The sequence below is a fragment of the Oncorhynchus nerka genome, linkage group LG11 (assembly GCF_034236695.1).
Source record: "Oncorhynchus nerka isolate Pitt River linkage group LG11, Oner_Uvic_2.0, whole genome shotgun sequence".
Lineage (NCBI taxonomy): Eukaryota > Metazoa > Chordata > Actinopteri > Salmoniformes > Salmonidae > Oncorhynchus > Oncorhynchus nerka.
The window spans coordinates 67,182,022-67,326,200 of record NC_088406.1 but is presented as its reverse complement, the minus strand read 5'-3'; the positions used below and the strand labels follow the sequence as shown (position 1 = coordinate 67,326,200).

Sequence of the window (144,179 nt, the reverse complement as noted above, 5' to 3'; positions counted from 1 at the left end):
ATGAAGTGCATCGACTAACCTGTACCCCCGCACATTGACCCTGTATATAGCCTCGTTATTATTTGTGTAACATTTTATTATTTTTTACTTTAATTTATTTGTAAATATTTTCTAAACTCTTCTTGAACTGCACTGTTGGTTAAGGGCTTGTAAGTAATCATTTTACGGTAGTCTACACTTGTAGACGAGCATGTGACAAAGTTCGATTTGATTATCATATTCTGTACTATAGGAGCTCCGATCAACAGTAGAGCTATACTATAACCTACATTCATTCACATCAGATAGTGTCCTCCTTATGCTATAACCTATTAATGCATATATGGGACGTTGTATGGTACACTTCCATTGTCGATTGGCTATAGTCGTCCGGAAATAAAAATGTATCACTCCTGGAACCCGTCTCATATGAAAACCATGAATTCAATGTAAACATGCAGACCGACACAGGCTACTGGCACAGCTACATAAACAATCAACGCTACTCTAGTATATTCTGTATCATATAACGTTAGCCGTGGAGGCTTGCACTTACATCTACAATGTTATATATACATTATTATAATCATCCACTTCGTCAAGTGTGGACCAGCATTAACAAAAATGCTTGAAGCGAGGGGTTTTCAAACCGGCATTTAATGAACACTGCCGTTTACGAGTCAACCACATTAGCGCTGTTTGTCACCTGAAAAGCAATGGCTACGGAACATGACAGCTATTTGACAAGTCCATAAGGCAACAAAAAAAATGTTTTACTATCCAATTTAAGGATGCGATGATAATGCAAAATTGACATAGACCAAGTGGAGAGGAACAAATGTAAACCTTAAATTTGTAGGTTTAAAGGTATCGCTTTGGTGGCCAAGTTTACCTATTTTAAGAAATGCCATTGGTTTGTGGAAAAAAAGTTTTAAGTTCGATGATAAACTGTTACCGGAAATAATCAAGACCACCTGGTGAGGTTTGCATAGGGCTAAATGTGCAAGCTTATATGTAATGGAAACCGCTAACATGTAGCCTTTGATCACGTGCCACTACGTCAACAATTTTAACAGGATGAGGCTTGACCCCTTAAACTCGAGGGTCGAGTGCCTGCGAGTTTTCGCTCCTTCCTTGTAGTTGATTGATACATTAAGGTCACAAATTAGTAAGGAACACCTCTCACCTGGTTTTCTAGGTCTTAATTGAAAGGAAAAAAACTAAAACCAGCAGACACTAGGCCCTTCATGGAATGAGTTTGACACCCCTGGCCTCATTTTTTAAATTGAACTAGACAAGACAGTTCGGAACAAATTATTATTTATAATGATGGCCTAGGAACAGTGGGTTAACTGCCTTGTTCAGGGGCAGAACAACAGATTTTTACCTTGTCAGCTAGGGGTTTCGATCTGCAATCTTTCGGTTATTGGCCCAATGCTCTAACCAGTAGTGATGGGTCGTTTGCGAACGAATCTCTAAGAGCTGGTTCTTGTAGGTGAACGTTGGGAGCCGGCTCGCATATCAGAAGAGCCAAATCTATTTATAAAAAAATTAAGATATGAATAATCAAAATATGTAAATTAATAGAATTAAATAATTCAAAGAACGAAAAAAGAAATATAGGCCTAAATGTTCAAGCGCGCACACACATTCGTTCTGACTGTCTGCTCAGACTAACAGCCTCACCTGTTTAACCTGTCAATCAGACACGCAGTGTCAACCAATGAACCAAAGATGCATGAGGGAGAGCTGAACCAACTCACTCACAGTCACACACTTAGAAGCCGAGGAGAGAGAGGAAGGACAGCTGTGAAAACAACAGCTGGAAAATGAGTCGGAAGCACAGTAGCATTTGGATGCATTTTAATAATGTAGATAATGTTAGAGCACAGTGTAGAATTTGCCAAAACAAAATATCATATAAAGCCGGTTCTACGCACAACCTACACCGGCATATGCGAACTGTGCACCCAACCGTGAAGCTAGCTGTATCTTTGAGAAACTAGCTGGCCTGCTAGTGATAGTAGCGGAGCCAGCACATGGAGGTGTATTCACTCAGTCAAGTAGGCCTACTCCGCAACCCACAGCAACGCAGTCTTCAATGGACCAGTTTATGCCAAAGTCTATGTTTGTAGCAAAACGAGGTGAAATTGATATTGCATTGGCTAAAATGATTGCCACTGATTTCCAGCCATTTTCGATCGTGGAGGACAGAGGTTTTAGAAATTATAGCAATCGTCTAAATCAAATGTACACAATTCCAAGCAGGAAAACCCTTTCAAGATCACTTATTCCACAACTGTACGAGAGCACACAGGCTTCAGTGCGGGAAAGAGTCCAAAAATCTACTGCAGTTTGCCTTACCACTGACTGGGTAACCACTACTTACATGTCGGTTACATGTCACTTCATTGAAGATTTTTCGATGTCTAGCTGTCTTCTGGACTGCTTTGAGTTCAGTGACAGACACACCTCAGAGAACTTGTTGAGAGTGGCCAGAGAATGGCAAGTAGATGGAAAAGTGGTCTATTGTGTTAGCGACAATGCAGCTAACATAACCGAAGCCATGAAATTTTTGAAATGGACCCATCATCCATGTCTTGCCCACACAATCAGCCTGATTGTAAGAGAAGCTCTGAAGGTGATGAAGCCCACTGTGGACAAAGTGAAAGCAGCTGTGGAATTCTTCCGCAGGAGCACAGTAGGTGCTGAAAAACTAAAGTCTACACAATACCAGATGGGGATGCCTGAGCTGAGGCCTAAACAAGACTGCACTACAAGGTGGAATTCAACATTTTATATGTTGAAGAGGTTTCTTGAGTCAAAGGATGCCATCATCTCTACCCTGGCCATTGTCAATGCACCTGTTGATGCTCTGACCCAAGAGGAATAATGGGAGGTGGTGGAGGAGGTGTGCAGAGTCCTGGAAACCTTTGAGCAGGGCACTGTGGAGATCAGTGGAGTGAGGTACAGTAAGCAGTTATTACTACATCATTATTTAATATTATACATTATATATGTATATGAGCAGTAGATGAGAATGTAGTATCAGCAGACAAAACATGAACCTGAACTAATAAGTTACTGTTCTCTCTTTTCAGCTATGTGACAGCCTCAAAAATGATACTCCTGTGTAAGGGTCTGCAGCGAATCACATCCAGCCGCCAGAGAGAAGCAAATGTAACCACAGGATATGTGACAGAGTGGATGGACACCCTATGTTCATCAATGGACTGAAAGATCCACAGAATGGAATCATGTGCTATCAGAAACCGTTGCACTTGACCCCAGGTTTAAGAAGTTAGCCTTCAGTGATGCCAGAGCGATTGATTAGGCTCTTCAAAGAATAACCTCAGCAGCAGGGAGAGACAGGCCCAGCAGTCAGCTGGCTCAGGCACCAGGAAGAAGAGGGATCAGATGGAGCAGAAGCACCAGCAGTAGTGCCACAAACGTCTGCTGTTTGGATGCTGTTTGACGAGAGAGCAACTGGGTCAGAAATGTGCGAGTGAAAAAATGTGAAGTTGCCAGGGTTACAGTGCAGAATGTGTCTCATGCTGAGGCAGTGAGGAAAGGAGATGTTGATGGGAAAAGAGTGAGGCCGGGTGAGGGAGCCGGAGAGGATCCCTGTGACTCGTAGGCCAGAACAGTGACCAGGACAGTTTGTACTTTAGTAAGTTTGGTTTATTATCATTTATTACTATGGTCATTAATTGTACCACACAGATGTAGAAGAAATCCCAGAAGATAGGTTTGGTAGTAGCAGCAGCAGAAAAGTTTTTGGGTGTCAGATTTGAGTGCAAAATAACTATACAGGGTTTTGAGAGAAGGGGTTCCAGCCTCCCAGGCCGACAGCCTATGATGGGAAATATGTAGGGTTAGATGGTGGTGCCCTTTTTTCGTGAACAAAATGTGCAATTCAATCTCTGACCTGTGAAAGGCAGCAAAACGCAACAAAGCGTCTAGTCGGCCGGAAAACCACATGAAGAAGACCATTTAAACGGAAGTGAACAGTAACCAAGAACAATTTTTACGTTATCGTTTTTATTGTTGTTATTTAGACGTTTATTAAAACCCTGCATAGCATCACATACTTACCCCAGGTACTATTTTATTCGCGTTGGAGAAAGGTTAGGTTGATGTTATCTAGGTAACGCTATAGGTAGCTAGCCTCTAACAATGGCTGACTGTATGGTTTTTCACACTCAAATAGCCTCCATTATGGAGGTGCTAGCGAATGCAGCCGTGGCAGAGGTCTGTAAGCTCGTAGACGACGACTACGCGGTGTTTCGTTTGGAAATAACTCAAAGACAAAAAGAAAACAGGGCATTGCAGAGGAAACTACAGCTACTGGAACTGAAGGTGCCACGGGACCGCGCTGACAAGACAATGCGAGAGCGCGTCCTCGCCAGTCGTCCCAGAAGTGTCAAGATCCTCGACAGATACAGAGGAACCGCAAGAGGTACATAAGGGGCTATTTATGTGTGGTAAATTCCGTAATTATATGTGGGGATTTTAATACGATTACGGAATCCAAGGATCTGGTATCTCAGTCAATTTCATACATTTAAATACACATTTTGAAACTTACGTTGCACAGTTGTCAGAAAATGTACAGTACCTGTCAAGTTTGGACACCTACTCATTCAAGGGTTTTTATTTATTTGCAATATTTTCTACATTGTAGAATAATGGTGAAGACATCAAAACAAATCAAAATATATTTGATATTCTTCAAAGTAGCCCCCTTTTGCCTTGATGACAGCTTTGCACACTCTTGGCATTCTCTCAACCAGCCTCATGAGGTAGTCACCTGGAATACATTTCAATTAACAGATGTGCTTGGTTAATTTGTGGAATTTCTTTCATTTGAGCCAACCAGTTGTGTTATACAGGTAGGGGTGTTATACAGAAGATAGCCCTATTTGGTAAAATACCAAGTCCATATTATGGCAAGAACAGCTCAAATAAGTAAGAACTTTCAAGAACTTTGAACATTTCTTCAAGTGCAGTCGTAAAATCCATCAAGTGCTATGATGAAACTGCCTCTCATGAGGACCGCAACAGGAAGGGAAGACCCAGTTACCTCTGCTGCAGAGGATACGTTCACTAGAGTTAACTGCATCTCAGATTGTAGCCCAAATAAATGCTTAACAGAGTTCAAGTAACAGACACATCTCAACATCAGCTGTTCAGAGGAGAACTGTGTGAATCAGGCCTTTGTTGAATTTCTACAAAGAAACCACTACTAAAGGACACCAATAATAATAAGATACTTTCTTGGGCCAAGAAACACAAGCAATGGACATTAGGCCCGTGAAAATCTGTCCTTTGGTCTGATGTCTAAATTTGAGATGATTGGTTCCAACCACCGTGTCTTTGAGACGCAGAGTAGGTGAACGGATTATCTCCGCATGTGTGGTTCCCACCATGAAGCATGGAGGGGGAGCTGGTGTGATGATATGCTGGTGCTTTGCTGGTGACACTGTCAGTGATTTATTTAGAATTCAAGGCACACTTAACCAGCATGGCTACCACAGCATTCTGCAGTGATACACCATCCCATCTGGTTTGTGCTTAGTGGGTTTTTCAACAGGACAATGACCCAACACACACCTCCAGGCTGTGCAATGGCTATTTGATCAAGAAGGAGAGTGATGTAGTGCTGCATCAGATGACCTGAACTCCACAATCATCCAACCTCAACCCAATTTAGTTAGTTTGGAATGAGTTGGACCCGCGGTCCAACTCATTCCAAACTAACTAAATTGGGTTGAGGTTGGATAGGGGAGTGAAGGAAAAGCAGCCAACAAATGCTCAGCATATTTGGGAACTCCTTCAAGACTGTTGGAAAAGTATTCCTCATGAAGCTGGTTGAGAGAATGCCAAGAGTATGCAAACTGTCATCAAGGCAAATGGTGGATACTTTGAAGAATCTTTTTGTTTAAAGAGTTTTGTTTAACACTTGTTTTGGTTACTACATGATTCCATATGTGTTATTTCATAGTTTTGATGTCTTCACTATTATTCTACAATGTAGAAAATAGTAAAAATAAAGAAAAACCCTTGAATAAGTAGGTGTGTCCAAACTTTTGACTTGTACTGTATGTATAAATCCCAAGTCTGTCTTTCATGGTGTCTTCGATACTCACATGGATGACTCTACTAAAGAATTATGGTGGACAATAATATACGTTATGAACAGTAAATTTTGGAAGACAAGATGCATTATCACTATGAAATAATATTTTGTTCAATTAAAAAAATTATAATAATCAAAACAGAACTAAAAATAAGAAATAAGATGGATTCCAAAAACTACCACGGACACTATAAAATCTGTAAATCACGTTATGTAATTATGAACTAAAATGTATTGATGTGAAACTTGAATTGTATTTATATGAAATATTTATGATTGTAAAATGTTTACTTCAATAAATTATTGTTTTAAAGAAAGAAAGGCAAGAGGTTTATTTTGCAGAAGGTCGTCCTTTCCCCTCTGCGCATATGTGACTTTAAATGCGTTAACCACATTTGGTTAACCAGAATTGCGTCTTGGTCAGTTTTTGGATTGTATGCAATAATTCCCCTGATTTATTTAGACATCTTGCACAAAGACACTATCATTTTCTTGATTTACTGCATTTACTATTATTTACCTTTTGAAAACAATGTGATGCATGGAACATTATCTACTGATTACAAATAGTGTATCAAGAAGTTATTTTAAGTGTTTCCTTACATCCTTGCCAATTCTAGACAGTGTCAAAACTGTCAATAGTGTACAACATGGTGTTGAGCATTGATGGTACCTAACCTAACCACCTCTTTTCCCCCAATCACTGTCTCAGTTGAAGGACATCTTACTGGAGGCCACAGGAGCTTTGTGAAGCCAGCGGGACACAATACATGTAGAGATGACCAACCAATCACTGTTGATGAGGGGGGTGGAACCTCAACCCAGCACGTTATCGTGATAGAGGTTAGTGTAATAGTATTACATCAAAATGAGAGTACATCAAATGTGGCCAGTTTATTTCAGAAAGGCTCCCCTCAGCTATTCACTTGCTTACATGTACATCCTAATTTATCTACCATAGGGGAGCTTCTGAGACTTCCCAACATTTACATTTACATTTAAGTCATTTAGCAGACGCTCTTATCCAGAGCGACTTACAAATTGGTGCATTCACCTTATGACCTCCAGTGGAACAGCCACTTTACAATAGTGCATCTAAATCTTTTAAGGGGGGTGAGAAGGATTACTTTATCCTATCCTAGGTATTCCTGAAAGAGGTGGGGTTTCAGGTGTCTCCGGAAGGTGGTGATTGACTCCGCTGTCCTGGCGTCGTGAGGGAGTTTGTTCCACCATTGGGGGGCCAGAGCAGCGAACAGTTTTGACTGGGCTGCGCGGGAACTGTACTTCCTCAGTGGTAGGGAGGCGAGCAGGCCAGAGGTGGATGAACGCAGTGCCCTTGTTTGGGTGTAGGGCCTGATCAGAGCCTGGAGGTACTGAGGTGCCGTTCCCCTCACAGCTCCGTAGGCAAGCACCATGGTCTTGTAGCGGATGCGAGCTTCAGCTGGAAGCCAGTGGAGGGAGCGGAGGAGCGGGGTGACGTGAGAGAACTTGGGAAGGTTGAACACCAGACGGGCTGCGGCGTTCTGGATGAGTTGTAGGGGTTTAATGGCACAGGCAGGGAGCCCAGCCAACAGCGAGTTGCAGTAATCCAGACGGGAGATGACAAGTGCCTGGATTAGGACCTGCGCCGCTTCCTGTGTGAGGCAGGGTCGTACTCTGCGGATGTTGTAGAGACATTATTACCGGTACATGAGTGTTATCCAAATTCTAATCTCCCCTCTTCTTGTGTCAGGATGCAGAGGCTGCAGGTCCTGAGGTCAAGCTGGAGAGGTCTCAAGAAGAGGAGGACCCACGGCACAGCAGATGCCACTATACTGGAACGGCTGGAGCGCCCCCTGTAGCCACAGAGGACCCCACCACCGCCCCAGCGCCACCCATTACCCGACGAAACATCACGGAGGTCAGTGGAACGCTGAACGCCGTCCTCAAGTCAGAGACAGATACAGAGACTTTAACGGGGCTGGACCGACTGGGCTGTCCTCCTGCTCCAAACTCAGAGTATTTACTTTACGGTAACACAAGCCCAAGGACGGTTCTGTCCCATCAGGACTCAGGTGACACGTTACAGACTGGCAACGATCCGTCCTGTTCATACACTGCAGAGATGATACCTGGTGACATGCCTATCGGCTTAGATACACAGACTAATCCATTGAGAGGGGACTGGAACCGGTACAGTAGTAGTGTATACTCTGATGGATGCCTTGATAAGAAAGGGGAGGGTATAGTTGCAGATGAAGTGAAAGTGGAAGGCGACACTCCTCTGACATGGAATGCAGATGAGACTCACTTAGGAGAAGGACACTCGCAGGGCAACACCAGTGACTTCTTAGACTACAGGGAAAGCTTACAGACAAATCCAAATGTCGCAACCCACTCCCCTTTACACCCACTCAGGGATCGCAACCCAGTGTCCACGTCGATGGTACCTTCCGATTCACACGGCCGAGTCATTTTCGATCAGGTATTGAACTCCAACGACAGGTCTAGAGCCCAGACTCAGGGACGGAGAGCAACATCAGGTAAAGAGAAACGGTTCCTCTGCATGTTCTGTAACAAAGGCTTCAGCCGCCCCCAGAAGGTGGAGATCCACCAGAGGGTCCACACAGGGGAGAAACCCTTCAGCTGTACCCAGTGTCACATGCGCTTTGCCCAGGCTTGCAACCTGAAGAGGCATCAGAGGGTCCACACAGGGGAGAAATCCTATAGCTGCCCACAGTGTGAAAAGAGATTCTCCCACCAGCACCAGCTGAAGATGCACCTGAAGGTCCACACAGGAGAGAGGCCGTTCCCCTGTGTGTAGGGAGGGCTGTTACGGTGACCGTAATACCGCCACGCCGCATCACTGTAGTCAAATTCCACGTGACCGTTGAGTCATGGTAACTGAGCTACTCAAACTGCACTCTGTAAATTAGTGTTGCTGATGGGCGTGAGTAGCCTACCAAACTTGCTAACGGCCATCAAGACGCTAATTGCATGGTACTCAACACTCTATTGTCCCTCAAATCACTCTGACATCAATGCTAATGCATTTGAAAATCGCATCAAAAACACTATATGATTGAATTTGAATAATCTGCAGGGGTCGCAATAGCAGGAATACATGTGTGTTGTATTCTGAAAATACAGGTGTATTGACCATGACTTTCAAGTTCCACATTTTTATATTGAAATAGACTTGCTGCTATTATCTGAAACGTCTCATCCATCCTCCAAACCATGCTCTCTATCTCTGCGCAGAGTGATTTGAGGGACAATAGAGCGTTGAGTACCAGGTCATTAGCATCTTGATGGCTGTTAGCAAGTTTGGTAGGCTACTAACGCCCATCAGCACCATCCGTTTACAGAGCGCAGTTTGAGTAGCCCAGTTACCATGACTCTACGTTCACGTGGAATTTGACTAGAGTAATTCGGTTTCAAGTTCCACATTTTTATATTGACATAGACTTGCTGTTATAATCTGAAATGTCTGATCCATCCTCCAAACCGCACTCTCTCTCTCTGCACTCCAAGTGGGTGAAAGGGGAGGGAGAGAAATGCATTGTGATTGCAACATTTCAAATGGCAGTTGTGGGAAAATCATGCAAATAGGCCTTTTGTTGTGACTGTTGGAAAGAAGAGGGTCTCAGATGTCTTTGTGCTTTTTACCACTTTTTCTCCCCAATTTTGTGATACCTAATTAGTAGTTTTGTCCCATCGCTGCAACTCCCATACGGACTCGGATGAGGTGATGGTCGAGAGCCATGCGTCCTCCGAAACACAACCTGCCAAGCCGTACTGCTTCTTGACACACTGTTCGCTTAACCCGGAAGCCAGCCGCACCAATGTGTCGGAGGAAACACCGTACAGCTGGCAACCGAAGTTGGCTTGCAGGCGTCTGGCTCGCCACAAGGAGTCGCTAGAGCGAGATGGGACAAGGACATCCCAACTGGCCAAACCCTCCCCTAACCTGGACGACGCTGGGCCAATTGTGCGCCGCTTCATGGGTCTCCCGGTCACGGCCGGCGGTGACACAGTCTGGGATCGAACCAGAGTCTGCGATGCAGTGCCTTAGACCGCTGCGCCACTCGGGAGGCAGGAGAGTCTCAGCTTTCTGTAGGTTTTATATTTATTTCTCAATTTGGACAGCTGGAGCACCTTTTTTAAATGAAGTGTCTCATAGGCTATAGCTTTGAGATATATCTTATACGGGGCGGAGTAATTGCATAGGCCTATAGACATCATTGGGCATGCTGAAAAGTGTTCAGGACATTACATTAACTGTTAACTAACTACTTGAACTGTTAGTTAGCTGTGTAATTGATTAATCTATCAGCATATTATATTTAGTTTTCTAGCTAATGCATTTTGAGTTTCCACTTCCTCAGATGGTGAATTAGCCCAAATCCACATATACAGTATGTCACTAAAGTGAGTACACCCCTCACATTTTTGTAAATATGAGTATATCTTTTCATGTGACAACACTGAAGAAAGGACACTTTTCTACAATGTAAAGTAGTGAATGTACAGCTTGTTTAACAGTGTAAATTTGCTGTCCCCTCAAAATAACTCAACACACAGCCATTAATGTCTAAACCGCTGGCAACAAAAGTGAGTACACCCCTAAGTGAAAATGTCCAAATTGGGCCCAATTAGCCATTTCCCTCCCCGGTGTCATGTGACTCGTTAGTGTTACAAGGTCTCAGGTGTGAATGGGGAGCAGGTGTGTTAAATTTGGTGTTATCGCTCTCACACTCCCTCATACTGACTGGTCACTGGAAGTTCAACATGGCACCTCATGGCAAAGAACTCTCTGAGGATCTGAAAAAAAAATGTTACTCTACATAAAGATGGCCTGGGCTATAAGAAGATTGCCAAGACCCTGAAACTGAGCTGCAGCACGATGGCCAAGACCATACAGCGGTTTAACTGGACAGGTTCCACTCAGAACAGGCCTCGCCATGGTCGACCAAAGAAGTTGAGTGCACGTGCTCAGCATCATATCCAGAGGTTGTCTTTGGGAAATGGACGTATGAGTGCTGCCAGCATTGCTGCAGAGGTTGAAGGGGTGGGGGGTCAGCCTGTCAGTGCTCAGACCATACGCTGTACACTGCATCAAATTGGTCTGCATGGCTGTCGTCCCAGAAGGAAGCCTCTTCTAAAGATGTTGCGCAAGAAAGCCTGCAAACAGTTTGCTGAACACAAGCAGACTAAGGACATGGATTACTGGAACCATGTCCTGTGGTCTGATGAGACCAAGATGAACTTATTTGGTTCAGATGGTGTCAAGCGTGTGTGGCGGCAACCAAGTGAGGAGTACTAAGACAAATGTGTCTTGCCTACAGTCAAGCATGGTGGTGGGAGTGTCATGGTCTGGGTCTGCATGAGTGCTGCCGGCACTGGGGAGCTACAGTTCATTGAGGGAACCATGAATGCCAACATGTACTGTGACATACTGAAGCAGAGCATGATCCCCTCCCTTCGGAGACTGGGCCTCAGTCTATCTATATTTATATATATATATATATATATATCACACACACTACCGTTCCAAAGTTTGGGGTCACTTAGAAATGTCCTTGTTTTTGAAAGAAAAGCACATTTTTTGTCCATTAAATTAAAATAACATCAAATTGATCAGAAATACAGTGTAGACGTTGTAAATGACTATTGTAGCTGGAATCTGCGTGTTTTTTTATGCAATATCTACATAGGTGTACAGAGGCCCATTATCAGCAACCATCACTCCTGTGTTCCAATTGCACATTGTGTTAGCTAATCCACATTTATCATTTTAAAAGGATAATTGATCATTAGAAAACCCTTTTACAATTATGCTAGCACAGCTGAAAACTGTTGTTCTGATTTAAATAAGCAATAAAACTGGCCTTTAGACTAGTTGAGTATCTGGAGCATCAGCAAAAAAAGTTCCAAACTTTGAACATCCCAAGGAGCACCATTAAATTCATTATTTAAAAAAATGTAAAGAATATGGCACCACAACAAACCTTCCAAGAGAGGGCCTCCCACTGAAACTCACGGACCAGGTAAGGAGGGCATTAATCAGAGAGGCAACAAAGATAACCCTGAAGGAGCTGCAAAGCTCCACAGCAGAGATTGGAGTATCTGTCCGTAGGACCACTTTAACCTGGAAACTCCACAGAGCTGGGCTTTATTGAAGAGTAGCCAGAAAAAAAGCCATTGCTTAAATGGCCAAAAAGCATGTGGGAGACACCCCAAACATATGGAAGAAGGTACACTGGTCAGATGAGACTAAAATTGTGCTTTTTGGCCATCAAGGAAAACGCTGTCTGTCGCAAACCCAACACCTCTCATCACCCCGAGTACACCATCCCTACAGTGAAGCATGGTGGTAGCCGCATCATGCTGTGGGGATGTTTTTCCATCGGCAGAGACTGGGAAACTGGTCAGAATTGAAGAAATTATGGGTGGTGCTAAACACAGGGAAATTCTTGAGGGAAACCTGTTTCAGTCTTCCAGAGATTTGTGACTGGGACAGAGGTTCACCTTCCAGCAGGACAATTACCATAAGCATACTGCTAAAGCAACACTTGAGTGATTTAAGGGGAAACATTTAAATGTATTGGAATGGCCTAGTCAAAGTCCAGACCTCAATCCAATTGAGAATCTGTGGTATGACTTAAAGATCGCTGTGCACCACTGGAACCCATCCAACTTGAATGAGCTGGAGCAGTTTTGCTTTGAAGAATGGGCAAAAATCCCAGTGGCTAGATGTGCCAAGCTTATAGAGACATGCCCCAAGAGACTTGAAGATGTAATCGACAAAGTATTGACTTTTGGGGGGGTGAATGGTTATGCACGCTCAAGTTCAGTTTTGTGTTACTTCTTGTTTATTTGACAAAAAAATATGTTGCATCTTCGAAGTGGTAGGCATGTTGTGTAAATCAAATTATACAAACCCCCAATTTTAATTCCAGGGTGTAAGGTAACCAAATAGGAAAAATCCCAAGGGGGTTGAATACTTTCGTGTGTGTGTATAAAGATGTCCCTACTGTTGGTGCATGCAAATGTGAGCCATTTCAACTGAACATTGTGGTTACATTAATGAAGAATGAAATCAAATAAATCTTATTCGTGATGAATAAATGATGCGTGTCAGGAGCTGGTCCTTTTTACAACACACCTATTATAGCGTTCGTATTTCATCGACACTGTCGAGTGCATACGGATGGCATGCCCATGCAGCTGATAATGGCCTATTCTAAACTAATTTCACACATATTATTTAGTATAAAGTATAACACCTTATAAATTGAGAGTAGTCTGATGGGAGAGAATATTATCACTTGTGAATGAGAGACTAATGAGCAGTACGTACAGTCTAGGCAAGAAACAGCGCATGCCTTTTTTGCAACTTTTTAAAATCATCAATAGTTACATCATGCAACCCATTTGTTTTGATTTCTAATTAGGTTTGTCTCACAACTAAAGTTGCCAAATAACTCGAAATGAAGCATATAGGACATGTTACAAATGATCACTTTTTACACTCGACACAGAAAAGCCGGTCCATTTGCGCACTCGCTCGGCAATCGTTAGAGAAAAATATCCCTTCTATTGTATTAATCAATGTACACTTATATTCTTGTAACTATAACGTCATATAAACTAATTGCATAGGAATTAAGCATATATTTTCTGCTATTGGCATAGCACTCCCAGATCGGTAATATACAGTAGGCCGACTCAATATGAAATCCTGTTCTTCTGAAATACATTTTCTTCATATCATGTTTCTTAACACCAGCTATTGTGATGGTGTATATTAAATAGATTTGTAATCCATATATTAATTGTAGATGTTCCAAAGGCGCGCATCAGCGGCTTGTATGCGTGGAAACCCGGAGATGCCAACCGTATTTATATTAATGCATGGTCAATAACCTTGAGACCGGTGGTCACTCTGCGTGACAGTTAACGGCTGACACATTTTCATGACCGCCACAGCCCTACCTGTACACACTGCAGGAAGAGGTTCTGAGAGGACCTACCTCAGGATACACCAGCAGAAAAAAACATTCCACTCTATAACATAGAAGCCATTCCACACGATATCTTCTGATGTTTGGATCAAACGTTGAATTAACAGATTTCAGTGTTGAATATTCCTAGGTAGAATATTGCATTCAGATATAAAACATCTGTTACATATTGTGTTTGTATTGTGTGGGCTATATTATGTTCACGAATGCCTACTTCACTACTTCTATTCAACTAACTTCTTTTTTTCCCCAAAGACACTTTTAATGAGAAAATGAATGCAGTTAATCAAGTTCATGGACATTTTTTAAGACATATATGTGTGGATTTCATAAGGCCAATTTTTTCCGTTTTGTTACGAAGTGGGATTAAAATGGATTTAATTGTAATTTTTCGTCAATGATCTACAAAAAAAGTGGAAGAAAAACTATACAATATATTTTTTTTTAAATCATGAAAAATAAAACATTATCTGAGTCTATACAGGTTAGAATCACCTTTAATAGCAATTACATCTGTGAATCTTTGAGTAAGTCTCAAAGAGCTTTCCACACCTGGATTGTGCAACATTTGGCCAATTTATTTTAAACAATCATCTTCAATCCCTGTCAAATTGGTTGTTGATCATTGCTAGACAACCATTTTCAGGTCTTGCCATAGATTTTCAAGCAGATTTAAGTCAAAATTGTAACTTGGCCACTCAGGAAAATTTGCGGTCTTCTTGGTAAGCAACTCCAGTGTAGATTTGTCCTTGTGTTTTAGGTTATTGTCCTGCAGAAAGATGAATTCTCCCAGTATCTGGTGGAAAGCAAACTGATCCAGGTTTTCCTCTAGGATTTTGCCTGTGCTTAGCTCCATTATGTTTATTTTTTATCCTGAAAAACTCCCCAGTCCTTAATGATTACAAGCATACCCATAATACGATGCAGCCACCACTATGCTTGAAAATATGGGGAGTGGTACTCAGTAATGTGTTGTATTGGATTTGCTCCAAACATAACCCTTTGTATTCAGGACAAAAAGTTCATTGCTTTGTCACTTTTTTTTTCAGTACTATTTTAGTGCCTTGTTGCAAACGATGCACGTTTTGTAATATTTTTTATTCTGTACAGGCTTCCTTCTTTTCACTCTGTCAAAGAGGTTAGTATTGTGGAGTAACTACAATGTTGTTGATCCATCCTCTGTTCTCCTATCACACCCATTAAACTATGTGTCTTAAAGTCAGAGGTTGAAAACTTATTGACTCAAGAATTTTCAGCTTTTCATTTTTTATTAATTTGTCAAAATTAAAAATTAAAAAAACATAATTCCACATTGACATTATGGGGTATTGTATGTAGGCCAGTGACCCCAAACATCTCTATTTTAATCAATTTTAAATTTAGTCTGTAAAATAACAAAATGTGGAAGTCAAGGTGTATGAATACTTTCAGAAGGAATCGTAACAGTGGAGGCTGCTGAGGGAAGAACGGCTCACAATAATGGCTTGAATGGAGTTTAATGGATGGAATAGAGTGAATGGAATGGTATGAAAACCATGTCTTTGAAACCATTCCATTTACTCCATTCCAGACATTATTACGAGCTGTTCTCCCCTCATAAGCCTTCACTGCACTGTACCCACACACTAACAAACACCTACTGTGCACTTCAATATAGTTGAGTCAGGTTTGACTGGTGATGACTCATATTTACCCACATCATATTTATGTCCACCAGGATGAGTTTAACAACAATTAAGTCATTCTGTAACTACAGTATAGGACTCAAACATAGTGTGGATGGGTAAACACTCCATGTTGAAAGTGTGTTATTACCTGTGTTTACGTACCTGAGGGAGTGTATGTCTGTGTAATCTGTATCACCTGTCTCTTCCAGGAGGAGGAGGGTCCAGAGGTGCCGCTCATGAAGGAGGAGGGGTGTGAGGAAGGTCTGGTGAACCCTGAGGGGAACATGGCCATGGACGACAACCAGACTACACCTCCTCCTGAACCCACAGAGGAACCAGCTGAGCAGCACAGGACCACATACAGTCTCACTGAGGTGAGCCCACTGAACTACTGTCTGAATGGTATTAGGTCAGGTCTTAATTCATTTTGTCTTAAGTGTGGGACCCTGCCATTGAATTATTCAACCATTTGTATAGTATCAAATCAACTAACATGTATGCATTGTACTCATAGCCCAATCAGAAGATGCTCCATAGCAGGGTGCTCATATCAGATGTCTTGATCCAACAACTTCTCTCTGTATTTCTTACAGTCAGTAGACATGGAGGATGGGAAGCCTGATCTGCTGCTGGTCAAAGAGGAGACCATAGAAGACGGACCAGAGAGCATTGATCTGCTGAGTGGACTAAAGATGGGGGAGCAAGGTAAGGGAGAAATACATATAGCCTACATACAGTACTACATCTTCAATGGGAATAGCGATGCACCTGACTATTTTGTCTTAATTTTCTTCATTCATACAATGAAATCAATACAACTTATGTTTACATACAACAAAAACACAATGTATGAACTTGACCATGTAATTGACTAAAAAACACTCCATATGTAGAGTTTTCTCTGCCATGTTTGTAATGTCTATTTTCTAACCTCTTCCTGCAGGTGGTTGGCTGGAGGCTAACAGAGGAGACTGGGCAACCATCTTGGATACCCAGGCCAGTGCAGCCAAGAGCCCAGGGGACAACATCATTGAGCATGCCAGGACCAGATGCGACATAGTGGAGGTCAATGGATGGAACAGCGTCCTTAATTCTGGGCTGGGGAACAACACTGTTAACCACAACCAGAAACAGACGGTCGAATACAAAACAACAGCTGAACTTAGTCTTCATGACAACAGACCGGCTGAGACCAGGGCGAGGCGTAGATTTGGTCTGCGGGGACGGGGAGGTGTCTGTATGAGAACAGCCACAGACTCGGCTAGCGATGCTCCGTCCTGCTCCTATAGTTGTGATTCAGAGAGACTGATGGCGCCTCAGGTTAACCCTCTAACAGGTGCTGCCTTCAGCCTGCCTTCTATAGGATCTATCAACTGGAACATGGACCCTGCAACAACACAGACACTCCCTGGCCTTCGTCCTCCTCACAGTCTCCTAATGTTAAACCAGACCTTAGACAATGCCAGTGCCTCAACACTAAATACCTACACAAGCCCATTGACAAATGACAGTAGTAGAGATGGAATCAGTAAAGGTGGCATCGCCAAAGATAAGTGTTTCCCGTGTTCGTTCTGTGGGAAAGCCTTCAGTTTCCCCAAACAGGTGGAGATCCACCAGAGGATGCACACGGGGGAGAAACCATTCGGCTGCCACCTGTGCTGGGCCAGTTTTTCACACTCGTTCAGCCTGAAGAGGCACCAGAGGGTCCACACAGGGGAGAAACCATTCAATTGCCACCTTTGCCGGGCCAGTTTTTCACACTTGTTCAACCTGAAGAGGCACCAGAGTGTCCACACAGGGGAGAAATCCTGAAGCTGCCCCAGTGTGAGAAGAGGTTTTCCCACCAGCACCAGCTGAAGATGCACCTGAAGGTCCATATGGCAGAGAGACCGTTCGCCTGTACACACTGCGGGTTCTCAGAGAGGAGATACCTCAGGTCCATGTATAGAGTATAGTAACATATAGTACTAGTTAGTGTGTTTGTAGTTAATTCTGTTCCTTTTGGATTTAGTAGGGAACTGGATGAGGTAAACTCCACCCAGCACTGCCAGAAGAGGACTGAGTTTTTCCTAGCCACTGTGCTTCTACATCTGCATTGCTTGCTGTTTGGGGTTTTAGTCTGGGTTTCTGCTGATGTATAAAGGGCTTTATGAATGCATTTGATTGAAATTTGATTGAACTGAGGAAAGAATGTGTATGATGAGGCAGAGTAGATGATATGGTGCTGGATGGTGTGATGGTGTCTAGTAAAGATGCTTCACTAATGAAGAATGTCAAACTTAGTCCCTTTAGGTTGATACTGGTGGTGTTATAGTGAGATCAGGATGGTGCCTTGTAATGTTGAACCTTTTCCAAAGTATTCTGAAATTCATTTTATCAAAGTAAGGGTTCCAGATTTACAGAAAAGGTCCAATGGTACCATAGTGAGAAAAGTTCATCTACTTGTATCGTTTTGTGCAATAAAAGTACCGTACGTAAAAGTTATGCGAGTAAATTACCATTTTGTTGAAATGAAATACGAATTTGACTGTGCTGACTGACTTGGTTGTTTTTGTATCATTGCAGGGACTGAGTTTCCCTTATAAGTCCATTTCAACTTAATTTTTGGGGAAAATGGTCAGTTACTTGATAAAACTTTCGGTACTTAATTATTTAATCAACACACACAGTCGTGGCCCTTGCACTTTTATCAAGTAACTGACCATTTTCCCCAAAAATTAAGTTGAAATTGAACATTTTATTTGGTCTCGACAATTCTTTATTTCACTGTTAATATTACAGAACCTTTGTTTTTGATTCATAACCGAAATGGCATTATTGACACCCTAGACATAATATTTGGTAGCACAGCCTTTGGTCAAAATAACTGGTATAATCAAGCGCTTCCTGCACCTCTGTACTGGCAGCTTGGCCCATTTCTCTTGCGTGCCATCTCCCAACTGCTGTTTTCGGGTCTCTCCACAAGTTTAATGGGATTTCGTTCTGTACTCATTGCTGGCCACTTTAGAACAGTCCAGTGTTTTCTCTCAAACCATTCCTCTGTGCTTTTTGAAGTGTGTTTAAGGTCATTGTCCTGCTGGAAGACCTTTGACGGAGACCCAGCTTTCTTGCACTGTGTCTGACATTGCGCTCAAAAATGCCTTGGTATTCTCCTGATTTCATGACCCAGTGCTAGAGTCAGCAAAGCAACCCCAAAAACATCGCTGAACCTCCTCCATGTTTGACTGTAGGGAAGATGTTCTTTTCTATGAAGGCTTAATTTAGTTCTCTGTAAACAGAGATGGTGTGCTTTACCAAAAATCTCTAATTTGTTCTAATCTGCCCACAGGACATTCTCCCAGAAGGATTTTGGCATGTTCAGGTGTTAGGGCAAATTGCAGTCAGGCTTTCTTATGTCTCTCTCTCAGCAGTGGGGTCCTCCTGGGTCTCCTACCATATAACCCCCTGTCATTGAATTGGTGACGGACGGTGCGCGTTGAAATTGGCATACCTTGTGTCTGAAGGTCAGCTTGAATCTGCGTGCTTTCTCCACCATTCAAACAATCCTTTGCCGCAATCTTCCATCACGTTCTCTTGCGGACACTTCCAGGGAGGTTGGCTACAGCGGCATGGGCCTTAAACTTCTTGATAACGTTACGTACAGTGGAAACAGGAACTCTGGAGATGGAATTGTAGCCTTGATTGTCCATGCTTTGCTACAATCTTGTGTCTGACCTCTTCAGATAATTCTCTGGTTTTCTTTATTTTCTCCATGCTCATTGCAGTACACTCCGTGACAAACAAACAGGAGAATGAGTCCTTTTCTCTATTCAAACTTCTTCTCTACTATGGTATAATGGCGTTCGCAACATTTAGATGTGCATTCCGCCACCTACTGTGCGGGTAGATAATAAGGATCCCAAAAAGGAAAACGTTTCGGTAATAAATAAAATATCATACAAACTACCAAAAAATAAATTAACTACACAAAATCAACCTGCTTTTCTGTAAAAACCTCATTCTAATCAGGTCCAACACAGGCTCAGAAGCCTCCTGTGAGGACAGGACTATAGTCCTCCAAGTCTTTGAGCCTCAAAAACGTATCAGGCTGCAGATATGATGTCCAGCTTCTTGGACATCTTAGACACTTGTGCTGTACAATTAATCACTGTGGCTATAAACATCCACCATCTTCACAATGAGTGTATCCAGATCACCTGATTGACTTAAAACACTATCAACTGGTCGCACTGAATCCACCACCATATCGCCAACACTGTTGCCTCTTGCCCCTATGACTCTCTTCACCGCCTCCACATAGGAGCTCCGCTGTGCAACCCTGATCCTTGACACCTGGACCTCCTTTACCCTAACAGGACACGCGAGGAAGTCCGGAGTAAGATGCCCACCACATTTGCAACATTTTCCATTCACAGATTCTTCAATATGATACTTCTCCCATCTGCAAACATTTGACACGTGACCATATCCTTTACGATTTCTACAATGATTGTGGACTACAGGAAAAGGAGAACCGAGCACGCCCCCATTCTCACCGACAGGGCTGTAGTGGAGCAGGTTGAGAGTTTCAAATTCCTTGGTGTCCACATCACCAACAAACTATCATGGTCCAAACACACCAAGACAGTCGTGAAAAGGGCACGTCAATGCCTATTTCCCCTCAGGAGACTGAAAAGATTTGGCATGGGTACTCAGATCCTCAAAAAGTTCTACAGCTGCACCATCAAGAGCATCCTGACTGGTTGCTTCACCGCCTGGTATGGCAACTCTTCGGCCTCCAATCGCAAGGCACTACAGAGTGTACTGTGTATGGCCCATGTCATGACGTTGGCCTGAGTGGGGGAGGTTTATGACCCCGATAAATGCCTTTCCCCTTTTTTCTCTCTCTACTCTACCGATGTGACTATTGAAAATCCCTTGGTTAACATTGAGAGAGAGTCTGGTGACATCAAAAGATGGGAACAGAACCATATTTCTGTAATCCAACCAGCTGAAAAATGAATATAATGCCAGATCAGTTGGCGTCTGAGACATTATTACTGATGATAGGACGACATAAACTGTATCTTGGAAATTCTACACATTCTAGTTATCAGATTCACATGGAATTGTTGTGCAATTTAAATGTTTAAATATGTAACTATTTGTGAAAAGATTCAATGTAATTTTAGCTTCCAAATGAGAGAATTGGGTTTTCATGAGTGAACTATGCAGTGGCCCTGCCCATGTGAACAGACATTGGTTATAAACTATGAAACACACCCTTCTCTCCCCTCCTATATAAAGCCCTTGATGAAAATGTAACTTTCTGTTCCGAGGACGTTAGGGCGACGGTCTTACGTTAAAAGGGCTCAGATAACCTAACGAAACCAGCATCAAATTTCAACGTGAAGATGACGGTCAACATGCCAAAAGGATGAATTTCGACTATACCAGCCAGAATAAAGCATGAGCTTAAAAGTATGGCAACTTGGTGTGAACTTTGAACTCTTATTCACTCCAGAAGTGATACCTCCTAGCCATTGAGTTAGCAGCAGTCGCTAAACGTGGACTCGGAGAGGACCCATTCTACCACGCTCCAGTTCACCACTAGACAGTCTTCAGACGACCAGAGATCCATGCTGGACAACCCAGCCTACGATGTACGACCAATCTACCGAAGCGCAGCTCAGAGTAAATAGTTATTGCATTCTCCTTTTTCAAATGGGCGGTCATTTAGAATGCATAAAGTACTGTAGTTATGATAGCATAGCTTCTTCCTTTGTTACTCAGTCTTCCCGCTCTTTCACTCAAACCCAACCCCCTCTCTTTGTGTTAACCAGTCGTCGTATCTGTTCCATCCACCAGGGACGTTTTCTTTATGACATCATTTGTAATCAATGTATGATCCATTCTGTGGGATTATTTAGGTATTTAGTTAATAAATAATTAAACAAAATTTTGTATTGCTGATTCAACTTGTTAGCCAGGGTTCGTAAAGATAACCAAGAATTTACAACGTTCAGATGAGACTAAATAAGGTGCCGATTAAATATTGACTGCTATTGATGTAAAAGATTACCAGGTCTTTAAGAGCTTATTCAGAAGATAACAGCTCTATGAACATTCTTTCGTGGTGCCCCGACTTTCGAGTTAATTATCTACCTGATTAGCTTAATTAGGTAATATTAATTACAGAGAAATTATTTTATAGAATAACATGTCATATCACTTAATCCGGCAGTACCAAAGACACGACACCCAGTACATCACTGGGGCCAAGCTTCCTGCCATGCAGGACCTCTATACCAGGCGGTGTCAGAGAAAGGCCCTAAAAATTGCCAAAGACTCCAGCCACCCCAGACTGTTCTCTCTGCTACCACATGGCAAGCAGTACCGGAGTGCTAAGTCGAGGTCCAAAAGGCTTAACAGCTTCTACCCCCAAGCCATAAGACTCGTGAACAACTAATCAAATGGCTACACGGACTATTTGCATTGTCGTTGTTTATTATCTATGCATAGTCACTTTACCTCTACCTACATGTACATATTACCTCGACTAACCTGTGCCCCCGCACATCGACTCTGTACCGGTACCCCCTGAATATAGCCTCCCTACTGTTATTTTATTGTTGCTCTTTAATTATTAGTTGTTGTTTTTTATTACATTTTTTTTTTTACTTCAGTTTATTTTCCTAAATATTTTCTTAACACTTATTTACTTAACTGCATTGTTGGCTAAGGGTTTGTAAGTAAGCATTTCACTGTAAGGTCTACACCTGTTGTAGTCGGCGCACATGACAAATAACATTTGATTTGACTGTAATGGTTTGGACACAAATCCTCTCAAAGCATACCTCACATATCCAAGCTTCACATATTCAGGTAGTCTCCTCAAACAACAACAACATTGACAGGCTTTTCTCCCTCCTTCCATTTACCATACGGGTCATGCGACGTGCGCTGACCACTCTTAGGGATTTTCTGATTAAGGTATTTATCATCTAATGTATGTCCAACGAGACTCCAGCTATAACTCCTTTGGCAAGCGCCCTGCTCCGAATATCATTTTTTAAATGTAACCTTTATTTAACTAGGCAAGTCAGTTGAGAACAAATTCTTATTTACAACGACGGCCTACCCGGGCCAAACCCTCCCGTAACCAGAAGAACACTAGGCCAATTGTGCACCGCCCTATGGGACTCCCGATCACGGCCGGTTGTGATACAGCCCTGGATCGAACCCGGGTCTGTAGTGACGCCTCTACCACTGCGACGCAGTGCCTTAGACCGCTGTGCCAATCAGGATCAATAAATGTTACTTCTGACGTGGACAATTTTGCCAGATCCAGTGCACACTTCTTCTGTTCTTCATCATCACAATTAACCAAAACAAGGCTAATTCTAGTGACATTGATTGAATCCACCTTTTCCACTGCTTTCTTCACAGTCTTTGATATTACAGATGGATTTCCCAAATGAATCTCCTTCTCCAAAAATTGCAGTCAAATAAGAAATTAATTATTGGACAGGTCCTTGTCTTCTACTACAACTTGTGCTTGTTTTATTTGATTCTTTGATTTTACTATTTTCCATTCATTATCACACACTTCACTTGCCGCACTTTCAGATTCAAGCACAATCACCATTTCCTCCTTGGCGCTCCATAGTTTTCTGGAAGAAAATGTTTGTTATTTGAAAACGTGCAAGGGTGCCAATATTTTGCCCAAGACTATGGCCATTTTTTTCAGATAAAACTCGAATGGTTCCATACTGTACATGCATTAGTGTTAGAGATGGGGTTGACAAAGGAGATGATTGTGGACTACAGGAAAAAGAGGACCGAGCACGCCCCCATTCTCATCGACGGGGCTGCAGTGGAGCAGGCTGAGAACTTCAAGTTCCTTGGTGTCCACATCACCAACAAACTAACATGGTCCAAGCATACCATGACAGTTGTGAAGCGGGGACGACAAAACCTGTTCCCCCTCAAGAGACTGAAAAGATTTGACATGGGTCCTCAGATCGTCAAAAGGTTTAACAGCTGCACCATCGAGAGCATCACTGCCTGGTATTGCAACTGCTCGGCCTCCGACCGCAAGGCACTACAGAGGGTAGTGCGAATGGCCCAGTACATCACTGGGGCCAAGCTTCCTGCCATACTGGACCTCCATACAGGCGGTGTCAGAGGAAGGCCCTAAAAATTGTCAAAGACTCCAGCCACCCTAGTCATAGACTCTCTCTGCTACCACACAGCAAGCGGTACCTGTGAGCCAAGTCTAGGTCCAAGAGGCTTCTAAACAGCTTCTACCCCCAAGCCATAAGACTCCTGAACATCTAGTCAAATGGCTACCCAGACTATTCACATTCCCCCCCTCCCCTCTCCATCTATGCATAGTCACTTGAATTAACTCTTCCTACATGTACATACTACCTCAACTAACTGGCACCCCTCTGTATATATTGATATTATTTACTGCTCCTCTTTAATTACTTGTTACTTTTATCTCTTATTCTTAAGCATCCGCTACAAGACCATGGTGCTTGCCTACGGAGCTGTGAGGGGAACGGCACCTCAGTACCTCCAGGCTCTGATCAGGCCCTACACCCAAACAAGGGCACTGCGTTCATCCACCTCTGGCCTGCTCGCCTCCCTACCACTGAGGAAGTACAGTTCCCGCTCAGCCCAGTCAAAACTGTTCGCTGCTCTGGCCCCCCAATGGTGGAACAAACTCCCTCACGACGCCAGGACAGCGGAGTCAATCACCACCTTCCGGAGACACCTGAAACCCCACCTCTTTAAGGAATACCTAGGATAGGATAAAGTAATCCTTCTCACCCCCCTTAAAAGATTTAGATGCACTATTGTAAAGTGGCTGTTCCACTGGATGTCATAAGGTGAATGCACCAATTTGTAAGTCGCTCTGGATAAGAGCGTCTGCTAAATGACTTAAATGTAAATGTAATGTATCTGTATTTTAGTTAAACTGCACTGTCGGTTAGGGGCTCGTAAGTAAGCATTTCACTGTAAGGTCTACACCTGTTAGATTCGGCACGTGACTAATAAAATTTTATTTGACTGGAGTTTACATTTTATAATATCATGTTTCTATGTGTACAGCAAAGAGTTTATTATATACTGTAATTAATATGGTCTTCTGCACAATTTGTGTTTACAGTGTGAGCGGACCAAGTACTTGGAGGTTGCTCTAAAGCGGAAAGGTGGAAAAAACGAGTCAGGAGCAGGTTTTCTTAATTGAACAAAGTTCTCTATTGAGATATTTTTTTCCTTCTCAAACACTCCAACGCAATCAAGGATAATATTCCACGGAAAACACAAATCTTCTTCTTCACAAGACCAAGGAACACAAGGCGAGTAGCTTTAAACTATAACATAAATCACAAGTGTGTCACCGCCTTCATGATCCGTCCATGGAGAGCTCTCTTCAGGTGGTCGTCCGGATCCGTGGTGACCATCCCCAAGAGGTGGTGTGTCCCCTTCTTCTCCCTTCCGAAAGGTATGGCCTCTCCTTTGTAGAGGCAAAGACTTATTTCTCCTCTCTCTGCCGGTTCCCTCCTCTCTCTTGTAGGGAAAAGAGAATAGCTCATTAGTACCGTCAGCTGTGCTTAATTGCCTCTGATCACCTTGACTCACATGCCAGGCTGGGCTACTGTCCGTGGGTGCAGCTTGCCCTCTGGTGGTCCTTCCACCTACCTCCCCTCAGGACCGGACGGCCGGGCGCCAAACGCGCCGTCTTGGTTGAGTCGGGACAGAGCGTCTGCATTCCGTTCCTCGATCCAGACCTGTGGGTGACATGGAAAGAGAACGGTTGAGAAGCAAGAAACCATCTGGCTATTCTGTTGTTATTGTTTCTCTTACCGGCCATCCATGTGAGGGGAGCATGGTCAGTAACGAGGGCAAACCTACGCCCGAGTAAGTAGTACCGGAGATAATCGAGGGCCCACTTAATGGCTAGGGCCTCTTTCTCTACAGTAGCATCTCTCTGTTCCCGATCACTGAGCTTCCTACTTAAGAGAATTCACCTTCACTCTAAGCTAGGATGGCTCCGAGCCCCTTATCTGAGGCATCTACCTGCACAATGAACTCTTGGAAGTAGTCAGGAGCCTGCAGGACGGGATCAGAGCACAGGCTATCTTTTAGCAACTGGAAGGCGTCTTCCGTCTCGTCCTTCCACGCTACACAGTTTGGCAGGTTTTTCTTGGTGAGGTTTGTGAGGGGGTTGGCAATGGTTGCATATCCAGGGATGAAACGGCGATAATATCCCGTTATCCCCAAGAAGGCTTGGACGTCCCACTTCGTCTGAGGCCGGGGCCAGTCCCGAATGGCCCTGGTCTTTTCTGCCTGTGGGCGTATTTTTCCGTTCCCCACGGTGTAACCCAGGTATTCCGCCTGGGACAGACCCAGGCAGCATTTGTTTGGATTGGCCGTCAGCCATGTAGCCTCTAGGCTCACGAGCACTGACCGTAGTCGCAGGAGGTGGCTATCCCAGTCCTCGCAGTGGATGACCACATAGTCGATGTACGCCGCTACGTACTCTTGATGGGCCCGTAGAATGGCATCCATGAGGCGTTGGAAAGTTGCCGCAGCCCCATGCAGTCCGACAGGCATCCTCAGATACTGAAAAAGACCCTCTGGTGTGGCGAAGGCAGTCTTTGGGTGGTCCTCTGGAGCCACCAGCACTTGCCAATATCCTTCATCAAATCCAGGGTGGTGATGAACTTGGCCTTTCCTAAGCACTCCAGGAGTTCATTCACATGGGGTATGGGATACGCGTTGAACGTAGAGATTGCGTTTACACCCCTAAAGTCATTGAAGAGCCTCATACTATGGTCAGGTTTGGGGACCAGGACTATGGGACTGGACAACTCACTCGTAGATAGCTCGATCACCCTCATCCTCAGCATCTCCCTTACCTCGTTCTTTGCGATGACTTGGCGGGCCTCAGGAATCCTGTAAGGCCGGATATGCACCTTCTTGCCGGGTTCAGTGTGAATATGATGAAACAGGACATCTGTTTGTCCTGGGAAGGGCGAGAATACCCTACCGAATTGCATAATCAGCTTGTCTAGCTGTCTCGACTGCTCCGGCAGGAGAGTTTGGCCACAGTGCACCTGTAGCAGGGTCTTCTCTTTTTCCTTGTTCTCCACGGCCATCAAAGCCACACCCTTCTCTCTCCCATTGTACTTCTTCAGCAGGTTGATACCCCTTTACTTATTCGACATTTTGTTGCTACAGCCTGAATTCAAAAAGGATTAAATATATTTGTTTTCTTACCCATCTACAGACAATACCCCATAATGACAACATGTTTTTTTAGAAATTTGTGCGCATTACTTGAAAATTAAATACAGAAATTTCTCAAGTATTTACACCCCTCAATACTTTGTATAAGCACTGTTGGCAGTGATTAAAGCTGTGAGTCTTTCTGGGTAAGTCTCTAAGAGCTTTCCACACCTGGATTATGCAACATTTGCCCATTATTCTTTTCAAAATTCTTTAAGCTCTGTCAAATTGGTTGCTGATCATTTTCAGATCTTGCCATAGATTAGTAAAAACCTGTTTTTGCTTGTCATTATGGGGTATTATGTGTAGATTGATGAGTTGAAAAATACTATTTAATCAATTTTAGAATAAGGCTGTAACATAACAACATGTGGAAAAAGGAGTCTGAATACTTTCTGAATGCACTGTATATGGTTGGTATTTACAGTTTTTATTTTCTGTCCAGCCCAAACACCACGTTCAACTATTCATGGTCTACAATTTAGACCACAATTAGTTGAACGAAGTGTTAGTGAAAGGCTGAAACAAAACGTGTAAACTCCTGTCATATGTACAAAAAACCTGGGTTCGATCCCAGGCTGTGACCTGGAGTCTCATAGGGCGGCAGACAATTGGCCCAGCGTCGTCCAGTTTAGAGAAGGGTTTGGCCAGGCGCTCTAGTGACTCCTTGTGGCGGGCCGGGCGCCTGCAGGCTGACTTACGGTCATCACTTGAACAGTGTTTCCTCGGACCCATTGGTATAGCTGGCTTCCGGGTTAAGCAAGCGGGTGTTAAGAAGCGTGGCTTGGCAAGTTATGTTTGGAGGACGCATGACTCGACCTTTGCCTCTCCCGAGTCTGTTGGTGAGTTGCAGCAATGAGACAAGATCGTAATTGAGGAGAAAAAGGGGTAAGAAAATGCACAATAATTAAGGGCCGTGTTTTGTGTAGGTTTAACATGGCATTACGTATTGATAACTGTGTACAGTGCCTTCGGAAAGTATTCAGACCCATTGACTTTTTCCACATTTTGTTACGTTACAGCCTTATTCTAAACATTTTTAAAAAAAAATATCCCCAGCAATCAACACACAAGACCCTATAATGACAAAGCAAAACGTTTTTTTCCCCCCGTAAATGTATTTTAAAAAATCAGAAATAATTTATAAAGTGTTCAGACCCTTTGCAATGACACACAAAATTGAGCTCAGGTGAATCCTGTTTCCATTGATCATCCTTGAGATGTTTCTTAAACTTGATTTGAGTTCCCATGTGGTAAATTCAATTGATTGGACATGACTTGGAACGGCACACTCCTGTCTATATAAGGTCCCACAGTTGACAGCGCATTCTAGAGTAAAAACCAAGCCATGAGGTTGAAGGAGTTGTCCATAGAGCTCCGAGACAGGATTGTGTCGATGCACAAATCTGGGGAAGGGTACCAAAAAATATCTGCAGCATTGAAGGTCCCCAAATACAGTGTCCTCCATCATTCTTAAATGGAAGACGTTTGGAGCCATCAAGACTCTTCCTAGAGCTGGCCCCCAATTCAAACTGAGCAATCGGGGGAGGTGGAGGGAGGTGACCAAGAACCTGATGGTCACTCTGACAGAGCTCTAGAGTTCCTCTGTGGAGATGGTAGAACCTTCCAGATGGACAACCTTCTCTGCACTACTCCACCAACCAGGCCTTTATGGTAGAGTGACCAGACGGAAGCCACTCCTCAATAAAAGGCACATGACAGCCCACTTGGAGTTTGCCAAAAGGCACCTAAAGACTCTCAGACCATGAGAAACAATATTCTCTGGTCTGATGAAACCAAGATTGAACTCTTTGGCCTGAATGCCAAGCGTCACATCCGGAGGAAACCTGGCACCATCCCTACGGTGAAGCATTGTGGTGGTGGCAGCATCATGCTGTGGGGATGTTTTTCAGTAGCAGGGACTGGGAGACTAGTCAGGATCGAGGCAAAGATGAACGGAGCAACGTACAGAGAGATACTTGATGAAAACCTGCTCCAGAGCGCTCAGGACCTCAAACTGGTTCAAAGGTTCACCCTCCAACACGATGACGACCTGAAGCACACAGCCAAGACAACGCAGGAGTGGCTTCGGTACAAGTCTCTGAATGTCATTGAGTGGCCCAGCCAGAGCCTGGACTTGAACACTATCAAACATCTCTGAAGAGACCTGAAAATAGCTTTGAAGGAAGGCTCCTCATCCAACCTGACAGATCTTGAGAGGATCTGCAGAGAAGAATGGGATAAACTGCCCAAATACAGGTGTGCCAAGGTTGTAGCATCATACCCAAGAAGACTCGAGGCTGTAATCACTGCCAAAGGTGCTTCAACAAAGTACTGAATAAAGGGTCTGAATATTTATGTAAATATGATATCAGTTTATTTTGTTTTATAAATAGCAATATTTTCGCGTTTTTGTTGTTGCTTTGTCGTTATGGGGTATTGTCTGTAGATTGATGAGGAAAAATCTGTAGATTGATGAGGGAAAATAATTATACATTTTAGAATAAGGCTGTAACCTAACAAAATGTGGGAAAATTAACTTTTATCAATATATTTGCCTGTATTTAACCCCAACAAATGAAATGCTAATCGGCTGCTAATGTGGCCATCGTAAAAAACTACAAATGTCATGATGATCTGGACAAGACTGTAGAATCAGGGCAAACTCTGCATTAACTATCCAATGTTAGCTAAATGTAGTAATGAATAAATTGGCTACATTTCTTAATTGACCTGTTAGCAACGGTGCCAGCTAGATATGACGTTCAGGACCTTGCAGGGATTTGTAGTCTTGCATGATGTCTACTTTGATGCTAATTAGCATTTCAAATCTGTGAGTAAATAGAGCTGAATATTGATCAAATTCACCTTGTCTGAGAGAATTACATACTTATCAAAACGTAACACCAGGGTAAAGCTACACAAAACACAGCCCTTAATTTAAGTGTTTCTAAAATCCCCTATTGTAAAAATGAATGGTGGAAAAACTATTGGAACCATTTCCGTGTTTGACCGCTAGGTTTTAGGGATATTATGACACCGCCACAACAGATAGAACAATGAGCCAGATATTTCACCAGATGTATTAATTTGAAGCATCCGGTTGGAATTTCCACTCACGACCAAATATGGTGATGAGAGAAAGCCCGGTGGCCAGAAGTGGGAGAAGATGGATAGATTATTATACATTTGATCTCCATACAGTTTTCTGTTTCCAAAACTAGAATTTGTAACAAACAGAGTGGATTGCGTTTTGTAGACTTTTCTCTTTGCCAAAGTTTTTAAAAACAATTGCGTTGTTTAGAATGAGTTATTGCCCGAGCACACATCAGACTAGGCCTTCCCTAACGGAAACCACGTGTAATCGACTCAAACTCCAGTCCAATTGGTGGCGGTAATGCACCTTTTTGGTTGCCAACCGCCATTTAAAAAACAGATAAGTATTGACGTAAACATGACCAAGAACAATTTTCTCTTTAGGGTTTTTATTTAGACATTAACACAATGGAACTCAAACTATTATTAATTTAACTGCTCAGCATTACATACTTATGCCTCTTTAAATCGCGTTGGAGACAGGACTTGGTTGATATATGTTATCGCTGTAACGCTAGCTTGCTAGTCGTTAGCAAACAATGACCATGGTTTTTCACACTCAAATAGCCTCCATCATGGAGGTGCTAGCGAATGCAGCCGTGGCAGAGGTCTGTAAACTCGTGGATGACGACTATGCAGTGTTTCGTTTGGAAATAACTCAAAGCCAGAAAGAAAACAGGGTATTGCGGAGGAAACTACAGCTACTGGAGCTGAAGGTGTCACGGGAGCGCGCCGAGAAGACAACGCGAGAGCGCGCACACTCCAGTCGTCCCAGTAGTGTCAAGATCCTCGACCGATACAGAGGAATGGAAAGAGGTACATTTTGCAGAAGGCCGAGGCAGCGGGGCACCCCTCTGTACATGTGTAACTAGATGTGTTAACCAGAATTGGGTCTTGGACAGTTTTTGGATCGTATGCAGTAATTCCCCAGATTACTTAGCTAAATTGCACAAAGACACAATTTTACATCCTGGCCAATTCTAGACTGTCAAAACTGTCAATATTGTACAATATAGCGTTCAGCATTGACAGTACCTAACCTAACCACCTATTTTCCCCCAATAACTCTCATGTGAAGGACATCTCACTGGAGGCCACAGGAGCTTTGTGAAGCCAGTGGGACACACTACATGGAGAGATGACCAACCAATCACTGTTGATGAGGGGAGTGGAACCTCAACCCAAAATGTTATTGTGATAGAGGTTAGTGTAACAGTACATCAAATGTGGCCAGTTTATTTCAGAAAGGCTCCCCTCAGCTATTCACTTGCTTAGATAGACATCCTCATGTATCTGCCATAGGGGAGCTTGTGAGACTTCCCTACGACATTGTTATCCAATTCTACTCATGTATCGGTAATAACCTCCCCTCTTCTTGTGTCAGGATGCAGACGCAGAGGCTGCAAGTCCTGGAGGATCGTCCCTGGTCAAGCAGGAGAGGACTGAAGAAGAGGATCCACGACACAGCATCGCGGAGGTCAGTGGCACGCCGAACGCCATCCTAATGTCAGAGACATTTAACTGTAATGCACAGGATCTGACCACAGATCAGACTCAGAAGGGCTGGGCAGACTGGGCTGTCTTCCTGCTCCCGGCTCAGAGTATTTACCGGTATTTCACCAGAGCCAAAGGGCTGTTAATTCTTGTGTAGATGGTGATGCGTTACACACTGGAGGTGATGACCTGTCTTGTTTTTACGCTACAGAGATGGACCTGGCAACATATCCTTGGGTTTAGAGACACAGATTGATCTGTCTAGAGAAGACTGGAACCAGTGCAGTGGTAGTGTATACTCTGAAGGGTGCCTAGATAAGAAAGGTGAAGTTATAGTGGTAGATAAAGTGACTGAGAAAGTGGAGGGTGACATTCCTTTCACATGGAATGCAGATATTCACCTAGGAGACAGACACTCACAGGACAGACTTCTTAGATTACATGAAAAGCTTAGAGACAAATCCAAATGTCGAGTCCCGAGAATACTTGAAAAGCTTAGAGACAAATCCAAATGTCGAGTCCCGCTTCCCTTTACAGGCGTTCAGGGATCGCAACCCAGTGTCCACGTCAATGGGGCCTTCCAATTCACACAGCCTTTTCGATCAGGTATTGAACTCAAATGACAGGGCTAGAGCCAGGTTCAGGGAGGGGGAGCCACATTGTTCTTCTGCATGTTCTGTAACAAAGGCTTTAGCTGCCTCCAGAAGGTGGTTCCACCAGTAGTTCCACACGGGATAAATCCTTCAGTAGTACCCAGTGTCACATGCACTTCGCCCAGGCTGGCAACCTGAAGAGGCACCAGAGGGTCCACACGGGTGAAATCCTACAGCGGCCCCCATTGTGAGAAGAGGTTCTCCCACCAGCACCATCTGAAGGTCCACACGGGAGAGAGGCCGTTCGCCTGTACACACTATGGGAAGAGGTTCTCAGAGAGGAGCTACCTCAGGATACACCAGCAGAAAAACCATTCCACTCGATTAGTTTCTGATGTTTAGAATTAACCATTGAAGACAAATATACATTTTTCGTTGTTGTCAGCAGAAAACATCCACAGATACACTTGGAATAACAAGAGTAACAGATTTCAGTGTTCAATATTCCTGGGTATAATATTGCATCCAGGCACTGTGTGATATATAAGGCATATATAACCTTAAGTATGTTATATATTGTTTGTACTATGTAGGATATATGATGTTCACAAATGCATATTTAATTACTTTAATTCAAGTACTTACATTTTTCTTCAAGACACTTTTAATGAGAAAATTAATGCAGTTCATCAAGTTCATGCTGATTTTTATGGTGTATTTGTATTATTATGTAATTTAAAACTTGTTTATGTTTAAAAAAAACAAAATGGGACTTTTCATTTTAAGACTTTCATTGAGACTTTCTTTAGTACACATCACATCCGATCTCACCCTATTCTGCATACACCCAACAGCGCTTTATAACCATTATAGACTTACTAAATATACCTACAAAAACCCACACATGAACAAACACCTACGGTACATGTCAGAATAGTTTAGTTGGGTTTGTTAGACTTTTGACTCATATTTACCCACACCATCATATTTATGTCCACCATGATGAATTTAACAACAATTACATAATTCTGTAACTACAGTATAGGACTCAAACGTAGTGTGTGTACGTACCTGAGGGAGTGTAATCTGTATCAGCTGTCTCTTCCAGGAGGAGGGCCCAGAGGGGCTGCTAGTGAAGGAGGAGGGGTGTGAGGAGGGTCTGGGGAACACTGAGGGGATCATGGTCATAGATGACAACCAGACTACACCTCTTCCTGAACCCGCAGAGGAACAAGCTGAGCAGCACAGGACCACACACCGTCTCACTGAGGTGAGTCCACTGTGTACTACTGTCTGTTTGGCATTAGGTCAGGGCCCGTATCCACAAAGACTCTCAGAGTAGGAGTGCTGACCAGGTGGGGGCCTAATCCTAGATCAGTACTCTTACTCTTAGAAGTCTTGTGAGTAGAAAATTGGTCGTAAGTGCTGGGACTAGAGACATTTTACTCCTACTCTTATGGTTTAAAAAAAAGAAGCTATGCAGGAAGCCTCTTTAGTCATGAGTCCCACCTACTTGACAGATACTTTTGGTCATGTAGTGTAAGTGGCCACCTGATCGTCAAACATCTCGAGTTGAGAACAAGTTCTCATTTGCAACTGCGACCTGGCCAAGATAAAGCATAGCAGTTTGACACACAACAACACAGAGTTACTCATTGAATAAACAAAACATACAGTCAATAATACAGTGGAAAAAAAGAAAACAAAAAGTCTATATACTGTGAGTGCAAATGAGGTAAGATAAGGGAGTTAAGGCAATAAATAGGCCATGGTGGCAAAGTAATTACAATATAGCAATTAAACACTGGAGTGATAGATGTGCAAGTAGAATTACTGGGGTGCAAAGGAGCAAGATAAATAAATAAATACAGTATGGGGATGAGATAGTTGGATGGGCTGTTTACAGATGGGCTATGTACAGGTGCCATGATCTGTGAGCTGCTCTGACAGCTGGTGCTTAAAGCTAGTGAGGGAGATATGAGTCTCCAGCTTTAGTGCTTTTTGCAGTTTGTTCCAGTCATTGGCAGCAGAGAACTGGAAGGAGAGGCGGCCAAAGTAGGAATTGGCTTTGGGGGTGACCAGTGAGATATACCTGCTGGAGTGCGTGCTACGGGTGGGTGCTGCTATGGTGACCAGTGAGCTGAGATAAGGCGGGGCTTTACCTAGCAGAGACTTGTAGATGACCTGGAGCCAGTGGGTTTGGCGACGAGTATGAAGCGAGGGCCAGCCAACGAGAGCATACAGGTCGCAGTGGTGGGAAGTATATGGGGCTTTGGTGACAAAACGGATGGCACTGTGATAGACTATCCAATTTGTTGAGTAGAGTGTTGGAGACTATTTTGTAAATGAAATCGCCAAAGTCGAGGATTGGTAGGATGGTCACGAGGGTATGTTTGACAGCATGAGTGAAGGATACTTTGTTGCGAAATAGGAAGCCGATTCTAGATTTCATTTTGGATTGGAGATGCTTTATGTGAGTCTGGAAGGAGAGTTTACAGTCTAACCAGGCACCTAGTTATTCGTAGTTATCCACATATTCTAAGTCGGAGCCGTCCAGAGTAGTGATGCTGGACAGGCGGGCAGGTGCGGGCAGTGATCGGGTGAAGAGCATGCATTTAGTTTTACTTGCATTCAAGAGCAGTTGGAGGCCACGGAAGGAGAGTTGTATGGCATTGAAGCTCGTCTGGAGGTTAGTTAACACAGTGTCCAAAGAAGGGCCAGAAGTATACAAAATGGTGTCGTCTGCATAGAGGTGGATCAGAGAATCACCAGCAGCAAGAGCGACATTATTGATGTATACAAAAAAGAGAGTCGGCCTGAGAATTGAACCCTGTGGCACCCCCATAGAGACTGCCAGAGGTCCGGACAGCAGGCCCTCCGATTTGACACACTGAAAAGTAGTTGGTGGACCAGGCGAGGCAATCATTTGTGAAACCAAGGCTGTTGAGTCTGTTAATAAGAATGTGGTGATTGACAGAGTCTAAAGCCTTGGCCAGGTCGATGAATACGGCTGCACAGTAATGTCTCTTATCGATGGCGGTTATGATATCATTTAGGACCTTGAGTGTGGCTGAGGTGCACCCATGACCAGCTCTGAAACCAGATTGCATAGCGGAGAAGGTACGTTGGGATTCGAAATGGTCGGTAATCTGTTTGTTAACTTGGCTTTTGAAGACCTTAGAAAGGCAGGGTAGGATAGATATAGGTCTGTAGCAGTTTGTGTCTAGGGTGTCTCCCCCTTTGAAGAGTGGGATGACTGTGGCAGCTTTACAATCTTTGGGAATCTCAGATGATACAAAAGAGGGGTTGATAGGGGTTGCAACAGTTTCGGCAGATCATTTTAGAAAGAGAGGTTCTAGATTGTTTAGCCAGGCTGATTTGCAGGGGTCCAGATTTTGCAGCTCTTTCAGAACATCAGCTTTCTGGATTTGGGTGAAGGAGAAATGGGGGAGGCATGGGCGAGTTGCTGTGTGGGGTGCAGGGCTGTTGACTGGGGTGGAGGTAGATAGATGGAAAGCATGGCCAGCTGGATTTATTGGTGGTGACCGTGTTTCTTAGCCTCAGTGCAGTGGGCAGCTGGGAGGAGGTGCACTAATTCTCCATGGACTTTACAGTGTCCCAGAACTTCTTTGAGTTTGTGCTACAGGATGCAAATTTCTGCTTGAAAAAGCTAGGCTTAGCTTTCCTAACTGCCTGTGTATTTAGGTTCCTAACTTGCCTGAAAAGTTGCATGTCACGGGGGCTATTCGATGCTAATGCAGAATGCCACAGGGTGTTTTTGTGCTGGTCAAGGGCAGTCAGGTTTGGAGAGAACCATGGGCTATATCTGTTCCTGGTGCTAATTTTTTTGAAAGGGGCATGCTTATTTAAGATGGTGAGGAAGGCATTTTTAAAGACTGACCAAGTACCCTCTACTGACGGGATGAGGTCAATATCCTTCCAGGATACACGGGCCAGGTCGATTAGAAAGGCCTGCTCGCTGAAGTGTTTTAGGGAGCGTTTGACAGTGATGAGGGGTGGTCGTTTGACCGTGGACCCATTACAGATGCAGACAATGAGGCAGTGATCGCTGAGATCTTGGTTGAAAACAGCAGAGGTGTATTTGGACAGCAAGTTGGTCAGGATGATATCTATGAGGGTGCCTGTGTTTATGGATTTGGTGTTGTACCTGGTTGGTCCATTGATCATTTGTGTGAGATTGAGTTTTGAGATTGAGATTAAGCTTAGATTGTAGGATGGCCGGGGTGTTAAACTAACAGTCCGATGTTCTCTGGACAGCTAACAGGCCGCGGCTAGCAGGCTAACGGCGGAGCCAATTGAGAAACCCCCCTCGGGCAAATCACGTCGGTGGTGCAGTTGTGATGGGTCGGCGGGGGTCCTTTGCCAGTTGGTAAAATAGGTATTGTAGCCCAGGGAGTGGCCGATTGGCCTCTTTGGCTAGCCGAGAGATGGGCCTGGCAGGGCTAGCTCCAGGCCAATTGGTTCTTGCTTCGGGACAGGGACGTTATCCAGGAGTGTCCACTCGCATAGCAGCTAGCTAGCTGTGATGATCCATGTGAAAAAAAAAAAAGTTCAGAGCTTGCGGTAGGAATCCGGAGATATGGAAATATCGAAATACGTCCGATTTGCTCTGATTTGAGTCGTGCTGTGCAGACTGGCGAAAGTTGTTCGTGCTAGAGGTAGCTGATGACCGCTAGCAGTGGCTAGCTGACTACTAGCTAGTTAGCTGACTACTAGCTAGTTAGCTGGCTTGCTTCTGTTGGGTTTCTGGTTCAGAAGACTTCTGATACTTCCGGTTTAGACGACTTCCGGTTCAGAAGAATTCATCCCAAAGGTGTTCGCTGGGGTTGAAGTCAGGGCTCTGTGCAGGCCAGTCCAGTTCTTCCACACCGATCTCGGCAAACCATTTCTGTATGGACCTCGTTTTGTGCACCGGGGAATTGTCGGGCTGAAACAGGAAAGGGCCTTCTCTAAACTTTTGCCACAAAGTTGGAAGCACAGAATCGTCTAGATTCTTTCTATGCTATAGTGTTAAGATTTCCCTTCACTGGAACTGAGAGGCTTTGTCCAAACCATGAAAATCAGCCCCACACAATCATTCCTCCTCCACCAAACTTTACAATTGGCACTATGCATTTGGGCAGGTAGCCTTCTGCTGGCATCCGTCGGACTGCCAGATGGTGAAGCATGATTCATCACTCCAGAGAACGCGTTTCCACTGCTCCAGAGCCCAATGGCGGCGAGATATACATCACTCCAGCACACACTTGGTATTGCGCATGGTGATCTTAGACTTGTGTGTGGCTGCTCGGCCATGGAAACCCATTTCATGAATCTCCAGACGAACAGTTGTTGTGCTGACGTTGCTTCCAGAGGATGTTTGGAACTCTGTAGTGAGTGTTGCAACTGAGGACAGACTACTTTTACGCGCTACACGCTTCAAGCACTCGGCAGCCCGTTCTCTGAGCTTGTGTGGCCTACCGCCTACAGCACTTACAGTTGACCAGAGCAGAAATTTGATGAACTGACTTGTTAGAAAGTTGGCATCCTATGACGGTGCCAAGTTGAAAGTCACTGAGCTCTTCAGTAAGGCTATACTACTGCCAAATTTTCCTATGGAGATTGCATGGCTGTGTGCTCGATTTTTATACACCTGTCAGCAATGGGTGTGGCTGATATAGCCAAATCCATTCATTTGAAGGGGTACCACATTATTTTGTGTATATATACAGTGCATTCAGAAAGTATTAAGATCCCTTGACTTTTTCCAAATTTTGTTAAGTTACAGCCTTAAAAACAAATAAATGCTCATCAATCTACACACAATTCTTTACTCAGACCCTTTACTCAGTACTTTGTTGAATCACCTTCGGCAGCGATTACAGCCTTTAGTCTTCTTGGGTCTGACTCAACAAGCTTGGCACATCTGTATCTCCCATTCTTCTCTGCAGATCCTCTCAAGCTCTGTCAGGTTGGATGGGGAGCGTTGCTGCACAACTATTTTCAGGTCTCTCCAGAGATGTTCATTCAGGTTCAAGTCTGGGCTCTGGTTGGGTCACTCAATGACATTCAGAGACTTGTCCCCAAGCCACTCCTGCGTTTTCTTAGCTTTTTGCTTAGGGTCGTTGTCCTATTGGAAGGTGAATCTTTGCCCCAGTTTGAGGTCCTGAGCTCTCTGGAGCACGTTTTCATCAAGGATCTTTCTGTACTTTGCTCTGTTCATCTTTCCCTCGATCCTGACGAGTCTCCTGCCGCTGAAAAACATCCCCACAGCATGATGCTGCCACCACCATGCTTCACTGTAGGGATGGTGCAAGGTTTCCTCCAGATGTGACGCTTGGCATTCAGGCCAAAGAGTTCAATCTTTCTTTCCTCAGACCAGAGAATATTGTTTCTCATGTTCTGAGAGTCTTTAGATGCCTTTTGGCAAACTCCAAACGGGCTGTCATGTGCCTTTTTTACTGAGAAGTGGCTTCAGTCTGGCCACTCTACCATAAAGGCCTGCTTGGTGGAGTGCTGCAGAGATGTTTGTCCTTCTGGAAGGTTCTCCCATCTCCACAGAGGAACTCTGGAGCTCCTTCCCTAGATCTGTGCCTCGACACAATCCTGTCTCGAAGCTCTACGGACAATTCCTTCGACCTCATGGCTTGATTTTTTGCTCTGATATGCACTGTCAACTGGTGGGACCTTATATAGACAGGTGTGTGCCTTTTCAAAATCATGTCCAATCAATTGAATTTACAACAGGTGGATTCCAAGTTGTAGAAACATCTCAAGGATGAACAATGTAAACAGGATGCAGCTGAGCTCAATTTCGAGTCTCATAGCAAAGGATCTGAATACTTATGTAAATAAGGTATTTCTGTTTTGTTTTTTTAAACATTTGAAAAAATGTCTAAAAACCTGTTTTACTTTTTCCATTTTAAAATAAGGCCGTAACAAAATGTGGGAAAAGTCAGGGGGTCTGAATACTTTCCGAAGGCACTGTAGTGTATTAAGGACACCTCTTGAGCTGTCCTAACCAGTTAAGAGGTACCAGCCGGTGCCTTGATAATAGAAAAATGCGGAGTCAGTGGTTCCTGCGCCACATGCAATTGCTTTGGAGTTGTTGAACATTTTTTTATTGATATGAATGTAACTTTACGTCAAACGTTGCAATGGTAAAATGTTTTATAACTTTCACTTGACACAATAACTTTGCCTTCTCTTAATTTTTTCCTAATGTTGGCATGCATAATCTTTTAAGAAATTCTGATATTTTTTATAATGCGATAGGCATATTGCACTGAATCATACAGTATGGTTGTTAAAAGTAGAAGTTGGATAGCTGTTATATCAACACACGCGTACTCCCGTTCAACAATTCTCTACATTTCTTCTGGCACGGTAGGCTAGGCATCAACTCGATAATGTTGCATAAAACGTTTGAAAGGTCTATCAATAATCATCAAACCATAGGCCCTAGATGCTGTCAATTGCTTATTAATCAATTGCCCAACTCATAACTTGAAATAACACGATGTATGTTAATTGAATAATCAAAAGAAAATGTGTATTATTTATTAGCCTAGTGGTTATAAGTATTTAGGCATATCATGTGACTTAGGCCTCATGTAAAATCATTGTCAGAAGCGCAAAAGATAGCATGTAGATCTGTTCTGAACAAAAATATAAACACAGCATGTAAATTGTTTGTCCCATGTTTCATGAGCTAAAATTAAAGATCCCAGATATTTTCCATATCCACAAAAAAACATTTTTTCTCTCAAATGTTGTGCACAAATTAGTTTACATCCCTGTTAGTGAGCATTTCTCCTTTGCCAAGATAATCCATCCACCTGAAAGGTATGGCATATCAAGAATCTTATTAAACAGCATGTTCATTACACAGGTGCACCTTGTGCTGGGGACAATAAAACGGTCCTATCTCTAAAATGTGCAGCATTGTCAAACAACACAATGCAACAGATGTCTAAAGTTTTGAGAGAGCGTGCAATTGGCATGCTGACTGCAAGAATGTCCACCAGAGCTGTTGCCAGAGAACTGAATGTGAATTTCTCTACCATAACTCGCCTCAAACGTCCTTTTAGAGAATTTGGCAGTACGTCCAACCGGCGTCACACCCACAGATGATGTGTATGGCGTCATGTGGGCGAGCTGTTTGCTGATTTCAACGTTGTGAACAGAGTGCCCCGTGGTGGGGTTATGGTATGGGCAGGCATAAGCTATGGACAAAATGAATGCACAGAGATAGTGACGAGATCCTGAGGCTTATTGTCGTGCCATTTATCCTCCACCATCACCTCATGTTTCAGCATGATAATGCACAGCCCCATGTCGCAAGTATCTGTACACAATTCTTGGAAGCTGAAAATGTCCCTGTTTTTCCATGGCTTGCATACTCCCATTGAGCTTGTTTGGAATGCTCTGGATCGACGCATACAACAGGGTGTTTCAGTTCCCGACAAAATCCAGCAACTTCACAAAGCCATTGAAGAGTGGGACAACATTCCACAGGCTACACTCAACAGCCTGATCAACTCTGATGTGTATTTTTTTTTTAAATGTTGCATATTGCGTATGTTTTTGTTCAGCGTAGATTATTTATTGGTTGATCATATAGAAATATCAAAACATTATTTGAACTCCAAAACAATTGCATGGGGTACAGGAGCCTCTGCCTTTTCTTATTATCAAGACACTTGCTGGTAACTCTTAATCGGTTAGGACAACTCATGAGGGGTCCTAAATATCTGTAGACTAGAAGAGGCTTCACGCATAGCTTTTATTTTTACCTATAAGAGTAGGAGTAAAATGTCTCTATTCTCAGTACTTACGGCCACATTTCTAGTCTAAGACGCTTTGTGAATACAAACCCTGATCTTGATTAATTTGGTCTTAAGTGTGGGACCATGCCTTTGAATTAGCAAACCAATGAAGAATGTCAAGTGATCAAATCAACTAACATTTGCATAGTACTCATAGCAATCACTCGTCTGATCAGAAGATGCTCCATAGCAGGGTGCTCATATCAGATTTCTTGATCCAACATCCTCTCACTCTGTATCTCTTACAGTCAGTAGACATGGAGGATGGAAAGCCTGATCTGCTGCTGGTCAAAGAGGAGACGATAGAGGACGGACCAGAGAGCATTGATCTGCTGAGTGGACTAAAGATGGGGGAGCAAAGTAAGAGATAAATACACTGCTCAAAAAAATAAAGGGCACACTAAAATAACACATCCTAGATTTGAATGAATGAAATATTCTTATTAAATACTTTTTTCTTTACATAGTTGAATGTGCTGACAACAAAATCACACAAAAATGATCAATGGAAATCAAATTTATCAACCCATGGAGGTCTGGGTTTGGAGTCACACTCAAAGTTAAAGTGGAAAACCACACTACAGGCTGATCCAACTTTGATGTAATGTCCTTAAAACAAGTCAGAATGAGGCTCAGTAGTGTGTGTGGCTTCCACGTGCCTGTATGACCTCCCTACAACGCCTGGGCATGCTCCTGATGAGGTGGCGGATGGTCTCCTGAGGGATCTCCTCCCAGACCTGGACTAAAGCATCCGCCAACTCCTGGACAGTCTGTGGTGCAACGTGGCGTTGGTGGATGGAGCAAGACATGATGTCCCAGATGTGCTCAATTGGATTCAGGTCTGGGGAACGGACGGGCCAGTCCATAACATCAATGCCTTCCTCTTGCAGGAACTGCTGACACACTCCAGCCACATGTGGTCCAGCATTATCTTGCATTAGGAGGAACCCAGGGCCAACCGCACCAGCATATGGTCTCACAAGGGGTCTGAGGATCTCATCTCATTACCTAATGGCAGTCAGGCTACCTCTGGCGAGCACATGGAGGGCTGTGCGGCCCCCCAAAGAAATGCCACCCCCCCAAAGAAATGCCACCCCACACCATGACTGACCCACTGCTAAACCGGTCATGCTGGAGGATGTTGCAGGCAGCAGAACGTTCTCCACGGCGTCTTCAGACTCTGTCACGTCTGTCACATGTGCTCAGTGTGAACCTGCTTTCATCTGTGAAGAGCACATGGCGCCAGTGGCGAATTTGCCAATCTTGGTGTTCTCTGGCAAATGCCAAACGTCCTGCACGGTGTTGGGCTGTAAGCACAACCCCCACCTGTGGACGTCGGGCCCTCATACCACCCTCATGGAATCTGTTTCTGACCGTTTGAGCAGACACATGCACATTTGTGGCCTGCTGGAGGTCATTTTGCAGGGCTCTGGCAGTGCTCCTCCTGCTCCTTGCACAAAGGCGGAGGTAGCGGTCCTGCTGCTGGGTTTTTGGCCTCCTCCTACGGCCTCCTCCACGTCTCCTGATGCACTGGCCTGTCTCCTGGTAGCGCCTCCATGCTCTGGACACTACACTGACAGACACAGCAAACCTTCTTGCTGTGCCATCCTGGATGAGCTGCACTACCTGAGCCACTTGTGTGGGTTGTAGACTCCGTCTCATGCTACCACTAGAGTGAAAGCACCGCCAGCATTCAAAAGTGACCAAAACATCAGCCAGGAAGCATAGGAACTGAGAAGTGGTCTGTGGTCACCACCTGCAGAACCTTTATTGGGGGTGTCTTGCTAATTGCCTATAATTTCCACCTGTTGTCTATTCCATTTGCACAACAGCATGTGAAATTTATTGTCAATCAGTGTTGCTTCCTAAGTGGACAGTTTGATTTCACAGAAGTGTGATTGACTTGGAGTTACATTGTGTTGTTTAAGTGTTCCCTTTATTTTTTTGAGCAGTGTACATATAGCCTACATACTAATAGTAATAGATCTTCAGTGGGAATAGTGATGCACCTGGCTATTATTATTTATTTATTTTCTTCATTCATAAAATTAAATCAGTACAACTTATGTTTAAATACAAAACACACATAATGTATGAACTTGACCAAGTTATTGAGTCAAATTCCCGATGTAGTTTTCTCTGCCATGTTTTTAAGATCTATTTTCTAACCTCTTCCTGCAGGTGCTTGGCTGGAGGCTAACAGGGGAGACTGGGTGGCCATCTTGGATTCCCAGACGGGTGCAGTCAATGGCCCGGGGGACGACATCACTGAGCAGGCCAGGACCAGAGGAGACATAGTGGAGGTCAGTGGATGGGACAGCGTCTTCAACTCTGGGCTGCGGAAGAACAATGTTAACAAGAAACAGACTGTCGAACACAAAACAACAGCTGAACTTAGTCTCCATGACAACAGACTGGCTGAGACCAGGACGAGGCGTAGATTTGGTCTGCGTGGACGGGGAGGTTTCGGTATGCGGCTGGAGAGAGAAGAGACTGACTCGACTAGCGATGCTCCGTCCTGCTCCTATAGTTGTGAGTCAGAGAGATTGATGGCACCTCAGGTTAACCCCCTAACAGGTGCTGCCTTCAGCCTGCCTTCTATAGGATCTATCAACTGGAACATGGACCCTGCGACAACACAGACACTCCCTGGCCTTCATCCTCCTCACACTCTCCTTATGTTAAATCAGACCTCAGACAATGCCCGTACCTCAACACTAAAGGGCTACACAAGCCCATTGACAAATGACAGTAGTAGAGATGGAATCAGTAAAGGTGGCGGCGCCAAAGAGAAGTGCTTCCCGTGTTCGTTCTGTGGGAAAGCCTTCCGTTTGCCCAAACAGGTGGAGATCCATCAGAGGATGCACACAGGGGAGAAACCATTCGGCTGCCATCTGTGCCGGGCCAGTTTTTCAGACTCGTCCAACTTGAAGAGGCACCAGAGGGTCCACACAGGGGAGAAACCCTACAGCTGCCCCCAGTGTGAGAAGAGGTTCTCCCGCCAGCACCATATGAAGATGCACCTGAAAGTCCACACGGGAGAGAGACCTTTCGCCTGTACACACTGTGGGAAGAGGTTCTCAGAGAGGAGCTATCTCAGGATACACCAGCAGAAAATGCACACGGCCCATGTATAGTGTAATGTAGTATATTTAATGTAGTATTAGTCAGTTTGTAGTTAATTCTGTTGGTTTTGGATGTAGTAGGGAACGAGAACTGAAGAAATAATGAGTATGAGACAGAGAAGATCAGGGGTTATCAACAGGATGGGCGGCCCCCTAATCCTGCCTAATGAGTGGGCAGGCCATGCCTATAGCATATCATAATTGCATATCATAATTGCATCAATGATTTATATATCAATGGTCATAACAAACTCTGAACACCATTACATCAAAATGGATGTAGAGGACATGACAAATGAACTCAAAAGGTGGGAATATTTACAGGTTGCTCAGGAGGTAAAGGGAAAGTGGAATAAATGTGACCTAGTTATGGAAAATACTGGAGATCAAAAAGGAGGTAAGGAGCCAGCACTGCTTGTATATTATGTGTAATAAAGTATAAGCATACTAGAGAGTATGTTGTAATGGGTTTTTTTCATGCCTTAACCTCATAGTCCGCCCAAACCCGTATGCGGTAGCGTAACTACAGCCTCATGCTCATTACCATAACGCAACGTTAGCGATTTCTAAAAATCGCAAATGAAATGAAATAAATATGCCTGCTCTCAAGCTTATCCTTTTCTTAACAATCCAGTCGTCTCAGATTTTCAAAATATGCTTTAGAACCAGAGAAAATCAATAATTTGTGTAAGAGTGGTGATAGCTAGCTTAGCATTTAGCGTTAGCATTTAGCACGCAACATATTCACAAAAACCAGCCAAGGAATCAAATAAAATAATTTACCTTTGGAGAACTTCAGATGTTTCAATGAGGAGACTCTCAGTTACATAGCAGATGTCCAGTTTTTCCTGAAAGATTCTTGTGTAGGACACATCGTTCCCTTTTGTTACTATGCATTTGGCTACCGAAACTAACCGAAAATTCAGTCACTTACATGTCTAACTTTTTTCCGAATTAACTCCATAATATCGACTGAAACATGGAAAACGTTGTTTGAATCAATCCTGAAGGTGGTTTGTCATATATCTCTCCATTGAAAGCACCGTCCTTGTAGCCTGGTTTGTTCTGAGATTCGAATGGAAAAATACTGGGAGCTGAGTTTTGCGCACCAAATGCCACGCAGACACCAAGAGGGACACTTGGCAATTGTAGTCTCTTATGGTCAATCTTCCAATGATATGCCTACAAATACGTCACAATGCTGCAGAGACCTTGGGGAAACAAGATAAAGAGTCCGTTCATTCCTGTCGCATTCACAGCCATATAAGGCGATCATGGAAAACGTAGCCTCAGAAATCCTGTGCATTTCCTGGTCGGTCATACATCTTGGTTTTGCCCGAAGCATTTGTTCTAAGGGACTCACAGTGAAAATCTTTGCAGTTCTGGAAACGTAAGACTGTCTTCTTTCCAAAACTATCAATTCCAAGCATATTCGAGCATCTTTTCGTGACAAAATATTGCGCTTAAAACGGGCACGTCTTTTTACCCAAAAATGAAATACTGCCCCTAGAGTACTAACAGGTTAATTACAGCAAAGTCTAAAAACGGTCAAATAAATTTGTGAATGCAATTTCCGAAATGGAACGGTTTAGTTATTGTTTATGCTAATTATTCAAGACTTGCTATATTTTATTTTAAAATGTAAAATACTAGATTGCATTTCACATCATGAATGACTTGTGTGATGACATGAATGAATGAATGATTGATTGATACAGTATCCTATAGAAGTATTGAAATATAGTCCTAAGTAAGTTACGGTATTAAGACTAAACAGGATGTGTTTTTAGGTCTTGACAATTTGGTACAGTGTCAACACTAAATAAATGATAAATAATACCAGATGCTGTTCTAACAAAAAAAGTGGAAAGTCTTTATCACAGCAAAGCAAAGATTAAAAACAGACGGATTTGTGAAATGGTTTGCTTGGCATATCGTTGCGTAGCCTCATGGAATCAGTAGGCTATTAAACAGTCAAAACAGGTAACAGAAGCAGGATCTGTCTTATTTCTGTAGGTATATTGATGATTTATAATGCCAGGCACATTTCACAGTTAGGCTATTGATTATAAACCTAATTAAGTTTGTGTTTCCTCTCCTCACTTTTCTTAGACAATAAGGCAAGGGCTGTTTTCTCATCTCCTCGTTCTGCTGCTGCCTCCGGCATTGTTCTCAACACCAATATGCTGGTTAACTTTGCTATTATGCACATAGCAACATGGTCTAGGAAAAGGCACCAATTAAATCCAATTCATGTTTCAAAACCATGGACAGCAACCGCTATCCAACAAGGGAGAAAGCGCATTTGTTATTATTTTTGTTAGTGTTGCACCACTGTTTGTTATATAACCACAATTTCAGTAACACTGATGGACTGTGCCATCCACACGGCCTCCACAATGGATCAATCAGGTGTCTTGTAAACCATGAGATACAGCACCAGTCAAAAGTGTGGACACACCTACTCATTCCAGGGTGTTTTCTTTATGTTGACTATTTTCTACATTGTAGAATAATAGTGAAGACATCCAAACTATGAAATAACACATATGGAATCATGTAGTAACCAAAAAAGTGTTAAACAAATCAAAATATATTTTATATTTTTTAAAGTAGGGGGAGGGTATTAGTAATAGGAATGGTGTTCCTAATGTTTGATATAGTCAGTGTAAGTATTCCTGTATTTCCACTACTGTACTGTCATGGCAATTATCTAAGTAAGCCTCAGTGATGGCCAATATAAAGTTAGCAATATATTGATTTCATTAACCTTATTTCTGAGGTTATATATGAATATTGGCTATTTGAGTGGGAGAGTGAATGCACCTGGGCAGCAGGTAGCCTAGCAGTTAGAGTGGTGGGCCAGTAACCAAAAGGTTGCAAGGCAAAAATACATTTGATCTGCCCTTGAGCAAGTCATTTCACCCTAATTGCTGCAAGATCGCCGTCAATAATGTCTGAACCCCTGGTTGCGACTCCACTCTCCAATGGATGTTTATTTTTTATTTATCCCTTATTGTACCAGGTTGACTGAGAACACATTCTCATTTACAGCAACGACCTGGGGAATAATTACAGGGGAGAGGAGTGGGGATGAATGAGCCAATTGGAAGCTGGGGATGATTAGGTGGCCATGATGGTATGAGGGCCAGATTGGGAATTTAGCCAGGACACTGGGGGTTAACACCCCCTACTCTTACGATAAGTGCCTTGGGATCTTTAGTGACCACAGAAAGTCAGGACACCTATTTAACATCCCATCCGAAAGACAGCATCCTACACAGGGCAATGTCCCCAGTCACGGCCCTGGGGCATTGGGATAAAAATAAATTGACCAGAGGAAATAGTGCCTCCTATTGGCCCTTCATCACCACTTCCAGCAGCATCTGGTCTCTCATCCAGAACCAACCCTGTTTAGCTTCAGAGGCAATCCAGCAATGGGATGCAAGGTGGTATGCTGATGGTCTCAGGGGGAGTTGGGATATGCAAAAAAAACATGTTTCCAATTCACACCTCACACTCGTACAGGTTACCCACTTCTACATGCAGTGAAACAGGACAAATATAACACTCCCTATTTGACCTTTTGTATCAGATGTAGACAATGTCCCCATGCTCCCTAACAGCCTTCATTGCTGGGATCAGTTATTTTCTCCTATGGCGCACAGCTCAGAGTAGTCCTCGTTTAGGAAGATGTTGGTTCCTCTCAAGTTCTTGGCTCTCTCCAGGACAGCCACCTTGTCCTTGTTCCTCAGGAACTTAATCACTACTGGTGATATATTTTCCAGTCCTGTGGGCGTGCTTAACCTCACTCTTACTTGATCCAAATGCAACTCTTCATCAATAATTTTCCTCACTTTCTCCTGACTCCGTCCAGTTCTCATGTGGAGACTATGGGATTCCACCCACAACAATGTCATATTTCCTTGATTGTCCTTCTAGGTACTCCCATTTCCCTGTAATTATCAACATCGATTCACAGACACTGTTGTCGTCTTTTCTCTTGGAATCAGAGTTAGTTATGTTGCAGCCGTCTTTTTTTCCCAACTCATCAAGCTCTCCCTCGGAGAAATGCACTGTTTTTCAGGCCGTGAACCTCTCTGGTCAGATTGTCCATTCTTGAATCTACCAGTATTCGGACAAAACTATTTTCCTGCAGTTGTAACAGAGCCTTGTAGAATTATTTTTGTTGGTTTAAAAAATCCCTCACCTGCATAAGCGTGAGGCTGTCCTCTGCTTTGTTTGTCATAATAGCAGCGTAGGCTATCGTTGGTATACCACGTAGTTCCAGCCCCGTCAGTTCACCCTTCACACACGCACTTACAGCCCAGTTCAGTACATTGACTGTCTATTTATCTAATTTTTCTAATTGGGGGAAATCCCGTGGGATCTGTTCTCTACAACAAAGAGGAATGTGAACTAAACTATCTTTCATGACCACCTGCTCTGCTGAAATGCAGTACATTTAGCAAATTTAACTATCTGAATATATAATTTGTTGCCATTTTGCATTGTATTGTAACATGCTGTTAGATACCTGCAAGGGATAAGATAGTTGGGTGTGGATAATCTTTCTACAATGAGTTAGCAAGTCGGAAATGTCAAAGTTTCCTAGTGCCGATTAGCACCTGAACGCTGCATTATTCTTGCTAGGTTTTGCTTATTCTTGCTGGCTTCTCAGAGGTCTGCTAACGTTAGCCAACAAGCTAACTGTATGATTTTTCACTCAAATAGCCTCCAGTGTTTCGTTTGGAAATTTCTCAAAGCCGGAAAGAAAACAGGGCATAGCCCCACCTGTTTAGCAAAAACAGTTGGGGCTCTTTTTTGTGCCTGTTTTGCATGTTATTTTGGCATTAATACATGTCACATTTCAGTTGGCAAACAATGTAAACTAAATAAATAAAGCCGCATACAAACGTTCTCTTTTTTGCTTTCTTGAGTAAGGCAGCTCCAAAATGCAGGTGTTTCAGCCTAGCTCAGTGCTTTCTGTGATGGTGGGTCAGCCAGCGGATAATACGGAGAGGTTGGTAATGTTCTCTAGTTGCGCCGTGATTGGCTCAATGTTCTGTAACTCATGGGGACACTAAGTCACTGCAAAATCTAAGGGTAGAGCTCGAAAATGCAAGCCCCTTGGGTGCTGCCATAGAGTTACATTAGATGTGCCCATCCAAGAAGGCTCATAATGAAGAGAAATAATGAAGAGAAATAGTTGTTAGGAATCAGTAGCTAACTACAAGCATTGCAAAGCAATCACTAGCCTGCTATTCAGTGGAGTGGGTGTGTGGTCCAATTCTGGGTTTAAGGGTCTCTTTACCAAGCTTAAAAGAATAAACATTCAACATTGGCCATTCTGTCAATCCAGCATGACTTCTGCCCCACTGGAAACTCAGAACTGGGAAGATAACTGGGAACTCGGGGAAAAAACGAGCTCTGACTGGGGAAAATACATTTTGAATGGTCTTCCAACTCGGAATTGCAAGTCGGGTACTTGGGCATCTTTCTAGAGCTCCAACCTGAATATCACTGATGTCCTCATGATTCGACATAATTTTTTTCCAAGTTCCCAGTTTTTTGAAGCACCATAAATCCATAGAATGACGACAAAGTTTGATGATAACATTTTCCCATGAAAGACCGCTGCGCCACCTTCCTGTGAGCACAGCACAGGGTGAGTCCAAAAATGTATTGTATGCTGCGGCATAAATTATGAAATATGCCAGGGAGATATGTATACTGTAGCTAAGAAAGTAATACTAAGTGCATGTTGTGTAGTTAGTAGCTCATGTGCCTCACCACAATAATTTGGTCCCTTTTCCCATCATAATTTAGCCTACTGTTTCTGACTTGGTGGTGCACATGTAGCCTATAGCCTGTTTTAGAGAAATGTTATCATCAAATAAGAGCTTTCATTGTCTGCTTATATGCCCCCTTTATTTATCCTACAGTTCTGACTTGGTGTACAGGGAGAATACTGTAAGAACGGCCCATGTTATGAATTCTGTCACGGTACATTTCAAAAGTGCTGAACAAATAGTTAAATTGACTATGTCCGTCCTAGCTCGCTTATTAATGTCTTTAATCGAAATTACAGATTGCCTCTTTTCCGCTTGTCGTCCCCTTATGCCATAGTTTGTACATCTCAATTGTCTGTAGAAACCACATTTGTTTAAGCAAGTCAGCCATATTAGCTATGTTTTTTTAAAGGCAGTAAATGAGGCTGAATGAACTTAATGTCTTTAATCGAAATTACAGATTGACTCTTATCCGCTCGTCGTCCCCTTATGCCATAGTTTGTACATCTCAATTGTCTGTTGAAACCACATTTGTTTAAGCAAGTCAGCCATATCAGCTGTTTTTTTTAAAGGCAGTAAATGAGGCTGAATGAACTCGCTGCCAGTTTTGCTGCCAGACAAGGCTCTGCTGATAGCCAGGTGTAGCAGTAAGAAGGTGTTGGGACTGCTGTTGGGACTCTGCTGTTGGGACAGCTCTGTGTAGGCCATAACAGTTTGTGGGCACCGTTTGTCACCGTTATAGTGCATTTAATGTATTGTTTAGTGCTGTGTTGTGACTTTGCTGGCATGCATCTAAAAACGACATTTTTTAGTTTGCCCCACCAAGATTTACATGCTAAAATCTCCACTGGAAACAATATATCCACAAAAAAAAAAAGTATAATTACATCAACTTTTCAAAGTGCTGGTAGTGCATTCAGATTTCTAGCACCTGAAGTATGCACAGAACCATGTAAACACGCGCACAATCTCTTGCATGTATTTTCATCTTGTGCGCATGTTTCAGGTGCTAAAAATCTGTACGCACTACCACCGCTTAATTTAGTGAGCCACCTACTGTGTGGGATAGAAACAGGATTCCAAAAAAACAGAACCGATGTTGGGGGGATATTCATACAAACAACCAAAAAATACATGAAATTAAACAAGTGTATTTTTTAAACATACTTGTATCCAAAACAGAATGTAAATATCCAGTTTCTATTGAGCAAAGTCATATATACTGAACAAAAATATAAACACAGAATATAAAGTGTTCGTCCCATGTTTCATGAGCTGAAATAAAAGATTCTAGAAATGTTTCATATGCACAAAAAGCGTATTTCTCAAATGTTGTGCCAATTTTTTTTTACATCCCTGTCAGTGAGCATTTCTCATTTGCCAAGATAATCCATCCACCTGACAAGTGTGGCATATCAAGAAGATGATTAAACAGCCACACTTGTCAATGTGCAGTTTTGTCACAGAACACAATGCCACAGATGTCTCAAGTTTTGAAGGAGCATGCAATTGGCTGGCTGACTGACTGCAGGAATGTCCACCAGAGCTGTTGCTAGAGAATTTGTTAATTTCTCTACCATAAGACACCTCCAATGTAATTTTTAAAAATGTGGCAGTATGTCTAACCGGCCTTACAAATGCAGACCACGTGTAGCCACGACAGCCCAGCACCTCCCCATCTGGCTTCTTCACCTGCGGGATTATCTGAAACCGTGATCTTATCTTGATTATTGTCCAGTTATATGGTCAAGTGCTGCAAAGAAGGACCTAGTTAAGCTGCGGCTGGCCCAGAGCGGACCGTTTTGCTCTTCATTGTAATCAGAGGGCTAATATCTATACTATGCATGCCAGTCTCTCTTGTCTAAGAGTTGAGGAAAGACTGACTGTGTCACTTGTTTTTATAACAAACAATGTGTAAGGAAATTCCAAATTGCTTGCATAGTAAAATTACACACAGAACTGACACACACACTTACCCCACCAGACATACCACCACGGTTCTTTTCACAGTTCCCAGGTCCAGAACAAATTCAAGGAAATGTACTGTATTATACAAAGCCATGATTGCATGGAACTCCATTCAATTTCATATAGCGCAAGTGAACAGCAAACCTGGCTATCAAAAAACAAATAAAGCAACACCTCACGCCACAATGCCTCTCCCCCATGTGACCTACTTGTGTGGATGTACTAACGTGTGTGTAACTGATAGATGCACGCACACGTTAATGTTTTTAAATATATGTAAATTGTCTTTGGTCTGTAATGTCTTTTTCGTTACGTGTCGGACCACAGTAAGACTAACGTTCACCGTTGGTGTCGGCTAATGGGGATCCTAATAAAATCAAATCCTCTTCATGATAACTACAGTATCTTTCAAGCGGAGAGCAGACTTGTTTAGAAAGAACAGTGTGTTAGTAAGAACAGAGTAGAAAAGAGTATGACTTTATTCCATCTACATCACCTCAGTAAGGTAAATATTCAACTTTGTTTTGTAAAACACCCCTCATTTTGACTGTCACAGACGTCACAAACAAACGACTTCAATGATGGCCGTCTCAGACTGAAGTACATAGCGAACGATAGAGCAGCGGACTAATTCAGTTTGATTTGTCAGGCAATGACTTGTGTGGCTGGGGAAATCAATTATTGAGTGGCAATGTTTGCTACAACCATTGGAGATGCATAACAATAATACACATAAACGATATGGAAGATGATAGACGGGAGGATGAAAAATATCTGATTAAGGAGAACTCCTACCTACTACCCAGTGCCATGGGAGGGTTATAGGGGAAAGGGGCACAGTAAGGGGTTGTTTTTGGACCTCTTCCCCAATGAAAGCGACCTCGGGGTCATCTCATCTCACCTGACTTGTTATAAAAAGAGGGTGTATTTTGATCACCTATTTTTAGTAAATAAAGGAACAGGTACAACCGGATTGTATGTGTGTGTGTGTGTGTGGGGGGGGGTTATAAAAAAAGAGGGACATATTTATTATGAATAGAACATAGGCAAAACCAAATTCAGAGGGGCAGTATAGTGTTGCTCTTCAGTAACATGACAGTGTTTTGGCTATGCCAGCACACCAAACAACAAGTCTGTATCATGAGAGTTTACCCAGATACTCAACTGAGGGACTTGGTAATCCCCCCAAAACTCCAGGACATTTCACATGATAACTATAATATAATATAAAATAATAGTTTCCAGATATCTCAAGACCCAATGCTATGATTGCTCCCTGTTGTGGACACTCCTATGTCTGATAAGATAACTCAGGAATGAGAAGCTCTTGTAACACATCTTACACTTGAAGGGCCTCTCCTTGATGTGAATGGTTTGGTGCTTCTTCACATAGGTCGCCTTTGCAAAGCGCTTCCCACACGTGGGGCAGGAGTATGGCTTGTCTTCGTCTGTGCTAATGCTCGGCCTCCCATGTTGTGACCCAATGACACCAGAAGAGGCAGAAGCAGGAGCCACCACCCTCAGGTGGTTAGTCGTTGAGCTCCCTCCTTGACCTCTAGCCATTGTTTGGGTGTTGCTGGGATTGTGTGCTGCGTTATAGGCTAGGTACCTCTTGTGGTGAACATCCATCCTGACCCTGTCTGTATTGGTGGGGTAACCATGAGGTAACTGAGGAAGGCTAGACCCAGAACCAGGACTTCTATGAACCCAGTCACCAGGCATTAGACAAGACCCTGAAGGTGAAGACAGACTTGCTGCTAGACTATCATCCGGGGGGTCTCCCACCACTCTGTTCATTATGGATATTGTGGTGTTTGTATCATAGGAACAGGAGGGTCTATCTCTATCAGCCCCAGGTCCTGCTTCATCCCTGCACTGAGACTGTGAAGAGAAGGGTCTGGGCTGCGGACTGGATCCCTGACTGGAGCCTCTGTCTCTCTGATGACCACCAGGACTGAGGTTGTTCAGTCCACCTGTCCACTGGTTGTGTTCTGTGTGTTGGTGGAGTCTCGGTCCCTCGCAATTCCGTCTCCGTTCCGACTCGGGAAGGAAGATCGATGGCTCCTGATTCAGGGTCCTGATCAGGAGCCAGGGCTTGTGACCAGCCGCTTCAGAGGTCCAGTCTCTCCTGCCAGCAACACCAGATATCAGCATGTCTTCATGGACTGCAGACTGTAAACACAAATTGTACAGAAGAGCATATCAAAAGTTTATGAAAGAAACTCTTTGCTGTACACACAAAAACATGACATGATAATTATCAAATGTTAACCACAGTCAAGTCCGTCTCGAACACTGATTCAAGTACCTAACAGTATGGAGCCAAAAACTGTCTATATGAGTTGATTCAAGAATTAAGTATAATGTTTTGGTTCAACTGGTAAGAGAAACTCAGTCCATGCAACAATACAAAAATAACCAAGTCTGTCAGCACAGAGTCAATTTTGTATTTAATTTCAACAAAATGGTCATACATTCAACTTTGAAGTACAGTATTTTTATTGCACAAAACGATACGTGACAAATATAATAACTTTTCTCACTAAGGTAACACTTGACTTTTTCTGTAAATCTGGTATCCTTGCTTTGATAAAATACAGTTTAGAATACTTTTGAAAAGGTTCAACATTATATTGCACACATCTTTACGATTTCATGTGAAGTAAACACATTTACTCATAAAACACCAGCATCAAACAACAGGTCAGGGTTGCCACTTTTCAATAATGACGCATTTTTACAGACACCATCACACCAACCATCAATCATCTACTCTGCCACATCATACTTATTATTTTCTTAATTCACCTACATTACATATCACTATAATCTATACATGGGCCGTGTGCATTTTCTGCTGGTGTATCCTGAGGTACACTACATGACCAAAAGTATGTGGACACCTGCTCGTCAAACATCTCATTCCGAAATCATGGGCATTAATATGGAGTTGATCCCCTCCTTGCTGCTATAACAGCCTCCACTCTTCTGGGAAGGCTTTCCACTAGATGTTGGAACATTGCTGCGGGGACTGGCTTCCATTCAGCCACAAGCGCATTAGTGAGGTCGGGCACTGATGTTGGGCGATTAGGCCTGGCTTGCAGTAGGTGTTGCAATTCATCCCAAACGTGTTAGATGGGGTTGAGTTCAGGGCTTTGTGCAGGCTAGTCAAGTTCTTCCATACTGATCTTGACAAACCATTTCTGTATGGACCTCACTTTGTGCATTGTCCTGCTGAAACAGGAAAGGGCCCCAAACTGTTGCCACAAAGTCTAGAATGTCATTGTCATTGAACCATGAAAAACAGCCCCAGACCATTATTCCTCCTCCACCTAACTTTACAGTTGGCACTACGCATTGGGGCAGGTAGCGTTCTCCTGGCATCCACCAAACCCAGATTTTCCGTTGGACTGCCAGATGGTAAAGTGTGATTCATCACTCCAGAGAACGCATTTCCAGTGCACCAGAGTCCAATGGCTGCGAGCTTTACACAACTTCAGCAGACACTTGGCATTGCGCATGGTGATCTTAGGCTTGTGTGCGGCTGCTCGGCCATGGAAACCCATTTCATGAATCTCCCAATGGAACAGTTCATGTGCTGACGTTGCTTCCAGAGGATGTTTGAAACTCGGTAGGGAGTGTTGCAACTGAGGACAGATTATTTTTACGCGCTACGTGCTTTCAGCACTCTGCGGCCCCGTTCTGTGAGCTTGTGTAGCCCACTCCTTCACGGCTGATCCGTTGTTGCTACTAGACGTTTCCACATCACAATAAGAGCACTTACAGTTGACAGGGGCAGCTCTAGCTGGGCAGAAATTTGACGATTTGACTTGTTGGAAAGGTGGCATCTTATGACGGTGCCATATTGAAAGTCACTGAGCTCTTCCGTAAGGCCATTCTACTGCCAATGTTTGTCTATGGAGATTGCATGGCTGTGTGCTCAATTTTATACACCTGTCATAACGGGTGTGGCTAAAATAGCCTAATCCACTAATTTGAAGGTGTGTCCACATACTTTTGTATGTATAGTGTAGCTCCTCTGAAAACCTGCAGTGCCTAAAAGCGAACAGCCTCTCTCTCGTGTGGACCTTCAGGTGCATTTTCAGCAGTTGCGCTGATGAGAAAACCTTTCCTCACACTAGGGAAGCCTAAGGGTTTCTCCTGTCTGGACTCCCATTTGCCTCTTCAGGTTGGACGAGTGTGAAAAACTGTCCTTGCACAGTTGGCAGCCTAACCAGGAAGTGTCTGTGTGGTCGCAGGGTCCATGTTCTAGTTGATAGATCCTATAGAAGGCAGGCTGAAGGCAGCACCTGGTAGGGGATTAACCTGAGGCGCCATCAGTCTCTCTGAATCACAACTATAGGAGCAGGACGGAGCATCGCTAGCCGAGTCTGTGTCTGTTCTCTCCAGCCGAATACAGACACCTCCCTGTCCCCGCAGACCAAATCTATGCCTCGCTCTGGTCTCAGCCAGTCTGTTGTCATGGAGACTATGATCGGTTGTTGTTTTGTGTTCGACTGTCTGTTTCTGGTTGTGGTTAACAGTGTTGTTCCCCAGCCCAGAGTTTAGGCTGCTGTCCCATCCACTGACCTCCACTATGTCACCTCTGGTCCTGGCCTGCTCAGTGATGTCGTCCCCCGGGCTATTGACTGCACCCGTCTGGGAATCCAAGATGGCCCCCCAGTCTCCTCTGTTAGCCTCCAGCCAAGCACCTGCAGGAAGAGGTCAGAAAATAGATCTTAAAAACATGGAAGATAACTCTGCATAAATGTTTTTATAACATATATTATAATGTGTGTTTTTGCATGTAAACATAAGTTGTATTGATTTCATTTTATGAATAAAGAAAAAAATAATAGCCAGGTGCATAACTATTCCCATTGAATATCTATTATGTATCTATATGTATTTCTCCCTTACCTTGCTCCCCCATCTTTAGTCCACTCAGCAGGTCAATGCTCTCTGGTCCATCTTCTATTGTCTCCTCTTTGACTATCAGCAGATCAGGCTTCCCATCCTCCATGTCTACTGACTGTAAGAGAAACAGAGTGAGAGGATGTTGGATCAATAAATCTGATATGAGCACCATGCTATGGAGCATTCATTTTCTGATTATGCAATGAGGGATTGCTATAAGTACAATCAAGACCTGGGGCCATATCCACAAAGCACCTCATAGTAAGAGTGCTGATCAAGGATCAGGTCCCCATATGTGTAAATAGGTCTTATTCATTTTTATCTAAAGGAGATAAACTGATCCTAGATCAGCACTCCTACTCTGAGAGGCTTTGTGGATACGGGCCCTGAACAAATACCATTCAGACAGTAGTTTACAGTTCGCTCACCTCATTGAGACTGTGTGTGGTCCTGTTCTGCTCAACTGGTTCCTTTGTGGGTTCAGGAGGAGGTGTTGTCTGGTTTTCCTCCTCAGGGTTCCCCAGACCCTCCTCATACCCCTCCTCCTTCACCAGCAGTACCTCTGGACCCTCCTCCTCCTGGAAGAGACAGGTGATACAGATTACACAGACATACACTCCCTCAGGTATGTACACACAGGTAATAAACACAGTCAACATGGAGTGTTTAACCATCCCCACTATGTTTGAGTCCTATACTGTAGTTACAGAATGACTTTGTTGCTAAACCCATCATGGTGGACATAAATATGTGGGTAAAAATGAGTCATCATCAGGCAAACCTGACTAAACTATTTTGACGTGTACAGTAGGTGTTAGTGTGCAGGTATATTTATTTATATTTAAGTGTATATTGGATATAAAGTGCTGTTGGGTGTATGCAGAATAGGGTGAGATCAGATGTTATGTATATTAAAGAGAGTATCAATGAAAGTCTTAGAATGAAAAGTCCCATTTTGTGTTTATTAAACATAAACAAGTGTTAAATACACCATATCAAAACCACACAAACACGTCTCTCTGTGTGCCTGGCAGACATCTCAGCTTGGATGTCAGCCCACGATCACAAGTTCAACCTCGACAAGACCTCTCCATCACGGTTGAAAACTCCACGGAGTCCCCCTCTCAGAGTGCAGAGAATATCAAAGCAATGGCTCACTCCTGCAGGTTCATGCTCTGACAAGTGCGACCATTCCTTACACAGGAAGCGCCGCAGGTCCTAATCCAGGATGTTTTCATCTCCCTGTTTACACAGGGAACTGTCCCTCCCTACCTTCAGCCTATGCTCAAACCCTACACCTCAACCAGAGTACTCCGCCACCTCTGGTCTCTTGGCCATCCCACTAACCATGTCAAGCAGATCAAGAGATACAGTGCCTTCAGAAAGTATTCATACCCATTGACTTATTCCACATTTTGTCGTGTTACAGCCCAAATTCAAAATGGATTAAATAGATTTTGTCTCACACATCTTCACATAATGAGAGTGAAAACATGTTCTTAGACATTTTTGCAAATGTATTGAAAATGAAATATCTCATTTACATAGCTGTAATTGCTGCTAAAGGTGATTCTAACATGTATTGACTCAGGGGAGTCTTTCTGGGTAAGTCTTAAGAGATTTCCACGCCTGGATTTCTCTTTTCAAAATTCTTCAAGGTCTGTCAAATTGGTTTTTGATCATTGCTGGAAAAACATTTTCAGGTCTTGCCTTAGATTTTCAAGTAGATTTAAGTGAAAACTACAGTAACTCGGCCACTGGAATTGCTTCTTCGTAAGCAATTCCAGTGTAGATTTGGCCTTGTGTTTTAGGTTCTTGCCCTGATGAAAGGTGAATTCTTCTCCCAGTGGCTGGTGGAAAGCAGACTGAACCAGGTTTTCCTTTAGGAGTTTGCCTGTGCTTAGATTCATTCCATTCCTGAAAACTCCCCAGTCCTTAACGATTACAAGCATACCCATAACATGAAGCAGGCACCATTATGCTTGAAAATATGGGGAGTGGTACTCTGTAATGTGATATATTAGATTTGCACCAAACATAACACTTTGTATTCCGGACAAAAAGTTAATTGCTATACCACATTTTTTTGCAGGATTACTTTAGTGCCTTGTTGCAAACAGGATGCATGATTTGGAATATTTTCCTTCTTTTCACTCTGTCGTTTAGGGTAGTATTGTGGAGTAACTACAATGTTGTTGATACATCCTCAGTTTTCCATCACTGTCATTAAACTAACTGTTTTAAAGTCACCATTGGCCCCATGGTGAAATCCCTGAGTGGTTGCCTTCCTTTCCGACAACAGAGTTAGGAAGGGCATCTGTATCTTTGTAGTGACTGGGTGTATTGATGCACCATCCAAAGTGTAATTAATAAAGTCACCATGCTCAAAGGGATATTCAATGTCTGCTTTTTTTTGTTTTTACCCATCTACCAATAGGTGCCTTTCTTTGCTAGATATTGGAAAACCTCCCTGGTCTTTGTGGTTGAAATTCATTGCTCGATTGAAGGACCTTAAATATAATTGTATCTGTGGGGTAGAGATGAGGTAGTCATTTAAAAATAAAGTTAAACACTATCATTGCACACAGAGCGAGTCCATGCAACTTATTATAAGACTTGTTAAGCACATTTGTACTCCTGACCTTATTTAGACTTGCCATAACAAAGGGGTTAAATACTTATTGGCTCAAGACATTCAGCTCTGATCCAATTCTGATCGGAGTAGTAATTTGATATTGTGATGTGTGTATGATTTCTTTTACTTGTCCATTTGGACACCTTAAATCTATATTCCTGTTGTGCGACTATTTATTTAACTTTATTTCCCAGACGAGGACAAGCGTTAAAGAGAAACTGCCCCTAAAAAGCAGCTAATCTCTTTGAAAACAGCATGTGTGGTATCGATATGAGTCAGAAACATTTATTCTAGTGTCAAAATGGACTACTAAGAGTAAGTAGGATATTTTTGGTCCCGAGTGGAGCAGTGGTCTAAGACAATTTGCCCAGCGTCGTCTGGGTTTTACTGGGATAGGCCATCATTGTAAATAAGAATTTGTTCTTAACTGACTTGCCTAGTTAAATAAAGATTACATTAACATTTTTTTAAATAAATAAGTCAGTCTCATCTAAAACAGAGTTGAAAAAAAAATGTTTATTTTAAATGTTTTATTATTTCGCTTTTTGGTCTTAATTTAAGGTTAGGCAAAAGTTTAGCATTGTGGCAAAGGTTAGGTTTAAAATAAAATTTTAATAAAGATACATTTCAGAAATAGGCTGAGTTTCTGACTTTGTGGCAGTGGTAACAACCTAGAATTAGCTTGACCCCGAGTTAGTACCCTGGTGACAGACTGCTTCATCAACAATGGTAAATGTGTGTTATGTGAAAATATGTTTAAAAAAAATACCCGGTTTGATAAGCTAGTAGGTTAATTACTCAGCCAAGCAGATACAAGTAGTAGATCATTTTGGTTGTGAAGTGCATTATCAAAAGCGTTCTCCTCTTTTTATAACAAAATGCAATTAACCCCTTGGCTGTCTATTGTATAACGCTGTCACGGGCCCTCCCAGTCAACCCCACCTCATGATATGAGGAAGTCAAATGTTTATAAGGATTGCCTGCTGCAGTTGTTTGAGAAATGTCCAGTTTGCAGCCGAACAGCCAACATACAGAAGACCAGCAAGGGGACCCTCAACATCACGCAGACATGCCCTCGCTGTGAGCATTCCTATAAATTGAACAGGGAGGACACTTGAATCAGGTTGGTCAAATTTGACCTGGTCAAAACTGTTTAGCCATTTTTCCCCCCCAATTCACCATCATAACCTAGCGTGGTGGAACCAGCCTGATCGCTGCGTTTACCATTCTATTTCACGTCACATATCATGATATCTGAAGTGAAATAGAAAGGCATACTCAGCGATCAGGTTGGTTCCACCACGCTAATCATAACCACTATTGATAATGTAATCAGTGCTCTGTGTGTGTTTGTATCAATGGAGGCTGCGGAGTGGAGGACGACTCATAAGAACGGCGCGCGAATGGAAAGTTTGATGTAATTTGATACCATTCAACTTATTCCAGTCCAGCTGTTACCATGAGCCCATCCCGCCAATTAAGGTGCCACCAACCTGATCTACAAAGGCAAAGACCTCACCTCGTTTGCTCAACAACGATTGTCGATAGGTAGACCATAATTAGGCAGGTTTAGTCTGACCTGTTAAAACTTCAACACAGTATGTTTGTCAGATATCACCAAACCTAACGGCCATTGGTAATAGAACAGTGACTGTGTATATGTTGACAGATGCATCTATGGAGCCAGCACTTGGAGACTTGCAAGATGATGTGATGGAGTCCTGACCGACAGACGGGCTTGATACTGACGTCTCTGAATGGACAGAGACCAGAGCACTCGGCATAAAAATGTTACTAGATACCATTTAATTCAATAATTAAAAAAAGACAATGCAAGGAAAAGTTATCAGTCAATATGGGGAGGGAGAAACTGTGTATTCTGCACCAGGATCAGGGAACTCCTGTTTTATACGGGACACGACACAGGAAGGTATGACCACTGACATGTTTGCTAAGGCAGCCACATTACCGCCAGACAAAATGCAGATAGGCAGAGTATCTGTATCGGCTGGGAACGACAATGAAAGGTCAAAGGTTCACATTGTTATATTAGCAGAATACTGCTTCATCGGTATTATGTAAAGTGTTGTTTATTCTACATGGACATGTTACTACATTTGAAAGTTATCAAAATACTTAGTTTAGAATATTGACATAAATTTAGCAATCACGTTTTTACACTGTAGGCTACTGACCTATTCAAAGCTTCCTCCGGCATCTCACCATACATCTATCATCTGCCTGTAGTTGTTGTACTCAACAAGCAGGAGGTTTGTTTGTTGTGACTGGGGGGGGGCTGCTGCAGTCAAGGTTCTGACATATGAGTGTGTCTTGGTGGTGGCAAGGACAAACACAAGAAACACCCACATTAAACCTACATCCCCCCTAAGCCATCTCAAGTATGGCTTCCGTCATGGCCGACAGCATTTCTTGAGGAGCAAGTTAAAAAAGGACGCCAAATCAGCAGCTGCAATTCCCCCTGAATGTTGAGCCCTGATTTACTACGACTTTGATACTTGGTTCTCACCCAGCCATCTTAAGATGAATGCACTCACTCCAGTCACTCTGGATAAGAGCATCTGCTAAATGACTAAAATGTAAATGTAATGTCTCAACTAAAACTCTGCACAAACTTGATAAACTCCATTTATTTTTTAATTAAAAAGTATCTTGGGATAAAAAATTAAGTAGCTGAACGGAAGTAATGAAACAGGCATTTGTGAACATCATATAGCAGAGTACAAAAATAATATGTAACAGTCTCTTTAGGCTTCTACACTGTGTACAAAACATTAGGAATAGTCATTATTTCCTTGACAGACTGACCAGGTGATGCCAGGTGAGAGCTATGACCAATTATTGAAGTCACTTGTTAAATCCACATCAATCAGTGTAGATGAAGGGGAGGAGACAGGTCAAAGAAGGATTTTTAAGCCTTGAGACATGGCTTGTGTAGGTGTGCCATTGAGGGTTAATGGGAAAGACGAATGGAGGCTGTTCTGAGGGCAAAGGGGGGTGCAACTCAATATTAGGAAGGTGTTCCTAATGTTTTGTACACAATGTCTGTATGCAATATTCTACCCAGGAATAGTCGACACTGAAATCTGTTACTCTCGTTATTCCAAATGTGTCTGTTGATCTTTAAAAAAAAAAAGTATCTTCTTTATGCAGGGTTTGATCTAAACATCAGAAGCTATCGAGTGGAATGATTATTTTCTATGTTATAGAGTAGAATGTTTTTTCTGCTGGTGTATCCTGAGATAGCTCCTTTCTGAGAACCTCTTCCCACAGTGTGTACAGGCGAACGGTCTTTCTCCCTTGTGGACCTTCAGGTGCATCTTCAGGTTGCCAGCCAGGGAGAACCTCTTCTCACACTGGGGGCAGCTGAATGGTTTCTCCCCTGTGTGGACCCTCTGGTGCCTCTTCAGATCACCAGACTGGGAGAAGCTCTTCTCACACTGGCTACAGCTGAAGGGTTTCATCCCTGTGTGGACCCTCTGATGGATCTCCACCTTCTGGGGGCAGCTGAAGCCTTTGTTGCAGAACTTACAGAGGAACACCTTCTCTTGACTATTGTCTGATGTCGGTCCCCCTCCCCACGCCCTTTGGTCCTCTGAGTTCAATACCTGATCGAAAAGGACACAGCCGTGTGAATCGGAAGGTGCCATTGATGTGGACACTGGGTCGCTTTCCCTGAAAGAGTGTAAAGGGGAGTTGGTGGCAACAATATGATTTGTCTCTAAGATTCCTCTGTAATCTAAGAAATCTCTGCCTTGTGAGTGTTCTTCTAAGTGAGTCTCGTCTACATTCCATGTCAGAGGAGTGTCGCCCTCCACTTTCACAGTTACATCATCTACCAATGTAACCTCTCCTTTCTTATCTTGGCACCCTTCAGAGTATACACTACTACTGTACCCGTTCCAGTAACCTCTAGACAGAGCAGTCGGTCTCTCTAAACCCATGGGCATGTTGCCAAGGTCCATCTCTGTAGTGTAAGAACAAGACGGATCATCACCGCCAGAGTCTACCGTGTCACCAAGGGAGTAAACCACCCTCTGGCTCTGGTGAAATACCGGTAAATACTCTGAGCCAGGAGCAGGAGGACAGCCCAGTTTCCCAAGTCTGTCGGGGTCTGATCTGTGATCAGATCCTGTTGGTAATAGCCTGTGTGTTACAGTTAAAGTCTTGGCGTCTCTCTCTGACTTGAGGACGGTGTTCGGCGCTCCACTGACCTCCGTGATGCTACGTCCGGTCCTGGGCTGGGGTGAGCTGGCGGTGGTGAGGTCCACCGTGGCTTCAGGTGGTGCCACTGTAGCCACTGCTCTAGTTTGGGTGTCTCCGCTGTGCCGTGGGTCCTCTCCTTCAGTCCTCTCCTGCTTGACCAGAGACGATCCTTCAGGACCTGCAGCCTCTGAATCTGCAGACTGACACAAAAGAGGAGGTTATTGCCGGTACATGATTTTAATAGGATAATGTCATAGGGAAGTCTCACAAGCTCCCCTATGGCAGATAAATTAGGATGTACATGTAAGCAAATTGGGATATGGGATATGTATATGTGGGATATGTTCCAGGATTCATCTGATAGCATTCAGGAGTGACACATTAGGCACGGGCTTCATCTATAAGTGCATAGACGAATTAGACCCCACAGTGATCATACGAATGTATCCAAACCCCCCAAAAAACATTGATTAAATGCAATATCTGCGCTGAGATAAAGGCTAGAACTACTTCTTACATGGAATGGGACACAGACATGGACACACACAAGAAAGCACACTACGAGCTTGGAGGAGACATTAAGAGGACAACATTGGAGGAAGGTGGAATCCTATTCCACCGGCTCTGATGCTCGTCGTATGTGGCAGGGCTTGCAGATGATAACAGATTACAAAGGGAAACCCAGCTGTTAGACGCCCAATGATGCAGAACTTCCAAAGGAGCGAAATACCTTTTATGCTCGCTTCGAGGAATACAACACTGAGTCTTGCGTGAAAGCCCCAGTTGTTCCGGATGACTGTAATCTCGCTCTTTGTGGCTGATGTGAGTAAATCTTTTAAACAGGTCAACACTCACAAGGCCTCCGGGCCAAATGGAATCTTCTCAAAGCATACGCAGACCAGCTTGCAAGTGCCTTCTGACATTTTCAATCCCAGTCTGTAATGTTTCAAACTGACCACCATTGTCTCTGTTCTCAAGAACTCCAAGGTTACCTGCTTAAATGACTATCGCCCAGTAGCACTCACACCTGTAATTATGAATTGCTTTAAAAGGCTGGTCATGACACACAAACACCATCATCCCAGACCATATGCACCCACTTAAATTCGCATACTGCTCCAACAGATCCACAGAAAACGCAATCTCAATGGCACTTCACACTGACCTCTCCCACCTGAACAAGAGGGGAAATATGTATCTGAGAATGCGGTTCATGAACGCCGAGCTGTAGTCTAACACCATAGTCCCCTCCAAACTAATCCCGACCCTGGGACTAGAGGCCTTCATTGGTCCAAAAAGTTGGACCCATTCCAAATTGGACCTGGGGCTTTTCCATCCAGACCGGATATGCATCATTTATTTTTTAATATAGAGGCCTGTTCCAAACTAATAGCTGCCATAGGTTATTTATCATGCAATAGGATTTTGTAGTGGCTAACTGTCTTGCATCAAACCGGGAGAAGCTAGTTAAGCTAGCTTTGCCCCACACAGAGAGACTATGACTGTAACCTATTGCTGTTTTGATGACTTATGTTTGGCCAACAACAAGTCACATGCGCCACTATTGTGAAAAGCAAAGCGCAGATGCATACATTTCGCTCTCTCTCTACCGCAGCAGTCGCGTTCGGATCCTTCCGGACAAGTCAGTTAAAATTACACATACCCAAGACAATTTCAGATACGACCCAGACCAGTGACATTATTTAGAATTCTGGATCCGGAACCGCTCGGGAATTCAGGTACAGGTGGATCCGTGAAGACCTCTACCTGGAACTGGACACTTTCCTCTGCAACTGGATCCTGGCCTTCCTGACGGGCCGGTACCATGTGGTGAGGGTAGGCAACAACACCTCTGCCACTCTGACCCTCAACACGGGGCTTCTCATAGGTGTGTGCTTAGTCCCCTCCTGTACTCCCTGTTCACGACTCCAACACCATCATCAAGTTCGCTGACGGCACGGCGGTGATAGGTCTTTGTGGTGCAACAACATCTTCCTCAATGTCAGTAAAACCAAGGAACTGATATTGGACTACAGGAGAAAAAGGGTAGAGCATGCCACCCCCCACATCGACGGGCCATAGTGGAGCGGGTCGAGAGCTTCAAATTCCTTGGCGTTCACATCACTAACGACTTAACATGTTTCATACACACCCTCACAGATGTGAAGAGGGCACCATAGCACGTCTTCCCCGTCAGGAGGCTTAAAAGATTTGGCATGGGCCCTTGGATTCTCAAAAAGTTCTACAGCTGCACCATTGAGAGCATCTTGACTGGCTGCATCACCGCTTGGTATGCCAAATGCACCGGAAAGCGCTACAGAGGTTGGTGCGGACAACCCAGTACATCACTTGGGCCGTGCTCTCTTCCATCCAGGACCTCTATATCAGGCAGTGCCAGAAGAAGGCCCGAAAAATTGCCAAAGCCTCCAGCCACCCAAGCCATAGTCTGTAAACGGTACCAGAGCATCGACACTGTAGCTTCTACCCCCAAGCCACAAGACTGCTAAATAACCAGAAGAGTGCTAAATAACCATAAGAGTGCTAAATAACCATAAGAGTGCTAAATAACCATAAGAGTGCGAAATAGTTAATTAATTGGTTACCGGACTATCTGCACTGGCCCTTACACGTGGTCTGCCACTGCGAGGATGATCAGCTGTCCATCCTGTCTCCCTGTAGCGCTGTCTTAGGCGTCTCACAGTACGGACATTGCAATTTATTGCCCTGGCCACATGTGCAGTCCTCATGCCTCCACGCAGCTTGCCTAAGGCACGTTCACGCAGATGGGCAGGGACTGTGGGCATCTTTCTTTTGGTGTTTTTCAAAGTCAGTAGAATGGCCTCTTTAGTGTCCTAAGTTTTCATAATTGTGACCTTAATTGCTTACCGTCTGTAAGCTGTTAGTGTCTTAACGACCGTTCCACGGGTGCATGTTCATTAATTGTTTCTGGATCATTGAACAAGCATGGGAAACTGTGTTTAAACCCTTTACAATGAAGATCTGTGAAGTTATTTGGATATTTACAAAATATCTTTGAAAGACAGAGTCCTGAAAAAGGGAAGTTTCTTTTTTTGTTTAGCTCCATTCTAGTATATTGTATTCCTCTTGTGTTACTATTTTCATGGTGAAGTCTACACCCGTTGTATTCGGCGCATGTGGCAAATAAAAATGTTATTTGATTTTAATAGCTGAGTGGACCATTTCTGAAATAAAACAGGACACATTTGATGCACTGTAATTTCTAATGTTACACTGTGACACTAACCTCTATCACAAAAATATGCTGGGTTGAGGTTCCAATCCCCTCATCTATAGCTATGGGTTGGTCATCTCTCCACACATTGGGTCCCGCTGGCTTCACAATGCTCCTGTGGCCTACAGTGAGATGTCCTTCACCTGAGAGAGTGATTGGGGGAAAAGAGGTGGTTTAGGTTAGGTACTGTCAATGCTCAATGCTATATTGTACACTATTGACACTGTTTACAATTGGCAAGGATGCAGGGTATGCAAGGTAACACTTCTCATAACTTCTTGATATACTATTTATTGATTGATTATGTTCCATGCATCACATTGTTTTTATTGAGTATGACAATAAGACATTCAGTAAATCAGAATCTGGTTAGAATATGATACTGGCAGTGCCCAAAATCTGGATTGCCTACTACTTACTTAAACTGCATACTGTGTACTAATCATACTATATATTACTTAGAATGTGCTGTTTAGTAATAACGTATGCCCTAAACAACAAATACCAATATACTAGGCTCATCCATACTGACAATGCTTCATCTAATTTGCAATTTCACTGTTCTGTGCAATTCGTTCATTTTGGTAACACATCCCATATTTGAATATCAGCTATTTTTGCCTACTATTCAGTGATGTAAAAAAATATAAATTGTAAAGTACATATACCCCCAAAAACTACTTAATTTTAAGTACTTTACAACTTTACTCTTTTACTTCACTACATTACTAAATAAAAGTATGTAATTTTTACTCAATACATTTTTCCCTGACACCCAAAATTATTGGTTACATTTTGAATGCTTAGCAGGATAGGAAAATGGTATATTTCACAACATTATCAAGAGAACATCGCTACTGCCTCTTATCTGGCAGACTCACTAAATACATGCATATCTTGTAAATTGTCTGAGGGTTGCAGCATGCCCATCCGTAAATTAAAATACATTTTTTTAAATGGTGTCGTCTGGTTTGCTTAATAAGGAATTTGAAATTATTAATAATTTTACTTTTGATATTTAAGAATATTTAAAACCAAATACTTTTAGAGACTTTTACTGGGTGACTTTCACTTGAGTCATTTTCTATTAAGGTATCTTTACTTCTACTCGGGTATGACAATTGGGTACTTTTTCCACCACTGCTACTATTTATAGGTGATGCGATAAACAATGGACGCTATGCTATGCAAGAATTCTATCCTGAATAAAAATATAAAAAACGCAACATGCAACAATTTCAAAGATTTCAAAGATTTTACAGTTCATATAAGAAAATCAGTCAATTTAAATAATTCATTCGGCTCTAATCTATGGATTTCACATGACTGGGAATAAAGATACGCATCTGTCGGTCTCTGATCTGCAGAGGCTGTACTGTGCAATCCGGGAATTTTGTGATTGATGGTTTTATTATTTCAAGTGTAAACTACCAGAATTCAGTGGCTACAGACATACAAATTGATAAAAGCTAAATACCTGTGAATTTAAAATGTGTCCCATCTATCTTGCTGTGCAGGTGGCTAGCAGGAAGCTCACTCTGTCTCAGCCTAGGCTAATTATTTGCTGGAAATGGTGCAGTTTACCCTCCCATCACTGTATTAACTCATCAAGACCCAACATAACATTACAATGTAACCCAACTCAGGTGTAGCCCTACCTTATAAGTAAGCTGTGTTTTTAGACTAGTATTGCAACCTTCTACATTCAGACTTATTGAGAAATGTGTGTCTGTGTTAGGCTGTGTGTGTGGGTGGGGAAGTTTGTGTCTGTGTGGGCTGTGTATGCAGGTGGCACGGCACAGCTTTGGGCATATTATTGGGCACTCTAGGCCTAATCAGTTTGACCTAATCAGTTAGGCTACTGAATAGAACATACCTGTGCTATATAGACTAAATCTTACTAATTGGTAAATAGTTAACCTGACTTTTGTTCAGGATTATGTAATCCCAATTATATGTACTCCTAAAACCCTGGTGTGTGTGCGTGGCAGCTTACCCCATAGTGTAAGCATTCTTAAATACTAACGCACAGCACACTATGTATTCTATCTTCTTTATTCTCCAGGACATATGTATATAACCTGTTACCAATGCTGCTACTGTTCGTCATATTTGCACTGTTACTGTACACTTGACCATTTCAAATCAAATCAGTTTGTCACGTGCGCCGAATACAACAGGTGTAGTAGACCTTACAGTGAAATGCTTACTTACAGGCTCTAACCAATGGTGCGAAAAAAAAGGTGTTTGTGTGTAGGTAAGTAAAGAAATAAAACAACAGTAAAAAGACATCTGAAAAAAAAGAGTAGCAAGGCTATATACAGACACCTGTTAATCAGGTTATTGAGGTAGTATGTACATGTAGGTGTCGTTAAAGTGACAATGCCTATATGATGAACAGCGAGTAGCAGAAGCGTAAAAAGAGGGGTTGGCAGGTGGTGGGACACAATGCAGATAGCCCAGTTAGCCAATGTGCTGGAGCACTGGTTGGTCGGGCCAATTTAGGTAGCATGTACATTAAAGTGACTATGCATATAAGATAAACAGAGTAGCAGCAGCGTAAAAGAGGGGTTGGGGGCACACAATGAAAATAGTCCAGGTAACCATTTGAAAATAGTCCAGATAACCAGGAATCTTATGGCTTGGGGGTAAAAACTGTTGAGAAGCATTTTTGTCCTTGACTTGGCTCTCCGGTACCGCTTGCCATGTGGTAGTAGAGAGAACAGTCTATGACTGGGGTGGCTGGGGTCTTTGACCATTTTTAGGGCCTTCCTCTGACACCGCATGGTGTAGAGGTCCTGGATGGCAGGCAGCTTTGCCCCAGTGATGTACTGGGCCGTACGCACTACCCTCTGAAGTGCCTTGCGGTCGGAGGCGGAGCAATTGCCATACCAGGCAGTGATGCAACCGCTCAGGATGCTCTTGATGTTGCAGCTGTAGAACCTTTTGAGGATCACAGGACCCATGCTAAATCTTTTTCGTTTCCTGAGGGGGAATAGGCTTTGTCGTGCCCTCTTCACGACTGTCTGAGTGTGTTTGGACCAATCTAGTTTGTTGTTGATGTGGACACCAAGGAATTTGAAGCTCTCAACCTGCTCCACTACAGCCCCGTCGATGAGAATGGGGACGTGCTCGGTGCTCCTTTTCCTGTAGTCCACAATCATCTCCTTAGTCTTGATTACGTTGAGGGGCAGGTTGTTACTCTGGCACCACCCGGCCAGGTCTCTGACCTCCTCCCTATAGACTGTCTCATCGTTGTCGGTGATCAGGCCTACCACTGTTGTGTCGTCAGCAAACTTAATGATGGTGTTGGAGTCGTGCCTGGCCATGCAGTCGTGGGTGAACATCCCTGGGGAGCTCCAGTGTTGAGGCTCAGCGTGGCAGATGTGTTGCTACCTACCCTCACCACCTGGGGGCAGCCTGTCAGGAAGTCCAGGATCCAGAGCGTGGTGTTTAGTCCCAGGATCCTTAGCTTGGTGATGAGCTTTGAGGGTACTATGGTGTTGAACGCTGAGCTGTAGTCAATGAATAGCATTCTCACATAGGTGTTCCTTTTGTCCAGGTGTGAAAGGGCAGTGTGGAGTGCAATAGAGATTTCATCATCTGTGGATCTGTTTTGGCGGTATGCAAATTGGAGTGGGTCTTGGGTTTCTGGGATAATGGTGTTGATGTGAGCCATTACCAGCCTTTCAAAGCACTTCATGGCTACGGACGTGAGTGCTACGGGCGTGAGTGCTACGGGTTAGTAAGGAATTCCCCACACCTGGTTGTCTAGGCCTTAATTGAAACCCCTGGACTAGGAATGGACCTTTTTCGATTACTTGGAAAATACGACATTCTAGCAATGATAACTCCTATCCTCATGAAATAAAGTGTTATGTGTTCCTGAGAAGCTTCTCGATAACATGGAATACAAAGTATAACACCAGAAACAGTTTCATTTTGACCTCTAACACTCTACTATCTAGAACGCAATAATGGGTATTCGGAAAAATGGCCATTGTGTCTGCAATAATATTTTTTCATTATTTTAACCAAGCAGGTCAATTTAAGGTCAAATAAATAAAATATTACAAGATAGCTTAATAATCAGGGTAAGTATTGTATACTATCCAAAAACTGACTAAGACCCAATTCTGGGTAACACATCTGAACAACATGCCCAGAAAATAACCGAACAACAGGCACCTCAGCCTTCTCCAAAAAAAGTACCTCTTGCCATTCCTCTGTATCGGTCGAGGATCTTGACACTACTGGGACGACTGGTGAGGACGCGCTCGCGTATTGTCCTCTCTGCGCGGTCCCGTGACACCTTCAGTTCCAGTAGCTGTAGTTTCCTGCGCAATCCCCTGTTTTCTTTCTGGCTTTGAGACATTTCCAAACGAAACACTGCATAGTCGTCGTCTACGAGTTTACAGATCTCTGCCACGGCTGCATTCGCTAGCACCTCCATAATCGAGGCTATTTGAGTGTGAAAAACCATATCGTTAGCCATTGTTTACTAGTATCGTTAGCAGCTAGCTGGCGTTACCTAGAAAACATCAACCAAGTCCCGTCTCCAAACGCGAATTAAAGACTACCCGAGTTAAGTACGTGTTGTTTTGCAGTTAAAATGAATCGAATTGAGTTTCAGGGTGTTAATAAATGTCTAAAAAATAAAAACGCTAACGTGGAAATTGTTCTTGATCACTACTCACTTCCGCTTATTACTTATTTACATTTGTATTGTCGCAACCAACTGAAAGGTGCTTACACCGCCACCTACCGTACTGGAGTGTGAGACCGTCCTCCAATTATTCTCTTCACTAAACCTGAGCTGTGTTCGAATACTCATACTAACCGTACTATTTGTGACGTGAATTGAGTATATAGTATGCTTTTTGGTAATAGTGTGGATATAGTTTCTATGCTAAAAGTTATCGGATGACATACTAAATTTGACAAAATACGAAGTGGACACTTTTTCCGTGCTTTTAGGGCCGATAATGGATTTTTTTTCCGAAAATAGGCGTGTCTTTTTCAGATTTGAAGAAAATGGCGAAACATATACATTGAGCAATTCAATGTAATGACTTTTCAAATAAGTTACGTTACAGGTTATGTTAGCTACACTATTCTTACACACCGCATAGAATTACAGTAACCGGTATGTTAGCTAGGTACCTAACGTTAGTTGGCTACTAATACATTGAACTTGCCAGGCAGTATTATTAACTATCTGCTATCTAACTACCCAACGTTTATTGACTTGATTATTCACATTGTTCTTAGCTAAGTGGTATATTCGTTTCAATCGACATTGTTCATTCTGGCTATCTACTCCGATTTCAAGCAGAATAACTGATGAGTGAGAGTGAGGTGTTCTCTGTTTCATTTGTTTCTGGAAGTAGCTAGCCAACATTAGCTAGTTAACTTGGGTGCTTGACTACTGTTGAACGCTCGGATCAACACGACTCCTCGGCAAGATCATGCTCCGAATTTATGAACTGACAACACTCTGCATTTACAAACGCCCTGACCGCACTCTGCCACTCCAGATTGAATTTACTAACACAACCCAAAATCATAAAATGTTTAGCTAGTTATTTGTTATGCTAACAAGCTAGCAAGAGGTTGCATAGCAACAGCGTCAACTTCCGGTAGACAGGCAAAGCTCTAGTAAACTCAACTGAAATGACAGTTTGTTTACAGTATACTAAAATTAACGAATAGCATACAGTATGTAGTATATAGTCATTAAGTATGTAGTATACAGTATTTTAGTATGGATATTCAAGTACAGATCTGGATTTATTTCTTGTAAAAATATGTTTTTAACTTGAATCCCTTTTCTCCCCAATTTCATGGTATCCAATTGGTAGTTACAGTCTCGTCTCATCACTGCAACTCCCGTACGGACTCGGGAGAGGCGAAGGTCAAGAGCCGTGCGTCCTCCGAAACACAACCCAGACAAGCCGCACTGCTTCTTGACACAATGATCGCTTAACCTGGAAGCCAGCCGCACCAACGTGTCGGACCTGGCCCGGCACATGAGTCGCTAGTGCGCGATAGGACAAGAACATCCCTGCCGGCCAAACCCTTACCTAACCCGGCCGACGCTGGGCTAATTGTGCGCCACCACATGGGTCTCACGGTCGCGGCCGGCTGCGACAGAGCCTGGACTCTAACCAGAATCTCTAGTGCTCCAGCTAGCGATGCAGTGCCTTAGACCCTCCCATACAGATTTCTTTGAAAACATGTCTTCCCTTACTATTCATCCCATTGCCTCTGCCAGCAATGTAACCCATTTTCCCTAATCAATATGTACATTTCTCTAATTAACTGCACCTGTATATCCACAATATTATTTTTCACTGCTTTCTTTGCTATTATATCTACTATATAATTTTAACTAACTCCTGTATGAGTAGGAATGCAACAAAACTGAACAACAGCGTCAGTACTTCTACAAATGAATCCTCTCGTTCTGATTTTCCAGATCTTAAACTACACAAAACTGATGCAGAGTCCAAACAAATTACTACTCTTGGTGTGCACCTCCTCTATCCATTGCAATACAACAATCACAACCATTTCTGTTGAATATACAAATAAATTACTTTATTTTCTTCAATCAGGCTAAGATCAACATATGGTCTTGTATAAAACCACAGTGGCACATGTCCTATTGTCACAGATGGCTCTATAAAAACGTCCCCGTGTCTATATTCATCAAACCCCTTTCCGAATCTCAGGGGCTCCCTCTTTTGATATTGTTCATATTCCCAGCAGTCTTCCAATACTGCCAGCGTAGTATCTACATGTTATCAACCTCTTAAGGATTTTCACCTAAAATGAGATACCCAAATCTGACTGCCTGTAGCTCAGGACCTGAAGCAAGTATATGCATATTCGTGATACCATTTGAAATGAAACACTTTGAAGTTTGTGGAAATGTTAAATTAATGTAGGAGAATATAACACATCTGGTAAAAAAAAAGTTTTTTGTTTTGTTTGTACCATCATCTTTGAAATGCAAGAGAAAAGCCATCATGTATTATTCTAGCCCAGGCACAATTTAGATTTTGGCCACTAGATGACAGCAGTGTATGTGCAAAGTTTTCGACGGATCCAATGAACCATTGCATTTGTTCAACATTTTGTATCAAGAATGCCCAAATGTGCATAATTGGTTTATTAATACATTTAAGTTCATAACTGCACTCTCCTCAAACAATAGCATGGTAATCTTCCACTGTAATAAATATACTGTAAATAGGACAGTGCAGTTAGATTAACAAGAATTTAAGCTTTCTGCCAATATCAGATATGTCCAGAGAAATGTTCTTGTTACTTACAACCTCATGCTAATCACATTAGCCTACGTTAGCTCAACCTCTACAGGACCCACCGATCCTGTAGAGGTTAACTCGTCTAAGGGATAGTGGTATTTCTCAATAATCTACTTGTAAAGCCTCTACCGGTGTAGTTTTAAAAAGGCACCATCATACATACTGCGTGCCCTCGCTTGCATCAAAGCGCAACAGCAATGTAATAGCCACTGAACCATATACAAAGCACCCATAGTTAGACGATCTGATCAAAGTATGATAAATATTCACTAAAGATTAGCGTTAGCGATGACTGGAAGTCTATGGGTATCTACTAGCGGATACAGATAGCGCAATGACTGGAGGTCTATGGGTAACGCTAATTTGCATTGGTTCGCAAAACTACCTCTAACTTCCTTCATATTGAACAGAGACATAGAAATGGTATCCACAAGTTCTTCTGATGCTGGGGAAGTAGATAAAGTGCCCCATAGCTGAACTCCGGAAGTATCCCTTTCCCTTTATGAACTGAGTGCCCCATGGTGGCGGTGAGGTTATGGTATGGGCATGCATAAGCTACGGATAACGAAATAAGAGTTAAGAAAATATTTACTAAATAAACTTACCTTACAACCTTGTTCTAAAAATGACTACAGATATTTTTCCCTCAATCCACACAATACCCCATAATGAGAAAGAAAAAAACTTTTTTATATCACATTTACATAAGTATTCATAACCCTTTACTCAGTACTTTGTTTAAAGCACCTTTGTTAGCGATTGCAGCATCGACTCGTATTGGGTATGACACTACAAGCTTGGCACACCTGTATTTGGGGAGTTTCTCCCATTCTTCTCTGCAGATCCTCTCAAGCTTTGTCCTGTCTCAAGCATTGCTGCACAGCAATTTTCAGATCTCTCCAGAGATGTTAGATTGGGTTCAAGTCTGGGCTCTGGCTGGGACATTCAAGGACATTCAGAGACATGTCCCGAAGCGACTCCAGCGTTGTCTTGGTTGTGTGGTTAGGGTCATTGTCCTGTTGGAAGGTGAACCTTCGCCCCAGTCTCAGGTCCTGAGTGCCCTGAAGCAGGTTTTCATCAAGGATCGCTCTGCACTTTGCTCTGTTCATCTTTGCCTCGATCCTGACTAATCTCCCATTCCCTGCCGCTAAAAAACATCCCCACAGCATGATGCTGCCACCAACATGCTTCATCGTAAAGATGGTGCCAGATTTCCTCCAGAGGTGATGCTTGGCATTCAGGCCAAAGAGTTCAATCTTGGTTTCATCAGGCCAGAGAGTCCTTTAGGTGCCTTTTGGCAAACTCCAAGCAGGCTGTCATGTGCCTTTTACTGAGGAGTGGCTTCTGTCTGGCCACTCTACCATAAAGGCCTCATTGGTGAAGTGCTGCAAAGATGGTTGCCCTTCTGGAAGGTTCTCCCATCTCCACAGAGGAATTCTGGAGCTCTGTCAGAGTGACCATCGGGTTCTTGGTCCCCTTCATGATCAAGGCCCTTCTCCCCCTGATTGCTCTGGTCGGGCACCCAGCTCTAGGAAGAGTCTTGGCGGTTCCAAACTTCTTCCAGTTAAGAATGATGGAGGCCACTGTGTTCTTGGGGACCTTCAATGCTGCAGACATTTTGCTACCCTTCTACAGATTTACGCCAACACAATTCTGTCTCGGAGCTCTACGGACAATTCCTTCGACATCATGGCTTGGTTTTTGCTCTGACGTGCACTGTCGACCGTGGGACCTTATATAAACAGATGCGTACCTTTCCAAATCATGTCCAATCAACTGAATTGACCACAGGTGGACATCAATCAAGTTGTAGAAACGTCTCAAGGATGATCAATGGAAACAGGATGCATCTGAGCTCAATTTCGAGTCTCATAGCAAAGGGTCTGAATACTTAAAAAAATAAAAACAGATACCTTATTTACATATTTAATCCATTTTAGAATAAAGTTGTAATGTAACAAAATGTGGAAAAAGGGAAGGGGTCAGAATACTTTCCGAAGGCACCATATACATGACTGGGAATACAGATTTGCATCTGTTGGTCACAGATACCTTTTAAAAAAAGTAGGGGTGTTTGGATGAGAACCAGTCGGTATCTGCTGTGACCACCATTTGCCTAATGCAGCGCGACACATCTCCTTTGCATAGAGTTGATCAGGCTGTTGATTGTGGCCTGTGGAACGTTGCCCCCCTCCTCTTCAAAGGCTGTGTGAAGTTGCTGGATATTGGCGGGAACTGAGTACTTATGTAAATACGGTATGTTTTTTATTTGTAATAAATTAGCAAATTTTTCTAAACCTGTTTTCGCTTAGTCATTATGGGGAATTGTGTGTAGATTGAGAGCTTTAAAAAAATATATATATATATTTTAGAATAAGGCTGTAACGTAACAAAAATGTGGAAACGGGAAGGGGTCTGAATACTTTCCAAATGTACACTGTACTCCACGGGCAGCTGTGGGGACGAGGTCATCGATCAAGCTGCTCCAAGGAGTTGGATAGTTTTGACTTCTCAACAGCAGCAGCTTACTTTCAGCAGGGCAAGATCCGCCGCAAACGCACGTAAAATTAGGCTAGCAGTTCTGCTGCCGCCCTAAGCAAGATCAACATATGCCTTCCCTGTGTCATGTATAATATAAAGATTCGTAATGGATTGAGACTATAGTAGAGTAATGTGTATCATGCGCAATTGGTGCATTTCAGTTGAGCTTATTCAGTAGCACTTGGAAACGAAACATCGACGCCAACAATACTCATCGGAGAGTTACAATGTTGCAATCACTAGGCACACAACTACCTACAGTAGGAAACAGAGTTGTTATCAATAAGCCACATATCACACGACACGAGTCATGACCATAGTTAAAATGAAAATAAAAACATAATCATCCAGTTGAACTGTTTTGTTATTCATAAGGCCGAATGAAAATGTTAATGCCAAGGCTAAATTAAATTAGCTGTGTTTTGATATTTATTAATTAAATATTCACACAAATAGCTTATAAAGCAAGATTATTTGAAAATAATTTTATACAAATACTCTATTTTGAAGTCTTATTACCGTGTAGGCGACTTGTTCTCCTAAATATTTTTTTTTATTTAAAAACAATTATATTCACTTGTGATTTTTAGCAGGGATGAAGACGCAACGGGCCATGTTTTGCTTTTCAATAAACCTGTCATGTTGGTATAAGAACATCATTCTACTTTATTACAACTTTACAGGTTAACATGCTGACCACACCGCTTGCGTTACAAAATAAATTTACACATACATGTTATTCAATCAATGAACCCACGCTGCTCGCGAGTGCCCGTGTGGCCAGGCGCTAAAATAGAAATAGGTTCTATTTGTGACCCTGCAAGTCTGGCCTCTCCCATCTCATTGGTTTTTAAGAACATATACCCACATGCCATCTCCTCATTGGTGTTTAGGAGCATATACCCACGTGGGTGATTGAAAGATGAACTGAAGACCACACTCCAGTTGGTTGTGGTAATGCACCTTAAAGTTGGTTGCCAACCACCATATAAAGTCCAAAGAAGAAGAAGCCTGAATGAGAAGAGTGTACTATTAACAAACTGTTTACCCTTTTATCTGTGGATTAATTGTCAGAGTAGAGGACCTTGTGCATTTCAGGTAAAGGAACAACCCAATGTTTATATCCCAGGACACATTAGCTAGCAACAGCAAGCTAGCTAGCTAGCTAAATTGCCATAAATGTTTAATGCTTTTCAACCTGTCCCCAAATTAATATAATTAGTTCAGAGTTTGTTTGACATTTCAACCTGCGTGTCCTGATCGTGTCTGGTGTGGGGGTACAACATCAACATGCACATCCGGATTGGTCAGCATGTACGATTCATTAAAATCATGTCAATGTGATTTTGAGGTCCAACGCCCCAAAGCGTTACGAATACAATGCATAATGGATGTCCGGTAAATTAAAATCTTGCTGGTCACGTTGTCCGGTGCCAAACGGAAACACTGGACCAGACCCCTGGACCAGACCCCCCCCCCCTTTCTTATTTAGGCACCCTTCAGAGTATACCAAAGGTGTGACTAAGTCACTACTATTCGAGTCACAAAGAAGTCTCAAGTCACAAAGTAGAACAGGTTGAGTCAAGTCCAAGTCGTGCATTCTAAGAGCAACTCGCATCACCAGTTATTTCAAGTCAAGTTTAATAAACATAAATACGTTTTAAATACACCAAATACGCATACACTGAACAAAATATATAAATGCAACTTGTAAAGTGTTAGCCCCATGTTTTCATGAGCTGAAATAAAATATCCCAGAAATTGTCCATACACAGAAAAGGTAATTTCTCAAAAATGTTGGCCACAAATTGATTTAGATCCCTGATAGTGAGCATTTTTCCTATGCCAAGATAATCCATCCACTGGACAGGTATGGCATCTCATGAAGTTGATTAAACATCATGTTCATTACACAGGTGCACCTTGTGCTGGGGACAAAAGGCCACACTAAAATGTGAAGTTGTGTCACACAACACAATGCTGCAGATGTCTCAAGTTGAGGGAGTGTGCAATTGGCATGCTGACTGCAGGAATATCTACCAGAGCTATTGCCAGATAATTTAATGTTAATTTCTCTACCATAAACCACCTCCATCCAACCAGCCTCACAACCACAGACTACGTGTATGGCGTCGTGTGGGCGAGCAGTTTGCTGATGTCAACGCTGTGAACTGAGTGCCCCATGGTGGCGGTGAGGTTATGGTATGGGCATGCATAAGCTACGGATAACGAACACAATTTAATTTTATCGATGGCAATTTGAATACACAGAGACACTGTGACGAGATCCCGAGGCCCATTGTTGTGCCATTCATCCGCCGCCATCACCTCATGATAATGCACAGCCCCATGTTACTATATCTGTACACAATTCCTGGAAGCTGAAAATGTCTCAGTTCTTCCATGGCCTGCATACTCACCAGACATGTCATCCACTTAGCCCTGTTTGGAATGCTCTGGATCAACGTGTACGACAGCGTGTTCCAGTTCCCACCAATATCCAGCAACTTCGCACAGCCATTGAAGAGGAGTGGGACAACATTCCACAGGCCACAATCAACAGCCTGATCAACTCTATGCAAGGGCGATGTGTCGCTCTGCATGAGGCAAATGGCGGTCACAGCAGATACCGACTGGTTCTCATCCAGCTCATCCATTTTGTTTTTAAGGTATCTGTGACCAACAGATGCATATCTGTATTCCCAGTCATGTATATATATTTAGTTGTTGTTGATGTTTTAACGATCTCAGTCCAGCTTTAAACTTACTCTTGAATGTTGTAATAGTAGAACTCACTAATGTGCAATTTCGAAATTGGGTAGTGCATCATCAGTTCCTCTCGTCATGTTAGTCATTGCATACCATAGAGAGATGTATGAATCTAAGTGTGCGTTCTCTAATTCTCTCTTTCTTTCTCTCTCTCTGAGGACCTGAGCCCTAGGACCATGCCCCAGGACCACCTGACATGATGACTCCTTGCTGTCCCCAGTCCACCTGGCCATGCTGCTGTTCCAGTTTCAACTGACCTGAGCCCTAGGACCATGCCCCAGGACTACCTGACATGATGACTCCTTGCTGTCTCCAGTCCACCTGGCCATGCTGCTGTTCCAGTTTCAACTTCCACCTGACTGTGCTGCTGCTCCAGTTTCAACTGTTCTGCCTTATTATTATTCGACCATGCTGGTCATTTATGAACATTTGAACATCTTGGCCATGTTCTGTTATAATCTCCACCCGGCACAGCCAGAAGAGGACTGGCCACCCCACATAGCCTGGTTCCTCTCTAGGTTTCTTCCTAGGTTTTGGCCTTTCTAGGGAGTTTTTCCTAGCCACCGTGCTTCTACACCTGCATTGCTTGCTGTTTGGGGTTTTAGGCTGGGTTTCTGTACAGCACTTTGAGATATCAGCTGATGTACGAAGGGCTATATAAATAAATGTGATTTGATTTGATGTATAACTTGTCAAAAATGTCCAGATCAATTAGCCCATGTCAGCTAATGTTGTTTTTTTTAATGTAGTTTTTTTTTAGCCCATTCAAGCTCCTGTTTAACCCAATCAAAGCTCTTCTGTCCTGGCACCCCAATGGTGGAACCAGCTTTCCCTTGCAACTAGGAGCTCCTGCTAAATTACAAAAATGTAATGTCTCAACAAAAATCTGCATGAACTTCATAAACTGCATTCATTCTGTCAATAAAAGTGTCTTGGGAAAAATGTCAATAGTTGAATGGAAGTAATTAAACTGGCACTTGTGAATATATAGCCTACACAGTACAAACACAATATCTAACAGACTTTTTAGGCTTATATATGCGTTACATAGTGCCTTCAGAAAGTATTCATACCCCTCGACTTATTCCACATTTTGTTGTGTTACAGTTGGAGTTCAAAACGGATTCAAAAATGAATAATTCCCCTCACCCATCTACAGATAATACCCCATAATAAAAGTGAAAACATGTTTAGACATTTTAGCTAATTTATTGAAAATTAAATACAGAAATTGACATAAGTATTCACACCTGAGTCAATACTTTGTAGAAGCACCTTTGGTATGCGATTACAGCTGAGTCTTTCTGGGTAAGTCTCTAAGAGCTCTCCACACCTGGATTGTGCAAATTTGCCCATTATTCTTTAAAACAATTATTCAAGCTCTGTCAAATTGGTTGTTGATCATTGCTAGACAACCATTTCCAGGTCTTGCCTTAGATTTTCAAGTAGATTTAAGTCAAAATTGTAACTCGGCCACTCAGGAACATCCAATGTCATCTTGGTAAGCATCTCCAGTATATATTTGGCCTTTTGTTTTAGGTTATTGTCCTGTTGAAAGGTGAATGTCTCCATGTCTGTTGGAAAGCAGACAACCAGATTTTCCTGAAGGATTTCACCTGCCTTTGCCAATGACAAGCATACACCTAACATGATGTAGCCACCACCATGTTTGAAAATATAAAGAGTTGTACTCAGTGATGTGTTTGTCTTGATTACAAAGTGTTATGTTTGGGGCAAACATAATTTCTTTGCAGTTTTACTTTAGTGCCTTATTGCAAACAGGATGCATGTTTTTGAATATTTGTATTCTGTACAGGCTTCCTTCTTTTCACTCTGTCAATTAGGTTATTGTGGAGTAATACCCATGTTCTATCACAGCCATTAAACTCTGTTTTAAAGTCACCATTGGGCCTCCCGAGATTCTGGGTCCAAGTCCAGGCTCTGTTACAGCCGGTAGAACCATGGGGTGGTGCACAATTGGCCCAGCGTCGTCCGGGTTAGGGGGGGTCCTTGTCCCATCGTGCACTAGCGACTCCTGTGGTGGGCCGGGCGCAGTGCACCCTGACACGGTCACCAGGTGCATGCCGTTTCTTCCGACACATTGGTGTGGCTGGCTTCCGGGTTAATTGAGCATTGTGTCAAGAAGCAGCGTGGCTTGGTTGGTTGTGTTTGAGGATGCAAGGCTCTCGACCTTCACCTCTCCCGAGTCCGTATGGGAGTTGCAGTGATGAGACAACTGGATACCACGAAAAAGGGTCAAAGTAAAAAATAATAATAATAAAGTCAACATTTGTCTCTTGGTGAAATCCCTGAACGGTTTCCTTCCTCTCCAGCAACTGAGTTAGGAAGGACATCTGTATCTTTGTAGTGACTGGGTGTATTGATACACCATCCAAAGTGTAATTAATAACGTCACCATGCTCAAAGGGATATTCAATGTCTGCTTTTTATTTTTACCCATCTACCAATAGTTGCCCTTCTTTGCGAGGCATTGGAAAACCTCCCTGGTGTTTGCGGTTGAATCAGTGTTTGAAATTCACTGCTCAACTGAGGGACCTTACAGATAATTGTATGTGTGGGGTACAGAGATGAGGTAGTCATTCAAATGTCATGTTAAACACTATTATTGCACACAGAGTGAGTCCATGCAACTTGTTTAGAAATTTTTTACTCCTGAACTTATTTTGGCTTGCCATAACAAAGGGGTTGAATACTTTTCAGCTTATCATTTATTATTACATTTGTAAAAAGACAAACAATTTAATCAATTTTAAATTCAGGCTGTATCACAACAACATTTGGAGAAAGTCAAGTAATGTGAATACTTTCTGAAAGCATTGTATATCACACAATGTCTGGATGCAATATTCTACCCAGGAATATCCAACAATGAAATATGTTACTCTCATTATTCCGAATGCATTTGTGGATTTTTTCAGCTAACAGTAAAAAATCATCTCGAGCAGAATGGTTACTTTCTATGTTATACAGAGGAATGTTTTTTCTGCTGGTGTGTCCTTAGGTAGCTCCTCTCTGAGAACTTCTTCCCACAGTGCATACAGGTGAACGGCCTCTCTCCCTCGTGGACCTTCAGGTGCATCTTCAGGTTGCCAGCCAGGGCAAAGCGCATGTGACACTGGGTACAGCTGAAAGGTTTCTCACCTGTGTGGACCCTCTGGTGCCTCTTCAGGTCACCAGCCTGGGAGAACCTCTTCTCACACTGGGGGCAGCTGAAGGGTTTCTCCCCTGTGTGGACCCTCTGGTGCCTCTTCAGGTGGTCCTGGCGGGAGAACCTCTTCTCACACTGGGTACAATTGAAGGGATTCTCCCCTGTGTGGACCCTCTGGTGGATCTCCACCTTCTGGAGGCAGCTGAAGCCTTTGTTACAGAACATGCAGAGGAACCGTTTCTCTTTACTATTGCCTGATGTGGCTCCCCCTCCCTGAGTCTGGGCTCTAGCCCTGTCGTTGGAGTTTAATACCTGATCGAAAAAGACGTGGCCATGTGAATCGGAAGATGCCATCGACGTGGACACTGGGTCACGATCCCGGAGAGCGTTCGAAGGGGAGTGGATTGCGACATTTAGACTGGTCTCTAACCCATCCCTGCAGTCTAAGAAGTCACTGGTGTTGTCCTGCGAGTATCCTTTCCATATAGGAGTCTCGTTTGCATTACATGTCAGAGGAGCGTCGCCTTCCATTTTCACTTCATCTATCACTATAACCTCCCCTTTCTTATCTAGGCACCCTTCAGAGTATACTCTACTACTGTATGGATTCCAGTCCCCTCTAGACAGATCAGTCTGTGTCTCTAATACCAAGGGCATAATGCCAGGGTCCATCTCTGTCGTATAAGAACGAGACAGATCATTAACAGTCTCTAATGCATCACTTGAGTCTTGATGGGAATGAACGGTCCTTGGGCTCGAGTTTTCATAAAGTAAATATTTTGAGTCAGGAGCAGGAGAACAGCCCAGTCTCCCCAGCAACAGTCTCTCTGGGTCTGATCCGTGGTCAGATCCTGTGTGTAAGAGCCTGTGTGTCTCGGTGTCTGTCTCTGACTTGAGGATGACCTCAGTGATGCTGGGTCGGGTCCTGGGCTGGGGCGTGGTGGCAAGGTCCACCACGGCTACAGGGGGCGCCACTCCAGCCGCTGCTCCAGTCTGAATGTCTCTGCTGTTTTGTGGGTCCTCCTCTCCTTCAGTCTTCTCCTGCTTGACCAAAGACGATGCTCCAGGACCTACAGCCTCTGCATCCGCAGGCTGACACAAGAGAGAAGATGATTATTATCGGTAAAGGAGTTCAATTCGATAACAATGTCATAGGGAAGTCTCATGTAAGCAAATTGGGATATGCCACATACATATATTCTAGGATTCATCCGATAGTATTGAGCAGCGAGTTGTGCCGGGAAAATAATTCCGGGGCCCTTAGTATTTCCTGATCTGGTAACCTAACCAGGTAAAAGTCAGGACTTTATACAGCCTGGGGTGATTAATCTGTAGTAAAAAGGTTTAATATGGGCTTTTTGCAACAGCTAAATGGGGATCCTAATAAAATACATGGTTTGAAAAGAGGATAAACATGGTTGGACAATAAAACTCACAAGACTGCGCTTGTTTTATGCAGGTTTGAATCGCGTAGTCCTGCCCTATGCAACTGTCAGCTATTGTGTTTGATTAATTCCAGTTAATAATTTGATTGAAAAAGTCTAGGTAGCCTAGTCAGCCCAAGTTTGAATATAAACCACATCTGATCCCATTCACATTTTCTCACTAACAAATGGGCTACAGATACACAACGTTACCACTTTGTTTACCCTGGCCAGAGCGACAGGGAGCATAGTAGGCTAGACTATGCAGCTGCGGTTTTCAGTAGCCTACAGTTGATCAGACTGAGAAACTGTGTCGTCTCCAAGCAATACCGCATGTCAGATAGCTAGTGTTTAGGTGTACATGCTGCCACATTTATGTAAGAGTTTTTGATTGTGTCTAAATAAATAAATACCGTGGGAATGTGGAGAGCACACCTTGATTTCAGTGAATCTGATTGGTAGAAACACTCAGACTGCAGCAGCACTCTGATGTTGACAGAGAAATTGTGAGAGAGTTGACAAATCTGTGTATGAGGGCTGTCAATTTTCTATAATGCCTGCCACAAGAAGTTAGTCATTCTTGAATGCACATTATGCATGATTCTGGTTAAATTGGTAACATAAGGGACATTTTATAGACACTCTTGAAAGCCAGATCAGTGATTACTGCAACAAAAAAAAGCAGGTTCAACTATTTTGATAAAACAATATATTATTTGTGGGTCTTATGGTTGTAGAAGGCTTATATTTATCTTAGGTATAATTTCTGAATTCGTTAGATTTTTTCTGACTGCTTAACATCCAGCGTATTTGACCATTAAATTGTACAACAAAGCTTATTTAGAGAAAAACCTTTTTAAAAATGAGATACAGTGCAGTCGGAAAGTATTCTGACCACTTTACTTTTTCCACATTGTTACAATATATCCTTATTCTAAAATTGATTAAATAAAATGAAAAACAAATTAAATCTACACACAATACCCCATAATTATGAAGTGAAAACAGGTTATACATTTTTGGTCATTTATATTTACAAAACATTTAAAATACCTTATTAATAGAAGTATTCAGACCCTTCGCTATGGAGACTCGAAATTGAGCTCAGGTGCATCCTGTTTCCATTGATCATCCTTGAGATGTTTCTACAACTTGACTGGAGTCCACCTGTGGTAAATGCAATTGATGGGACATGATTTGGGAAGGCACACCCATGTCTATATAAGGTCCCACAGTTGACAGTGCACTTCAGAGCAAAAACCAAGCCATGAAGTTGAAGGAATTACATTTACATTTAAGTCATTTAGCAGACGCTCTTATCCAGAGCGACTTACAAATTGGTGCGTTCACCTTAAGACATCCAGTGGAACAGCCACTTTACAATAGTGCATCTAAATCTTTTAAGGGGGGTGAGAAGGATTACTTTATCCTATCCTAGGTATTCCTGAAAGAGGTGGGGTTTCAGGTGTCTTGTTCGTAGAGCTCCGAGACAGGATTGTGTCGAGTCACAGATCTGCTGTCTGCAGCACTGAAGGTCCCCAAGAACACAGTGGCCTCCATCATTCTTAAATGGAAGAAGTTTGGAACTACAAAGACACTTCCTAGAGCTGGCTGCCCAGCCAAACTGAGCAATCGAGGGAAAAGGGCCTTTGTCAGGGAGGTGACCAAGAACCTGATGGTGCGTCTGACAAGAGCTCCAGATTTCCTCTGTGGAGAAGGGAGAACCTGCAGCGCTCCACCAATCAGGCCTTTATGGTAAAGTGGCCAGACGGAAGCCACTCTTCAGTAAAAGGCACATAACAGTCCGCTTGGAGTTTGCCAGAACGCACTTAATGACTCTTGGACCATGAGATTCTCTGGTCTGATGAAACCAAGATTGAACTCTTTGGCCTGAATGCAAAGCATCACGTCTGGAGGACATCTGCCACCATCCCTACGGTGAAGCATGGTTGTGGCAGCATCATGCTGTGGGGATGTTTTTCAGCGGCAGGGACTGGGAGACTAGTCAGGATTGAGGGAAAGATGAACAGAGCAAAGTACAGAGATCCTTGATGAAGTCCTGAGCGCTCTGGAGCAGGTTCTCAGACTGGGGCAGAGGCTCATCTTCCAACAGGACAACAACCCTAAGGGGTTGCTTTGGAACAAGTCTCTGAATGTCCTTGAGTGGCCCAGCCAGAGCCCAGACTTAAACCAGATCTAACATCTCTAGAGACCTGAAAACACTACCCATCCAACCTGTCAGAGCTTGTAAGGATGTGCAGAGAGGAATGGGAGAAACTCCCCAAATACAGATGTGCCATGCCTGTAGCATCATACCAAAGAAGACTCAAGGCTGTAATTGCTGTAAGTATTAAGTAAAGGTTCTGAATACCTATGTAAAATGAGACATTTACGGTGTTTTTAAACTCAAATGTCAGAAAACTCGTTTTTGCTTTGTCTTTATGGGGTATTATGTGTAGCTTGATGAGGTGGAAAATAACTAATAAATCAATTTTAGAATAAGGATGTAATGTAACAAAATGTGGAAAAAGTGAAGTGGTCTGAATATTTTCTGAATACACAGTATATCGCGAATCGGCCCTTTAAGTTTGGAAAAAAAATTGATATGATTTTTAAGCCCTATCGCCCAGCCATAGGTGGAATCCTATTACACCAGCTCCAACGCTTGTAGTATGTGGCAGGGCTTGCAGACAATAACAGATTACAAAGGGAATCCCAGCCGTGAGATGCCCAGTGTGATGCAGCACTCCCAAATGAGTGAAATGCCTTTTATGCTAGCTTCGAGGAATACAACACTGAGTCTTGCGTGAAAGCCCCTGTTGTTCCGGATGACTGTGTGACCCTGCGACTGAACACCTTACCTCTGCAACTGGATCCTGGACTTCCTGCCAGGCCAGCCACAAGTGGTGAGGGTAGGCAACAACACCTCCGCCACGTTGACCCTCAAAACCGGGGCCCCTCAGCAGAGCTCTACACTGACCTTTTTTACAAGGAGCACATGTGAGCCTAAGATGAAAAAATATTTGCTGTTCTCTTTGTAGTAATGATGCAGGCATGACAGTCATGAACCTGCAGGGCTCGACATTAACACTTGTTTTTTTACTTATCCCGGACAAAAGGACAAGTCAGACAAGAAAAATGTAAATGAGTTGTCCGAATGGACAAGTAAAAATAAACACACAAAAACACAATATCAAACAATTACTCCGATCAGAGGCCAACATTGGAATAATATTCACATTTATTTCTCATGTTAAAATGTAGGTGATATGCATGTTGGGTACAGCCTCATGTCCAAATCGATGCAGACATGAGGAGCCAGAAATTGTAGCCGTTCTAACGGACAACAATTAGTGGGTCTGTCCAGGTGCTGTTGGCTGTGCCTCTGTACTACATGGACATTGTTGGCGCACCCCCTTGGGTTTGTGCCGTGGGGGGAGATCTTTGTGGGCTATGCTCGGCCTTGTCTCAGGATGGTAAGTTGGTGGTTGAAGATATCCTTCCAGTGGTGTGGGGGCTGTGCTTTGACAAAGTGGGCGGGGTTATATCCTGCCTGTTTGGCCCTGTCCGGGGGTATCGTCGGACGGGGTCACAGTGTCTCCCGACCCCTCCTGTCTCAGCCTCTAGTTTTTATGCTGCAATAGTTTGTGTCAGGGGGCTAAGGTCAGTCTGTTATATCTGGAGTATTTCTCCTGTCTTATCCGGTGTCTTGTGCGAAATTAAGTATGCTCTCTAGTTCTCTCTCTCCCGAAGGACCTGAACTCTAAGACCATGCATGCCTCAGGACTACCTGGCCTGATGACTCTTTGCTGTCCCCAGTCCACCTGGTCGTGCTGCTGCTCCAGTTTCAACTGTTCTGCCTGTGGCTATGAAGCCCTGACCTGTTCACCGGACGTGCTACCTGTCCCAGACTTGCTGTTTTCAACTCTCTAGAGACAGCAGGGGCGGTAGAGATACTCTGAATGATTGGCTATGAAAAGCCAACTGACATTTACTCCTGGGGTGCTGACCTGTTGCACCCTCTACAACCACTGTGATTATTATTATTAGAGCCGGCTGGTCATCTATGAACATTTTAACATCTTTCCCGTGTTCTGTTATAATCTCCACCCTGCACAGCCAGAAGAGGACTGGCCACCCCTCATAGCCTGGTTCCTCTCTCTGTTTCTTCCTAGGTTCTGGCCTTTCTAGGGAGTTTTTCCTAGCCACCTTGCTTCTAGACCTGTATTGCTTGCTGTTTGGGGTTTTAGGCTGGGTTTCTGTACAGCACTTTGTGACATGAGCTGATGTAAGAATGGCTTTATAAATACATTTAATTGATTGATTGACAGACATTGGCTTACCCAAACAACAACTCATGCTCAGTTTATTTATTGGCTTCCTGGTAAGATCCTAATTTGATAAAGCCATAAAAAGCATTGTTTTTGTCACAGAAGGCTGCTGAGGGAAGGACGGCTCATAATAATGGCTGGAACGGAGCGAATGGAATGGCATCAAATACATGGAAACCATATGTTTATTTGTTTTATATATACACTTTCCCCCTACCCTTATTAGAGTAAACTAACGGACAACAATCATTCTACTTACAGCTACTTCGTTCACATCTACAGTACCTGTAATTAAATAATTATACATATAATCCTAATTTCCTCTTTCTTCAAGTGCTAGATTATCACTCACAGCGGCCAATCCACCGGTCATTCTGAGTTTAACTCCAACCCTTCGATATCCACAGATTAACCCATCTTTCCCATTTCTCCCATTTCCTTTTGCAATACATCCCTCTATTTTACTATGATGTCTTACAAGGGTCTTCAACCTCCCTATTTGTAACATTTCTACCAATCATTCCCTAACAATAAATAGCTTACCCAACAGTATAATGATATTTCCTATTGACTGATGGTTTTTCAGATCCTGCAACAACAGTTTGTTAGGGTTTTAGTCCAGAGAAATTAATTAAATAGCCACGGCTAAATAGTTAGTTAAATAATTATCCACAGTGACCCTATATTGCACTGACTATGCGAACGTCTCAAACTAGGGGTCGTGAAGTAAAAATGGGGTCGCAAGAGAAACTATGAAATAAAATAAGCTTGGTTCATAGAACCCGGGTTACGTTAGTAACCTCCGGTTGTAATAAACTGAGCGGTTTCTGTTTCCTTCCTACAAATAAAATGTGGCTCGATCTTTTATACGGTTTAAGCTACAAAATATTATGACCCCAATCACTGAAAGATAAGACTCAGGAATACATATGTGTTTCTCTCAATAAATGCCCACAAGTCTCATTAGAACAGAGTGGACTAGACCAGTCACTAAATCAGACTGGTGGAGAAAGGACATCAATGATGATGTCCTTTTCTACACAGAAGATCATACAAAATGATCGCCTGATGATTTTCTGAACTTTCCAATACCTTTCTGATCCCTTATTGAGGTCACTAGTTAAGGTATTGTGGCTTTCACCTGGTCAGTCTATGTCATGGAAAGAGCAGGTGTTCTTAATGCATTTTAGAGCCCGCTACCCCCGTCGCCCCATGAATGGTTTTGACCACTAACATTTAAAAATATATGTTTTGCATGGCCCGGTGCTGCGGGTGAGCAGGATTTGCAACCATTCCACTGATTCTAAATAGAAATCTCTACCCACCCTGGGGACCGGGCCAACCAAAACGAATACACGCTCCAAACCATACATTAGGCTATCCATATTACCAGATCTTCTATTCTTTCTATTTCTATGGTGGATTTGCAGCTGCGATTTAGATAATGCATTGATGTATAGCTAGCTAGCTGAAACGTCAGAGAGAACAAAGAATATAGCTATTTGATCATGTCTGTGTGTATATCCAAATATTAATGACGTCTGGAATCCTACATGGTTTCACTGGAATTATCAACAGGCAAGAATCAAACAAACGGCAACCCTCAACAGCTCGTACAGGCACGGTTTAGCTGAGATTCAACTGTTTACAGGTAGTCTTTCTGAAATAATTATTTTCACCTAATAGTATGCCTGTTAACCAAAATGGTGCTCACATAACTTTCCTGTGTCAGTCTGAGGTGGAACCTAAAATGAGAACTTCCTCTCTAGGACAGGAATTACTCAAAATAGGTGCGATAACTTATTTTGAGGTGGGCCTTTAATAGCGGAGTGAAGGCTTTCTGAAATAGACGGGGCACATTTGATGTACTGTAATGTTCCACTATGACACGAACCTCTATCACGATAACATGCTGGGTTGAGGTTCCAGTCTCCTCATTTATAGTTATGGGTTGGTCATCTCTCCACGGGTTGAGTCCCGCTGGCTTCACAAAGCTCCTGTGGCCTCCAGTGAAATGTTCTTCACCTGAGAGAGTGAATGGAGGAAAGGGGTGGTTAAGTTAGATACTGTGTGCTCAGTGCTATATTGTACACTATTGACACTGTCTACAATTGGCAAGGATGCAAGGTAACAGTTCTCATAATTTTTTGATATCCTAATTTTTTGCTGGATTCTTTTCCATGCACCACATTTTTTTTATTGAGTATGACAATAGGAAATTGGTTAGAAGCTGGTTAGAATATGATACTGTCTTTGTCTGAAATCCAGCTTGCCTACTACTTACTTAAACTGCATACTGTGTACTAATCGTATAACATACTACTTTGTTTTTTAAAAATACAGTAAGCAACAAATACCAACATACAAGGCTAAGCCATTTTTCTACATTAGATGTGTGTCGATTCTGCCTGCACTCGGTCGAGGGACGAGCATCGCGGATGGGTGACGCCATCTGACGTAAGGCAGTGAGGCTCATTGTGCTTTCAAGACAACTGGGAATTCGGAAATAACCGAGGTCAAATAATGACGAAAGTGATCTCCAGGTCGGAAAGTCTGAGCTCTAGAAAGACGACTTAATTTCCGACATGCAATTTCCAGTCAGATCGAGTTTTTTTTCCCCGAGTTCCCAGTTGTTTTGAATGCAGAGAAGTTGGAAGTCGGAGATGTACTTGTTCTGAGTGGATTTGAACCCGGCATAATACAGAGAACGCGTCATCTAATTGCGATGTCTCCCGCCAATCGTTAGTTTAGTAACTCATCCATATCAGCTGTTGTCAAACACACGTGAGTCTTACTCGAAAGTGAACCTTGATTTATACTAGACGAAAAGCCGACATTAGTATAACATACTGGCACTCAAAGCTTACTCAATTTTCGAAAATTCACATACTATAAAAATATTTAGGCATACCTAAAAGGCCTATTATTTAGAACGAAAATATAGGTATTAGGTCAAAGCAATTCTGTCGGTGGAAGAATACTTTTCTTAATTGACCTTCCTGGTAAAATACAAACATTGTACAAGATGGATATCAGAGAAGTATTACATACTATCCAAAAACTGACCAAGTTCCAAACCTGGGTAACATATCTGAACACGAGCGGAGGGGAACGGGGCGACAGGCCGCGCAGCCTCCGCATTCAGCAAAACGTACCTCTTGCCATTCCTCTGTATCCGTCGAGGATCTTGACACTATTGGGACGACTCGCGAGGACGCGCTCCCGTGACACCTTCAGTTCCAGAAGCTGTAGTTTCCTCCGCAATGCCCTGTTTTCTTTCTGGCTTTGAGTTATTTCCAAACGAAACACTGCATAGTCGTCGTCTACGAGTTTACATATCTCTGTAACGGCTGTATTCGCTAGCACCTCCATAATGGAGGCTATCTGAGTGTGAAAAACCACACCGTCACAGTTTGCCATTGTTAGCTAACACGAATTAAACACAAACTGGGGTAACGTTAAGTATGTGATGCTGTGCAGTTAAATTAACAATGTTCCACTGTGTTAATAAATGTCTAAATAACAATAAAAACCTTAACGTGGAAATTGTTATTGGTCACTTCCGTTTGTTGGGCGTCATAGCTTAAAGGGTGTGGTTAAATGAAAAGGTCGTGCGCGCTGTTCTGTGAATTACGGTACAGTTTATTACGTTACACATCAAATCTCGTATGATCTGTATATTTCAAGACGATAGGAGAAATTGATAATGAATACATTTATTCCGTCTACATCACCTCAGTAAGATAAAGATTAAATTGTCCTTGTTCTATTCAATGTTTACCGTCTCTCTAAAAGCAGGTATTTATACAAGCCTGTTTCAAATGATAAATTAACTAAGGATTAATGAGGGGTATGTGGTTATTTACCCTCTTAGCCCAAGACACCAAACATAACTACAGTGCATTCGGAAAGTATTCAGACCCCATGACTTTTCCCACATTTTGGTACATTACAGCCGTATTCTAAAATGGTTCAAATATTCCCTCCACCCCCCTCAATCTACACAAAATACCCTAAAATGACAAAGCAAAAACAGGTTTGGGAATGTTAGCAAATTTATAACAAATACAAAAATATATAAATGTAATATTTCAGTTTTTAAGTATTTAGACCCTTTACTCAGTACTGTGTTGAAGCACCTTTGGCAGCAATCACAGCCTCAAGTCATCTTGGGTATGACGCTACAAGCTTGGCACATCTGTATTTGGGGAGTTTCTGTCTCTGTCAGGTTGTATGGGGAGCTTCACTCCACAGCTATTTTCAGGTCTCTCCAGAGATGTTTGATCGGGATCAAGTCCGGGCTCTGGCTGGGCCACTCAAGGACATGCAGAGACTTGTCCCGAAGCCACTCCTGCGTTGTCTTGGCTGTGTGCTTAAGTTTGTTGGAAGGTGAACCTTTGCCCAAGTCTGAGGTCCTGACCATGCTTCTCATGTCTTTTACTGAGGAGTGGCTTCCGTCTGGCCACACTACCATAAAGGCCTGATTGGTGGAGTGCTGCAGGGATGGTTGTCCTTCTGGAAGGTTCTCCCATCTCCACAGAGAAACTCTGGAGATCTGTCAGAGTGACCATCGGGTTCTTGATCACCTGCCTGACCAACACCCTTCTCCCCAGATTGTTCAGTTTGGCCGGGCGCCCAGCTCTAGGAAGAGTCTTGGTGGTTCCAAACTTCTCCCATTTAAGAATGGAGGCCACTGTGTTCTTGGGGACCTTCAATGCTGCAGAAATGTTTTGGTACTCTTCCCAAGATCTGTGCCTCGACACAATCCTGTCTCGGAGCTCTAGGGACAATTCCTTCGACCTCATTGCTTGGTTTTTGCTCTGACATGCACTGTCAACTGTGGGATCTTTAACAGACAGGTGTGTGCCTTTCCAAATCATGTCTACTCAATTCAATTTACCACAGGTGGACTCCAATCAAGTTGCAGAAACATCTCAAGCATGATAACTGGAAACAGGATGTACCTGAGCTAAATTTAGAGTCTCATCGTAAAGGTTCTGAATATTTATTTAAATTGTACTGTTTTTTATTTTTAATACATTTGCAAAAACATTTTAAACACTGTTTTCGCTTTGCCATTATGGGGTATTGTGTGTAGAATGATGAGGAGGAAAATGTATTTAATCCATTTTAGAAAAAGGTTGTAGTGTAACAAAATGTGGAAAAAGTCAAGGGGTCTGAATACTTTCCGAATGCATTGTACGTCAGCTACAGAAAGGTTCCCAGATGCCCTCTGTGTAAATCTCAAGCCACACTGCTACTATTTCTCCCCATTGTGGACACGCCTATATCTGATAAGGCTACTCAGGAAGGAGAAGCTCTTGTAACATACTTTGCACTTGAAGGGCCTATCCTTAGTGTGAACGGTCTGGTGCTTCTTCACATAGTTTGCCTCAGTAAAGTGCAACGAAACAAAAATAACCAAAATCAGTCAGCACAGTCAGTTTTGTACAGTGGGGCAAAAAAGTATTTATGGTCACCTACAAACAAGCAAGATTTCTGGCTCTCACAGACCTGCAACTTCTTCTTTAAGAGGCTCCTCTGTCCTCCACTCGTTACCTGTATTAATGGCACCTGTTTGAAGTTGTTATCAGTATAAAAGACACCTGTCCACAACCTCAAACAGTCACACCCCAAACTCCACTATGGCCAAGACCAAAGATCTGTCAAAGGACACCAGAAACAAAATTGTAGACCTGCACCAGGCTGGGAAGACTGAATCTGCAATAGGTAAGCAGCTTGGTTTGAAGAAATCAACTGTGGGAGCAATTATTAGGCAATGGAAGACATACATGACCAATGATAATCTCCCTCGATCTGGGGCTCCATGCAAGATCTCATCCCGTGGGGTCAAAATGATCACAAGAACAGTGAGCAAAAATCCCAGAACCACATGGGGGGACCTAGTGAATGACCTGCAGAGAGCTGGGACCAAACTAACAAAGCCTACCATCAGTAACACTCTACGCCGCCAGGGACTCAAATCCTGCAGTGCCAGACGTGTCCCCCTGCTTAAGCCAGTACATGTCCAGGCCCTTCTGAAGTTTGCTAGAGAGCATTTGGATGATCCAGAAGAAGATTGGGAGAACGTCATATGGTTAGATGAAACCAAAATATAACTTTTTCGTAAAAACTCAACTCGTTGTGTTTGGAGGACAAAGAATGCTGAGTTGCATCCAAAGAACACCATACCTACTGTGAAGCATGGGGATGGAAACATAATGTTTCCACCCCCATGTTTTCCTACAAAGGGACCAGGACGACTGATCCGTGTAAAGGAAAGAATGAATGGGGCCATGTATCGTGAGATTTTGAGTGAAAACCTCCTTCCATCAGCAAGGGCATTGAAGATGAAACGTGGCTGGGTCTTTCAGCATGACAATGATCCCAAACACACCGCCCGGGCAACGAAGGAGTGGCTTCGTAAGAAGCATTTTAAATTTTTATTTTTATTTTACACTCTTTTCTCCCCAATTTCGTGGTATCCAATTAGTGTAGTAGCTACTATCTTGTCTCATCGCTTCAACTCCCGTACGGGCTCGGGAGAGACGAAGGTTGAAATTTATGCGTCCTCCGATACCCAACCAAGCCGCACTGCTTCTTAACACAGCACGCATCCAACCCGGAAGCCAGCCACACCAATGTGTCGGAGGAAACAGCGTGCGCACTACGCCCAGCCCGCCACAGGAGTCGCTGGTGCGCGATGAGACAAGGACATCCCTACCGACCAAGCCCTCCCTAACCCGGATGACGCTAGGCCAATTGTGCGTCGCCCCACGGACCTCGCGGTTACGACAGAGCCTGGGCGCACACCCAGGGACTCTGATGGCACAGCTGGCGCTGCAGTACAGCGCCCTTAACCACCCGGGAGGCCCTCGTAAGAAGCATTTCAAGGTCCTGGAGTGGCCTTGCCAGTCTCCAGATCTCAACCCCATAGAGAATCTTTGGAGGGAGTTGAAAGACCGTCTTGCCCAGCAACAGCCCAAAAACTTCACTGCTCTAGAGGAGATCTGCATGGAAGAATGGGCCAAAATACCAGCAACAGTGTGTGAAAACCTTGAAGACTTACAGAAAACGTTTGACCTCTGTCATTGCCAACAAAGGGTATATAACAAAGTATTGAGATAAACTTTTGTTATTGACCAAATACTTATTTTCCACCATAATTTGCAAATAAATTCATAAAAAATCCTACAATGTGATTTTCTGGATTTTGTTTCTCATTTTGTCTGTTATAGTTGAAGTGTACCTATGATGAAAATTACAGGCCTCTCTCATCTTTTTAAGTAGGAGAACTTGCACAATTGGTGGCTGACTAAATACTTTTTTGCCCCACTGTTTTTAACTTCAACAAAATGGCAATACACTCTACTTTGAAGTACTGCAATAAAAGTACACAAAACGATACGTGACAAGTAGAATAACTTCGCTCTTTACTTTCTGTAAATCTGGTACCCTCATTTTGAAAATAAAATAAAGGTTCAACATTACATTACACACAGCTTCACTACTTTATGTCAAGTAAACATTAATTAATGCACTATCATTTCCTCATTATGAAACACCAGCATAAAACACCATGAGAAGGTTGTCACTTTTCATCAGTGAAGCATTTTTAGACACCATCACACCAACCATCACCATATCATCTACTCCACCTCATCATACTATAAATCCAGTCTCAACAGAATGAACTACAAACTAACTAGTACTACATTACATGTCACTATATACTATACATGGGCCGTGTGCATTTTCTGCTGGTGTATCCTGAGGTAGCTCCTCTCTGAAAACCTCTTCCCGAAGTACATACAGGGGAACGGCCTCTCGCCCGTGTGAACCTTTTGGTGCCTCTTCAGCTGGTGGGAGAACCTCTGCTCACACTGGGGACAGCTTTAGGATTTCTCCCCTGTGTGGACCCTCTGGTGTCTCTTCAGGTGACCAGCCTGGACGAAGCGCATATCACACTGGGTACAGATGAACGGTCTCTCCCCTGTGTACATCCTCTGGTGGATCTCCACCTGTTTTGGGGAAACTGAAGGCTTTCCCACAGAACGAACACGAGAAACGCTTCTCTTTGCCACCAGATCTGCTGATAGCGTTACTACTACTGTCATTTGTCAATGGGCTTGTGTAGCCATTTAGTGTTGAGGCACTGGCATTGTCTGAGGTCTGGTTTAACATTAGGAGAGTGTGAGGAGGATGAAGGCCAGGGAGTGTCTGTGTTGTCACAGGGTCCATGTTCCAGTTGATAGATCCTATAGAAGGCAGGCTGAAGGCAGCACCTGTTAGGGGGTTATCCTGAGGAGTCATCAGTATCTCTGAATCAAAACTATAGTAGCAGGATGGAGCATCAGTAGCTGAGTCTCTGTCTGTTCCCTTTCAACTCACACCGACACCTCCCTGTCCTCGCAGACCAAATCTAGGCCTTGCCCTGGTCTCAGCAAGTCTGTTGTCATGGAGACTAAGTTTGGTTGTTGGTTTGTGTTCGACTGTCTGTTTCTGGTCGCGGTTAACAGTGTTGTTCCCCAGCCCAGAATTAAGGACGCTGTCCCTTCCACTATGTCACCTCTGTTCCTGCCATGCTCAATGACGTTGTCCCCTGGGCCCTTGGCTGCACCCGTCTGGGTATCCAAGATGGCTCCCCTGTCTCCTCTGTTAGCCTCCAGCCAACCACCTACGGGGAGAGGTTACAAAATAGACTTTACAAACATGGCAGAGAAGTCTACATATGGATATTTATTTTTTACCTGGTCAAGTTCATACATTGTGTGTTTTGTATGTAAACATAGGATTGTATTGATTTAATTTTATGAATGAAGAAAATAAATAAATAATAATAGCCAGGTGCATCACTATTCCCACTGAAGATCCATTACTATTAGTATGTAGGCTATATGTATTTCTCTCTTACTTTGCTCCCCCATCTTTAGTCCACTCAGCAGATCAATACTCTCTGGTCCATCTTCTATTGTCTCCTCTTTGACTAGCAACAGATCAGGCTTCCCATCCTCCATGTCTACTGACTGTAAGAGATACAGAGTGAGAGGGTGTTGGATCATGAAATCTGATATGAGCACCCTACGATGAAGGACCTTCTGATTGGGCAATGAGGGATTGCTGTGAGTATTATACAAACAGGTCGATTTATTTGATACTATGCAAACGTGTTAGTTGATTTGATTACTTGACACTCTTTAAGGGTTTGATAATTCAAGGCCATGGTCCCACACCTAAAATGTATCAAGACCTGGGCCCATATTTACATAGAGTCTCAGAGTTAAAGTGCTGATCGTCCCCAGCCATCTATATAGTCTAATTCATTTTGATCTAAAAGGAAAAACTGATTCTAGATCAGCACTCCTACTCTGAGAGGCTTTGTGGATATGAGCCCTGACCTAATACCATTCCGACAGTAGTTCACAGTGAGCTCACCTCAGTGAGACTGTGTGTGGTCCTGTGCTGCTCAGCTGGTTCCTCTGTGGGTTCAGGAGGAGATGTAGTCTGGTTGTCCTCCATGACCATGGTTCCCTCAGGGTTCCCCAGACCCTCCTCACACCCCTCCTCCTTCACCAGCAGCACCTCTAGACCCTCCTCCTCCTAGAAGAGGTGGTACAGATTACACAGACATACACTACCTCAGGTACGTACACACAGATAATAAACACACTTTCAACATGGAGTGTTTACCCATCCCCACTACGTTTGAGTCCTATACTGTAGTTACAGAATTACTTCATTGTTGTTAAACCCATCATGGTGGACATAAATATGATGTGGGTAAAAACAAGTCAGCTATGAAGTCAAAAGCCATCAGACAAACCTGACTAAACTGTTTTGACGTGTACAGTAGGTGTTTGTTAGTGTGTTTGGTATGTGTAAGTATATTTAGTAAGTGTATATTGGTTATAAAGCGCTGTTGGGTGTATGTAGAATAGTGTGAGATCAGATGTGATGTATACTAAAGAGAGTCTCAATGAAAGTCTTAGAATGAAAATCACATGTTGTCTTTATTAAACAGAAACAAGTTTCAAATACTCCATATGAAAACCACATTCATCTCTCAAGCTATTATTTTTTCCTAGCTTTCAAATAGGCACGTTCTTCTATCCCCTGCAACTCTTCCCTGGGCCCTTATTGTATAAGAGAAAGTTGTGTTTTCTGTCAATATACCTGGTAAAGTCATGGTTAATAAACAACTAGGGGGGCCCTGTAAAATCAGATTTTTCCCCAAAAATAGTGTTTTTGGTCTGCCTGGTAGAATACCCCAAAAAGTATTCCCCTTTAATTGTGCATCTGTTCCTTTAATTATGCGTCTAGCGATGGTTCTGTACTGCTTCTGCTCATTTCATGGCAAAGTTAGCAAATAACAAATAATAGATACAAACAGTTCATATTTAATTGAAAAGGTTTTGGGGAAACTCAAAAGACAGTTATCACATCAACTGGTTACACACAGAGTGATAGACAAATGTCTGCACCACACAGACAGACAGACAGAGGCAATATTGCTGAAAATGTATTGGGAGAGTGTTAAATTTGGCTTTTTCATCCAATAGTGACTAACCAGGGGTGGGACAATGTCAATACAGCGTTGATTAGATAGTAGCTGGGAGCTTGCAGTGTCTGATACTGAGATTTGTTTATGTCATTTTGCGATGGAACACGTGAAAATTGAATGTACTTGCAAAATTTCCTGCAATTCTACACATTTTGCCAATGGGCGTAGAGAAAATGTTGTATTTTTAAAGCAATTGCCGCCAATTGCCCAGCACAGTACAAACACAATATGTAACAGACTTTTAGACTTATACAGTTGAAGTTGGAAGTTTACATACACCTTAGCCAATTAAATTTAAAGTCAGTTTTTCACAATTCCTGACATTTAATCCTCGTAAAAATTCCCTGTTTTAGGTCAGGTAGGATCACCACTTCATTTTAAGAATGTGAAATGTCAGAATAATAGTAGAGAGAACTATTTATTTCAGCTTTTATTTCTTTCACCACATTCCCAGTGGGTCAGTAGTTTACATACACTCAATTAGTATTTGGAAGCATTGCCTTTAAATTGTTTAACTTTGGACAAACGTTTCGGGTAGCCTTTCACAAGCTTCCCACAATAAGTTGGGTGAATTTTGGCCCATTCTTCCTGACAGAGCTGGTGTAACTGAGTCAGGTTTGTAGGCCTCCTTGCTCATACACGCTTTTTCAGTTCTGCCCACAAATTGTCTATAGGATTGAGGTCAGTGCTTTGTGATGGCCACTCCAATACCTTGACTTTGTTGTCCTTAAGCCATTTTGCCACAACTTTAGATGTATGCTTGGGGTCATTGTCCATTTGGAACCAAGCTTTAACTTCTTGACTGGTGTCTTGAGATGTTGCTTCAATATATGCACATAATTTTCCTACCTCATGATGCCATCTATTTTGTGAAGTGCATCAGTCCCTCCTGCAGCAAAGCACCCCCACAACGTGATGCTGCCACCCCCATGCTTCACGGTTGGGATGATGTTCTTCGGCTTGCAAGCCTCCCCCTTTTTCCACCAAACATAACGATGGTCATTACGGCCAAACAGTTCTATTTTCGTTTCATCAGACCAGAGGCCATTTCTTCAAAAATTTGTCCCCATGTGCAGTTGCAAACCGTAGTCTGGATTTTTTATTGTGGCTTTGGAGCAGTGGCTTCTTCCTTGCTGAGCGGCCTTTCAGGTTATGTCGATATAAGACTCGTTTCACTGTGGACATAGATACTTTTGTATCCGTTTCCTCCAGCATCTTCACAAGGTCCTTTGCTGTTGTTCTGGGATTAATTTGCACATTTCGCACCAAAGTACGTTCATCTCTCGGAGACAGAACGCGTCTCCTCCCTGAGCGGTATGATGGCTGCGTGGTCCTATGGTGTTTATACTTGCGTACTATTGTTTGTACAGATGAACGTGGTACCTTCAGGCATTTGGAAATTCCTTCCAAGGATGAACCAGACTTGTGGAGGTCTACAATTATTTTCTGAGGTCTTGGCTGATATATTTTGATTTTCCCATGATGTCAAGCAAGAGGCACTGAGTTTGAAGGTAGGCCTTGAAATACATCCACAGGTACACCTCCAATTGACTCAAATGATGTCAATTAGCCTATCAGAAGCTTCTATAGCCATGACATAATTTTCGGGAATTTTCCAAGCTGTTTAAAGATACAGTCAACTTAGTGTATGTAAACTTCTGACGCACCTGAATTATTATGATACAGTGAATTATAAGTGAAATAATCTGTCTGTAAACAATTGTTGGAAAAATTACTTGTGTCATGCACAAAGTAGATGTCCTAACCGACTTGCCAAAACTATAGTTTGTTAAACAAGAAATTTGTGGAGTGGTTGAAAAACGAGTTTTAATGACTCCAACCTAAGTGTATGTAAACTTCCGACTTCAACTGTATATGCCTTTACATATCACACAACGTCTGGATGCAATATTCTACCCAGGAAAATTCAACACTGAAATCTGTTCATCTCGTTATTCCAAATGCATCTGTGGGTCTTTTCTGCTGACAAAAATAAAAATGAATCCTTGTCTTTAGTGAAGGGTTTGATCTCAAGTCAGAAGCTATCAAGTGGAATGGTTATTTTCTATTGAGTGGAATGTTTTTTCTGCTGGTGTATCCTGAGGTAGGTCCTCTCTGAGAACCTATTCTCACAAAGGGGGCAGCTGTAGGGTTTCTCCCCTGTGTGACCCCTCTGGTGCCTCTTCAGGTCACCAGCCTGGGCGAAACGCATGTGACACTGGGTACAGCTATAGGGTTTTTCCCCTGTGTGGACCATCTGGTGTCTCTTCAGGTGGCCAGCCTGGGCGAAACGCATGTGACACTGAGTACAACTAAATGGTTTCTCCCCTGTGTGGACCCTCTGGTGGATCTCCACCTTCTGGAGGCAGCTGAATCCTTTGTTACAGAACATGCAGAGGAACCGTTTCTCTTTACTGTTGCCTGATGTGGCTCCCCCTCCCTGAGCCTGATCGAAATGGACATGGCCATGTGAATCGGAAGGCCCCATCGACGTGGACACTGGGTCGCGATCCCCGAGCATATGTAAAGGGGAGTGGGTAATGACATCTGGATTTGTCTCTAAGCTTTTCCTGTAATCTAAGAAATCTCTGCCCCGTGAGTGTCCGTCTCCTAGGTGATTAGCTGCATTCCATGTGGGAGGAACGTCACCCTCCACTTCATCTACGACCAGACCCTCCCCTTTCTTATCTAGGCACCCTTCAGAGTATCCACTACTACTGTGCCGGTTCCAGTCCCCTCTTGACAGATCAGTCTGTGTCTCTAAAACCAAGGGCATGTTGCCAGGGTCCATCTCTGTAGCGTAAGAACAAGATGGATCATTACCGCCAGTGTCTAACGCGTCACCATCCCCAAAGGAATGAACCGTCCTCTGGCGAAATATCGGTAAATAGTCTGAGCCAGAAGCAGGAGGACAGCCCAGTGGCTCCAGTCTCTCTGGGTCTGATCTGTGGTCAGATCCTGTGTGTAACAGCCTGTGTGTTACAGTTAAAGTATTGGTATCTGTCTCTGTCTTGAGGACGGTGTTCAATGGTCCACTGACCTCCGTGATGCTGTGTTGGGTTCTGGGCTGCACTGGGGCTGTCGTGGGGTCCTGCATGGCTACAGGGGGCACTCCAGCCATTTCAGTCTGAATGTCTCTGCTTTGCCGTGGGTCCTCCTCTCCTTCAGACCTCTCCAGCTTGACCCCAGGACCTGTATCTGCAGACTGACACAAGAAAAGTGGAGGTTATTACTGGTAAATGAGTTGAATTGTATGACAATGTTGTAGGGAAGTCTCACAAGCTCCCCTATGGCAGATAAAGATGTACATGTAAGCAAGTGAATAGTTGAGGGGTGCCTTTCTGAAACTGGCCACATTTGATGTACTGTAATTTTGATGTAATACTATTACACTAACCTCTATCATCATAACGTGCTGGGTTGAGGTTCTACTCCCCTCATCAATTGTGATTGGTTGGTCATCTCTCCATGTATTGTGTCCTGCTGGCTTCACAAGGCTCTTGTGGCCTCCAGTTAGATGTCCTTCACCTGAGAAAGTGATTGGGGAAACAAACAGTTTTCAGTTTGCATCTGTGTTATATTAAACACAGAGGAGGGAGTAAAATGTAGGCAAGCAATAAACATTTCAGAACAACTACTAGTCGAATAAGACATGGGAGAGATGACGAATTTTGGAAAATAGATTTATTGATAGACTAATACACTTGAAACAAATAGCCAAACTGAAAACTGGAGACATTACTAGTGCCTCCACCGCGATCAAAGGACACAAATTTAAAAAATGCGTACTGTCTTCTAGGGTGGCTAATGCTACTTCCTGATTTTGCCAGGGGTAGACAGACTCACGTGGTGTGTAACATCCGAAAGTGGTGGTGGGATTATTTGTATTAGTACAGTACGCACATTTCGTCCGTGTTTTCCCCACAGACGAGCCATTAACTCAAGTTAAGAAGGAAACTGAAGCCTTTGCAGCCTGAATGGAAGATGTTTTTATGTGCCAGCCGGTCCATGGGGGCCAATTGTATTGCTGGCCGAATACATAAAAGTTGGACGTAAGATGCCAAAATATGTAAAAGGCCGGATGGGCTAGGCTATATATGAACGGCGACAGCCTCCGCTCTCTCGGCCTTCTGCTAAATGTACCTCTTGCCATTCCTCTGCATCGGTCGAGGATCCTGACACTACTGTGACGACTGGCGAGGACGCGCTCTCTCGTTGTCCTCTCTGCGCGCTCCCGTGCCATCTTCAGTTCCAGTAGCTGTAGCTTCCTCCGCAATCCCCTGTTTTCTTTCTGGCTTTGAGTTATTTCCAAACGAAACACTGCATAGTCGTCGTCTACGACTTTACAGATCTCTGCCACGGCTGCATTCGCTAGAACCTCCACGATGGAGGCTATCTGAGTGTGAAAAACCATACAGTTAACGTTAGCCATTTTTAGCTAACCAGCAGCCAGATAGCATCTATAAACAAAGACCCGGGACCAACGCGAATTAAACACCACCTGGGGTAATTATGTTAAATGTCTAAATAACAACGCTTGTTTCTGGTCACTGTTCACTTCCGTTCTTCTTTAAAGTTTTCGATTACACCTATTGGTGTATTGCAGCCACCTACTGTACGGGGTCTTCTTCTTTGATATTATGGTGGTCCGAAAACAAATGCTATAGTTGCATGCCGCCACCTACTGTTTTGGCTGTACATCAGCCCAAATAATTAACAAAATACAAATAAACAAGGCAAAACTCAATGTACTCCTTTATTTAGGCTCTGGGGCCTGAGAAGAAGAGCATCTTCGGACAGTATTCTTTGCAATGTTTCGGCAGTGAAGACCTGGAAACCCAAAAGCTCCAGTTTCTTTGTCTTTTTGTTTGTTTATGCAGTACAATTAATCATATGTTCGATAAACACACAATTTTAAATTGTATGCATTTTAGAATAAGGCTGTATAACGTAACAAAATGGGGAAAATGGGAAGGGGTATGAATACTTTGAATGCACTGTACCTTTTGTTGTGAATGCCCATCCTGGTACTGTCTGTATTGGTGGGGTAACCACGAGGTACTCTAATTGAGGAAGGCTAGACCCAGGTTCAGGCCCAGACCTTCTATGAACCCAGTCACGAGGCATTAGATGAGAAGCTGAAGGAGAAAACAGACTTCCTGATAAACTACCACCAGGGGAGTCTCCCACCACTCTCTGTGAAGGCTGAAGTCCAGGGTGACCTGTTCTGGTCATCCTGGATACTGTGGTGTTTGCATCATAGGAATAGGAGGGTCTCTCTCTATCAGCCCCAGGTCCTGGGCTGCAGACTGGATCCATGACTGGAGCCTCTGTCTCTCTGATGACCACCAGGACTGAGGTTGTTCAGTCCACCTGTCCACTGGTGGTGGTGAAGTCTCTCTCCCTAGTGGTTCGGTGCCAGGTCCGACTCAGGAAGGAAGAGAGATGGCTCCTGATCCAGTGTCCTGATCCGGGGACAGGGTTTGTGACCAGCCACCTCAGAGGTCCAGTCTCTCCCACCAGCAACACCGAATACAGGTCAGCAGGTCTTCATGGACTGCAGACTGTAAACACAAATTGTACAGAAATGCATAAAGGTTTATATTAAAAAACAATGTTCTGTACACACAGAAACATGATAATTATAAAATGTTAACCACAGTCAAGCCCATCTCTAAAACTGGGATTCAAGTACCTAACAATATGGAGCCATTGGAGTAATAAAAAAAAAGTCCATATGTGTTGATTCAAGAATGAAGAAGACAAAATCTACGCCTCGCCCTAGTCTCAGACAGTATGTTGTCATGGAGACGAAGGTTGTTGTTTTGTGTTAAACTGTCAGTTTCTGGTTGTGGTGAAAAGTGTTGTCCCCAGACCAGTTTTGAAGACGCTGTCCTATCCATTGACCTCCACTATGTCGCCTCTGGTCCTGGCCTGATCTGTGATGTCGCCCCCTAGGCCCTTGGCTGCACCCATCTGGGTCTTGGAATCCAAGATGGATACGCACTCTCCTCTGTTAGCCTCCAGCCAACCACCTACAGAAAGAGGTTAGAAAATGTGACCTGTTTCAGGAAGCTAGGCGTATGTCACGTCACCACTTCACAGGAGGCATTTGAACGTAACAAAATGTTTTTTTTTAATCATAATGCGTTTTTGTGCAGAAATGCCTTCTGGAACATGTAAACTTTCATATGCCTTTATAACAAACTTGTATGCCATCTGTAAATATGAATTACAATTGTTAAATTGCGACCCTAATTGGTTTAGCCACAGAAAGAGACAGGAGCCTTCCTGCTAGCCATGATTGGCTAAGATAATGGATGGGCTGGACATGCAGAGAGATGAGCTCGGATTGGTCTGCCATGTAGCATGCTTCCGTCTATAACATGAGCTTCTCAGTATGTGTAGATAATAATTTCTACCACAGATTTGTGAAAGATGTCATGAAGAACTGCAAGTGTTGCTACTGCTCTAAACATTGCTGCCCTTAATTTAACAGGCGCTATCGGCAACGATCAGAGAGAAAGAGTTTCTGGAGGACGATCGTGCCATGCTAACTCTAGGACTCTTAAAATGAATCAGACAATGAGGAAATCCCTGACTTGCGCACTAAATAGTGTTTCAATCGGTGACGTCACTTGCTCTGAGACCTTGAAGTAGTGGTTCCCCTTGCTCTGCAAGGGCCGCGGCTTTTGTGGAGCGATGGGTAACAATGCTTCATGGGTGTCAGTTGTTGATGTGTGCAGAGGGTCCCTGGTTCGAGCCCGGGTATGGGCGAGGGGACGGAGTAAAGTTCTACTGTTACATCGATGCTGTTGACCCGGATCACTGGTTGCTGCGGAAAAAGGAGGAGGTCAAAAGGGGGGTGAGTGTAACGGATGTGAAACGACTAGCTAGTTAGCGGTGGTGCGCGCTAAATAGTGTTTCAATCGGTGACGTCACTTGCTGTGAGACCTTGAAGTAGTGGTTCCCCTTGCTCTGCAAGGGCAGCGGCTTTTGTGGAGCGATGGGTAACGATTCTTCGTGGGTGACTGTTGTTGATGTGTGCAGAGGGTCCCTGGTTCGTGCCCGGGTATGGGCGAGGGGACAGACTAAAGTTATACTGTTACATTAGGTAAAAACATTTTCATTTAACCAGACATTGTAGTCTTCTGATGACAGTGATGTGGAAGAAACGGCGATCAACAGTGTTGTTGTCATGGAAGAAGTTGACCAAGTTTTGAAATCAGTGGAATGTCTGGTGGAAGCAGAATATGATTGCAATTGCGAAGGGAGTCGAAAAGAGGCCCCCGAAGGAGGTTGTATAAAACAACTGTCTCTGGATTACATTTCAAACTAAAGCCAACCATGGCATCGATGACAGAGAGGGAGAATCGTTCATCCATGTATAAGAGTCTAGCTACATTTTCATATATGTTAAACATTTTTTCAGAAAGTTGTTTTCAATGCAAGTTAAAGTGTACTATTGGCTAGCTAACATTAGCTGGCTGGCTCGCTAGCTAACGTTACGTGTATGATCTGTGTAGCAATATTATTTGTCTCTCAGAAAGCCATTTGCATTGCTAGTTGTAGCTTAATGTTAGCTAGCTAGCTAACATTGAACCAAGTTGGTTATCTTTAGCTACCTGCAGATTCATGCATGGTGCAGGGTAGTATGAGTTGGGATTATGATTCATTGTTTAGCTAGCTAGCTAGCTACCTACTTACCTGCCTAAACAAAACACTCCACTATGCAAGTAACCATTTCACTGTACCGTTTACAACTTCTATTGAAGTTGAAGATTGAGAAAGAAAAATTACAAGATGTTATATGTTATAATACTTTTTATGCATCGAACAGCTTTGATGAGTACTTTCTCATCTGTGTCTGTTTGAACTGAGAGGAGCCTAAAAACCTACAGCTGGCATTCCATAGATAAGATGTGGTGGGTGTAACCGAGAGAGAGAGAGAGCGCCTAGAGGAATAGAACAAAACCCGTAGTGTCTAATCATTCTTGCATCTGGGAAACCGCACCAAAGCCTTTCCAGCCATAACTAAGCATTCTTAGTGTCAGTTATATAAGAACCAGCATTGTCTGTAAAGGTTAAGCCTCTGCAACACATTTTAGAGTGTGGGATCGACAGCTTCATTATTGCAATAATTAATCGATATTGAATGAAGATGATTGTTTGAAGAAATGACAGTCTCTTAGTATGAATGTCCATGACAAGATATACTGTATGTAGGCTATATGTATTTCCCCCTTACCTTGCTCTTCCATCTTCAGCAGATCAATGTTCGCTGGTCCGTCCTCTTATCTCCTCTTTGACTAGAAACATCATGCTTCCCATTCTCCATCTCTATTGACTGTAAGAGACACAGAGTGAGAGGATGTTGGAACAAGAAATCTGATATGAGCACCCTGCTATGGAGCATTTTCTGGTTGGGCAATAAGGGATTGCTATGAGTATTATGCAAATGCTAGTTGATTTAATTACTTGACACTCTTTAATGGTTTTATAATTCAAAGTAATGGTCCCACACTTAAGACTAAATTAATTAAGACCGTGGCCCATTTCCACAAATATTCTCAGTGTAAAAGTATTCATTATGATCCAATAGGCAAAACTGATCCTAGGTCTGCACTCCTACTCAGAGGCTTTGTGAATATTGACCTTCAATTAAATGCCGCATGTCCCTTTTAATAACAGGACAACAGCACACATTTCAGCAAATAAAGGCCTGTTCTCAAATAAACACTGGGTCTAAATTATATGTTTAATGAATTTACCATAAATTACAATGAATTAAAAATAAACACCACTCTAAAATGATTATTAACACCATGAATAACAATAACTGATGCAACCCTGTTTGTAAACTTGGATATCAACTTTACCACTTCAGAATGGTTTTGTGGCACAGGCCATGCCACGCAGGGCTAACTCGCGGACCACAACCGACAAACCCACTCTCCCTTCCTGTCTCATTACACTATGATCAGAGCAGGCTGCAGATAATGATCAGCTAGAGAAGTCAGATTTTCAACATGTTGATGCTATATTCATGATGATATTAAATATATGCAAGGAATTTGGCACCAACAGGTTTCTGTAAGAACGCACCATACACAACCAATCAGCAACTCACAATTGAATACCGATTACCGATTTTTAGCGCTTCTCATCACGGTTTGCGCCACAATCAAGTAGAGTATGCCAATCTCGACAAACAAAAAATACATCCATCTCTACTCAGTATCGCTTGGTTTGACAATCTTTGAACATCATTAAACTTTTTGATGTTTTGCAACAGACGTCTCTTTCCATTAATCAAATGGCCGTTGTGCAGTTTGGAGTTATATTAGAGTGGAGTGGAGGGGACTTTTGAAGTAGCCTAATCAGATTAACACTCCCAACGGGCTCTGGAGAAGGCAAGGTCGAGTCATGCGTCCTCCGAAACATGACCCGCCTAACCGCGCTTCTTAACACCTGTTCGCTTAACTCGGAAGCCAGCTGCACCATGTGTCGTCGGAGGAAACACTGTTCAACTGACAACCAAAGTCATGTTTCGGAGGACGCATGACTCGACCTTGCCCTCTCCCGAGCCCGTTGAGTGTTGCAGTAATGAGACAAGTTTGTAATCACAAAATTGAGGAGAAAAAAAGGGGGTACAAATTTTTTAAATAATAATTAACCTTATTTACATAAGTATTCAGACCCTTTGCTGTGAGCCTCGAAATTGAGCTCAGGTGCATCCTGTTTCCATTTGATCATCCTTAAGATATTTCTACAACTTGATTGATGTCCACCTGTGGTAAATTCAATTGAGTGGACATGATTTGGAAAGGCACACACCTATATAAAGTTCCCATCATTCAGGGAGGCCGTCAGGGAGGTGACCAAGAACCCTATGGTCACTCTGACAGAGCGCCTCTGTGGAGATGGGAGAACCTTCCAGATGGACAACCATCTCTGCAGCACTCCACCAGTCAGGCCTTTATGGTGGAGTGGCCAGACTGAAGCCACTCCTCAGTAAAAGGCACATGACAGCCCGCTAGGAGTTTTCCAAAAGGCCCCTAAAGACTCTCAGACCACGAGAAACAAGATTCTCTCATCTGATGAAACTAAGGTTGAACAATTTGGCCTGAAAGCAAAGCGTCACGTCTAGAGTCTAGAGACAACGACCCTAGGCACACAGCCAAAGACGACGTAGGAGTGGATTCAGGACAAGTCTCTGATGTCCTTGAGTGGCCCAGCCAGAGCCCGGACTTGAACATCTCTGGAGAGACCTGACAATTGCTGTGCAGCGACGCTCCCTATCCAGCCTGACAGAGCTTGGGATTAACTGCCCAAATACAGGTATGACAAGCTTGTAGCGTTATACTCAAGGCGGTAATCACTGCCAAAGGTACTTCAACAAAGTACTAAGTAAAGGGTCTGAATACTTATGTAAATTATCATTTAAAAAAAAGTATATATAAATTTGTAAAAATGTATAAACTGTTTTTGCTTTGTCACTATGGGGTATTGTGTGTAAATTTGAGGGGGGAAATGTTGAATACATTTTAGAATAAGGCTGTAGTGTAACAAAATGTGGAAAAAGTCAAGGGATCTGAATACTTTCAGAATGCACTGTATACAGTAACTAACCCCTCTACTGCACACATTTTGGTTTTTCATTTTATTATGTTCTGAGGTGTTGTCCATCCCCAAAGACCTGGAGAAAAGGAACAACTTTGGAAAACCCTGGTATACATCATTGGTCATGACCCAGAATTTCACCTGATCGTGGCTGACTGCCCATGTGGTCATGTTGTCTAAACTTGTAGGTACTGAAGCTTGTGGTGATCGGTGGCATGTTATAGAACCTATCCACAAGAGTGTAGGCTACAGCTTAGTTGTTAAGGTTGTAAAAGATGTGAAAGTTACTGTCTCACTGACCAAGGCCAATTTTGGCTCAGGGTTGGTCACATGACCCACTACAGTGACTGTTTTTCTTATTCCAATGATTTGATGATTGACAATCTATAAAAAGTTTATTTTGCATGCTCGTGCACACGATGCGGGCAGTGTGGTCCGCATGTATAATTGCGCAAGCATTGGAAAATAAATTTGCACATACATGTTATTCAATTATTGCACCCACACTGCTTGCGCACGTCTGCGTAGCCTCTCCCATATCCTCATTGGTTTTTAGGAGCTTATATCCACGTGGGTGATTGAAAGGTGAACTGAGGTCCACACTCCAGTCCTGTTGGTACTGCACCTTAAAGTTGGTTGCCAACTGCCATATAAAGTGCAAAGAAGGAGATTACTAGAAACAAACTCAGTTTTCCCTTTTATCTGTGGATTAATTGTCAGCGTAGAGGACCTTGTGCATTTCAGGCAAATTATCAATCCCAGGACAAATTAGCTAGCAACAGCAAGCTAAATTGCCATAAATGTTTAATGCTTTTCGACCTGTCCCCAAATTAATACAGTTGGTTCAGAGTTCGTTTTGATATTTCAACCTGCGTGTCCTGATCGCGTCTGATGTGGGTGGCCACAAGCGGTGTGGTCAGCATGTGAGACACTGCATTGCAGTGCTAGAGGCGTCATTGGTGCAGCTGGCGTTAAGCGGCGCGGTTTGGCGGGTCACGTTTCGGAGAACGCATGACTCGACCTTTGCCTCTCGAGCCCGTTGGGGAGTTGCAGCGATGAGACAAGATCGAAAAAGGGGTCAAATACAACAACAAAAAATGAACAACTTTCTTTTTTAAATAAAAATTACAAATCCCTTTCATTTGAACCATTAATCATTACAGGCAATACTATAGCTACAATGTAAATTGCACCTCTTCTGTGTTAATTGGTTCTTTATCCTGATTGTCTATGGCATCAGATGAGTGCCAAATTGAGATGGAGCACGCAAGCAAGAATATAAATCACAGCGCGAGCAGATTTGTATCGAAGAAAACCAGTCGCATAAACTACTTTGATCGTGCATAGACAGGGTTGGGCTGGAAATTAAACTTGAGAGCTTGAAACATTAATATTGAACAAGTTGAAAATCATTGTCGAATGCAATAAATTAGTCCGAGTGCATGCAGAGATTATGAAAGTCTCTTCTCACAAACACAATTTTCATTTTGCTCTCATTGTCCATCTCACGGAGTGAACGTTTGACAGTCCTATGTCGTGGGGCTCTGCTCCTAGTGGTTTACCCAAGGTGCCAGGGTTCTGGTCAAGAAGTTCGGATATTGATTGAACGATCCGCACATGGATCGAAGAGCTTACTCTTTCACATTCAGAAAATCTTAAGGTGATATTCTATTTAATAATGTATTCCATTTCCTTAGGTATAATGGTTTAATTGGGTAGGGATGTGAACTAGGCTTTTGACCGTCGCAGTCTCTGGTCCACACTCCAGTTCAATTTGTGGCAGTAATGCATCACTAAATGCAACCATGCCAACCATTTAAGAACCACTGAAGAAGAACTGTCAACGGAAGTGAAAAGTAACCAAGAACAATATCCACGGCAGCGTTTTTATTGTTATATATACTTTTATTATCACCTTGAAACTCAAAATATTACTTATGTAACTGCACAGCCACACATACTTACCACAGGCAGTGTTAAATTCGCGTTGGAGACAGGCCTTGGTTGATAGATGTTATTAAGGTAACGCTAGCTAGTTGCTAACAATGGCTAACTGTAGGCCTATGGTTTTTCACACTCAAATAGCCTCCATTATGGAGGTGCTAGCGAATGCAGCCGTGGCAGATATCTGTAAACTCGTAGACGATGACTATGCAGTGTTTCGTTTGGAAATAACTCAAAGCCAGAATGAAAGCAGGGCATTGCGGAGAAAACTACAGCTACTTGAAATGAAGGTGGCACGGGAGCGCGCAGAGAGAACGACGCGAGAACGCGTCCTCGCCAGTGGTCCCAGTAGTGTCAAGATCCTCGACCGATACAAAGGAATGACAAGAGGTTGGCTACATTTTGCAGAAGGCCGATGCTGCGGGGCCTGTCGCCCAGATCACATCTGCGCATGTGTGACGTTAGATGTGTTTAACACATATGGTTAATCAGAATTGGGTATTGGTCAGTTTTGGGATAGTATGCAATAATTCCCCAGGTTACTTAGCTAACTTGCAGAAAAACAATATCATATTCCGACCAGATTGATTTACTGGCATTTCCTATTATTTACTAATATAAAACAATATGATGCATGGAACAGTAAATCAAGAAATTATAAGTGTTACCTTACATTCTTGCCAATTGTAGACGGTGTCAAAACTGTCAATAGTCTACAATATAGCGTTCAGCATTGACAGTACCTAACCAGTACCTCTTTCCCCCCAATCACTCACTCAGGTGAAGGACATCTCACTGGAGGGCACAGGACCTTTGTGAAGCCTGCTGGACACAATGCGTGGAGAGCTGACCAACCAATCACTGTTGATGAGGGGAGTGTAACCTCAACCCAGCAATTTATTGTGATAGAGGTTTGTGTAATAGTATTACATCAAAATTACAGTTCATCAAATGTGGCCAGTTTATTTCAGAAAGGCTCCCCTTTGCTATTCACTTGCTCACATCCCTACAGCGTTGTTATCCAATTCTACTCATGCACCGGTAATAGCCTTTTCTTGTGTCAGTCTGCAGATGAAAACGCAGCAGGTCCTGGGGTCAAGCTGGAGAGGACTGAACGAGAGAAGGACCAACGGCACCAGACTGGAGCACCGGCTGGAGTGGCGCCCTCTGTAGCCACCGAGGATCTCACCGCTGCGCCCCAGGCCAGGACCCGACGCAGGATCACGGAGGTCAGTGGAACGCTGAACGTCATCCTCAAGTCAGAGACAGACACAGAGACTTTAACTGTAACACAAAGGCTCTTACACACAGGATCTGACCACAGATCAGACCCAGAGAGAATGGGCAGTCGTCCTGCTCCCGGCTCAGAATACTTACCGGTATTTCACCAGAGCCAGGGGACGGTTAATTCCCGTGGAGATGGTGACACGTTCGACACTGGCGGTGATGATCCATCTTGTTCTTACGCTACAGAGATGAACCCTGGCAACATGCTCTTGGGTTTAGAGAGACAGACTGATCTGTCTAGAGGGGAATGGAACCGGTACAGTAGTAGTGTATACTCTGAAGGGTGCCTAGATAAGAAAGGGGAGGTTATAGTGGTAGATGATGTGACTGTGAAAGTGGAGGGCGATGCTCCTCCCACATGGAATGCAGATAGTCACCTAGGAGACGGACACTCACAGGACAGAGATTTATTTGATTACAGGGGAACCTTAGATACAAATCTAAATGTCACGACCCACTCCCCATTACACGCGTTCAGGGATCACGATGCCGTATTCACGTCGAAGGCACTTTCCGATTCACATGGCAGCGTTCTTTTCAATCAAGTACAGAACTCAAACGACAGGGCTATAGCCCAGGCTCAGGAAGGGGGAGCCACATCGGGCAATAGTAAAGAGAAACGGTTCCTCTGCATGTTCTGTAACAAAGGCTTCAGCTGCCCCCAGAAGGTGGAGATCCACCAGAGGGTCCACACAGGAGAGAAACCCTTCAGCTGTACCCAGTGTCATATGTGCTTTGCTGAGGCTGGCAACCTGAAGAGGCACCAGAGGGTCCACACAGGGGTGAAACCCTTCAGCTGTACCCAGTGTCAAATGCGCTTTGCTCAGGCTGGTGACCTGAAGAGGCACCAGAGGGTCCACACAGGGGAAAAACCCTTCAGTTGCCTCCACTGTGAGAAGAAGTTTTCCCGCCAGCACCAGCTGAAGATGCACCTGAAGGTTCACACGGAAGAGAGGCCATTTGCCTGTACGCACTGCAGGAAGAGGTTCTCAGAGAGGAGCTACCTTAGGATACACCAGCAGAAAAACCATTCCTCTCTATAGCATAGAAAGTAACCATTCCACTCGATAGCTTCTGATGTTTAGCTCAATCCCTGCATTAAAGGCAAAGATTAATTTTCGTTGTTGTCAGCAAAAGATAACGATAGTCATAGATTTCAGTGTTGAATATTTCTGGGTAGAATATTGCATCCAAACATTGTGTTATATATGGTATATTTAAGCCGGGAAAGTCAGTTACATATTGTGTTTGTTCTGTGGTGCCTATATAATGTTCACAAATGCCTAGTTCCTTACTTTCATTCAACTACTTCATCTTTTTCCTAAGACACTGAGAAAATGTATGTAGTTTATCTAGGTCATGCAGATTTTTTTGTTAAGTGTATGTGTGTGGTTTTCATATGGTGTATTTAAAACTGGTTTATGTTTAATAAACACAAAATGGTAATTTTCATTCTAAGACTTTCATTGAGTATATGTCACATCTTATCTCACCCTATTCTGCATACACATTACAGCGCTTCATAGCCAAGTTAGTCACTAGTTAACAAAGTCATGATTATGGCTAAACCCTGCCTATTTCTAAAATGTATCTTCTTAAAATTAGATTATAAACTTAACTACACTGCTATACCTTATGCCTAATCTTAAATTAAAACCAAATTTTTGTTTTCATTGTTTGTTATAGCCAAATTTTATTGTGTGGCTGTGTTAATCAGCGACAACCAATACCTAACAAACACCTACTGTACACGTCAAAAGATTTTAGTCAGGTTTGTCTGATGTTGACTTTTGACTTATCATAGCTTATCATATGTACCCTCAACATATTTATGTCCACCATGATGGGTTTAAAAACAATTAAGTAATTCTGTAAATACAGTATAGGACTCAAACGTAGTGGGGATGGGTAAGCACTCCATGTTGAAATTGTGTTTATCTGTGTACGTACCTGAGGGAGTATGTCTGTAATCTGTATCACCTGTCTCTTCCAGGAGGAGGGTCCAGAGGTACTGCTGGTGAAGGAGGAGGGGTGTGAGGAGGGTCTGGGGAACCCTGAGGGGACTATGGTCATGGAGGACAACGAGACTTCACCTCCTCCTGAACCCACAGAGGAAACAGCTGAGCAGCACAGGACCACACACAGTCTCACTGAGGTGAGTGCACTGTGAACTACTGTCTGAATGGTGTTTGGTCAGAGCCCGTATCCACAAAGCATTTTAGAGTAAAAGCTCATGAAAGCAATTGAACATGTTTAATTCACTCTCAAACTTCATCTGAAAGTTCAGCATTGATTATATTAAACCCAAGAACAGTTCTCAGTACAAAATATGCTAACATGATTGCCATTGCTAGCTAAATATCTAGATAAAACGGTTGCCTAGCAACAAATATCTTAAGAAGACATTGTTGAGGAATTGCACTAACTATCTTATGAATTAAGAACAAGGGTCCCCCAAAAATTCTTAAGATAGTTTGTAAGTTTTTGCATAAGATGTGTTTTGTGAATCTGGGCCCAGGTCCCCAGCTGTCTATATATTCATTATGATCTAAAAGGCAAAACTGATCTTAGCTCAGCACTCCTACTCTCAATGCCTTGAGTTTAAGACAAGAGTTTAGCTATCTTGGAATTAAGAACATTTCCAAGAACTTTATTTTCAAGAATCTAATTTCTTCTTAACTTTTTGCTTAAGGAGAAACATTATAAATAGTGTAAGAACATTTCCAATAACCTTTTTGAGGAATAGCAACTTTCATTTACATTTACATTTAAGTCATTTAGCAGACGCTCTTATCCAGAGCGACTTACAAATTGGTGCATTCACCTTATGACATCCAGTGGAACTTTCTTCTTATGTCTATAGTTAAGGAAAAAATGGCAGTTAAGAACACGTTTCTTCTTAGGAAGGTTTTGTGAATCTGGGCCCTGATCCTCGATCAGCACTTCTACTCTTGAGAAAAACGTCTTTAAAACTAATTATTTCTTTACAACACATCACACTCAACCAACATCAAAACACACCGCATTTCAACACATTACATCGTTCTCTCTCATCCTGGTCTAAATACGTTTTGACTGTGGGGTTTATTGTTGATGTACTCTTCTCATACTTTGTTTACTTGATATCTAGCAAACTCATTCAAAACTGTCATTGTCCCGCTGTGTTGACACTCGCGCACAGCCTGTCCTTGCACCCACTGTCACAGCGGATTAATGAAATGCATAGTTCGGAGAAAATATTTACAAAAATAAATGTTTTTCAAACAACTAACGTTAAAATAAGAGTACAAAGTGTGAACCACCTAGCTTTGGAGTAGTTACAATGTCTATTTCTCTGCCTTTGAGAGGAGCGGGCTAGTAGATACCCATAGACTTAGCAATTGCACTAAGCTAACTACAGTATATGCTACCTTCAACTTCCTTCAAACTGCATGCAGAGACATAGAAATGGTATCCATGAGTTTGTCTGACTGGGTAATTATGAAATCACCAAAGATACCAAAGTATCCATTTAACCAATTTACCAACTGGTGATTTCACCAGGCAGGCCAAAACTCCATCCCACCAAAACAGGCTGAAATTTCAGGCAGACTTTTTAAACAGCTCTTACACGAAACGGCATTATCATAATTTTCACAATTTTACATTATTTTTCAAACCTAATAGTGTGGAAATGGATATAAAATACATATTTGACTGCACTAGGCCTTTGAGACTAGATTTATCAAGACCTGGGCCCGTATCCACAAAGTCTCAGAGTAAGAGTGCTGATCTATCCAAATAACCTTACTCATTATGATCTAAAAGGCTAAACTGATCCTAGATCACTCCTACTCTGAGAGGTTACTTCATCCTATGGTACTACAGCCATGACATTTGTTTACTGTTGCTAGAAACTAATTTAATGGGGCAAGTCTTGGAACAAATGAAGAAAGATTTTGAATGAGAAATATATTTAACATCTTACTCACTGTTAGCAGTTGATGTTATTCTTCAATAACACAAACTCCAAAGCAAATCAGTGGGAGAAAAATAGATTTATTTGAAAAGGACAAATCATAGATGTTATGCTGGGAGGTAGATGTTCATTCCCCCTGTCCTCAGATTTTCTCCACAGAACAAAGAAACAGGATGCCACTTATAACACCCCACACTAGCCTGGGGTTGACCAATCAGATGACCTTGCAGTACAACTGGGCCAATGGCCAAATAACAAATATTCTGTTCCAGACTCAATGTACAGACCAATGAAAACATGACACACGTAGCTCTGAGTTCAGGACTGACATTCCAAAGATTCTAAACAGCTGTTTAACTGAAAACCAACTATTTCCATTGACAATTCCCTATTGACCATTAGTACTCTATTTAGTTTTTAGTACTATCGTGTTCTCATCCTCTGCGTTGTGTATTTATCTTCAAAATAGTATTATAATCACCCAAAGCAAGGGGAATGGCAGTGCTGTTCAATAATACTATTAAGCACAAGTTAAAGTCTCAGTATGTTGAGCTCAACTGTCAATTTATTTTCAAACATGTTATATTGGGCAATGCAGAAGTGCTTATTGTGAATATTTATGGGCTGCTGAGTGGAACAGCAGTCTAAGGCATTGCATCTCAGTGTTAGAGGCATCACTACAGACCCTGGTTCGATCCTGGGCAGTATCACAACCGGCTGTGATTGGGAGTCCCATAGGGCGGTGCACAATTGGCCCAGCATCTTCCGGGTTTGGGCTTGTCCGGGTAGGCCGTCATTGTAAATAAGAATTTGATCTTAACTGACTTGCCTAGTTAAATAAAGATTAAATAATGAGGATATGCCTTTGCTTTTTTTCTGATATTCAGTGTCGACTATACAATTTCCCAGAAATACAAAATCTAGAATATTACTATTAGATGTGCTCATTAACAATGGGCTTGTAGACATCTGGCGAATACTACATCCAGTAGACAGAGTATACATTTTACTCTCCAGTCCACAAGGTCTACTCCAGACTAGACTAGTTTTTTTGTTCCAATTTACAATCTGTGACAATGGATAACATTTTTATCTGATCAGTCAGGTAAAGTTGGTTGTTGAAATAGAGGTAAACCTAGGGCTGTTGCGGTGACTGTATTACCGCCACACCGGCGGTCACGAGTCATGAAGGCAGTCAAATTCCATGTGACCGTTTAGTCGCGGTAATTAGGCTTCTCCAAGCTCCGATGCTGCTGATGGTCATTAGTAGCCAACCAAACGTGCTAACTGCCTGGTACTCAGCACTCTATTGTCCCTCTAACCACACTGAAATCAATGCAAATGTCTTCGAAAATCTAATCAAACACTTCTTGAGCTCCCATGAGCTCATGTTGTGCAACATTTCAAAAGGCCATGCAATTGCGTGAGAAAACAGAGTGATGGCCTCTATTAAAAATAGGAGGATCGGCGTTCTATAGGCTAGGCATGAAAATAAACCACGGGGAAGTGTCCTCCATTTGGTATTTAAGTGCATAGATGACATGTATTTTCTCCTGCTGCCCTGCATAAGAAACAATGCATTTTTTTGCGACTTTTTCTAATCGTAGTCACACACCTCATGTAGCCTAGCCCATAGGCCTATATGTTTCAATAAGGTTTGTACCACAACTAAAGTGGTCAAATAAGTTCAAAAATGCTTTCTCTAACGTGAACTTTCATGTGCCTTAATAACAAACTTGTATGCTGTCTGTAAATACAAATAAAATGGTTAAATTACAAACCTAGTTGGTTTAGCCAGAGAAAAAGACAGCAAATCATGGCTAGCGGGAAGGTTGCTAAAATAATGAGTGGGCTGGACATGCAGAGAGATTCGTTTAGATTATTCTGCCATATAGCACGTGCTGTCTATTTGAGCTGGTCAGTATGTCTAGGTAATCCTGTCTAACACTGCTTTTTTTGTAATGGATCCTGTAGTAAAAATGCATAAACCTAATGTCAAGTTAATAAAGTGTCATGTTAACTAGCTAACGTTAGCTGGCTGGCTCACTAGCTAATGTTATGTGTATGCTCTCTACTTTCTGGAGACCGAGTTTTGAAATCAGTGGAATTTGAGTATGATATCTAAGGAGATGGAGTAAACACCTGTCTCCGGATTACATCTTCAAACTAAGGGAAACCGTGGCATCCGACAGGAGTCGCGTCCAACCATGATGTATACTGGTAAGATAGTCTAGCTAGCTACATTTTCAGATATTACAGGTTTCTAGACACATTTGTTTGACTAGTTATAGCCTAATGTTCACTAGCTAGCATTGAACCTGGTTGGTTAGCTACCTGCAGATTCATGCAGGGTAGTAATGTCATGAGTTGGGGGATTATGGGTCATTGTTTACCTAGCTAGCTACACGTCTTAACAAAAGACTCTCGTCTTAATGTGCCAGAGCGCAGAATTACCGATGAATTTACGAACGCTCAACACCCGTTGAAAATGGCCGGTGTCAGTAAACGTTGGGAAAAAAGCTAAATTATATTGTTGCCAGCTGCACAGTTACAGTCACCATCACTCTGGATAATATGAAAACAGCCTAAACAGCTCTGCTAAGTCCAATAAAATGGTCAGAGTGGGGTGTTCTCTCATTATCTGTCTGGATGTAGCTAGCCAATGTTAGCCAGTTAGCTTGGGTGCTTGACTGCCGTTGTGAGGTCAGAACGGCCAGAGCGTCCAGTGTGAGCTCTGAACTCTAAACGCTATGAATTTACGAATGGACAATCTGACAGCACAGTGGCAGTCACCAACGCTCTGAATAACATAGCAGCCTAACAAGCGAGTTTGTTCTTAACTGACTTGCCTAGTTAAATAAAGGTTAAATAAAAATGTAAAATAATCTTGTAATTATGCTACCACTTTCCCCCATTTTGACAATTCTCTCAACTTAATCGCAGAATTACAAGACATTACACAGATGAGGAAACCAAATGAGGCCTCAAACAACTTTTAACTTCCTTGCACTAGTATATCATTGTAAATGATCATCTGTTGGTTCACTGAGTTTTTACCTTAATATAAAATATCCTTCATTGGGAATGATATAAACATTAAATATTGTTTCAAAAATTCTTAGCCATTACATTTTCCATCAGTACAAAACAATTCATGTCGATAAAGATAATAACATCACATTCTGTTGAAACAATTTTTCAAATTGGTTTAAATCGAATCCAACTTTATTTGTGACATGCGCCGAATACAACAGGTGTAGACCTTGAAGTGAAATGCTTACTTACAAGCCCTTAACCAACAATGGAGTTTTAAGAAAATAATAAGAGATAAGAAAAACAAATAATTAAAGAGCAGCAGTAAATAACAATAGCGGGGATATACACAAGGGGTACCGGTACAGAGTTAATGTGTCATTGTGCGGGGATAATATGCATAGATAATAACAGAGAGTAGCATCAGCGTAGAACAGGGTGGGGGCAATGCAAATAGTCTGGGTAGCCATTTGATTAGCTGTTCAGGAGTCTTATGACTTGGAGGTAGAAGCTATTTAGAAGCCTCTTGGACCTAGACTTGGCGCTCCGGTACCGCTTGCCGTGCGGTAGCAGAGAGAACAGCCTATGACTAGCGTGGCTGGAGTCTTTGACAATTTTTAGGGCCTTCCTCTGACACCGCCTGGTATAGAGGTCCTGGATGGCAGGAAGCTTGGCCCCGATGATGTACTGGGCCGTACGCACCCTCTGTAGTGCCTTGCGGTCGGAGGCCGAGCAGTTGCCATACCAAGCAGTGATGCAACCCGTTAGGATGCTCTCAATGGTGCAGCTGTTAAACCTTTTGAGGATCTGAGGACCCATGTCAAATCTTTTCAGTCTCCTGAGGGGGAATAGATTTTGTTGTGCCCTCTTCATGACTGTCTTGGTGTGCTTGGACCATATTAGTTTATTGTTGATGTGGATGCCAAGGAACTTGAAGCTCTCAACTTGCTCCACTACAGCCCCGTCGATGAGAATGGGGGCGTGTTCGGTCCTCCTTTTTCTGTAGTCCACAATCATCTATTTTCTCTTGATCACGTTGAGGGAGAGGTTGTTGTCCTTGCACCACAAAGTCAGGTCTCTGACCTTCTCCCTATAGGCTGTCTCATTGTTGTTGGTGATCAGGCCTACCACTGTTGTGTCATCAGCAAACTTAATGATGGTGTTGGAGTCGTGCCTGGCCGTGCAGTCATGAGTGAACAGGGAGTACAGGAGGGGACTGAGCCCTCACCCCTGAGGGGACCCCATGTTGAGGATCAGCGTGGCAGATGTATTGTTACCTACCCTTACCACCTGGGAGCGGCCCATCAAGAAGTCCAGGATTCAGTTGCAGAGGGAGGTGTTTAGTTCCAGAGTCCTTAGCTTAGTGATGAGCTTTGAGGGCACTATGATGTTGAACACTGAGATGTAGTCAATGAATAGCATTCTCACATAGGTGTTCCTTTTGTCCAGGTGGGAAAGGGCAGTGTGGAGTGCAATAGCGATTGCATCATCTGTGGATCTGTTGGTGCAGTATACAAATTGGAGTGGGTCTAGGGTTTCTGGGATAATAGTGATGATGTGAGCCATGACCAGCCTTTCAAAGCATTTCATGGCTACAGATGTGAGTGCTATGGATCGGTAGTCATTTAGGCAGGTTACCTTAGTGTTCTTGGGCACAGGGACTATGGTGGTCTGCTTGAAACATGTTGGTATTACATACTCAGACAGGGAGAGTTTGAAAATGTCAGTGAAGACACTTGCCAGTTGGTCAGCGCATGCTCGGAGTATACGTCCTGGTAATCCGTCTGGCCCAGCGGCCTTGTGTATGTTGACCTGTTTAAAAGGTCTTACTCACGTCGGCTGCGGAGAGCGTGACCACGCAGTCGTCCGGAACAGCTGATGCTCTCATGCATGTTTCAGTGTTACTTGCCTTGAAGCAAGCAAAGAGGTTATTTAGCTCCTCTGGCAGGCTTGTGTCACTGGGCAGCTCTCGGCTGTGCTTCCCTTTGTAGTCTGTAATAGTTTGCAAGCCCTGCCACATCCGACAAGCGTCGAAGCCGGTGTAGTACGATTCAATCTCAGTCCTGTATTGACGCTTTGCCTGTTTGATGGTTCGTCGGAGGGCATTGCGGGATTTCTTTTAAGCTTCCGGGTTAGACTCCTGCTCCTTGAAAGCGGCAGCTCTACCCTTTTTTGCTCAGTGTGAATGTTGACTGTAATCCATGGCTTCTGGTTGGGGTATGTACGTACTAGATTAGTACAGATTATGATTTTTCAACGCCGATACCAATTATTGGAGGACCAAAAAAGCCAATACCGATTAATCTGCCAATTTTTTATTGAATGAACACTTATTTTAACTTAATATAATACATTAATAAAATCATTTTAGCCTCAAGTAAATAATGAAACATGTTCAATTTGGTTTAAATAATGCAAAAACAAAGTGTTGGAGAAGAAAGTAAAAGTGCAATATGTGTTTTGTAAAGAAAGCTAACGTTAACGTTCCTTATACTATAGTATTGCCAGTGTAACAGTATAGCTTCCATCCCTCTCCTCGCTCCTCCCTGGGCTCGAACCAGCAACACAACGACAACAGCCATAACATCGAAGCAGCGTTACCCATGCAGAGCAAAGGAAACAACCACCCCAAGGCTGAGAGCGTGTAGCACGTGTTAACTAGCCATCCATTTCACTTCGGTTACACCAGCCTCATCTCGGGAGTTGATAGGCTTGAAGTCATAAACAGCGCAATGCTTAACGCACAACGAAGAGCTGCTGGCAAAACGCACGAGAGTGCTGTTTGAATGAATGTTTATACGCCTGCTTCTGCCTACCACCGCTGAGTCAAATACTTAGATACTTGTATGCTCAGTCAGATTATATGCAACGCAGGACACGCTAGATAATATCTAGTAATACCATCAACCATTTGTAGTTAACTAGTAATTATGATTGATTGTTTTTTATGCTAGCTAGCAACTTACCTTGGCTTACTGCATTTGCGTAACAGGCAGTCTCCTTGTGGAGTGCAACGAGAGAGAGGCAGGTCGTTATTGCGTTGGACTAGTTAACTGTAAGGTTGCAAGATTGGATCCCCCGCGCTGACAAGGTGAAAATCTGTTGTTCTGCCCCTGAACGAGGCAGTTAACCCACCGTTTCTAGGCCGTCATTGAAAATAAGAATGTGTTCTTAACTGACTTGCCTAGTTACATAAAGATTAAATAAAGGTGTAAAAAATGTAGATAATTTTAACAAATCTGCAAATCGGCACCCAAAAATACTGATTTCCGATTGGTATGAAAACTTGAAATCGGCCCTAATTAATCGGCCATTCCGATTAATCGGTCGAACTCTAGTACGTACGGTCACTGTGGGGACGACATCCTCGATGCACTTATTGATAAAGCCAGTGACTGATGTGGTGTACTCCTGATGTTGAAGAATCCCAGAACATATTCCAGTCTGTGCTAACAAAACAGTCCTGTAGTTTAGCATCTGCTTCATCTGACCACTTTTTTATAGACCGAGTCATTGGTGCTTCCTGCTTTAATTTTTGCTTGTAAACAGGAATCAGGAGGATAGAGTTATGGTCAGATTTCCCATATGGAGGGCGAGGGAGAGCTTTGTACGCGTCTCTGTGTGTGGAGTAAAGGGGGTCTGGAATTTTCTTTTCCTCTGGTTGCACATTTAACATGCTGATAGAAATGAGGTAAAACTGATTTAAGTTTCCCTGCATTAAAGTCCCCGGCCACTAGGAGCACCGCCGCTGGATGAGCGTTTCCTGTTTGCTTATGGCAGAATACAGCTCATTGAGTGCGGTTTTAGCTACGAAAAATACAGATGAAAACTCTCTAGGTAGATAGTGTGATCTACAGCTTATCATGAGATGCTTAACCTCAGACGAGCAAAACCATGAGACTTCCTTAGATATCGTGCACCAGCTATTGTTTACAAATATGCATAGGCCCCCGCCCGCACCGTGTCTTACCAGAGGCTACTGTTCTGTTCTGCTGATAGTGTATAACCCGCCAGCTATATGTTCTTAATGTCGTTGTTCTGCCACGACTCGGTGAAACATAAGATATTTTTTATGTTCAGTTGGTAGGATATACGTGCTTTCAGTTCGTCACATTTATTTTCCAGCGAACGTTAGCTAGCAGAACGGAAGGAAAGGGCAGATTAGCCACTCGTCGCCTGATCCTCACAAGGCAGCCTGATCTATTTCCGCGAAACCTACGTTTCCTTTTCCAGCGAATGACGGGGATCTGGGCCTGGTCGGATGTCCTTAGTATATCCTTTGCGTCCAACTCATTGAAGAAGAACTCCTCGTCCAATTTGAGGTGAGTAATCCCAGTTCTGATGTCCAGAAGCTCTTTTCGGTCATAAGAGATGGGTAGCAGCAACATTATGTTTAAAAAAAACTAATTACGAACAATGTGAAAAAACAAGCAAAATAGCATGGTTGGTCAAGAGCCGATAAGACGGCAGCCCTACCCTCCGGCGACATCATGTTTATACTCCCCTTATCACACTGTCAACCTCATCGCAGAGTCATAGGATCAGGAAATTAATCCTTAAGGAGTCATCTCCATCATCCAGCAGACCCAATCTGGAGAGATTTGTATAGAAACAAAACAAACAAACAACGCAACAATACACTTCTTCATATATCATCCGATACACTTCTACATATCATTCAAGGTGTGTAGACTTCAATCCAAAAACCTCAAAAGATTGGTAATTCCCCCATTTTGACACATGATTCACATAGTGACTGTGTAAAAACAACAACACTACTGGTTATAAAAGTAAAACCGAATTAGAATCACTACCCATAATAACTCCATGAAGAAAGAAATTGTACCCATAACTTGATTCAAGAAAATAGAAAAATGCCTGCAAACCATGTGGCAAAAACCAACAAAAATGGCCAGGCCTTATTTAATTTGGTAGCTCCTCTTTACCGCCGAATCCGGATACCTATAAAACTGCCGAATTTCACTAACTGCTCTCCCAAGGCCATAGCCTCAGGAAACATTTCAAAGTGAGAGACAATGACTACCCCCAATCTCCTGGAAGATAAAGTGTCAATTTCTTTAGCAACCCCAATGGTTTTAACTACAAACAAAACATGATTATAATAAGCCCATTTTACTCCCTCAAATCATGAATCGTTTGTTTTAATGTACCCCATTGCGCTTAATTTAGCATGCGCTACCCTTAGACATGGAAACGTGTATCTCGCCACCAAGTCTAACAATTCACTCCCATATCGTATTATATGACATTTCTCTCTTTTCCATAACCATATAAAATTATCCTGGTATTGTTACTAGACCAATGTCCAACGGCATATGTAATAGCTGTTTTGTCTTAAGATTGTTTATGTTAACCTTTTTTTAACTAGGCAAGTCAGTTAAGAACAAATTATTATTTACAATGACGGCCTACCCTGGCCAAACCCGGACGACGCTGGGCCAATTGTGTGCCGCCCTATGAGACTCCCAATCACGGCCAGATGTGATTCAGCCTGGATTTGAACCAGGCTGAATCACTCTGAGATGCAGTGCTTTAGACTGCTGCGCCACTCGGGAGCCCTAATACAGTGTTTCATTAAGTGGAATCGATAGCGTTTAAAATAAACAGACCCATAACCCCTTTCTGGTAATCTAAACATTGCAACCTGTTGCATTAATTTGGTATAAATATAAACCTGTTGTTTAACAAATGTAGAACCTTCAAAAAGTTGGTGCTGTCGCATCACCTTAACATTCAATACTTACTTTAATTACTGGACACTTCCACATAATGGAAACAGATTATAATTTTAAATGACATTACCTTCCTGCTTCATTTTACTGGTGTTACCTAAACTACAAAACCAAGCAACAATAATCAAAGAATGTTTCTCATACCTATACTTCAAATGTCCCACTGCCTGCTCGCTTTCAACCGTAGCTTATCTTTTTACACTCAAGGCTCAAACCCTCTACTCATCATTTAACCTTGTATTTAAACCTCAGCTTTTCAAATGACTAAAATATTGCATCAATGGAGTGCTATCAAAAAACTCACAAATAACATATTACCATTCACATACTGTCACCCATCTTAAGGTTTAGAAAATAAAAGAAACCAAACCATGATTATTCCCTCCTTACATAAAAAAATCAAATGTTTCCACGTAGTATACCCTAACAATACTACTCTATATTTTTAATACAAACCTCTGTTGGATATTCCCTTTCTGCTTCACACTTAGGAAAGGGGGATAACTAGTCAGTTGTACAACTGAATAACTTCAACTGAAATGTGTCTTCTGTATTTAACCCAACCCCTCTGAGTCAGAGAGGTGCGGGGGCTGCCTTAATCGACATCCACGTCTTCGGCACCCGGGGAACTTGCCTTGCTCAGGGGCAGAATGACAGATTTACTGGCTTAACGCTCTTAACCACTTGGCTACCTATTAAACGTCTATTATTTTAAGATGAACCTATAATGCACCAAATGTATAAAATACAACAGCCAATTCTTAATCAGTCCAAACAATTCAAATTCGAAATTCTTACTATCCAATTGACTTACTTACCTTTGTTACTAGCAATGCTTACTTCCAGACACAAACAAGAAAATACATCACTCTCCATTTTACTCACCTGGCAGAGCTGGTTAGGCTTTTTTTCCCAAGTTATTCAAAACGTTGGTGACTAACTGTGAAGCTGGCAATAATTTAATTTACGTTATTTTCCCTAATGTTTACTGACACCAGCCATATTCAACAGGCAATAGACAAAGCGAATTTACCAAGTACCCCATTTAACAATGTCCATGGAGAACGCACAATGACTAAAGTGGCTTGCGAAAGTATTCACTCCCCTTGGCATTTTTACTATTTTATTGCCTTACAACCTGGAGTTACATTTGTTTTGTTTTTTTTTTTTTGGGGGTTGTTGTATCATTTGATTTACACAACATGCCTACCAAGTTGAAGATGCAAAATATTTTTTCTGGTCAAACAGTGAAAAACTTGAGCTTGCCTAACTATTCACCCCACCAAAGTCAATACTTTGTAGAGCAACCTTTTGCAGTAATTACAGCAAGTCTCTTGGGGTATGTCTCTAGAAGCTTGGCACATTTAGCCACTGGGATTTTTGCCCATTCTTGAAAGCAAAGCTGCTCCAGCTCCTTCAAGTTGGATGGGTTCCACTGGTGTACAGCATCCTTTAAGTCATACCACAGATTCTCAATTTGACTGAGGTCTGTGCTTTGACTAGGCCATTCCAATACATTTAAATGTTTCCCCTTAAACCACTCAAGTGTTGCTTTAGCAGTATGCTTATGGTCATTGTCCTGCTGGAAGGTGAACCTCCGTCCCAGTCTCAAATCTCTGGAGGACCGAAACAGGTTTCCCTCAAGAATTTCCCTGTATTTAACGCCATCCGTCATTCCTTCAATTCTGACCAGTTTCCCAGTCCCTGCCATTGAAAAACATCCCAACAGCATGATGCTGCCACCACCATGCCTCGCTGTGGGTGATGGTGTTCTCGGGGTGATGAGAAGTGTTGGGTTTATGCCAGATATAGTGTTTTCCTTGATTGCCAAAAAGCTCAATTTTCGTATTATCTGACCAGAGTACCTTCTTCAATATGTTTGGGGAGTCTCCCACATGCCTTTTGGCAAACACCAAAAGTGTTTGCTTATTTTTTTCTTTAAGCAATGGTTTTTTTTCTGGCCACTCTCCCATAAAGCCCAGCTCTGTGGAGTTTATGGCTTAAAGTGGTCCTATGGACAGATACTCCAATCTTCGCTGTGGAGCTCCTTCAGGGTTATCTTTGGTCTCATTGTTGCCTCTCTGATTAATGCCCTCCTTGCCTGGTCCATGAGTTTTGGTGGGTGGCCCTCTCTTGACAAGTTTATTGTGGTGCCATATTCTTTCAATTTTTTAATAATGGATTTAATGGTGCTCCTTGGGATGTTCAAAATTTCTGATATTTTTTTATAACCCAACCCTGATCTGTACTTCTCCACAACTTTGTACCTGATCTGTTTGGAAAGCTCCTTGGTCTTCATGGTGCCGCTTGCTTGGTGGTGCCCCTTGCTTAGTGGTGTTGCAGACTCTGGAGGCTTTCAGAACAGGTGTGAGATCATGTGCCACTTAGATTGCACACAGGTGGACTTTATTTAACTAATTATGTGACTTCTAAAGGTAATTGTTTGCACCAGATCTTATTTAGGGGCTTCATAGCAAAGGGGGTGAATACATATGTACACACCACTTTTCTGTTTTAAATTTGTAAGATTTTTTTTAACAAGTTATTTTTTAAATTTCACATCACCAATTTGGACTATTTTGTGTATGTCCATTACATGAAATCCAAATAAAAATCCATTTAAATTACAGGTTGTAATGCAACAAAATAGGAAAAATGCCAAGAGGGATGAATACTTTTCCAAGGCACCATATACCATTTAGCTAAGCTAAGAATGACGTGAATAGTCAACAAATGCTGGACAGTTGAATAGCATATAGTTAATATACTAGCTCGATGCAATGATATACTATGCAGTTCATAAAGATAGCGCAAGCAACACTTAAGATAAACATTAAGCATACTACATACTCAAATTACTTCACAAATAGTACGGTTAGAGCGATTACGCTGATATAACGCTAATATCAATACACTGGTGTATTGAGCTAATGATTCTTCTTTTATATCATTGTGCCAAGTCATAATTGCATCCCTGAATTCTCTATTAGATTGGAATTTTCCTGTCAGCAGAGAAATGCTGCTAAGTTGATGATTAGATTTTTTTATATTTGTGCCGAATTGGTAGAACGCCTGTGCGCTTCTAGTAGTGCCTCCATAGCTTGGAAAAATAATTTATTCAATAAATATAGCATCTCATCTCTTACTGTGAAAAACACATTTTCAGGCCTTTTCTCTTTTTTAAAATTTTTATTGCACCTTTATTTAACCAGGTAAGCCAGTTGAGAACAAGTTTAACACAAAAGAAAATAATTATTTAAAAAAAAAACTATGTACAGTGTGTGCAAATGTAGAAGAGTATGGAGGTAGGCAATAAATAGACCCTAGAGGCAAAAATAATTACAATTGAGCATTTATACTGGAGTGATAGATGTGCAGATGATGATGTGCAAGTTGAGATACTGGGGTGCAAATGATGATGTGCAAGTAGAGATACTGGGGTGCAAAAGAGCAAGAGGGTAAGTAATAATATGGGGATGAGGTAGTCGGGTGTGCTATTTACAGATTGGCTATGTACAGGTACAGTGATCGGTAAGTTGCTCAGACAGCTGATGTTTAAAGTTAGAGAGGGAGATATAAGACTTCAGAGATTTTTGCAATTCGTTCCAGTCATTGGCAGCAGAGAACTGTAAGGAAAGGTGGCCAAAGTATGTGTTGACTTTGGGGATGACCAGTGCAATGTACCTGCTGGAGCGCGTGCTACGGGTGAGTGTTCCTGTGGTGACCAGTGAGCTGAGATAAGGCGGGCAATACCTAGCAAATACTTATAGTTGACCTGGAGCCAGTGGGTTTGGCGACAGATATGTAGTGAGGGCCAGCCAACGAGAGCATACAGGTCGCAGTGGTGGGTAGTATATGGGGCTTTGGTGATAAAACGGATGGCACTGTGATAGACTGCATCCAGTTTTCTGAGTAGAGTGTTGAGGGCTATTTTCTAAATGACATCGCCGAAGTCAAGGATCGGTAGGATAGTCAGTTTTACGGGGGTATGTTTGGCGGCACGAGTGAAGGAGGCTTTGTTGCGAAATAGGAAGCCAATTCTAGATTTAATTTTGGATTGGAGATGCTTTATGTGATTCTGGAAGGAGAGTTTACAGTCTAACCAGACACCTAGGTATTTGTAGTTATCCACATATTCTAAGTCAGAACCGTCCAGAGTAGTGATGCTAGTCAGGCGGGAGGATGCGGGCAGCAATTGGTTGAAGAGCATGCACTTAGTTTTTATAGCATTTAAAAGCAGTTGGAAGGAGTGTTGTATGGCGTTGAAGCTCGTTTGGAGGTTTGTTAGTACAGTGTCAAAAGAAGGTCCAGATGTATACAGAATGGTGTCGTCCAAGTAGAGGTGGATCAGAGAATCGCCAGCAGCTAGAGCGACATCATTGATATATACAGAGAAGAGAGTCGGCCCGAGAAGTGGACCCAGTGACACCCCCATAGAGACTACTAGAGGTCCGGACAACAGGCCCTCCGATTGGACACACTGAACTCTGAGAAGTAGTTGGTTTTGCCAAAAATGTATCGGAGGATGCATGACTTTCAACCCTCGTCTCTCCCAAGCCAGTACGGGAGTTGTAGCGATGAGCCAAGATAGTAGCTACTAACAATTGGATACCACGAAATTGGGGAGAAAAAGGGGGTAAAATTCAACAATAAAAAAACAAAAAGAAAGGAATCCTGAAACATCAATTACGGGGCATCTCAATTTGGTCAATGAATATACAGAGATTACTGGCTTCAGAAAAAAATAGAAAAAGTCAGAGGTATTTTCCCATCATCAAATAATAAGTTCATGCTTGAAAAGAACTTGGAAGCTATTTTGAATTCCTTGAAAGCAGCCTGTATGAGATGGTCCTCCCTCTTTTTTTATGTTCTGAGCAAGAATTGAAATAATACAAACTAAGCACGCTGCCTCTCAATCTACCACAATCCTTCTTTAAGAAGATCAATTAAATGATCAGTCAAAAGTTTGGACACACCTACTCATTCCAGGGTTGTTTTTTTTGTTTTTTTAAACTATTTTCTACATTGTAGAATAATAGTGAAGACATCAAAACTATGAAATAACACATTTGGAATCATGTAGTAACCAAAAAAAGTGTTAAACAAATCAAAATGTATTTTATATTTGAGATTCTTCAAAGTTGCCAACCTTTGCCTTGATGACAGCTTTGCCCACTCTTGGCATTCTCTCAACCAGCTTCATGAGGTTTCATTTCATTGAACAGGTGTGCCTTGTTAAAAGTTCATTTGTGGAATTTATTTTCTTAATGCGTTTGTGACAAGGTTGGGGTGGTATACAGAAGATGACCCTATTTGGTAAAAGACCAAGTCCATATTATGGCAAGAACAGCACAGAAAAGAGAAATGACAGTCAGTCAATCTGGAAAATGTCAAGAACTTTGAAAGTTTCTTCAAGTGCAGTTGTAAAAACCATCAAGCTCTATAATGAAACTGGCTGTCATGAGGACCGCCACAGGAAAGGAAGACCCAGAGTTACCTTCAAAGTAGCAACCCTTCTCATTGGTGACAGCTTTGCACACTCTTGGCATTCTCTCAACCAGCTTCATAAGGAATGCTTTTCCAACAGTCTTGAAGGAGTTCCCACATATGCTGAGCACAGGCAGTCAAGCCGACAGAGAAAACAATTACATTGAAACATAATTTGAATGAATTGCAAAGTTTCATAAAGGATGTCCATTCCAAAAACCACCTGGCATCCAGGGTGTAAAAATAATTATTAAATAAAAAAACAAGGGGACTACACCATCCTTTAAGGGAAAAATGGGATGAAGATCATTAAATACAAGAAATGTAATGGGAAAAGGTGTCAACACTGTTTTAGAACGCAAAGACATTCTAAAACACATAGTTTAGCATAATATAATCAACTGAACGCCATGTAAAATGAACAAGGCAAAAATGACAACTGACAGCAAATATTGGAGATGTAAATCAGATGATACTGGGCTTTGAAGCTACTGCCTTAGAGTGAACAAAAACAGAGAAATGTATGTCATTTGTAATTGATACCAAACGTGTATTGATACCAAATCATTATACCAATCAATAAAATATAATTCATACAAATCATGTAAACAATGAGGAACTGTTGATATTTCTTTCTCTGTGACTGCAATTGTATCATTATTCATATGGGGCGGCAGGGTAGCCTAGTGGTTAGAGCGTTGGACTAGTAACTGAAAGGTTGCAAGTTCAAATCCCCAAGCTGACAAGGTACAAATTTGTCGTTCTGCCCCTGAACAGGCAGTTCAACCCACTGTTCCTAGGCCGTCATTGAAAATAAGAATTTGTTCTTAACTGACTTGCCTAGTAAATAAAGGTTATAAAAAATATCAATTACCTATTTATTTGTTTCAGCCCTCCCATATATGCAACAGTATATTTTATTTATTTTTGGTGATGAATTCATATGATATGCAAAGAAAATAAATTTAGATTTAAATTTAGGTTTCAAGCTTATTTCCTGCAATTCTACACATTTTGTCATGGGGTGCAAAGAAAATGTTTCAGTTTTAAAGCTAATTTTGTAGCAATTCTACACAATTCTCTCCACCAACAAGAGTGGTGTGAACAGTATTTGTGCCTATAGAAATAGACGTGACGCGTACGGGGGATGTTCCCCAATGCTGGAATGCGGGCCCCTGAGTGAAAATGTTTCAGAACACCTGGTCTACTAGCTCTGCTGATTCAGCCTCCCTCTGTGCTCACTAAGCGTCCAACTGCGCATGTTCTTCCCCAGTAAATTACGGCTCAAATAAACAAGTCTCTGAATAAAAATGGTCTTCTTCTACCTCCAAGTCCGACATGATTGATCAAATTTTATGATGATTTGCCAATTAGCAAGCTAGCTACTTTAGCACGTACGCAACAGCTGGCTGCCTCCCAGGAGTTTTGTTTACAAAACCACATCAAGTCTCAAAGGAAGAGAGAGCAGGCAGAACCCAAAGTAGTCCATAAATCAGGAAGTTGACAGAATCTAATTTCTTACAATTATCAGTAATTTTAACAAATGTATAAATATTGATTACTATGTAAGACAAATTACCAACCACCCAGCTATGGAGAAGTTAGGTCTATTTCCCTGCTTTTGAGAGGAGCTGGCTAGCTGATACCCATAGATTACCAACAATTGCTCTAAACTAATGATATGCTACCTTCAAATTGCACGCAGAGACACATAAATGGTATCCATGAGTTCGTCTGACTCTGGTTAAGAAATTCCAAAATACCTAAGTATCCTTTTAATAGACCAATAATAGCTCGTTTTCAGTTTTCCCCTCCCCACTCAGACCACTCCCATACAGTCCTAGCTAAATTATTGCTTGAGAAATTGCTCTTTGCTAAGAAGCTATTTATTTGAAAACAATCACAGTAAGGTACTTAATTGTTACCCAGAAATACACTGCTCAAAAAAATAAAGGGAACACTTAAACAACACAATGTAACCCCAAGTCAATCACACTTCTGTGAAATCAAACTGTCCACTTAGGAAGCAACACTGATTGACAATAAATTTCACATGCTGTTGTGCAAATGGAATAGACAACAGGTGGAAATTATAGGCAATTAGTAAGACACCCCCAATAAAGGAGTGGTTCTACAGGTGATAACCACAGACCACTTCTCAGTTCCTATGCTTCCTGGCTGATGTTTTGGTCACTTTTGAATGCTGGCGGTGCTTTCACTCTAGTGGTAGCATGAGACGGAGTGAGTCTACAACCTACACAAGTGGCTCAGGTAGTGCAGCTCATCCAGGATGGGGCATCAATGCGAGCTGTGGCAAGAAGGTTTGCTGTGTCTGTCAGCGTAGTGTCCAGAGCATGGAGGCGCTACCAGGAGACAGGCCAGTACATCAGGAGACGTGGAGGAGGCCGTAGGAGGGCAACAACCCAGCAGCAGGACTGCTACCTCCACCTTTGTGCAAGGAGGAGCACTGCCAGAGCCCTGCAAAATGACCTCCAGCCAGGCCACAAATGTGCATGTGTCTGCTCAAACGGTCAGAAACAGACTCCATGAGGGTGGTATGAGGGCCCGACGTCCACAGGTTGGGGTTGTGCTTACAGCCCAACACCGTGTAGGACGTTTGGCATTTGCCAGAGAACACCAAGATTGGCAAATTCGCCACTGGCGCCCTGTGCTCTTCACAGATGAAAGCAGGTTCACACTGAGCACATGTGACAGACGTGACAGTCTGGAGACGCCGTGGAGAATGTTCTGCTGCCTGCAACATCCTCCAGCATGACCGGTTTGGTGGTGGGTCAGTCATGGTGAGGGGTTGCATTTCTTTGGGGGGCCGCACAGCCCTCCATGTGCTCGCCAGAAGTATCCTGACTGCCATTAGGTACCGAGATGAGATCCTCAGACCCCTTGTGAGACCATATGCTTGTGCGGTTGGCCCTGGGTTCCTCCTAATGCAAGACAATGCTAGACCTCATGTGGCTGGAGTGTGTCAGCAGTTCCTGCAAGAGGAAGGCATTGATGCTATGGACTGGCCCGCCTGTTCCCCAGACCTGAATCCAATTGAGCACATCTGGGACATCATGTCTCGCTCCATCCACCAAAGCCACATTGCACCACAGACTGTCCAGGAGTTGGCGGATGCTTTAGTCCAGGTCTGGGAGGAGATCCCTCAGAAGACCATCCGCCACCTCATCAGGAGCATGCCCAGGCATTGTAGGGAGGTCATACAGGCACGTGGAGGCCACACACACTACTGAGCCTCATTTTGACTTGTTTTAAGGACATTACATCAAAGTTGGATCAGCCTGTAGTGTGGTTTTCCACTTTAATTTTGAATGTGACTCCAAATCCAGACCTCCATGGGTTGATAAATTTGATTTCCATTGATCATTTTTGTGTGATTTTGTTGTCAGCACATTCAAGTATGTAAAGAAAAAAGTATTTAAATATTTCATTCATTCAGATATAGGATGTGTTATTTTAGTGTTCCCTTTATTTTTTTGAGCAGTGTACTTATATTGAGATAAAAACGGCTGCATTGAACCTTTAAGTCTGGGACCATGACTTTGAATTATCAAACCATTAAAAGGGTTTGTTTGGGATTTTGCTAATTAAGCTCTTTATCTACTTCCCTAGAGACCGATGAAGTCGTGGAAACCATTTTTACGTCTGTATGTAGGAAGTTAAAGGTAATTTTGCAAGCCAGTGCTAACTAGCTCAGCGTAAACACTGGAAGTATTTGGGTACAGCTGGCATTCTAGGTGTACCCAAAGACTTCCATTCTTTGCGCTAAGCTAGTTAACATTGGCTCTGCAAATTACCTTTAACTTCCTACATACAGAGACGTAAAAATGGTTTCCACGACTTCATCGGTCTCTAGGGAAGTAGATAAAGAGGTTAATTAGCAAAATCCCAAACAAACCCTTTTAATGGTTTGATAATTCAAAGTAAACTAAACTGCCTGCATACTGGACTCAGAGACATAATAATGGTATACACCAGTTCATCTGACTATGGGAAAGTAGATAAGGGCTTCATTCCCAAAATCCCAAACTATCCTTTTAAAGAGTGTCAAGTAAGCAAATCGCCAAACATGTTTGCATAGCAATCCCTCATTGCCGAATTAGAAGATGCTCCATAGCAGGGTGCTCATATCAGATTTCTTGATCCAACATCCTCTCACTCTGTATCTTTTACAGTCAGTAGACATGGAGGATGGGAAGCCTGATCTGCTGCTGGTCAAAGAGGAGACAATAGAAGATGGACCAGAGCGCATTGACCTGCTGAGTGGACTAAAGATGGGGGAGCAAGGTAAGGGAGACACACATATACAGAACATAATAGATATACTTCAATGGGAATAGTGATGTATCTACATAAAACTGAGTATATCAAACATTAGGAACACCTTCCTAATATTGAGTTGCACCTCCCCACACTTTTACCCTCAGAACTGCCTCAATTCATCAGGGTATGGACTCGACAAGGTGTCAATCGTTCCACAGGGATGCTGTCCCATGTTGACTCCAATGCATCCCACAGTTGTGTCAAGTTGGCTGGATGTCCTTTGGGTGGTGGACCATTGTTGATACACACGGGAAACTGTTGAGGGTGAAAAAAAAAACAGCAGGGTTGCAGTTTTTGACACAAACCGTTGAAAGGCACTTACATTTTCTGTCTTGCCCATTCATCCTCTGAATGGCACACACACACAATCCATGTCTCAAGGCTTAAAAACCCTTATTTAACCTGTCTCCTCCCCTTCATTTACAATGATTGAAGTGGATTTAACAAGTGACATCAATCAGGGATCATAGACTGACCAGTTAAAAACTGTCATGAAAAGAGGTGTTCTTAATGTTTTGTATACTCAGTGTATGTTTATAACAAACATAATGTATAAACTTGATGATTTAATTGACTCAAACTCCATATGTAGAGTTCTCTGCATGTTTGTAAAGTATTTTGTAACCTTTTCCTGAAGGTGATTGGCTAGAGGATAACAGAGGAGACTGGGTGGCCATCTTGGATACCCAGACTGCTGCAGCCAAGGGCCCAGGGGACAACATCACTGAGCAGGCCAGGATCAGAGGCGAGATAGTGGAGGTCAGTGGATGGGACAGCGTCCTCAACTCTGGGCTGGGGAACAACACTGTTAACCACAACCAGAAACAGACAGTTGAACACAAAACAACATCCAAACTTAGTCTCCATGACAACAGACTGGATGAAACCAGGACGAGGCGTAGATTTGGTCTGCAGGGACAGGGAGGTGTCCATATGAGAACAGACACAGACTCGGCTAGCGATGCTCCGTCCTGCTCCTATAGTTGTGATTCAGAGAGACTGATGGCGCCTCAGGCCCTAACAGATGCTGCCTTCAGCCTGTCTTCTATAGGATCTATCAACTGGAACATGGACCCTGCAACAACACAGACACTCCCTGGCCTTCATTCTCCTCACACTCCTCTGATGTTAAACCAGACCTCAGACAATGCCGGTGCCTCAACATTAAATGGCTACACAAGACCATTGACAAATGACCGTAGTAGAGACAGAATCAGTAAAGGTGGCAGCGCCAAAGAGAAGCGCTTCCAGTGTTCGTTCTGTAGGAAAGCCTTCAGTTTCCCCAAACAGGTGGAGATCCACCAGAGGATGCACACGGGGGAGAAACCGTTCGGCTGCCACCTGTGCCGGGCCAGTTTTTCTCAATCGTCCAGCCTGAATAGGCACCAGAGAGTCCATACAGGGGAGAAACCCTACAGCTGCCCCCAGTGTGAGAAGAGATTCTCCCGCCAGCACCAGCTGAAGGTGCACCTGAAGGTCCACACGGGAGAGAGGCCATTCGCCTGTACACACTGCGGGAAGAGGTTCTTAGAGAGGAGCTACCTCAGGATACACCAGCAGAAAATGCACATGGCCCATGTATAGAGGATAGTGACATATAATGTAGTACAAGTTAGTTTGTTTGTAGTTCATTTGTATTGAGTATAGTGACATGTAATGTAGTTAATTATATTGTTTTTATATGTAGTGTGGAACTGGAGGAGGTGGACTGAGGAAATCATGAGTATGATGAGAGAGTAGATGATATGGTGATGGTGTCTAAAAATGCTTCATTGATGAGTGACAACCTTGTCCTGTTGTTTGATCTGGTGTTTTATAATGAGTGCCTTCATTCATGTTTACTTGACATAAAGTAGTGAAGATGTGTGTAATGTAATGTTGAACCTTTTCCCAAAAATTCTAGTTACCATAGTGAAGTTATTCTACTTGTCACGTATCATTTTGTGTAATAAAAGTACTGTACTTCACGTTATGTGAGTGTATGACCATCTTGTTGAAATTAAATACAACATTGACTCTGCGCTGACTGACTTGGTTATTTTTTTATCATTTCAGGGACTGAGTTTCCCTTGTCACAGTCGAACCAACACATATGGACATTATTTATAATAAACTCCAATGGCTCCATATTTTTGGGTACTTGAATCACAGTGTTAGAGGTGGGCTTGACTATGGCTAACATTTGATATGTCATGTTTCTGTTTGTACAGCAAAGAATGACTTCTATAAACCTGTATATTATCTTCTGTACAATGTGTTTACAGTCTGCAGTCCATGAGGACCTGCTGATAACTGGTGTTCCTGGCGGGAGAGACCGTACCCTTGAGGCGGCTGGTCACAAACCCTGGCCCCGGATCAGAACCCTGGATCAGGAGCCGTTGCTCTTCCTCCCCGAGTCTGAACCAGGACCCAACCACGAGGGACAGAGACTCCACCACCACACAAAACAAAACCAGTGGACAGGTGGACTGAACAACCTCAGCCCTGGTGTTCATCAGAGAGACAGAGGCTCCAGTCAGGGATCCAGTCCGCAGCCCAGACCCTTCTCTTCACAGTCTCAGTGCAGGGATGGAGCAGGGCCTGGGGCTGATAGAGATAGACCCTCCTGTTCCTATGATATGAACAGAGCAGGTCAGCCTGGGCATCATCCTTCACAGAGAGTGGTGGGAGATCCCCCTGGGCCTGGGTCTAGCCTTCCACAGCTGCTTAATTGTTACCCCACGAATACAGACAGGGTCAGTATGGGCAGTCACCACAACAGGTACCTAGCCTATAACACAGCACACAATCCCGACAACACCCAAACAATGGCTCCATGTCATGGAGGGCTCTCTGGTGTCATTGGGTCAAAACGTGGGAGCCCAAGCATTGGGACCGACGCCGACAAGCCATACGCCTGCCCTACATGTGGGAAGCGATTCGCTAAGGCGAAATATGTGAAGCAGCACCAGACCGTTCACACCAAGGACAGCTTCAAGTGCAAACTATGTTACAAGAGCTTCTCCTTCCTAAGTAGCCTTATCAGACATAGGAATGTTCACAATAGGGAGAAATCGTAGCTTGAGATGTACACGAGGGATGTCTGGGAACTCGATCAAAATAAAAAAACAAGTCTCTCAGTTGAGCATCTGGATATGATCACATTCTCACATGATACAGACTTGTTGTTTGGTGTGCTGTCATAGCCAAAACACTGTCGTGTTATTGAAGAGTAACACTATTTCCCCTCTGAATGCTTTTTCTTATGTTCTATTCATAAAACACTTTTATAACACCTTTATAACAAGTCAGGTGAGATGACCCTGAGGTCATGCTTTCATTGGGGAAGAGGTCCAAAAACAACCCCTTACTGTGTCCCTTTCCCCTATTGCTCTCCCATGGCACTGGGTAGTAGGTAGGAGTTCTCCTTAATCAGATATCTTTCATCCTCCCCTCTATCATCTCATATCTGTTATATGGCTGTAGCAAACATTGCCACTCAATAATTGACTTACTCAGACACTCGGCTATATTATACTGATGTATGTCAACTGTTTGTTAAGCTTGTGAACTCTGGGGTTTTTCTTACCTATCATCTATGGTATGGGGTCTTTACAAACAGTCCTTGGCCTCAAGCTGTTTGCAGTAAATGGCCTGAAGGCTCCAGGTCTTGTGATGACGGGTGAAATAATAAACATGAACGAATGTAACCCTGTACTTGATATTACAACCTGGAGTGTATATCCTTTTAACCCTTTGTTAAATTGTCATTTGAAACAGGCTTGTGTAAATACATGTTTTAAGAGAGAGAGAGTAAATCTAGGCTAGAATAAGTATAGTTTAATATTTACCTTACTGATGTGATGTTGATGGAATAAAGTAATTCCTTGATTTTACACTATTCTTTCTAACACACTGTTCTTTCTAAATATAACGAGGCTATATACAGGGGGTAAATAAACAAAAGTTTAAGAAAGTAACACAAGATAATAAGGCTATATACAGGGGGTACCGGTTAGTCCATGAGTATGGGTTAGTCAAGGTAATTGAGGTAATATGCACATGTAGGTAGGGGTAAAGTGACAATGCATAGATAATACACAGCGAGTAGCAGCAGCGTAAAAAAGGGGGTCAATGCAAGTAGTCCGGGTAGCCATTTGATTAAGTGTTCAGCTTGCGGGTAGAAGCTGTTAGGGAGCCTTTTGGACCTAGACATGGCACTGACCATTTTTAGGGCCTTCCTCTGACACCTCCCGGTATAGAGATCCTGGATGGCAGGAAGCTTGGCCCTAGTGAAATATTCCTAAACATGCTTCCTGTTTGCAACAATGCACTAAAGTAATACTGCAAAAAATGTGACAAAGCAATTCACTTTTTGTCCTGTATACAATGTCTTGTTTGGGGCAAATCCAATACAACACATTACTAAGTACCACTCTCCATATTTTCAAGCATATTGATGGCTGCCTCATGTTATGGGTATGCTTGTAATTGTTATGGATTGGGGAGGTTTCAGGATAAAACAATTAATGGAATGGAGCTAAGCACAGGCAAAATCCTAAGCGGCGATACAGCCTGACAGAATGCTCTCGATGGTGCATCTGTAGAAGTTCAAAAGGGTCTAAGGGGCCAAGTCAAATTTCTTTAGCCTCCTGAGGTTGAGGAGGCACTACTTCTTCACCATGCTGTCAGTGTGGAGGGACCATTTCAGCTCCTCAGTGATGTGCACGCCAAGGATCTTGAGCCTCTCCATTGCGGCCCCTTCTATCTGGAAGAAGTGAGAAGAGTGGAAGGAGTAAGTGGTAGAAATGGTAATTGAGCCTGCACCAGTGAATGTTTCTTGGCAATCAAGGGATCCTGATAAACAGTGCCTTGACATTTTCCACATTTTATGTTACAGCCTTATTCTAAAAATGTTTTTTTTTTTTTTAATCTCAGCAATCTACACATCAGCAATACCCCATCATGACAAAGCAAAAACTGTTTTACTTTTATTTTAGAAAACATATAAATAAAAAAAGAACAGAATTACCTTCTTTACATAGTGGGGCAAAAAAGTATTGTCAGCCACCAATTGTGCAAGTTCTCCCACTTAAAAAGATGAGAGGCCTGTAATTTTCATCATAGGTACACTTCAACTATGCCAGACAAAATGAGAAGAAAAAAAATCCAGAAAATCACATTGTAGGATTTTTAATGAATTTATTTGCAAATTATGGTGGAAAATAAGTATTTGGTCACCTACAAACAAGCAAGATTTCTGGCTCTCACAGACCTGTAACAACTTCTTTAAGAGGCTCCTCTGTCCTCCACTCGTTACCTGTATTAATGGCACCTGTTTGAACTTGCTATCAGTATAAAAGACACCTGTCCACAACCTCAAACAGTCACACTCCAAACTCCACTATGGCCAAGATCAAAGAGCTGTCAAAGGACACCAGAAACAAAATTGTAGACCTGCACCAGGCTGGGAAGACTGAATCTGCAATAGGTAAGCAGCTTGGTTTGAAGAAATCAACTGTGGGAGCAATTATTAGGAAATGGAAGACATACAAGACCACTGATAATCTCCCTCGATCTGGGGCTCCACGCAAGATCTCACCCCGTGGGGTCAAAATGATCACAAGAACGGTGAGCAAAAATCCCAGAACCACACGGGGGGACCTAGTGAATGACCTGCAGAGAGCTGGGACCAAAGTAACAAAGCCTACCATCAGTAACACACTACGCCACCAGGGACTCAAATCCTGCAGTGCCAGACGTGTCCCCCTGCTTAAGCCAGTACATGTCCAGGCCCATCTGAAGTTTTCTAGAGAGCATGTGGATGATCCAGAAGAAGATTGGGAGAATGTCATATGGTCAGACGAAACCAAAATATAACTTTTTGGTAAAAACTCAACTCGTCGTGTTTGGAGGACAAAGAATGCTGAGTTGCATCCAAATAATCCCATACCTACTGTGAAGCATGGGGGTGGAAACATCATGCTTTGGGGCTGTTTTTCTGCAAAGGAACCAGGACGACTGATCCGTGTAAAGGAAAGAATGAATGGGGTCATGTATCGTGAGATTTTGAGTGAAAACCTCCTTCCATCAGCAAGGGCAATGAAGATGAAACGTGGCTGGGTCTTTCAGCATGACAATGATCCCAAACACACCGCCCGGGAAACGAAGGAGTGGCTTCGTAAGAAGCATTTCAAGGTCCTGGAGTGGCCTAGCCAGTCTCCAGATCTCAACCCCATAGAAAATCTTTGGAGGGAGTTGAAAGTCTGTGTTGCCCAGCAACAGCCCCAAAACACCACTGCTCTAGAGGAGATCTGCATGGAGGAATGGGCCAAAATACCAGCAACAGTGTGTGAAAACCTTGTGAAGACTTACAGAAAACGTTTGACCTCTGTCATTGTCAACAAAGGGTAAAAAACAAAGTATTGAGATAAACTTTTGTTATTGACCAAATACTTATTTTCTACCATAATTTGCAAATAAATTCATAAAAAATCCTACAATGTGATTTTCTGGATTTTTTTTCCTCATTTTGTCTGTCATAGTTGAAGTGTACCTATGATGAACATTACAGGCCTCTCTCATATTTTTAAGTGGGAGAACTTGCACAATTGTTGGCTGACTAAATACTTTTTTGCCTCACTGTAAGTATTCAGACCCTTTGTTATGAGACTTGAAATTGAACTCAGGTGAATCCTGTTTCCATTGATAATCCTTGATGTTTCTACAACTTGGAGTCCACCTGTGGTAAATTCAATTGATCGGACATGATTTGGAAAAGCATACACCTGTCTATTTAAATTCTAACAGTTGACAGTGCATATCAGAGCAAAAACCAAGCCATGAGGTCGAAGGAATTGTCCGTAGACCTCTGAGACAGGATTGTGTTGAAGCCCAGATCTGGGGAAGGGTACCAACAAAAATTATGCTGCATTGAAGGTCCCCAAGAACACAGTGGCCACAATCATTCTTAAATGGAAGAAGTTTGGAACCACCAAGAGTCTTTCTAGAGCTGGCCACCCGGCCAAACCGAGCAATCGTTGGCAAAGGGAAGTGACCAAGAACCAGATGGTCACTCTGACAGAGCTCCAAAGTTCATCTGTGGAGATGGGATAATCTCACAGAAGGACAACCATCTCTGCAGCACTCCACCAATCAGTCCATTAGAGTGGCCAGACGGAACCCACTCCTCAGTAAAAGGCACATGACAGCCCACATGGAGTTTGCCAAAAGGCCTCTAAAAGACTCTCAGACCATGAGAAACAAGATTCTCTCGTCTGATGAAACCAAGATTGAACTGGAGGAAGCCTGGCACCATCTCTATGGTGAAGCATGGTGGTGGTGTCATCATGCTGTGGGGAAGTTTTTCAGTGGCAGGGACTGGGAGATAAGTCATGATCGAGCAAAGATGAATGGAGCAAAGTATAGAGAGATCCTTGATGAAAATCTGCTACAGAGCGCTCAGGACCTCAGACTGGGGTAAAGTTTCACCTTCCAACAGGACAACAACCCTAAGCACACAGCCAAGACAACGTAGGAGTGGCTTCAGGACAAGTCTCTGAATGTCCTTGAGTGTCCAGCCAGAGCTGGAGAGATCTGAAAATAGCTGTGCAGCAACACTCTCCATCCAACCTGACAGAAATTGAGAGGATCTGCAGAGAGGAATGAGAGAAACTCCCCGAATACAGGTGTGCCACGCTTGTAGCGTCATACCCAAGAAGACTCGAGGCTGCAGTTGCTGCCAAGGTGCTTCAACAAAGTACTGTGTAAAGGGTCTGAATAAACTCAGCAAAAAAATAAATGTCCTCTCACTGTAAACTGCGTTTATTTAAAGCAAACTTAACGTGTAAATATTTGTATGAAACTAAGACTCAACAACTGAGACAGAAATGGAACAAGTTGAACAGACATGTGACTAACAGAAATGGAATAATGTGTCCCTGAACAAAGGGTGGGTCAAAATCAAAAGTAACAGTCAGTATCTGGTGTGGCCACCAGCGATTGCCTGCAATGACAACAAGCTCAGTCCGATGATGCTGTGACACACCGCCCCATATCATGACGGACCCTCCACCTCCAAATCGATCCCGCTTCAGAGTACAGGCCTCGGTGTAACGCTCATTCCTTCAACGATAAATGCGAATCCGACCATCACCCCTGGTGAGACAAAACCGCAACTCATCAGTGGAGAGCACTTTTTGCCAGTCCTGTCTGGTCCAGCGACGGTGGGTTTGTGCCCATAGGTGACGTTGTTGCCGGTGATGTCTGGTGAGGACCTGGCTTACAACAGGCCTACAAGTCCTCAGTCCAGCCTCTCTCAGCCTATTGAGTACAGTCTGAGCACTGATGTGCGTTCCTGGTGTAACTCTGGCAGTTGTTGTTGCCATCCGGTACCTGTCCCGCAGGTGTGAAGTTTGGATGTACCGATCCTGTGCAGGTGGTGTTACACGTAGTGTGCCACTGCGAGGATGATCAGCTGTCCGTCCTGTAGCGCTGTCTTAGGCGTCTCACAGTACGGACATTTCAATTTATTGCCCTGGCCATATCTGCCATCCTCATGCCTCCTTGCAGCATGCCCAAGGCACGTTCACGCAGACGAGCAGGGACCCTGGGCATCTTTCTTCTGGTGTTTTCCCGAGTCAGTAGAAA

The 144,179-nt window shown here is 42.9% G+C and overlaps 6 protein-coding genes and 1 long non-coding RNA gene across 10 annotated transcripts; 4 read left to right on the top strand and 3 right to left on the bottom strand.

Annotated features, from left to right (window-relative positions):
• The first annotated feature begins 3,947 nt into the window (after nt 1–3,947).
• On the top strand, nt 3,948–18,275 carry LOC115137426 (zinc finger E-box-binding homeobox protein zag-1-like). The gene is made up of 6 exons (XM_029673745.2): nt 3,948–4,438; nt 6,831–6,961; nt 7,851–8,018; nt 16,001–16,165; nt 16,385–16,496; nt 16,735–18,275. The coding sequence occupies exons 1-6, from the start codon at nt 4,156–4,158 to the stop codon at nt 17,601–17,603; spliced, it is 1,728 nt and encodes a 575-aa protein (XP_029529605.2). The 5' UTR covers nt 3,948–4,155; the 3' UTR covers nt 17,604–18,275.
• A 12,199-nt stretch (nt 18,276–30,474) lies between these two features.
• Nucleotides 30,475–44,667, top strand: LOC115137422 (zinc finger protein 606-like). The gene is made up of 6 exons (XM_029673741.2): nt 30,475–30,986; nt 31,249–31,373; nt 31,555–31,647; nt 33,366–33,527; nt 41,334–41,445; nt 43,267–44,667. Exons 1-6 carry the CDS (start codon nt 30,710–30,712, stop codon nt 44,220–44,222), a joined length of 1,725 nt encoding a protein of 574 aa, XP_029529601.2. The 5' UTR covers nt 30,475–30,709; the 3' UTR covers nt 44,223–44,667.
• Nucleotides 44,668–51,133: 6,466 nt separating this feature from the next.
• Nucleotides 51,134–71,731, bottom strand: LOC115137436 (uncharacterized). Its single transcript, XM_065024853.1, has 7 exons — nt 71,212–71,731; nt 67,012–67,142; nt 63,755–63,946; nt 57,316–57,465; nt 56,891–57,002; nt 56,561–56,682; nt 51,134–54,142 (listed from the first exon to the last, which is right to left on the bottom strand). The coding sequence occupies exons 1-7, from the start codon at nt 71,492–71,494 to the stop codon at nt 53,234–53,236; spliced, it is 1,899 nt and encodes a 632-aa protein (XP_064880925.1). The 5' UTR covers nt 71,495–71,731; the 3' UTR covers nt 51,134–53,233.
• Nucleotides 71,732–82,068: 10,337 nt separating this feature from the next.
• On the bottom strand, nt 82,069–92,132 carry LOC115137376 (gastrula zinc finger protein 5-1-like). Its single transcript, XM_029673675.2, has 3 exons — nt 91,720–92,132; nt 90,459–90,589; nt 82,069–83,901 (listed from the first exon to the last, which is right to left on the bottom strand). The coding sequence occupies exons 1-3, from the start codon at nt 91,982–91,984 to the stop codon at nt 82,624–82,626; spliced, it is 1,674 nt and encodes a 557-aa protein (XP_029529535.2). The 5' UTR covers nt 91,985–92,132; the 3' UTR covers nt 82,069–82,623.
• A 3,843-nt stretch (nt 92,133–95,975) lies between these two features.
• LOC115137405 (zinc finger protein 329-like) lies at nt 95,976–103,788 on the bottom strand. Of its 2 annotated transcripts, XM_065024851.1 has the most exons (6): nt 103,269–103,784; nt 102,523–102,653; nt 102,166–102,330; nt 98,000–98,164; nt 97,479–97,590; nt 95,976–97,241 (listed from the first exon to the last, which is right to left on the bottom strand). In XM_065024851.1, exons 1-6 carry the CDS (start codon nt 103,555–103,557, stop codon nt 96,952–96,954), a joined length of 1,152 nt encoding a protein of 383 aa, XP_064880923.1. In that variant the 5' UTR covers nt 103,558–103,784; the 3' UTR covers nt 95,976–96,951. The 2 variants fall into 2 exon arrangements, with proteins under 2 accessions (XP_064880923.1, XP_029529581.2); XM_029673721.2 differs by lacking the exons at nt 95,976–97,241; nt 97,479–97,590; nt 98,000–98,164 and having other exon boundaries at nt 98,556–102,330; nt 103,269–103,788.
• LOC115137460 (uncharacterized) lies at nt 102,993–104,786 on the top strand. The gene is made up of 2 exons (XR_003864803.2): nt 102,993–103,631; nt 103,890–104,786. It is a non-coding gene; the product is annotated as an uncharacterized LOC115137460 (long non-coding RNA).
• A 6,753-nt stretch (nt 104,787–111,539) lies between these two features.
• Nucleotides 111,540–139,426, top strand: LOC115137379 (neurotrophin receptor-interacting factor homolog). 3 transcript variants are annotated; one of them, XM_065024844.1, is made up of 7 exons: nt 111,546–112,082; nt 112,473–112,603; nt 112,757–112,921; nt 114,973–115,134; nt 135,404–135,515; nt 136,189–136,310; nt 137,816–139,426. In XM_065024844.1, the coding sequence occupies exons 1-7, from the start codon at nt 111,794–111,796 to the stop codon at nt 138,608–138,610; spliced, it is 1,776 nt and encodes a 591-aa protein (XP_064880916.1). In that variant the 5' UTR covers nt 111,546–111,793; the 3' UTR covers nt 138,611–139,426. The 3 variants fall into 3 exon arrangements, with proteins under 3 accessions (XP_064880917.1, XP_064880916.1, XP_029529539.1); XM_029673679.2 differs by lacking the exon at nt 137,816–139,426 and having other exon boundaries at nt 111,551–112,082; nt 136,189–137,571; XM_065024845.1 differs by lacking the exons at nt 135,404–135,515; nt 136,189–136,310 and having other exon boundaries at nt 111,540–112,082.
• Nucleotides 139,427–144,179: the final 4,753 nt, after the last annotated feature.

What these genes read in the sequence shown, in the direction of transcription:
- LOC115137426 (XM_029673745.2), top strand. Translation starts at nt 4,156, where the DNA reads ATGGCTGACTGTATGGTTTTTCACACTCAAATAGCCTCCATTATGGAG. An exon ending in AGCACGTTATCGTGATAGAG is followed by an intron (nt 6,962 to 7,850) that starts GTTAGTGTAATA and finishes TTCTTGTGTCAG; the next exon opens with GATGCAGAGGCTGCAGGTCC. An exon ending in CCCGACGAAACATCACGGAG is followed by an intron (nt 8,019 to 16,000) that starts GTCAGTGGAACG and finishes TGTCTCTTCCAG; the next exon opens with GAGGAGGAGGGTCCAGAGGT.
- LOC115137422 (XM_029673741.2), top strand. Translation starts at nt 30,710, where the DNA reads ATGACCATGGTTTTTCACACTCAAATAGCCTCCATCATGGAGGTGCTA. An exon ending in AAAATGTTATTGTGATAGAG is followed by an intron (nt 31,374 to 31,554) that starts GTTAGTGTAACA and finishes TTCTTGTGTCAG; the next exon opens with GATGCAGACGCAGAGGCTGC. An exon ending in CCACACACCGTCTCACTGAG is followed by an intron (nt 33,528 to 41,333) that starts GTGAGTCCACTG and finishes TATCTCTTACAG; the next exon opens with TCAGTAGACATGGAGGATGG.
- LOC115137436 (XM_065024853.1), bottom strand. Translation starts at nt 71,494, where the DNA reads ATGGCTAACGATATGGTTTTTCACACTCAAATAGCCTCGATTATGGAG. An exon ending in CCACACACAGTCTCAATGAG is followed by an intron (nt 57,003 to 57,315) that starts GTGAGCGAACTG and finishes TTTCTCTTACAG; the next exon opens with TCAGTAGACATGGAGGATGG. An exon ending in CCAGAGGTGACATAGTGGAG is followed by an intron (nt 54,143 to 56,560) that starts GTCAGTGGATGG and finishes TTGTGTTTACAG; the next exon opens with TCTGCAGTCCATGAAGACAT.
- LOC115137376 (XM_029673675.2), bottom strand. Translation starts at nt 91,984, where the DNA reads ATGGCAAACTGTGACGGTGTGGTTTTTCACACTCAGATAGCCTCCATT. An exon ending in ATACAGAGGAATGGCAAGAG is followed by an intron (nt 90,590 to 91,719) that starts GTACGTTTTGCT and finishes TCACTCTCTCAG; the next exon opens with GTGAAGAACATTTCACTGGA. An exon ending in AGCATGTTATCGTGATAGAG is followed by an intron (nt 83,902 to 90,458) that starts GTTCGTGTCATA and finishes CTCTTGTGTCAG; the next exon opens with CCTGCGGATGCAGAGGCTGT.
- LOC115137405 (XM_029673721.2), bottom strand. Translation starts at nt 103,557, where the DNA reads ATGGCTAACGTTAACTGTATGGTTTTTCACACTCAGATAGCCTCCATC. An exon ending in ATGCAGAGGAATGGCAAGAG is followed by an intron (nt 102,654 to 103,268) that starts GTACATTTAGCA and finishes TCACTTTCTCAG; the next exon opens with GTGAAGGACATCTAACTGGA. An exon ending in AGCACGTTATGATGATAGAG is followed by an intron (nt 102,331 to 102,522) that starts GTTAGTGTAATA and finishes TTCTTGTGTCAG; the next exon opens with TCTGCAGATACAGGTCCTGG.
- LOC115137379 (XM_029673679.2), top strand. Translation starts at nt 111,794, where the DNA reads ATGGCTAACTGTAGGCCTATGGTTTTTCACACTCAAATAGCCTCCATT. An exon ending in AGCAATTTATTGTGATAGAG is followed by an intron (nt 112,604 to 112,756) that starts GTTTGTGTAATA and finishes TTCTTGTGTCAG; the next exon opens with TCTGCAGATGAAAACGCAGC. An exon ending in CCACACACAGTCTCACTGAG is followed by an intron (nt 115,135 to 135,403) that starts GTGAGTGCACTG and finishes TATCTTTTACAG; the next exon opens with TCAGTAGACATGGAGGATGG.